At 43.4% G+C, this 143,313-nt stretch overlaps 2 protein-coding genes across 2 annotated transcripts; both read right to left on the bottom strand.

Moving 5' to 3' along the window:
- Positions 1–6,830: 6,830 nt before the first annotated feature.
- Positions 6,831–8,603, bottom strand: LOC124552271. The gene has a single exon (XM_047126550.1). It carries the CDS (start codon positions 8,601–8,603, stop codon positions 6,831–6,833), a length of 1,773 nt encoding a protein of 590 aa, XP_046982506.1.
- A 43,627-nt stretch (positions 8,604–52,230) lies between these two features.
- On the bottom strand, positions 52,231–123,420 carry LOC124552716. The gene is made up of 5 exons (XM_047127057.1): positions 123,153–123,420; positions 90,837–90,927; positions 84,084–84,301; positions 59,784–59,930; positions 52,231–52,525 (listed from the first exon to the last, which is right to left on the bottom strand). Exons 1-5 carry the CDS (start codon positions 123,417–123,419, stop codon positions 52,424–52,426), a joined length of 825 nt encoding a protein of 274 aa, XP_046983013.1. The 5' UTR covers position 123,420; the 3' UTR covers positions 52,231–52,423.
- Positions 123,421–143,313: the final 19,893 nt, after the last annotated feature.

Here is a 143,313-nt window from a genome sequence, read left to right as displayed (position 1 = left end):
CCTCTGAAGTTAAGTCGCATAGTGCTCAGAGCCATTGATAGTGAGGTTTAATTAGTTCTAAGTTCTAGGCGACTGATGACCTCAGAAGTTAAGTCGCATAGTGCTCAGAGCCATTGATAGTGACCGAACCAAATTTCTCACGAAATAAGCATCAAACGAAAAAACAACAAAGAACGAAACTCGTCTAGCTTGAAGGGGGAAACCAGATGGCGCTATGGTTGGCCCGCTAGATGGCGCTGCCATAGGTCAAACGGATATCAACTGCGTTTTTTTAAATAGGAACCCCAATTTTTTATTTCATAATCGTGTAGTACGTAAAGAAATATGAATGTTTTAGTTGGACCACTTTTTTCGCTTTGTGATAGATGGCCCTGTAATAGTCAAAAACGTATAAGTAGTGCTATCACGTAACATTCCGCCAGTGCGGACGGTATTTGCTTCGTGATACATTACCCGTGTTAAAATGGACCGTTTACCAATTGCGGAAAAGGTCCATATCGTGTTGATGTATGGCTATTTCGATCAAAATGCCCATCGGGCGTGTGCTATGTATGCTACTCGGAATCCTGGATGACATCATCCAAGTGTCCGGACCGTTTGCCGGATAGTTACGTTCTTTAAGGAAACAGTGTTCAGCCACATGTGAAACGTCAACCACGACCGACAACAAATGATGGTGCCCAAGTAGGTGTTTCAGCTGCTGTCGCGGCTAATCCGTACATCAGTAACAGACAAATTGCGCGAGAATCGGGAATCTGAAAAACGTCGGTGTTGAGAATGCTACATCAACATCAATTACACCAGTACCGTATTTCCATGCAACAGGAATTGCATGGCGACGACTTTGAACGTCGTGTACAGTTCTGCCACTGGGCACAAGAGAAATTACGGGACAATGACAGATTTTTTGCACGCGTCCTATTTAGTGAGGAAGCGTCATTCACCAACAGCGGTAACGTAAACCTGCATAATATGCACTGTTGGGCAACGGAAAATCCACAATGGCTGCAACAAGTGGATCATCAGCGACCTTGGCAGGTTAATGTATGGTGCGGCATTGTGAGCGGAAGGATAATTGGCCACCATTTTATCGATGGCAATCTAAATGGTGCAATGTATGCTGATTTCCTACGTAATGTTCTACCGATGTTACTACAAGATGTTTCACTGCATGACAGAATGGCGATGTACTTCCAACATGATGGATGTCCGGCACATAGCTCGCGTGCGGTTGAAGCGGTATTGAATAGCATATTTCATGACAGGTGGATTGGTCGTCGAAGAACTATACAATGGCCCGCATGTTCAGCGGATCTGACGTTCCAGGATTTCTTTCTGTGGGGAAGTTGAAGGATATTTGCTATCGTGATCGACCAACAACGCCGGACAACATGCGTCAGGGCATTGTCAATGCACGTTCGAACATTACAGTAGGGGAACTATTCGCTGTTGCGAGGAATGTCGTTAATCGTATTGCCGTATGCATTGAGGTTGACGGGCATCATTTTGAGCATTTATTGCATTAATGCGGTATTTACAGGTAATCACGCTGTAACAGCCGGTCGGTGTGACCGAGCGGTTTTAGACGTTTCTTTCTGGTACCGTGCGGCCTCTACGGTCGCCGGTTCGAATCCTGCCTCGGGCATGGATGTGTGTCATGTCCTTAGGTTAGTTAGTTTTAAGTAGTTCTCAGTTCTAGGGGACTGATGACCTCAGATGTTAAGTCCCATAGTGCTCAGAGCCATTTGAACCACTTTTTTGCCACGCTGTAACAGCATGCGTTCTCAGAAATGATAAGTTCTCAAAGGCACATGTATCACATTGGAACAACCGAAATAAAGTGTTTAAACGTACCTACGTTGTGTATTTTAATTTAAAAAACCTACCTGTTACCAATCGTATGTCTAAAATTGTGAGCTGTATGTTTGTGACTATTACAGCGCCATGTATCACAATGCGAAAAAAGTGGTCCAACTAAATAAAACATCCATATTTCTTTACGCACCAAGCGAATATGCAATAAAAAGTAGGGGTTCCTATTTAGAAAAATGCAGTTGATATCCGTTTGATCTATGGCAGCGCCATCTAGCGGGCCAACCATAGCACCATCTGGTTTCCCCTTCAAGCTAGACAAGTATCGTTCTTTGTAGTTTTTTCGTTTGACGCTTATTTCGTGAGATATTTGGCCCGGTCACTGTCAATGGTCCACCCTGTATAAGTACTGATTTACTGTTAGATATTCTGTACATCAACAATCTAGCAGCCTGCTTAACCCTTCTTGGACAAAAAATAGAAAGGAAAACGATGCACGTTACATCCCCTCTGGTGATCCAAACGTGAAAAGCCACAATTAATTTTAAATGAGCTATAAAATTATTTTAGGTATTTACTCTAGGGTACTGATACAACACATTTTCCGATGTGTAAACAAAAGTATCGCGGCATCTGACTGAAATTGACTTACAAGTTCGTGAGGCTTGTCATCTGTAATGCTGTTGGCACACCCTTAGCTTTGATGACAGCTTCACTCTCGCAGGCGTACTTTCATTCTAGTGCTCGAAGGTTTCTCGGGAAATGGCAGCCCATTCATCACCGCATGCTGTATCGATGTAGGTCGGTAGAGCTTGACACGAAGTAGGGATGTTATTGTCGTGTAACCACTCCACCACAGGCCGTGCATTAAGAACAGGTGCTCGATCGTGTTGAAAGATGCAGTCACCATCCCTCTTCAACAGAAGGAAGCAAGAAGGTGCTTACGACATCATTGTAGGCCTGTGCTGTGATAATGCCACGCCAAACAACAAGGGGTGCGATCCCCTCCATGAAAAACACGACCACACCATAACACCACTGCATCCGAACTTTACTGTCGGCTCTACACACGCTGGCAGATGACGTTCACCGGGAATTCGCCATACCCACACCCTGTCATAGGATCGCCACATTGTGCACTGTGATTCGTCACTCGACACAACGTTTTACCACTGTTCAATCGTCTAATGCTTACGCTCCTTACACCAAGCGAGGCGTCGTTTGGCATTTACCGGCGTGATATGTGGCTTATGAGCAGCCGCTCGACCACAAAATCTACCTCTCGCCTAACTGTCATAGTACTTGCAGTGGATCCTGATGCATTTTGGAATTCCTGTGTAAAGGTCTGGATATGTGTCTGCCTATTGAACATTATGACCCTTTTCAACTGTCGGCGATCTGTGTCAGTCAACAGATGAGGTTGGCCTGTACGCTTTTATGCTGTACGTGTCTTTTCGCGTTTCAACTTCACTATCACTTTGGTAACAGAGGGCCTAGGGATGTTCATGAGTGGAAATCTCGCGTACAGACGTATGACGCAAGTGACACCCAATCACCTGACCACGTTCGAAGCCCCTGAGTTCCGCAGAGCGCCCCATTCTGCTCTCACACGATGTCTTATGGCTACTGAGGTCGCTGATAGGGAGTACCTGGCAGCAGGTTTCAGCACAATACACCTAACATGAAAAACGTATGTTTTTTGTGGTGTTCGGATACTTTTGATCACATAGTGTGCATCTGTGTTTCTGTTTCGTTACGGATAACCCGAATCGAGCTGTATGATATAACAAAGAATATAATACCACGCCATAGATAATTACTATATGTACCAAATGAATAAACAAATTGTAACCCTACAGCATGGCAGGATTATCTGTCAATTGTAGCTATCGACACCACAACAGTATATATAAACGATAGAAGACCCAACTTACATCTGTGAAGAACAACAATTAATAGAGATTAAGACAAATATCTAATAACGTTACTGCAGTCGGAAAGGACCTAAGCAACAGTAACATTATAAGGCACTGACATCGTCACGATGCAAAATGGAAGTAAGTACAGGCACTCAGTAAAACAAAACTGTAATTAGTTATAATGTTACAACTTTTTACGAAGCGTGTTAGGTTGTAGATATCCTGAAGTGGCAATAATACCGAAATTGGGCTATTGCTAATATAAAACGTCCAGCAATCAACAATTATAGCAGCATTCTGGTACAATATGGTCTTTATTTTACTATATCATTAGAAGACATCTAGCATGCTGTGGGCCCAAGGCAAAATAAATAGAACAAATTACTGTTAAAAGTCTATGATGGGTCGTTTCAGTTGCTTTCAAAATGACTGCAAAGAAAATTATGGCCTTCAGTAAATAATGACTAATATTACAGTACAAAAAAACATATTAATAAAATACACTTTGAAGCTACAGAATGGGGTTCAACACTTCTCAGGGTACCATTTCACAGCACGTATGGGACCATGACACTTTATAATTTATATTTTTTCATACAAACAAAATAAACAAGATAAAGAACAAATAAGTGTACATAAAGAGATTAGTATTTTGAAATGGAGAAAAGGCGTTAATTTTACAGTCATTATCCTGCCGAATCTTTGACAATTGCTGGTTTTTAATGATTTGTGTGAGTTCATTGAGCCAAACGTTACAATTACTTTCCTTATCACAGGACATTAACCGCTCTTCAAATTGTGGAAGGATATGATTTAGGTCCTAACAGATTTGATATTTACATTTATAATACTTCGAGATATTTTGTCGAAAAACCGGAAGTAGCTTTAACACAAAATTGAATCCCATTGTATCGATGATCATCCTGCTAATTTGGATTCTGAACGGGAGTTCAGTGAACATAGATTTTCATATTTATATACTTATTGTTAAATTTCCTGATTTACAGAAGCTCTTTCTCTAGCTCAGATATTGTTTCACTGGTGCAAAATGCTCTTCAAGGATACTGGGCAATATAATTTCATAAATACAAAGAAGTGAACAAACCTCATGATCCTCTGCAAGAAAAGAATAACGACAGGTAAAGAATTGTAATACAGCAATTTTGAGAAAACAGTCCTGTGCAGTTTGGAATCTATAGCATTCTTTGGATAGATATTGGACCCAGTACAGTAATCTTCATGACAATGTTAAGCTTGCAAAATGTAACATCAGAGACATTCTAAATCATTTGAATAATCTAAATGAGAAAATCAAATTTACAGTGGAACATGAGCAAAATAAAAGTAACAACTCTCTAGACCTAAATATTACAAGATACAGCAACACATGCACATTCAAAATTTATAGGAAAAACACAATGACTGACACCACAGTCCCTGCAAACTCATTTCACCCAAATATCCATAAACAGGCAGCATACAGGTCAATGCTGCATAGGGCAAAAAAAAATACCATTGAACCAATAAAATATGCAAGGAGCAATAAATACAGTGAAAAAGATTGCCGTTGCCAATGGTTACAATGCTTCCATGGTTGACACAATCGTAGACAAAGTGAAGAAAAACCCAGGTACAAACTCCACCACAGAAGAAAAAGAGAGAAACAAATCTATATATCTAGTATCCCATACACAGGCAATGTATAGAAGAAGATTGCAAATGTTTTCAAAAATAACAAAGTAAAAATTGGGTTTTCTACATCTAATAAACTAATACATAATATAAAGTGTAATCATGATCCATATTCAGACTCTGGAATATACAAGGTAACATTCCAGGAGTGCTCCAACTTCTATGTGGGACAAACAGGCCGAAATTTCAACACCAGGTACACAGAGCACATTAGAGCATACACACACAACAAACACACTACATCAGCAATAGCAACACACATACATAATACAGAACACCCATTTGGAAAAATAGAGCAAAATGTCAAAGTACTCAACTGACTCAATAAAGGACACAAAATGGATTTACTTGAAGAACTAGAGATATATTCACATTACAGAAAATGTGAAGATAAAATATTAAATTAGAAACTTGAAAGTGAATTTCTTCAGATGTTTCGATAATATACTTCAATAAAAATAGTAAAACATAGAAATAAGCACAATTGTAAAATGAATATAAGTAATTTATGAACTAAATTGTTAAGATGAATAACCTCTGTACAAAAACACATAATCTGTGGAAGACCTATAATGTTATCTCTGTGGACTACCTGTAAGAAGATCTTTGTAACTGTTTTGTTTACATAAGATATTTTCGATGTGTAAAGAGTACAACAAGTTATGTGTTATATTTAGTGTGTGTGAGACTCTGCACAAATGGACCATCAGAAAACTGTAAGTACAAATTCTTCTAAATTTCGTCACTAACTTCATAAAAAGAATTGATACCCAATTAAGAATTCGCGTGTTTCTTATATATTGCAGTAAAAGTCAACGAAATGAAGCAGACTCACACACACTGACAACATCAAAAGAAATAGCTTAATACACACAAAAAATGCATTTGAAAATGGCAATTATTTCTCGAAACGCGTCGTGAGAAAAGTAAAATAAAGAAAAATCGTGACTTGTAGCAGAAGATTTATTTATTAATAAATGAACCTATATTAATAAACAAACCTATTATAACTTATCCATCACGTATTCATCTCATGTTGCAAACATTTAACTATAGAAACTGTCTTTTGGTAATTATATATTAACATTTGATATTAAGTATGAGTTAATTTTTTCGATTCGATATTTGATCTTCCCAGTGCTCAAACACACTAACACCATTCCATATCACCACTTCGTGAAACATAGATATAAATAATGAATACCACGTAACTTGTCATTGCAACATTATTCTTCCACCAATGTGGGAAAAGAAGAGCGAGAACACATACGAACAGCTGATAAGTGAATACCTAATCAGTCAAGGCGATGAAGTAAAAGAGGGTAGTGAAACTTGAAATAAATGAATGCACATGGCATATTTACAAATTTGTAAATGTGAGGCACTCCCATGAGCCATATGTAACACTTAGCATTGCTGTATTATGTTCATAAGACGACTGAACGTGCGTTCATGTGCCTTGTCCCACTCAGTGAGAGCGCTTGGATCAGAGGTAGATTCTGACTTGCGGTAGATGTGGTGAAAAAATTTACCATCGAAATAGGCATCCAGATGACAGTCAGCTGGCCGTGGGAAGGATAAACCACAAGCTGCAGCAACGTCCAAGACCTGGAGGACGGCGCGCACGAAGAGCGTGGCCAGGTAGATGGCGCGTTCTGTTCGGATTTTGACGCGACGTCTGGACAGTTGTCTCGCAGACAAACTTTTCACAGACACAGCAACAATCACAAAAATCCTCAACTCGTCCCTTGTTAAGATTTGGGCCTCGTGGTACAAGTAAAAGAGCGCCGCTGTGGGTACAACCAGGTACTGTGGAGACAGTGCCCGAAAAACAGAGAGGTCTTTGGTCGGCGATATCACCCAATTGAAGGTACACCAACGGCGATCCTTCGGGCCTGACCACAGTTCTAAGGGGTCTGGGTGGTGGACTCCTTCTGGCAGTGTTTTCTGGACCACCACAGTCTCTTTACGCACCTGCCCTGACCCAGTCAATATATACTCGGTCACTCGGAATGGTCCATTACCGCTATTCCACAAGAGCACTGTGTACATCCTGGATCGCATGGCTCGCAGAGCCAGAAAAGTTGGAGGAAAGTTAGGGCGACTTATGGACAGATCCTCAAGTGCGTTGCCAAATCGCATGAGGCGGCAATTCATCACTGTGAAGATGTTCCGGGTAATCTCACAGGACATATGTCTGGCTTTTACGCGTTGGAGCACTGCACCCCATCTGGGGTCATTTTTAGGTGTCATTGACACCCCCACGTGATACTGGTAACTATAAACACTTTCCTGGACCAGTTTCTCCAGTTTCTGAGCTTTCCTACCACTCTTACCGACAGCCACCTCACACATTCTGCTGACATCACCCTTCGGTGTTCCCTTCAACAACTCTGCTACGAGTTCTATTACGACCTTGGACCCATACATCCGTCTCAGGTTTCTGTGTGGCTTCTTTAAAGCCTTCTTGCTGACGATGTCATTGCCCACAAAAGACGCAAGAGCTGGGAGGTTATCAACCACTATGCCGAGATGTGAGGCGATCACGGTCGACTGGAAACGCAATGCCCTCACTTTATTGCCGATCTGCAGACCAGTAAAGGTGAAGACGCAAGGTACACCACTGTATATCAGGAAATCTGAATCGTCGGACAGTACGCCAATGCAGCACGCATTGGTGGCTGCGAACTGTGCCAGTTCAGTGTCGCAGTCAGTTGTAGACAAACACACCTGACAGCCAAGGTGCTTGAAAAAGACCGACGCACAGGGTATTACAGCTTCGGGTAAGATCCTGAATCCACAGCTGAGATACCCCTTGGCTTGCGCTGTATGCAATTTTGTAAAAAATTTGCTGATTTCCTTTGCCTTATCCTCTCTTCTCTTCACCCACGTTGAAATTTTCTCTTCCACTGGAGCCCCATCGAAGACGAAATGTAAGCTTAAACCTATGCCCCGGAACTGCTTGACGAACTGCTCACACCTTTCCCGGAACTCCTTGTACTGCCCGCCATGAAGAGATCCCAGCTTCCTGTACAAGTACCAAGCACACTGAGGCCCGTCCACGGCAACCACAGGCTCGCCTGTGTTTCTGCTCCTGAAGTCGTTGTCAATGGTCCGCATGTTCACCACCTGGTAGAGGTTATGATCTCTGGCGTATTTCGACAGCCCGTCGACTCCCATACTGGAGGCAGGAGACGTGCTGGGCTCCTAGAATTCCTGTTGACAATAGTTAAATATGAAACTCCCAAGCCGATAAAAGGGTAATAAATACCAGTACCAAACAAATGAAGCAGACGGATGGGTGGACTTACAAGGATGAAGGCTAAGGTTGATCACAAACGGAGCAATACAAAAGGTAACAATGTCTTTAAGTAAAATTGTACATAACAACCTGTAGACTGGCCGGAGTGGCAGTACCAGGTGCTTTCAAGTTCTAAGGCCTCCGATTTTTTTTCTCCGGACTGGAAAGAGATGGAAACATGCGCATTGTTTTAAAATGAGGCCGCGTTCATTGTCAATACGTCCCAGAGATGGAAGCACCGTACGGCAGATGGAATTTTACCGCCAGCGGCGAGAATGAGAACTGTTGTAAATACTTAAAATGGCGACGTTTTCGTTACTTGAACAGTGTGCAATCATTCGTTTTCTGAATTTGCGTGGTATGAAACCAATTGAAATTCATCGACAGTTGAAGGAGACATGTCGTGATGGAGTTATGGATGTGTCGGAAGTGCGTCCGTGGGTGCGACAGTTTCATGAAGGCAGAACATCGTGTGACAACAAACCGAAACAACCTCAGGATCGCACAAGCCGGTCTGACGACATGATCGAGAAAGTGGAGAGAATTGTTTTGGGGGATCGCCGAATGACTGTTGAACAGATCGCCTCCAGAGTTGGCATTTCTGTGGGTTCTGTGCACACAATCCTGCATGACGACCTGAAAATGCGAAAAGTGTCATCCAGGTGGGTGCCACGAATGCTGACGGGCGACCACACGGCTGCCCGTGTGGCATGTTGCCGAGCAATGTTGACATGCAACGACAGCACGAATGGGACTTCCTTTTCGTCGTTTGTGACAATGGATGAGACGTGATTGCCATTTTTCAATCCAGAAACAAAGCGCCAGTCAGCTCAATGGAAGCACACAGATTCACCGCCACCAAAAACATTTCGGGTAACCGCCAGTACTGAAAAAATGATGGTGTCCATGTTCTGGGACAGCGAGGGCGTAATCCTTACCCATTGCGTTCCAAAGGGCACTACGGTAACAGGTGCATCCTACGAAAATGTTTTGAAGAACAAATTCCTTCCTGCACTGCAACAAAAATGTCCGGGAAGGGCTGCGTATGTGCTGTTTCCCCGAGACAACGCACCCGCACATCGATCTAACGTTACGCAACAGTTTCTTCGTGATAACAACTTTGAAGTGATTCCTCATGCTCCCTGCTCACCTGACCTGGCTCCTAGTGACTTTTGGCTTTTTCCAACAATGAAAGACACTCTCCGTGGCCGCACATTCACCAGCCGTGCTGCTAATGCCTCAGCGATTTTCCAGTGGTCAAAACAGACTCCTAAAGAAGCCTTCGCCGCTGCCATGGAATCATGGGGTCAGCGTTGTGAAAAATGTGTACGTCTGCAGGGCGATTACGTCGAGAAGTAACGCCAGTTTCATCGGTTTGGGGTGAGTAGTTAATTAGAAAGAAAATCGGAGGCCTTAAAACTTGAATGCACCTCGTAGAAGGCAAAAAAATGAAGGATGAAATTCAAAATTTCGCGTTTGAAAAGGTCTTTTAGCACGAGCATCGTACAGACATATCGTCATTTGACCAACGCCCGCAGCTCTAGAGTGGAGCACATAGACAGAGTCATCCCTAGCTTTCAATACTGGCTGGAAGAGTTGGCCGGCCGGTGTGGCCGAGCGGTTCTAGGCACTTCAGTCGGAAACTGCGTGACCGCTACGGTCGCAGGTTCGAATCCTGCCTCGGGCATGGATGTGTGTGATGTCCTTAGGTTAGTTAGGTTTAAGTAGTTCTAAGCTCTAGGGGGCTGATGATGTCAGAAGTTAAGTCCCATAGTGTTCAGAGCCATTTGAACCATTTGAATTTGATTTCCATTTTGAAGAGTTGAGAACTTATCTCCAGGTCCGGTTGTAATTCTAATAATTATCTATTAGAAACGAAAACAAGAAATCAACCGTATTTATAGTGAAGAGTGGAAAAATATTACATATCCATATATTCCTGAAAACATCTCTGAAATTATGAAACAGTAGTAAAAAGAAATACGTGTGATGTACAAGAGATTTATAACTACAGTATCGAGATTGAGGAACACAATCTCGGACACTTTCTGTACGCTGTGTGCAGTTGTTTCACGAGTGTACAACAGGATTTTGTAAACCTCTCTATGATAACGCCTTTTCATAGCTCTGCAGGCGGCTACAGTTTTCGTCGACTACCGTTTTCGCTACATAGTTAGCAGCTGTCTAAAGCGCTGTCAAGTGTCAGAGATTTCCTTAAGTTGACTCGACTGTAGGAACTGTGAAGGATAAATGCACTAGAACTTCGTGCATGGAGCGGCATTTTGTCACGTATTTCAGTGTTCATTTCGTCGTATGTCCGTATATATGTGTCACACAATGATATAATTTTGTAGGTACACTCAGCGGCGTATCTTCACACTGTCTGCAAACTAAATTACAAACAGAACAAGTAGAAGAGAAGCAATAAATTTGAACATCACGCGCAATTCGTCAGTTTTTCTCAGTGATTATGGCGTCACATCTTCCGAATTATATGTGGTACCATGAAACTTTTGTAGGTGCATATGGCGGCATATGCCCTCTACTGGCTGCGAAATTTACTGGGAATACTGTGAGTAGCACAGAAGTAACGAAGTTAAACGTCACACATGATGCGGCAGTTTTTCACCCATGACGTCATACTCTTTAGCTATGTTAGGTAGCCGGTTCATACCCCAACGCGATAGTTGCCTAAAAGAATATATATATATATATATATATATATATATATATATATATATATACGCCCGAAAGAACACAGACCATCTTCATACATATACAGGGTGGTCCATTGACAGTGACCGGGCCAAATATCTCACGAAATAAGTATCAAACGAAAAATCTACAAAGAACGAAACTCGTCTAGCTTGAAGGAGTAAACCAGATGGCTCTATGGTTCACCCGCTAGATGGCACTGCCATGGGTCAAACGGATATCAACTGCGTTTTTTAAATACGAACCCCCATTTTTGTTACATATTCTTGGAGTACGTAACGAAATATGAATGTTTTAGTTGGACCACTTTTTTCACATTGTGATAGATGGCGCTGCAACAGTCACAAACGTATAAGTACGTGGTATCACGTAGACTAACATTCCGCCAGTGCAGACGCTATTTGCTTCGTAATACATTACCCGTGTTAAAATGGACCGTTTACCTATTGCGGAAAAGGCCGATATCGTGTTGATGTATGGCTATTGTAATCAAAATGCCAAATGGGCGAGTCCTATATATTCTGCTAGGTATCGTGGACGACGTCGTCCAAGTGTCCGGACCGATCGCCGGATAGTTACGTTATTTATGGAAACAGGAAGTGTTCAGCCACGTGTGAAACGTCAACCACGACCTGCATGAAATGATTATGCCCAAGTAGGTGTTTTACCCGCTGTCGCGGCTAATCCGCACACGTCAGTAGCAGACAAATTGCGCGAAAATTGGGAATCCCAAAAACATCGGTGTTGATAACGCTACATCAACATCGATTTCACCGGTACCATATTTCTATGCAGCAGGAATTGCATGGCGACGACTCTGAACGTCGTGTACAGTTCTGCCACTGGGCACAAGAGAAATTACGGGACGATGACAGATTTTTTGCACGCGTTCTATTTAGCGACGAAGCGTCATTCACCAACAGTGGTAATGTAAACCGACATAGCATGCACTATTCGGCAACGGAAAATCCACGATGGTTGCTACAAGTGGAACATCAGCGACCTTGGCGGGTTAATGTATGGTGCGGCATAATGGGAGAGAGGATAATTGGCCCCCATTTTATCAATGGCAATCTAAATGGTGCAATGTATGCTGATTTCCTACGTAATGTTCTACCGATGTTACTGCAAGATGTTTCACTGAATGACAGAATGGAGATGTACTTCCAACATGATGGATGTCCGGCGCATAGCTCGCGTGCGGTTGAAGCGGTATTGAATAGCATATTTCATGACAGGTGGATTGGTCGTCGAAGCACCATACCACGGCCCGCACGTTCACAGGATCTGACGTCCCAAGATCTCTTTCTGTGGGGAAAGTTGAAGGATATTTGCTGTCGTGATCCACCGACAACGCCTGACAACATGTGTCAGCCCATTGTCCATGCATGTGCGAACATTAAGGAAGGCGAACTACTCGCTGTTGAGATGAATGTCGTTACATGTATTGCCTTATGCATTGAGGCTGACGGACATTTTTTTGAGCATTTATTGCATTAGTGTGGTATTTATAGGTAATCACACTGTAACAGCATGCGTTCTCAGAAATGATTAGTTCACAAAGGTACATGTATCACATTGGAACAACCGAAATGAAATGTTCCAACGTACCAACGTTCTGTATTATAATTTAAAAAACTTACCTGTTACTAACTGTTCGTCTAAAATTGTGAGGCATATGTTTGCGACTATTACAGCGCCATGTATCACAAAGCGAAAAAAGTGGTCCAACTAAAACATTCATATTTCTTTACGTACTACACGAATATGTAACAAAAAAATGGGGGTTCCCATTTCATAAAAAAAGTAGATATCCGTTTGACCTATGGCAGCGCCATCTAGCGGGCCAACCATAGATATTTGGCCCGGTCACGATCAATGGACCACCCTGTATATATGAATTTTGTATCTGTTGTTTCGGACATGTCCGAGAGAACAGATACCATATATATATATATATATATATATATATATATAAGTCCTTGGTAGTCGCACTCTCATCTTTGTCCTCGGTGGCTCAGATGGATAGCGCGTCTGCCATGTAAGCAGGAGATCCCGGGTTCGATTCCCGGTCGGGCACATGTTTCCAATTTTGGTTGAAATCGGTTCTGTGGTTTAGGAGGAGATGTGGAACACACAAGCCGGTCGGTGTGGCCGAGCGGCCCTAGGGGCTCCAGTCCGGAACCGCGCGACCGCTACGGACGCACGTTCGAATCCTGCCTCCGGCATGGATGTGTGTGATGTGCTTAGGTTAGTTAGGTTTAACTAGTTCTAAGTTATAGGGGACTGATGACCTCAGATGTTAAGTCCCATAGTGCTCAGAGCCATTTGAACCATTTTTTTGGAACTCACAGTCACACAGTAACTCACGCACACTTTGGCATGGACGGCTAGAGTTCGTCGGCGACATTGGTATCGCCGGAACTGCGCCAGGAAACTATGATAGGAACGTTATACTTGTGTGTATACATCAACGATGTGACGGAGTAAAGTTAGAGCAAATGAGTAGGAAGAATAAACCTATAATGTTCTTATACAGTATTCAAGGTGTCCTGTGCGACACGTAACGTCTATTAAGGAGGTTTTCCAGTCTAGTGGTCAGATTTTTACCTCACTTTTTTAGGTGAAAAGGAAACATAAGTCAAACAGTGCTTACATCCCTTTCTTCATCTATCTTCATCTGCAATATCAATTTTTTGTCCAAAATACTAAGGGATTATTAAACAAAATCGCATCGAAGACCTTAATCCACACCGTGCACCAGTAAGGGCGTGGATGTATTTCAGGTAACTGGTTGGTTTGTAACAGACCAGACCAAACATTTATTAACGTATTTGAGTGCAGCTATGGTCAGAATTTCGGAAAAGTGAAAAAATGTAATTTTTTCACAAAACTATGGCTATCTGAAACAAAGTAAAAAATATGTCGACCTTATATTCATTAAAACGTGCATAAAACGGATATTTTGAAAATTAATAATTTGATGTTCCGACGATAGCCAGTTCGGTTGTCTACAAAAATAGCTAAGCGTCATCAAAATCGGCCTAGTAATTCTTCGGCAATCCAATTTGACATGTAGGAAATACACTACTGGCCATTAAAATTGCTACACCACTAAGATGACGTGCTACAGACGCGAAATTTAACCGACAGGAAGAAGATGCAGTGATATGCAAATGATTAGCTTTTCAGAGCATTCACACAAGGTTGGCACCGGTGGCGACACCTACAACGTGCTGACACGAGGAAAGTTTCCAACCGATTTCTCATACACAGACAACGGTTGACTGGCGTTGCCTGGTGAAACGTTGTTGTGATGCCTCATGTAAGAAGGAGAAATGCGTACCATCACGTTTCCGACTTTGATAAAGGTCGGATTGTAGCCTATCGCGATTGCGGTTTATCGTATCGCGACATTGCTGCTCGCGTTGGTCGAGATCCAATGACTGTTAGCAGAATACGGAATCGGTGGGTTCAGGAGGGTAATACGGATCGCCGTGCTGGATCCCAACGGCATCGTATCACTAGCAGTCGAGATGACAGGCATCTTACCTGCATGGCTGTAACGGATCGTGTAGCCACGTCTCGATCCCTGAGTCAACAGATGGGGGCGTTTACAAGACAACAACCATCTGCACGAAGAGTTCGACGACGTTTGCAGCAGCACGGACTATCAGCTCGGTGTCCGTGGCTGCGGTTACCCTTGACGCTGCATCACAGACAGGGGCGCCTGCGATGCTGTACTCAACGACCAACCTGGGAGCACGAATGGCAGAACGTCATGTTTTCGGATGAATCCAGGTTCTGTTTACAGAATCATGAAGGTCGCAGGTCAGGCAGGTGTTTATCAGCCAGGCAGGGGATGATGCGATTCTGTAACACATCGGCGTACCTCTCACCCGTCACGGTAGCAGTTACAAAACCAGAATCACGCATTTACTCGAAGAAGAAAGGCCCGATAACGGTAGATGTGGTAAATGCTACCCATACAGTGACTTTCTCGTCGTGCAAGGAAGTTTCCACCACAGTTCTAGAATTTTCGGTAGCCCAAATTCTGCAGTTGTGGGCGTTGACAGACCCTCGGAGCATGAAATGAGCTTCGTGGGTCAACAACACGTTACTCAACCAATCGTCATCTTCCGCCACCTTTTGAAACGCCCACACCGCAAATGTCCTCCGCTTCACTAAATCGCCAGGTAACAGTTCATGATGCCGACGGATTTTACACAGATAACATCGGAGGGTACGCCTCAGTGCCAACCAAACAGTGGTGTATGGAATGCCGATGCGACGTGCGACTGCACGAGCGCTGACTGCCCCGTGCATAGACGAACCCGCTACAGTCTCCATCTCTTCCCGAACTGTCTCAGCAGCATTACGCCTTGTGCTCGGTCGGCCACTACGGGGTCTATCGTGTAAACAACCCGTGGCTTCGAACTTCGAAATCATTCTCGCCACAGCTGCATTTGTCAACGGACCTTTACCCGTTCGAATCCCCTTCCTATGGCGATAGGATTGTAACGCTGAACTAACACATTCCCCATTCTGATAATAGAGCTTCACTAAAAGCGCCTTTTCAGGTAACGTCAACATGCTGCGACTGCTGGCGAATATGATTCTCTCTCTCTCATTACAGCTCCTTTTAGACACGATTGTCATGCGCAGTCGCTGACGTTTTGCTGTCCAGCGCCATCTGTCGGACATTTTGTGACCTTTTGTTTTGTTCTAATAAAATCCCATGTCATTCCAAGCATGTGTGTTAATTTGTACGTCTCTATCTACATTATTCCGTGATTTATTCAGTTTTCAAATTTATACTGACTTTTTGATCACCCGGTACATTATGGGTACTCGATTACAGGTTGTAGACACACGGTTGACAACATATGGAAATTTGAATCTTCCTATGAGTCATGCTCGGATAGCCTCATTATAAAGCGACTGCTTGCGATTTACAAGAAACCCAAGCTAGCGCCCCGGTCTGGCAGAAATTTTCATTGTTGTCATTTAATACTACAACCGACAGTTGTCCGTATTTCGAATTATGAATACATTTAATGTAGAGAGACTTACTATGAAATCGTACAAGCTAGTAATGTAGTTGTGGCATAACAATGATGCATAGATTGGGACCATTCTGCATTATGGTTGGCACAGAGCTCCAAGAAGTCGAATGATGTGATGCAGTGCCATGCTGTGCCATGACATCGTGACTCCACAACGAGACTACATGCTTTGAGAAGTTAACATGACATTGAGACAGACTTGCGTGAGTGAGGGAAATGCGTAGAATTGTGGAAAATTCGGGAACGAGACTAGTCACATATGTAATAAATTGGCAATTGCGAATAAGGGCTACCATCGGCTGTAGAATGGAGTGACGACAGTGAAAATTTGTGCCCTACAGGGCCTCGATTACGCATTTCCCGTTTATCGCAGCGGTCGCCTCACTATACTACTGGCCATTAAAATTGCTACACCAAGAAGAAATGCAGATGATAAACGGGTATTCATTGGACAAATATATTATACTAGAACTGACATGTGATCACATTTTCACGCAATTTGGGTGCGTAGATCCTGAGAAATCAGTACGCAGAACAACCACCTGTGGCCGTAATAACGGCCTTGATACGCCTGGGCATTGAGTCAAACAGAGCTAGGATGGCCTGTACAGGTGCAGCTACCCGTGCAGCTTCAACACGATACCACAGTCCATCAAGAGTAGTGACTGGCGTATTGTGACGAGCCAGTTGCTCGGCCACCATGACCAGACGTTTACAGTTGATGAGAGATCTGGAGAGTGTGCTCGCCAGGGCAGCAGTCGAACATTTTCTGTGTCCAGAAAGGCCCGCATTATCCTGCTGAAATGTAGGGTTTCTCAGGGATCGAGTGAAGGGTAGAGCCACGGGTTGTAACACATCTGAAATCCAGCATCCACTGTTCAAAATGCCGTCAGTGCGAACAAGAGGTGACCGAGACGTGTAACCAATGGCACCCCATACCATCACGCCGGGTGATACGCCAGTATGGCGGTGACGAATACACGCTTCCAACGTGCGGTCACCGCTATGTCGCCAAACACGGATGCGACCATCATGATGCTGTAAACAGAACCTGGATTCATACGAAAAAATGACGTTTTGCCATTCGTGCACCCAGGTTCGTCGTTGAGTACACCATCGCAGGCGCGCCTGTCTGTTCAGATGATGTTAAGACGTGTGTGAAATCCTATGGGACGTAACTGCCAAGGTCATTAGTCCCTAAGCTTACAGACTACTTAACCTAAATTACTTTAAGGACAAACACACACACCCACCCCCGAGGGAGGACTCGAACCTCCGCCGGGACCAGCCTCATAGTCCATGACTGCAGGGCCTTGACCGATCGGCTTATCCCGCGCGTCGCTCCTGTCTGTGATGCAGCGTCAAGGGCAACCGCACCCATGGTCCCCTAGCTGATAGTCCATGCTGCTGCAAACGTCGTCGAACTGTTCGTGCAGATGGTTGCTGTCTTGCAAGCGTCCCTATTTGTTGACTCAGGGATCGAGACGTGGCTGCATGATCCGTTACAGCCATGCGGGTAAGATGCCTGTCATCTCGACTGCTAGTGATACTAGGCCCTTGGGATCCAGCACTGCCTTCCGTATTACACTCCTGAACCCACCGATTCCGTATTCTGCTAACAGTCATTGGATGTCGACCAACGTGATCAGCAATGTCGCGATACGATAAACCATATTGCTAGACGCGTGAAAGATCTCTTGCGCGCTTCGTTTGGTGATGATCGTGTGCTCAGCCGCCACTTTCGTCATACTTGGCCTGCCAGGTCCCCAGACCTCAGTCCGTGCGATTATTGGCTTTGGGGTTACCTGAAGTCGCAAGTGTATCGTGATCGACCGACATATCTAGGGATGCCTCACCTTAACACCGGACATTCTTTACATTGCTGTTCACAACATTATTCCCCGACTGCAGCTATTGTTGAGGAATGATGGTGGACATATTCAGCATTTCCTGTAAAGAACATCATCTTTGCTTTGTCTTACTTTGTTATGTTAATTATTGCTACTGCATTGTAAAATGTTAATTACATCCGGAGATATTGTAACCTAAAGTTGACGCTTGAGTACCACTCCACCGCTGTTCGATCTTGTGTATCGGAGAGCACTGCAACATACATCGCGTTTCTACAGAATGATCTGCCAACGTTGCTTGAAAATGTCCCACTGGAAACGCATCGACATATGTGGTATCAGCATGATGGTGCACCTGCATATTCCGCAATTAACACTAGGCTGACCCTTGACAGGATGTTCGACGGGCGTTTCATAGGACGTGGAGGACGCATAAATTGGCCAGTCCGTTCTCCTGACCTTAAACCTCTGGACTTCTTTCTGTGGGGTACGTTAAAGGAGAATGTGTACCGTGATGTGTCTACAGCCCCAGAGGATATGAAACAACGTACTGTGGCAGCCTGCGGCGACATTACACCAGATGTACTGCGGCGTGTACGACATTCATAACGCCAGAGATTGCAACTGTGTGCAGCAAATGATGGCCACCACATTGAACATCTATTGGGCTGACATGTCGGGACACACTCTATTCCACTCCGTAATTGAAAACGGAAACCACGTGTGTACGTGTACCTCACCTCTCATGGTAATATACATGTGCGTCAGTGAAAAAGACCAATACAAAGGTGTTAGCATGTGGACGTAATGTGCTGTTTGAGTCTCTTCTGTACCTAAGGTCCATCACCGTTCTCTTTGGATCCCTACGTAATTCGGTGCTCTCCGATACACACGATCGAACAGTGGAGGAGTGGTACTCAAGCGTCAACTTTAGGTTACAATATCTCCGGATGTAATTAACATTTTACAATGCAACAAACGGCACTGATTACGTATTTGTTTATATGTTCAGATGTGCTAACAAAACTAACGGGGTTCTATTTAAAAAAAACGTAGGTTTGTGTTAAAAAACATACTTCCGTGCATTTTTTTATGGTTTGTATTAACCAATTACACTAGCCCCTCTCCTCACATTCGGTCTGTGGAATCGATTCGTCAGTATTTGATGTGGTTCACGAAATATATCCAGCGGTACATTAGGTGACACACCCTATATGTTGCCCAGCGCTACAAAATATGCCTACAGGGAGGTGACCAGCATCTGCAAGAACCCCAACGAAACACAAGTCGCCTGCATGAACTCAGTCCTCAGAACCTGATTTGAAGGGTACAGCAGCGTACTCGGCCCCCAAACCACCAGTGGCCCATAAAGTTGCAGTGCAATCGTCTCCAAGTGGCTGAGACAAAAGGCGCAAACGATATATCAGTGCTGGCCGAGTGTTCTCTCGCCCATGAAAATAATGGCAAGCAGGTCAGACCAGTGGAAATGTCAAAGACTACCACAAATCCACATCTAAATTATGAGGATGTCCTGCATTCGGAGGTTGAGCGAGCCAGTCGAGATCGAAAGACAGGGGAAAGAGCCACCGTGGTACAACAACCGAGTTAAAAAAATACTACGGAAGCAAAGGGAACTTCACAGCAAACATAAACACAGCCAAAGCCTTGCACACAAACAAAAGTCACACGAAGCGAAATGTAGTGTGTGCAGGGCTACGCGAGAGGCGTTCAATGAATTGTTCAAATGCGTGTGAAATCTTATGGGAGTTAACTGCTAAGGTCATCAGCTAAGCTTATACACTACTTAACCTAAATTATCCTAAGGAAAAACCCACACACCCATGCGCGAGGGAGGACTCGAACCTTCGCCGGGACCATTCGATGAATTCGAAAGTAAAGTTCTATGTACTGACTTGGCAGGAAATCCTAAGAATTTTTGGTCTTATGTCAAAGCGGTAGGTGGATCAAAGCAAAATGTCCAGACACTCTGTGACCAAAATGGTACTGAAACAGAGGATGACAGACTAAAGGCCGAAATACTAAATGTCATTTTCCAAAGCTGTTTCACAGAGAAAGACTGCACTGTAGTTCCTTCTCTAGATTGTCGCACAGATGACAAAATGGTAGATATCGAAATAGACGACAGAGGGATAGAGAAACTATTAAAATCGCTCAAAAGAGGAAAGGCCGCTGGACCTGATGGGATACCAGTTAGATTTTACACAGAGTAAGCGGAAAGGAGCTTGCCCCCCTTCTTGCAACGGTGTACCGTAGGTCTCTAGAAGAGCGTAGCGTTCCAAAAGATAGGAAAAGGGCACAGGTCATCCCCGTTTTCAAGAAAGGAAGTCGAACAGATGTGCAGAACTATAGACCTATATCTCTAACGTCGATCAGTTTTAGAATTTTGGAACACGTATTATGTTCGATTATAATGACTTTTCTGGAGACTAGAAATCTACTCTGTAGGAATCAGCATGGTTTTCGAAAAAGACGATCGTGTGAAACCCAGCTCGCGCTATTCGTCCACGAGACTCAGAGGGCCATAGACACGGGTTCACGGGTAGATGCCGTGTTTCTTGATTTCCGTAAGGCGTTCGATACAGTTCCCCACAGTCGCTTAATGAACAAAGTAAGAGCATATGGACTAACAGACCAATAGTTTGATTGGATTGAAGAGTTCCTAGATAACAGAACGCAGCATGTCCTTCTCAATGAAGAGAAGTCTTCCGAAATAAGAGTGATTTCAGGAGTGTCATAGGACCGTTGCTATTCACAATATAAATAACCTTTTGGAAAACATCGGAAGTTCATTGAGGCTTTTTGCGGATGATGCTGTAGCATATCGAGAGGTTGTAACAATGGAAAATTGTACTGATATGCAGGAGGATCTGCAACGAATTGACGCATGGTTCACGGAATGGCAATTGAATCTCAATGTAGGCAAGTGTAATGTGCTGCGAATATATAGAAAGAAACATACTTTATCATCTAGCTGCAATATAGCCGGTCAGCAATAGGAAGCAGTTAATTCCATAATTATCTGGGAGTAGGAATTAGGAATGATTTAAAATGGAGTGACCATATAAAATTAATCGCCGGTAAAGCAGGTGCCAGACTGGGATTCATTGGAAGAATCCTAAAGAAATGCAATCCGAAAACAAAGGGGTAGTTTATAGTACACTTGTTCGCCCAATGCTTGAATACTGCTCACCGGTGTGGGTTCCGCACCAGATAGGGTTGATAGAAGAGATAGAGAAGATCCAACGCAGAGCAGCGCGCTTCGTTACAGGATCATTTAGTAATTGCGTTACGGAGATGATAGATAAACGCCAGTGGAAGACTCTGCAAGAGAGACGCTCAGTAGCTCGGTACGGGCTTTTGTTGAAGTTTCGAGAACATACCTTAACCGGGGAGTCAAGCAGTATATTGCTCCCTCCTACGTATATATCGCGAAGAGACCATGACAAAAAAATCAGAGAGATTAGAGCCCACACAGAGGCATGCCGACAATCTTTCTTTCCACGAACAATACGAGACTGGAATGGAAGGAAGAACCGATAGAGGTACTCAAGGTACCCTCCGCCACACACTGTCAGGTGGCTTGCGGAGTATGGATGTAGATGTAGATATACTGGTAAGATATGGAAATCAAATTCAAATCGTTCAAATGGCTCTGAACACTATGGGACTTAACGTCTGACGTCATCAGTCCCCTAGAGCTTAGAACTACTTAAACCTAAGTAACCTAAGGACATCACACACATCCATGTCCGAGGCAGGATTCGAACCTGCGACCGTAGCGGTCGCGCGGTTCCTGACTGAAACGCCTAGAACCGCGGGGCCACACCTGCCGGCAGGTATGGAAATCCTGAGGGAGCCGCAGCCACCACCGAAACCCTTGCTGTGGACGGCAACGCTCCACGCAACTGCCAAACAGTAATCCAGTCAGCCTACCCATGTGTAGAGATAAAGCTGCGTAATTATAGATGTAAACCTTCCCCGGCCGGCGGCTGGCACAAAAACACTCAATCATTCAGCAATGAGGTATAGCACCTAGGTAAACCAGTTGTAGCTTGCAGATACTTAAGCACTCATCAGAGGAAATCTGAGGGCACCTCTGCGGGTAAATGTTACTAACAGTTTAAGCGCCTGTGACGAAGCAAGCTGGCATATTTTTACTTCCCCTCTTGTTTTACCATCTGCCTCCTTAAATTCGTTTTTTCGATTGTAACTGATTACAATTAACATACGTGAATATAATCTGCATTTTCATAAAAGAAAACGGTTGGCCCTCAGTTTTAAAGAATATAGCACCAGACCTAATTTAGTGCTTAGTTTTATGTATGTAATTGATTTTCTAATTTGTTTCGACTATTTCTAGTTGGTATCTTTTGTGACAGGGTGAAATCAGTAATTGTTTCGGAACTTAAATTCTATTGTTGACAAATAAATATAAATTCTGTGCTAATCATACACATTTGAAAGACGAAATACTAGTAATCTTAAAGTATCTACACTCCTGGAAATTGAAATAAGAACACCGTGAATTCATTGTCCCAGGAAGGGGAAACTTTATTGACACATTCCTGGGGTCACATACATCACATGATCACACTGACAGAACCACAGGCACATAGACACAGGCAACAGAGCATGCACAATGTTGGCACTAGTACAGTGTATATCCACCTTTCGCAGCAATGCAGGCTGCTATTCTCCCATGGAGACGATCGTAGAGATGCTGGATGTAGTCCTGTGGAACGGCTTGCCATGCCATTTCCACCTGGCGCCTCAGTTGGACCAGCGTTCGTGCTGGACGTGCAGACCGCGTGAGACGACGCTTCATCCAGTCCCAAACATGCTCAATGGGGGACAGATCCGGAGATCTTGCTGGCCAGGGTAGTTGACTTACACCTTCTAGAGCACGTTGGGTGGCACGGGATACATGCGGACGTGCATTGTCCTGTTGGAACAGCAAGTTCCCTTGCCGGTCTAGGAATGGTAGAACGATGGGTTCGATGACGGTTTGGATGTACCGTGCACTATTCAGTGTCCCCTCGACGATCACCAGTGGTGTACGGCCAGTGTAGGAGATCGCTCCCCACACCATGATGCCGGGTGTTGGCCCTGTGTGCCTCGGTCGTATGCAGTCCTGATTGTGGCGCTCACCTGCACGGCGCCAAACACGCATACGACGATCATTGGCACCACGAGAGAAGCGTCTCTCATCGCTGAAGACGACACGTCTCCATTCGTCCCTCCATTCACGCCTGTCGCGACACCACAGGAGGCGGGCTGCACGATGTTGGGGCGTGAGCGGAAGACGGCCTAACGGTGTGCGGGACCGTAGCCCAGCTTCATGGAGACGGTTGCGAATGGTCCTCGCCGATACCCCAGGAGCAACAGTGTCCCTAATTTGCTGGGAAGTGGCGGTGCGGTCCCCTACGGCACTGCGTAGGATCCTACGGTCTTGGCGTGCATCCGTGCGTCGCTGCGGTCCGGTCCCAGGTCGACGGGCACGTTCACCTTCCGCCGACCACTGGCGACAACATCGATGTACTGTGGAGACCTCACGCCCCACGTGTTGAGCAATTCGGCGGTACGTCCACCCGGCCTCCCGCATGCCCACTATACGCCCTCGCTGAAAGTCCGTCAACTGCACATACGGTTCACGTCCACGCTGTCGCGGCATGCTACCAGTGTTAAAGACTGCGATGGAGCTCCGTATGCCACGGCAAACTGGCTGACACTGACGGCGGCGGTGCACAAATGCTGCGCAGCTAGCGCCATTCGACGGCCAACACCGCGGTTCCTGGTGTGTCCGCTGTGCCGTGCGTGTGATCATTGCTTGTACAGCCCTCTCGCAGTGTCCGGAGCAAGTATGGTGGGTCTGACACACCGGTGTCAATGTGTTCTTTTTTCCATTTCCAGGAGTGTATTTAGCTCTATTCGAAAACATGTTAGCAAAGCCAGTCCTTCATTAATTCCAAAGTAATTAACAGTTTCGTCAAAAGTATTGTTTGCGAAACTGTGTATGTTAATTTCATCATTGAAACAAATAATTCGGTCTAAACCTTGTAGTAGAAGAAACTGTCAACACGACAGAAGTTTTCGATGTATTCAGTTAATTTAATGAATTAAGTTTTAATTGTAATTTTGTAAATGAAACATTGAACAATGTGTAGTTTCAGCACTTGTTATTGTGAAGATATATAAGGTCCCAATTTTTGGTCCCAAGACAGTCAGACGAGAAGCTTGCGTTGGTTGGAACAACAACAATGCTTCAACTTAACTGTGAAATAAGTGTTACACGATTAGGCTGTGTGAAAACAATGACAGTGTCTGCTCCATACATACCTTCCTATTCTTCAAGAACTTTGTGGTTAGATTTTTACTGCTAGTAGATGTTCAATAGTAAAGTATTGAAGCAGTATGAGGATGTTAGCCTGCAAACTATTAATGAGGCCTACGGAAAGTTTAAACAATAGTGCACTAGCCATATATAACTGTGTATTATTGGGGGGGGGGGGGGGTAGGGGGTTGTGATCAGTGAAAGTAAAAGACTGAGAAACGCAACTGTGCATCTGTCGGCTACATCATTTATTTACAGTGGAGAGTAGTCGCACTCCCACCCCCTATTTTTTCAGCCACTACGTCGACACCGAGGGCAACAAACGAAGAATTAATGTGGGCCAACAGCTACACGCTACGCACTCTTATCCCTACATGTCTTTCTCTCTAAACCAGTAAGGTACAAGATACCCTTCCTTCCACAACCATCATACTTTTAAAACTTGCATAGGCAAGTCCATTTTCAACCAAGCAGTACTCCCAAGTGTAATGATAACATGTAGTTATAATTACAACAGCTGAACAAAATAAAATTGCTGTTAGTACATGCGTAATTACTATACTACACTGTACTACGACTGGAAAATCTGAATGTAACAATCGCTATAAACGTTATTTCGACTGATTACATAAAATTCCAAAGACACACACTGGACAACAAGCACATGGCAATATTAAAAAAAAATTGCTATGGAAACCTATCTGTGCATTAATAATGGGTGACTTTTCATGTACACATACGATTTTAACAGTGGAAAGACATTACTAATTACCCATCACACCATAATGTTTGTACAGATAAACCCAGCAATGTTATTAGTTTGTGGCTGTGTTAAAACACTGATAAATAGAATTCTGTAAGAACATTGACTGTGGATGAGATTCCCCAGGTCTACCAGACAGAATGCAACTCTCACAATATTAGTGTACCACGTTGTTATAAGGCTCCTAAGGAGATGTGGAAATAATTCGCACTACATACATCCTCATCACTCACAAACGTGACTGTGCAATAATCATAGCGCAGGAAAAATGAACTCTTCCTGCATTCAAAATCATAGACTCACAGAGGCTACGATACCTCTCCACTCTACGATAAAAAATACGACCTTAGGGATCGAGCACATTTGCAGATAAGTATTTCTCCAATGACCAATTAACATGCCACCAATGGCATTCAGACGGACTGCTGGATAAAAGTTCTGCATGTACCTGGTAATAGTAGAATTACCACAGTTTATTCCCAGTTCCTGCGACCGCCGTAGTGGTCCCACAATTCATACTGCCAGAGTGAACAATGGAAGAAAACGTTAAATGTATGATAAATGGGTTTAAAAACTGGATAATCAGTAAGCAGTAATATTATGACCTAATCTAAGCCATATAGATAAAAATTATACTCTACATGTTGTCCACAGAGCTCCTTTTTATCCTCTTTGAGAAAATTTCTCATGATTACATCTATAGTCACATTAATACGCAGTTGCATTTTACATTGCATCAAAATAATTTAATTATTCCAAATACATCTGGCTTGCAGCTAGCATGTATTGCTTTTGTATCTCCATCCATTTAGCAGGAGGTCTCTGGGACGATGGCCTTTTAATATCGTGACAAAAAATAAAAATACCTACAGATGTCCTTATGATTTTATTTCATTTTGTCGCCACGAGTTTCAACCCTTCATTGCGTCATCTTCAGGCTGTTTTGATGCGGTACAGGTTGATACGATCTCCATGCATAACCCATCAGTTGCCAACATTACTGGATTCGCAGATAATGTGTCAGCACTCCAACCATCAACTGCCAACTGTCACGAGAAACATTCAAATTCAAAAAATGCTAAAAGAATGTAATTATGCCCACACTTTGAGAATTTACAGAAAGTGCTGCCATCATGAGTTTTTACCCAGAAGTTTTACACAAATCCTCGGCCAAATTCTGTTTGACCTGTGCGGGCTTAATGCAAAATGTTATCTGCATGTCTATAATTTCAATTATTTAACGTGGAAATCGATTACACAAAGTTGTATCGTTGGTATGTGATCATATCAAAAAGTAATTTATTTGGAGCCATTTAGTACCACTGCAGAAGATGCATAAACGCTCGACTGATAATCTAAGTCTAGCTTATGTGTATCACTTTATCTAAATATGTGTCTTAGTTCTACTTAAAACGATATCAAAGTCACCTATATATTATGACGACTCCCTATGCTAGGGTGTATTATAATGTTTTTCTGTATAGCTGTCAGGCTTTGGAGCTGCATCTCACATTTTTTTATTGACGCCTGGGCCGAAATGTTAATAAATGTACACCGCTGGGCATGAGTTTTTGGTGTGCTGAGTAGCGCTATGCATATTATTTGTCGTTGTTGGTGCCACGTGGGATTAGCTGAGCGGTCTTGGGCGCTGCAGGCATGGACTGTGGGCCTGGTCCTGGCGGAGGTTCGAGTCCTCCCTCGGGTGTGTTTGTCCTTAGGATAATTTAGGTTAAGTAGTGTGTAAGCTTACGGACTGATGACCTTAGCAGGTAAGTCCCATAAGATTTCACACACATTTGAACATTTGTCGTTGTTGGACTCCATGCATCGGTCCCATGGTACTAGGGAATCCATGTTACAGCACACACAGTACAGTGAGGGTTCAATCACATTTAGAAGAATGTGTAACTGGAAGTGTTGCCATCACAGCTCTTTACCCTGTGGTTTCATGTTATTACAGTCAACAATCATCATCAATATGAAGAGTATTTGCCATAGGTGGTGATATTGCCACACTATGACGGAATCCAGTTTTACTGACTGAGGGATAAAATGGCATCTTCCGGCAAATTAAATACTTTTGACATGTGTGGCTGTGCATACCTTCCACATAATCACAGTCAATAATCCGATATAAAACTATTCTCTGTATGTCTATAGTTTTTAATTTTTTAACCTGTAAATCGATTACACGAGCCACCAAACAGCAATGCTGACAGTTCCACAAAAGACTTTATGCAGGCCGGATGACAGTCTATAAGATGTAGGCAAACCAGTACGGGATGAAGGATCTTCAAAGAGGTGTTTTTGATAATGTTAAGCATACGAAAATACGAGAACCTACAGAACTACTATACATCTGTACAGGGCTGGACTTTCTCTCTGGCAGAGTACAGAATAAATTGTAGCTTCCTGAAATGTAAAGATGGCAACGTGCACTGAGGAGACTTAGAGCATTACCTACCAAAATTGTCGTACACTACTGGCCATTAAAATTGCTACACTACGAGGATGACGTGCTACAGACGCGAAATTTAACCGACAGGAAGAAGATGCTGTCATATGCAAATGATCAGCTTTTCAGACCATTCACACAAGGTTGGCGCCTGTGGCGACACCTACAACGTGCTGACATGAGGAAAGTTTGCAACTGATTTATCATACACAAAGAGCAGTTGACCGGCGTTGCCTGGTGAAACGGTGTTGTGATGCCTCGTGTAAGGAGGAGAAATGCGTACCATCACGTTTCCGACTTTGATAAAGGTTGGATTGTAGCCTATCGTGATTGTGGTTTGTCGTATCGCGACATTGCTGCTCGATTTGGTCGAGATCCAATGACTGTTAGCAGAATATGGAATCGGTGGGTTCAGGAGGATAATATGGAACGCCGTGCTGGATCCCAACGGCCTCGTATCACTACTAGTCGAGATGACAAGCATATTATCCGCATGGCTGTAACGGATCGTGCAGCCAAGTATCGATCCCTGTGTCAACAGATGGGGACGTCTCCAAGACAACAACCATTTGCACGAACAGTTCGACGACGATTGCACCAGCATGAACTATCAGCTCGGGGACCGTGGCTACCGTTACCCTTGAAGCTGCATCACAGACAGGAGCGTCTGCGATGGTGTACTGAACGACGAACCTGGGTGCACGAATGGCAGTACGTCATGTTTTCGGATGAATCCAGGTTCTGTATACAGCATCATGATCTTCGCATCCGTGTTTGGCCACATCGTGGTGAACGCACATTGGAAGCGTGTATTCGTCATCGCCATACTGGCGTATCACCCGGCGTGATGGTATGGGGTGCCATTGGTTACACGTCTCGGTCACCTCTCGTTCGTATTGACGGCACTTTGAACAGTGGGTGTTACATTTCAGATGCGTTACGACACGTGGCTCTACCCTTCATTCGATCCCTGTCAAACCCTACATTTCAGCAAGATAATGCACGACCGCATGTTGCAGTTTCTCTACGGGCCTTTCTGGTTACCGAAAATGTTCGACTGCTGCCCTGGCCAGCACTCACCAATTGAAAACGTCTCGTCAATGGTGGCAGACCAACTGGCCACTCACAATACGCCAGTCACTACTCTTGATGAACTGTGGTATCGTGTTGAAGCTGCATGGGCAGCTGTACCGGTACACGCCCAGATGTATCAACGCCGTTATTACGGCCAGAGGTGGTTGTTCTGGGTATTGATTTCTCAGGTTCTATGCACCCAAATTGCGTGAAAATGTAATCACATGTCAGTTCTAGTATAATATATTTGTCCAATGAATACCCGTTTATCATGTGCATTTCTTCTTGATGTAGCAATTTTTGTGGCCAGTCGTGTATATGTAACCCTAAGATCATTCTGCAGTTTGTCTACTGGGGAAGTAATAGTAGCTCAGATGGTGTTGATCATGCTTTCTCTGTTCATGTCTCCTAAAACTGGAATACATAAGCGTTGCGTTTTTTGTTTGTACATGTACATGTTGTGGAAGATTGTAGTTTTAACGGATTATTTTACAATAGCAGGGTGCAATACCATACATCGACATTGTGTTTTTAAAAGAAGACAATTAGGACCTATGATGATTTGCTAATGATGGGAGGGTGTGGCTGTTAATTCCTTCTATCTTTTTCTCAGTCCAATCAGTGGTGTCAGAAACATGTTTGTTAGTTGTGGATACTATGGCTATCAGATGCACAACCCTCCCCAGAGTTCTCTGTTATTTTATTAAGAATATGGGAAACGTTTAGTGACTGTAACACCATGAATGGCTGCAGATAGTCTCCAAGTAACCGAACATAATTATTTCCAGTTGGACCAGAGGACACTGTCCATTACATGTGGACACAACCCACACCATTATGGAGCCACTGCCAGCTTGCACAGTGCCTTGCTGACAACTTTGCTCCATGGTTTCGTGGGGTCTACGCCACACTCGAACCGTACCATTATGTCATATGAACTGAAATCAGAACTCGTCTAGGGTCCAAATCGTCTAGGGTGCAACTCGTCTAGGGTCCAACTCGACTAGGGTCCAACTTGTCTAGGGTCCAACTTATCTAGGGTCCAACTCTTCTAGGGTCCTACTCATCTAGGCTCCAACTCGTCTAGGGTCCAACTCGACTAGGTCCAACTCATATAGAGTTCACCTCATCTAGGGTCCAACTCCTCTAGGGTCCAACTCGTCTAGAGTCCAATTCGTCTAGAGTCCAACCGAGAGGGACATGAGGCCAGGAGAGCACTGCAGGCGATGCCGGGTTGTTACCAAAGATGCTCCCGTCGGTCGTCTAGGCCTCAGCCGTAAAAGGTAGTGATAAATGTCGTAGTTTGGGTCGCAGTTTGGGCAGGATGGTCCCTGACACGAGCAACAATAAGAATGTTCACATTTTACTGTTTTTAAATCCTGGAAATCACTCTCTTTAAGGTAGAAAATTTCCTCGTGCACCTACAGCTTTGCAACCCATTTCTCCGAAAGCTGGTGCACTAGCAAATGAGGGCAGCATACACGCAACAAAACACGTTTCATACACTACTGGCCATTAAAATTGCTACACCAAGAAGAAATGCAGATGATAAATGGGTATTCATTGGACAAAAATACTAGAACTGACATGTGTTTACACTTTCACGCAATTTGGGTGCATAGATCCTGAGAAATCAGTAACTCTGGCCGTAATAGCGGCCTTGATACGCCTGGGCATTGAGTCAAACAGAGCTTGGATGGCGTGTACAGGTACAGCTGCCAATGCAACTTCAACGCGATACCACAGTTAATCAAGAGTAGTGACTGGCGTACTGTGACGAGCCTGTTACTTGGCCACCATTGGCCAGACGTTCTTTAGTTGGTGAGAGATGTGGAGAATGTGCTGGCCAGGGCAGTAGTGGAACATTTTGGGTATCCAGAAAGGCCCGTACAGGACCTGCATCATGCGGTCGTGCATTATCCTGTTGAAATGTAGGGTTTCGCAGGGATCGAATGAAGGGTAGAGCCACGGGCCGTAACTCATCTGAAATGAAACGTCCACTGTTCAAAGTGACGGCAATGCGAACAAGAGGTGTCCGAGACGTATAACCAATGGTACCCCATACCATCACGCCGGATGGTACGCCAGTGTGGCGATGAGGAATACACGCTTCTAATGTTCGTTCACCGAGATGTCGCTAAACACGGATGCGACCATCTTGATGCTGTAAACAGAACGTGAATTCATCCGAAAAATGACGTTTTGCCGTTCGTGCACCCAGGTTCGTCGTTGAGTACACCATCGCAGGCGCTCCTGTCTGTGATGCAGCGTCATGGGTAACCGCAGCCATGGTCTCCGAGCTGATAGTCCACGCTGCTGAAATAGTTGTCGAACTGTTCGTGCAGACGGTTGCTGCCTTGTAAACGTCCCCATCTGTTGACTCAGGGATCGAGACGTGGCTGCACGATACGTTACAGCCATGCGGATAACATGCCTGTCATCTCGACTGCTAGTGATACGAGGCCGTTGCGATGCAGCACGGCGTTCCGTATTACCGCCCTGAACCCACCGATTCCATATTCTGCTAACGGTAACTGGATCTCGACTAACGCGAGCAGCAATGTCGCGATACGATAAACCGCAATAGCGATAGGCTACAATCCGCCCTTTATCAAAGTCGGAAACCTGATGGTACGCATTTCTCCTCCTTACATGAGGCACCACAAGAACGTTTTACCAGGCGACGCCGGTCAACTGCTGTTTGTGTATGAGAAATCGGTTGGAAACTTTCCTCTTGTCAGTACGTTGTAGGTGTGAATGCTCTGAAAAGCTAATCATTTGCATATCACAGCATCTTCTTCCTGTCGGTTAAATTTCGCGTCTGTAGCACGTCATCTTCGTGGTGTAGCAGTTGTAATGGCCAGTAGTGTATCATATCTTCGTATACATGAATGAGCGAAGTCAGGCTTACCTGCAATAGAAGCAAGCGGTCACACAGCATTAGCTCGTAGCTTTCCGTATCTGAATATAACACTATCTGGTTTAGCAGAGAGAAAACTCTCGCAGCATTATCTAGAGCGATATCAATGGCTTACTCGGTACATCGTGTGGCATTTACTATCTGAAGAGTGAGCACTTGTAAAAATTCGGTAGACTCCACAGTGCATGTCGTCCACGAACGCTAGCGATACGCTTGTTTAGTTTATGTAGAAAACAACGACGCAGATCAGTCCGTGACGATTGGCAAAGAGACAGACAAATACACGCCGTCTGACTACAGCAGTAAACGCGTCTCCCTCCCAGGACAGAGGCGGCAACGGTTGGCAGCACTGAACAGTGAATTCCCTTCCCACTTATCCGCTAATTTCCCATTCTGGCGGCAATTGCAGCAGGCGCTGGATGTTACATAACAGTGTCAGCGCAAGGTGGCATTACGTTATGTACACGTATAACACTGCAACCGGATTTACGAAGCTTTTACTATGAAATACCAATTTTGGTTTATTACGTAGTATGCCCCAACAGAACAAGTAGTCCTGCCACGGAAAAGCCACGTATAACACTCTCGTTTGCTACTGCTGTACCATAACCCTTAGGTTGGAGGCAGGTTGTGAAATAAAACTATCTAGTTAAAGCAATTATGGTATAAAGCAACAGAGCAGTGTTACCCTCTGAGAGGAATTTTGTTATGTTGACCGTGTTGTACCTAACGGAGGTGGCTTATCGGAAGGTCAGAATTACGTAAATATTTAAACAGTAACAAACAATATTTAACCTATCCACACTGTTCAAAGAATAAAGAAAACGGTCGCCAGCCTAATTTGGCAAAAGAATGATTGACATTCTTGTTCAAGAAAATAGATATGAGTAACTTAACGGACAAACAAAACCTATACTTGGCCACACGCGAGTGCGATGAACTCTGACACATACATATATTTACGATAAGATTGAAGCTAACAGCTACAGCAGCACGAACTATTTGCAAAAATATAACAGATACCGAAACACACTATTACTTTCAGGGCTTGTTGAAACTGAATGGTCTTTATAATATTACTATTAACATTCACTGCAGAATCATTAATTGGACATAGGTTCAGTATTATGTTCAATCATTTTCCTAGCTGGCATGAAATTATAAATGTAGTTCACTGTAAAATTATGAACTGGTCACAGGTTAAGTATCTCTCAACTAAATACCATTCTGTTTAGGATGAAACTTAAATGGAATTCACTAACAGGTTACTTCTCACTGTCTTTTGAATAAAGAAATTATTGTTTTCATAAATAGTGGTACAGGATAACCTGTGGATTTTATTACACTATTAATATGCACTTTCAATAGCCAAAAGAAACAAGTGCTTAGCATGCGTATCACTTTCCACAACACCAGTTTTCCACTTTTACTACAGTGAGACACAAAATTAACATATTTGTAAGAAACTGACTCACCTTTTAAAATTTACTACAGGCAGCACTATGATCATTAACTAAGCAACACTTTATAAGCCTCAGTTTTAAGAGCTTTTAATCTTTAAAAGAAACTGCAAATTGTCTTTATTACCACAATCTTCTACTTTCAAGTAAATGATTAAATAGGAGACTTTGAAACTCCACAAAATTTTAAATTAGACTGTTTCCATCCCTGGGAGACTTTCACAGACTACATTTACTACCTCCCACAGTTTCACTAAAGCCACAGTAAATCTGAACACTCCCTTCTTACCAAAGATCAAAGAACATTATTTAATGTTCAGAGGCCTTCATTTTTTCCACAAACTAGGACACTCGGCAATCATAGATCAAATGGAGAGGAACCTGAGAGGTGTTGCGATAAGGAAAAAATCGAGGTACGCACATAAATTCAGTTATAAGTTACCTTATATTTGTGCACACTAACACATACAATAAGCTGATCCTTCACTGTACATTCTTATAGTACTCCGTTACAGTGATTGCGCAATGTGGTGGCAACTGCATGTTGGTAGGTGGATTTGCAGGCAGAATTACTGGACTCTGTCCCTTCTTGGTGGCGATGATGGATACCAATTCCAGAATCGTTCCAGCTATTTATCCATCCATCCGAGGCATTGGAATGTGGCAGAAAAAGCCTCTCTCGGAAACCAGCACAATATATAACTTTTACATGGCAGTGCACAGTTTGGTAGCTCATCCTCGACTGACTCTTGTTTCCACTTTTTCTACATAGGCCAACCACAATTTGCGCGCGCTACACAGTTCCGTTCCCGAGTGGAACCACTACACCTTTAACATACAAGCTAAGAACCCTAAGTGAAGGATGAGCAGTTTACATAACAGCAAACAAACATTTCAAATAAAACAGAACATTTGCACATATTAGTACTTCTACAAAAAATTATTCACACAGTAATTACAATTATATACAGTAAGTTTTGTTCCCTCCAAATGGGACAAAGAGTTTAAATGACAGATATACTACATTACATAGAATCAAACCACGACATCAAAGTCTTAAACAAAGAAAGGAGTATACAATTTTGTGTTATTGATTCAAACACACTTACAGATACTCAATGATGTAAAATTAAATGAAACAAAAGCAAAATAAATCAGTAGAGCACTAGAGTTATGGTGTTACACACGGACACGTCGGTCGTGTAGAAAACATTTCAAAATGCGATAGCAGTGTTCTACACACATTATACACGGTTGCATTAGTCCCTCTTTTAACGAAGATGCGAGAACAATGAAAAAGAAATACATTTTGAAGTAAAAAGACTTCAGCGAATCTCAAAATATTCACCTTAAAGATTTACACTTTTGCATGCATTCAAATCAATGAAGGAGACATTTTTTCCGACTGTGATGTTACGACCACAGCACATAAACGTTGTTTTGCAAGAAGTCGACGCCCCTTACTGAAGTGACTTTTCTTTGACTTGTATTGTATTATATTGTATGTTAACCGAGGACCTAGAAACGAAGGAGAGGCTTCGTCCGCGCCGCAGCCGCAGTGGTCCACAACCCCACGACGACTACCGCAGTCCACTTCACCCCTCCGCCGCCCCACACCGAACTACTCTTTCAGGGTATTGTGCGGTTCGGCCCCCGGTGGACCCCCCAGGGAACGTCTCACACCAGACGAATGTAACCCCTATGTTTGCGTGGTAGAGTAATGGTGGTGTACGCGTACGTGGAGAATCGCGATGTGATTGACATGTGTAATCACACCTCCATACTTATCAAGAGGTCCGAAACGAATAATACGGTCTGCTGCGATTACGGGCAGCATGGGGTTCACGCCTGAGCCTCAGGACGTGCGCTGGCAGCGCATGTCGGGTGTTTCAAGCGTCACCTTCGCGTCTTAATATCTCGGGATGTAATGGGAATATTGCGATGCAATCAACGCCATTGTGTATGTGCTTTGTCATGCTATGGATTGCTGAAGAAAAAATACAGGAGATCCATTTAAAAAAACATAAGTTTGTGTTAAAAAACACATATGCTTTCGTTTTAGAATGTTTCCAAATATGTACATTCATGGGCCCCAGACCTACATTGATACCGGTGAAAGTCGTTTTCCAATAGCTGTTATTGTTCCAGAGATATTTTGGGTGGACAAGATAGCTGGGACACCCTGTATATATATATATATATATATATATATATATATATATATATATATATATATATATATATATATTCAGATCAACATTGTGTTTAAATATAACAGCTTGAATCATAATCCACATCCTTTGCTTGAACTGAATATGAAAATGAGTATTAAAGTAAAGTTACCCATCAGTGAAAGAACATAAAATAAATGCGGCCTCCATGCCTTATATATATATGTGCAGTTCATGGTTTGAAATCGATTTTGGTATAACTAACGTTATCAGAGCAAAGTTATTTCAAATATCTAATTTTATGCCATTGCACAACTGGCATTATTCACGTAGAGATATAATTTCATTAAGTAAACATCGGGGCCAAATGTTAATTTTCCAGTACCATCTTAATGTCATTGCACAAACGGCATCATTCTCTTAAACTTGATTACTGGGTCACATACATGTCGCATTTCTGGCAAAGATCCAGAAAATAAAGTTGGTAGTTGCCAACCGCAAGGTGGAATGAGTATAATATCTGTAAGTAGGAGGATCTTTAATGGTTAAGAGAGCCGGGTGCATCCAGCAAAAAGCCGGGGAGTCGCAGGTAGGTGTCCAGAGGAAGCAGACTTGTGCAGACAGCTTTAAGGTAGGAGCCGCGCTTGCTGTGCAGTTACCCTACGACAATTTTAGCACATAAATGAGAGAAGATATATAACGATTTCAAATTTGTTTTTGTTAGATAATGTTCAGAGTTAGGATTTGTATGTCCAAGGTTCGACACAGTAAGCGTTTTCTAAAATTTTTGGTAAGAGTGATTCGTGCTACAAAAATGTTAGAAATGGTAGGTTTGTTAAAATTTTAACAATATACAGGGTGTTACAAAAAGGTATGGCTAAACTCTCAGGAAACATTCCTCACACACAAAGAAAGAAAATATGCTATATGGACATGTGTCCGGAAACGCTTACTTTCCATGTTAGAGCTCATTTTATTACTTCTCTGCAAATCACATTAATCATGGAATGGAAACACACAGCAACAGAACGTACCAGCGTGACTTCAAACACTTTGTTACAGGAAATGTTCAAAATGTCCTCCGTTAACGAGGATACATGCATCCACCCTCCGTCGCATGGAATCTTTGATGCGCTGATGCAGCCCTGGAGAATGGAGTATTGTATCACAGCCGCCCACAATACGAGCACGAAGAGTCTCTACATTTCGTACCGGGGTTGCGTAGATAAGAGCTTTCAAATGCACCCATAAATGAAAGTCAAGAGGGTTGAGGTCCGGAGAGCGTGGAGGCCATGGAATTCGTCCGCCTCTACCAATCCATCTGTCACCGAATCTGTTGTTGAAAGCGTACGAACACTTCGACTGTAATGTGCAGGAGCTCCATCGTGCATGAACCACATGTTGTTTCGTACTAGTAAAGGCACATGTTCTAGCAGCACAGGTAGAGTATCCCGTATGAAATCATGATAACGTGCTCCATTGAGCGTAGGTGGAAGAACATGGGGCCCAATCAAGACGTCACCAACAATGCCTGCCCAAACGTTCACAGAAAATCTGTGTTGACGACGTGATTGCACAATTGCGTGCGGATTCTCGTCAGCCCACACATGCTGATTGTGAAAATTTACAATTTGATTACGTTGGAATGAAGCCTCATTCGTAAAGAGAACATTTGCACTGAACTGAGGATTGACACATTGTTGGATGAACCATTCACAAAAGTCTACCAGTGGAGGCCAATCAGCTGCTGATAGTGCCTGCACACGCTGTACATAGTACGGAAACAACTGGTTCACCCGTAGCACTCTCCATACAGTGACGTGGTCAACGGTACCTTGTACAGCAGCAACTTCTCTGACGCTGACATTTAGTGTTATCGTCAACTGCACGAAGAATTGTCTCGTCCATTGCAGGTGTCCTCGTCGTTCTAGGTCTTCCCCAGCCGCGAGTCATAGGCGGGAATGTTCCGTGCTCCCTAAGACGCCGCTCAATTGCTTCGAACGTCTTCCTGTCGGGACACCTTCGTTCTGCAAATCTGCCTCGATACAAAGGTACCGTGCCACGGCTATTGCCCCGTGCTAATCCATACATCAAATGGGCATCTGCCAACTCCGCGTTCGTAAACATTGCACTGACTGCAAAACCACGTTCGTGATGAACAGTAACCTGTTGATGCTACGTACTGATGTGGTTGATGCTAGTACTGTAGAGTAATGAGTCGCATGTCAACACAAGCATCGAAGTCAACATTACTTTCCTTCAATTGGGCCAACTGGCGGTGAATCGAGGAAGTACAGTACATACTGACGAAACTAAAATGAGCTCTATCATGAAAATTAAGCTTTTCTGGACGCATGTCCACATAACATATTTTCTTTATTTGTGTGTGAGGAATGTTTCCTGAAAGTTTGGCCGTACCTTCTTGTATACAATAAGGAAAAGATGTTATGTGGACATGCGTCCAGAAACGCTTAATTTTCATGGTAGAGCTCATTTTAGTTTCGTCAGTATGTACTGTACTTCCTCGATTCACCGCAAGTTGGCCCAATTGAAGGAGGGTAATATATATATATATATTTGTATGGTTTGCATTAAACAATTACACTAGCCCCTCTCCTCACGTTCGGTCTGTGGAATCGATTCGTCAGTATTTGATGTGGTTTGCGAAATATATCTAGCGGTATTGTTAGGTGACTCACCCTGTATATTGAGATCAACATTGTGTTTAAATATAACAGCCTGAATCATAATCCACATCCTTTGCTTGTACAGGATATGAAAATGGGTAGTAAAGCAAAGTTACCCACCAGTGAAAGAACATAAAGTAAATGAGGCCTCTATGCCTTATATATATGTGCAGTTCATGGTTTGAAATCGATTTTGGTATAACTAACGCCATCAGAGCAAAGTTATTTCAAATAACTGATTTTATGCCGCTGCACAATTGGCGTCATTCAAGTAAAAATACAATTTCACCAAGTAAACATCAGGGCCAAAAGATAATTTTCCATTACCATCTTAATGGAATTGCACAAGCGGCATTATTCTCTTAAACTTGATTTCTGAGTCAAATACATGTTGTCTATCTGACAAAATGGATGAGTGCAAGAAACAAGTTCACAGACGCAGTCATATGCAGGTTTGTTGAATAATTAATTTGGAATAATCTTATCATTGATACTTTCACAAATAAAAAAGGATACAATTTTGCTTAGATACTTTCAAGGTACGTGACTGGAATTGTGACTTCCTATCAGAGAAATTGTAATTCGTAGTAACTGACCGGAAGTCATTGAGTAAAACAGAAGTGATTTCTGGCATTTTCCAGGGTGGTGATATGGGCCCTTTGCTGTTCGTTATCTACATAAACGAATTAGGACGCAGTCTGATTAGCCGTCTTGTATTGTTTACCGATGATGTTGTCGTTTATCGTCTAGTTTAAGTCATCAGAAGATCAAATCGCGAAACAATTTAGAAAAGATGGTGCGAAAATTGGCAATTGATCCTAAACATGAGTATTTTGAGGTCATCCACATGAGTGCTAAAAGGAATCCGTTGAACTTCGGTTACATGTTAAATCAGTCAAATCTAAAGGCCGTAAATTCAACTAAATAACTAGGAATCATAGTTACGAAAACTTTTATTGAAAAGTAGACATAGAAAATCTTGTGGGGAAGACTAACCAAAGACTGCATTTTATTCGCAGAACACTTAGGAGATGCAACAGATCTACAAAACAGAGTGCCTACGGTATGCTTGTCCATTCTCTTTTAGAATACTGCTGCGCGGTGTGGGATCCTCACCAGATAGGATTAACGTATTACATCGAGAAAGTTCAAAAAAGGGCAGCACGTTTTCGATTATCGCGAAGTAGCAGAGAGAGTGTCACTGAAATAATGCAGGATTTGGGGTGGACAAAATTAAAACAAAGGCGTTTCTCGCTGCGGTGGCATCTTCAGACGAGATTTCAATCGTTATCTTTCTCCTCCAAATACGAAAATATTTTTTTGACATCGAACTTCACAGGAAGAAACGATCACCCTAACAATATAAGGGAACTCAGAGCTCGTATGGAAAGATACACTACTGGCCATTAAAATTGCTACACCAAGAATAAATGCAGATGATAAACGGGTTTCACTGAAATGAACACCCTTAGCTCCTTACAGGCGTTGACATACGTCAACGGGGACAGATGAAAATGTCTGCCCCAACAGGGACTCGGACTCTGGATCTCCTGCTTACATGGCAGACGCACTATCCATCTGAGCCACCGAGGACACAGAGGATAGCGCGACTGCAGGTATTTATCTCTGGCACGCCTCCCGCGAAACCCACATTCTCAACGTATTGTCCCGCACTAAATTCGTAGTGCCCCCGCCCATTCTACTCATTACTCGCGGTGCGTTGCCGATTCCCATAAGAGTTGGGGCACTGTTTGTGCATTCGCACAGAAGAAGAAGATGGTCAAGTGGCCGGTGAGCCTTAACTATAAACATACTAAGATGGTATCTGTTCATTCGGACATGTCTGAAAGAACAGATATCATCTTAGTATATATATATATATATATATATATATATATATATATATATATATATATATATATATATATGATAAACGGGTATTCATTGGACAAATATATAATACTAGAACTGACATGTGATTACATTTTCACGCAATTTGGGTGCATAGATCCTGAGAAATCAGTACCCAGAACAACCACCTCTAGCCGCAATAACGGCCTCGATACGCCTGGGCATTGAGTCGAACAGAGCTTGGATGGCGTGTACAGGTACAGCTGCGCATGCAGCTTCAACGCAATACCACAGTTCATCAAGAGTAGTGACTGGTGTATTGTGACGAGCCAGTTACTCGCCCACCGTTGACCAGACGTTTTCAATTGGTGAGAGATCTGGAGAATCTGCTGGCCAGGACAGCAATCGAACATTTTCTGTATCCATAAAGGCCCGTACAGAACCCATAACATGCGGTCGTGCATTATCCTGCTGAAATGTACGGTTTCGCAGGGATCGAATGAAGGGTAGAGCCATTGGTCGTAACGCATCTAAAATGTAACGTCCAGTGTTCAAAGTGTCAGAATACACGCTTCCAATGTGCGTTCACTGCGATGTCGGCAAACACGGATACGATCATCATGATGCTGTAAACAGAACCCGGATTCATCCGAAAAAATGACGTTTTGCCATTCGTGCACCCAGGTTCGTCGTTGAGTACACATTCGCAGGCTCTCCTGTCTGTGATGCAGCGTCAAGGGTAACTGCAGCCGTGGTCTTCGAGCTTATAGTCCGTGCTGCTGCAAACGTCGACGAACTGTTCGTGCAGATGGTTGTTGTCTTGCAAACGTCCCCATCTGGTGACTCAGGGATCGAGACGTGGCTGCACGATCCGTTACAGCCACGTGATAAGATGCCTGTCATCTCGACTGCTAGTGATACGAGGCCAGTGGGATCCAGCACGTCGTTCCGTATTACCCTCCTGAACCCACCGATTCCATATTCTGCTAACAGTCACTGGATCTCGACCAACGCGAGCAGCAATGTCGCGATACGATAAACCGCAATCGCGATAGGCTACAATCTGACCTTTATCAAAGTCGGAAACGTGATGGTACGCATTTCTCCTCCTTACACGAGGCATCCCAACAACTTTTCACCAGGCAACGCCAGTCAACTGCTGTTTGTGTATGAGAAATCGTTTGGAAACTTTCCTTATATCAGCACGTTGTAGGTGTCGCCACCGGCGCCAAACTTGTGTGAATGCTCTGAAAAGCTAATCATTTGCATCTCACAGCATCTTATTCATGTCGATTAAATTTCACGTCTGTAGCACGTCATCTTCGTGGTGCAGCAATTTTAATGGTCAGTAGTATATAACTGTTCGTTTTTTCGACAAGCTGTCCAAAGGATTGGAAAAGGGCACAGGTCATCCCCGTTTTCAAGAAGGGACGTCGAACAGATGTGCAGAACTATAGACCTATATCTCTAACGTCGATCAGTTGTAGAATTCTGGAACACGTATTATGTTCGAGTATAATGACTTTCCTGGAGACTAGAAATCTACTCTGTAGGAATCAGCATGGGTTTCGAAAAAGACGATCGCGTGAAACGCAGCTCTCGCTATTCGTCGACGAGACTCAGAGGGTCATAGACACGGGTTCAAGGGTAGATGCCGTGTTTCTTGATTTCCGTAAGGCGTTCGATACAGTTCCCCACAGTCGCTTAATGAACAAAGTAAGAGCATATGGACTATCAGACCAATTGCGTGATTGGATTGAGGAGTTCCTAGATAACAGAACGCAGCATGTCATTCTCAATGGAGAGAAGTCTTCCGAAGTAAGAGTGATTTCAGGTGTGCCACAGGGGAGTGTCATGGGACCGTTGCTGTTCACAATATACATAAATGACCTGGTGTATGACATCGGAAGTTCACTGAGGCTTTTTGCAGATGATGCTGTGGTGCATTGAGAGGTTGTAACAATGGAAAATTGTACTGAAATGCAGGAGGATCTGCAGCGAATTGACGCATGGTGCAGGGAATGGCAATTGAATCTCAATGTAGACAAGTGTAATGTGCTGCGAATACATAGAAAGATAGATCCCTTATCAATTAGCTACAAAATAGCAGGTCAGCAACTGGAAGCAGTTAATTCCATAAATTATCTAGTAGTACGCATTAGGAGTGATTTAAAATGGAATGATCACATAAATTTGATCGTCCGTAAAGCAGACGCCAGACTGAGATTCACTGGAAGAATCCGAAAAGAAAGGAAGTAGGTTACAGTACGCTTGTTCGCCCACTGCTTGAATACTGCTCAGCAGTGTGGGATCCGTACCAGATAGGGTTGATAGAAGAGATAGAGAAGATCCAACGGAGAGCAGCGCGCTTCGTTACAGGATCATTTAGTAATCGCGAAAGCGTTACGGAGATGATAGATAAACTCCAGTGGAAGACTCTGCAGGAGAGACGCTCAGTAGCTCGATACGGGCTTTTCTTGAAGTTTCGAGAACATATCTTCACCGGGGAGTCAAGCAGTATATTGCTCCGTCCTACGTATATCTCGCGAAGAGACCATGAGGATAGAATGAGAAAGATTAGAGCCCACACAGAAGCATACCGACAATCCTTTCCACGAACAATACGAGACTGGAACAGAAGGGAGAACCGATAGAAGTACTCAAGGTACGCTCCGCCACACACCGTCAGGTGGCTTGCGGAGTATGGATGTAGATGCAGATGTATTTAGGCAGCTACCGCTTACTGGAGGGCATCACTCACTTTCTGTCATCCACTTTGGCGTCTATCAGTTAATCACTGTGCGGGTTTAGTTCTGTGATGTCGCTAGTCATACGACCACACAGCCGCCTAAGAGATCGATGTGCCGGATGCAGTTCTCTCGATAAGCAGAACAGAAGAGCGGCTGTGTTAGCCAAAGAGTACACAGCCAATCGCAGTACTTATGCTAGGCCACTAGGCCACTTTATGTGTAGCAGGAGTGTAGTGCAGCTGTGCCAGTCTACAGTTCGTGGCCGCGCTCAGTGGTCAGCCAGCGCCGATGTTCTACATCTACATCTACGTGGCTACTGTGTTATTCACAATAAAGTGGCTGGCAGAGGGTTCAATGAACCAACTTTAGGCTGTCTCTCTACCGTTCCACTCTCGAACGGCACGTGGGAAAAAAGGCACTCCATCTTCAGGCCACATGTGGCCCATCGGGACCATCCGACAGCCGTGTCATCCTCAGCTAAGGATGCTGATAGAAGGGGCGTGTGGTCAGCACACCACTCTCCCGGTCGTTATGATGGTTTTCTTTGGCCGGAGCCGCTACTATTCGGTCGAGTAGCTCCTCAACTGCATCACAAGGCTCACTGCAGCCCGAAAAATGGCAACAGCGCATGCCGGCCCAGATGGTCATCCATCCAAGTGCTGGCCACGCCCAACAGCGCCAAACTTCGGCGAGCTGACAGGAGCCGGTGGATCCACTGCGGCAATGCCGTTGCCTTCACGTAGGAAAAACGAACACTTAAACTTTTCTGTACGAGCGCTGATTTCTCTTATTTTATCGTAACCATCATTTCTCCATATGTAGGTGGGTGCCAATGTTTTCGTAATCGGAGGAGAAAACTGGCGATTCAAACTTCATGAGAAGATCCCGTCGCAACGAAAAACACCTTTGTTTTAATGATTGCCACTCCAATTCACGTATCATGTCTGTGACACTATCTCCCCTATTTCGCAATAATACAAAACGAGCTGCCCTTCTTTGTACTTTTTCGATGTCATCCGTCAGTCCCACCTGATGCGGATCCCACACCACACAGCAATACTCCAGAATAGGGCGGACAAGCGTGGTATAAGCAGGGTCTTTAGTAGATCTGTTGCCCCTCCTAAGTGTTCTGCCTTTGGTTTGCTCTACCCATAATATTTTCTATGTGATCGTCCCAATTTAAATTATTTGTAATTGTAATCCATAAGTACTTAGTTGAATTTACAGCCTTCAGATTTGTGTGACTTACCGCGTAATCGAAATTTAGCTGATTTCTTTTAGTACTCATGTGAATAACTTCACACTTTTCCTTATTCAGGGTCAATTGCCACTTTTTGCACCATAGAGATATCTTATCGAAAACATTTTGCAGGTCGTTTTGATCATCTGATGACTTTACAAGACGGTAAATGACAGCATCATCTGCAAACAATCTAAGACGGCTACTCAGGTTGTCTCCTATATCATTAATATATATCAGCAACAATGGAGGGCCTATAACACTGCCATGGGGAATGCCGGAAATTACTTCTGTTTTACTCGATGACTTTCCGTCTATTACTACGAACTGTAACCTTTCTGAGAGAAAATCACGAATCCAGTCGCACAACTGATTCGATACTCCGTAGGCGCGCAGTTTGGTTAGAAGACGCTTGTGAGGAGCGGTGTAGAAAGCCTTCTGGGAATCTAAAAATATGAAATCAATTTGACATCCCCTGTCGATAGCACTTACTAGTTCATGAGTATAAAGAGCTAGTTGTGTTTCACAAGAACGATATTTTCTGAAACTGTGCTGACTATGTGTCAATAAATCGTTTTCTTCCAGGTACTTCATAATGTTCGAATACAGTATATGTTCCAAAACCCTACTGCAAATCAACGTTAGTGATATAGGCCTGTAATTCAGCGGATTACTCTTACTTTAGTTTTTGGGTATTGGTGTGACTTGAGCAATTGTCCAGTCTTCAGGTACGGATCTTTCTGTGAGCGAGTAGTTGTATGTAATTGCTAAATATGGAGCTATTTTATCAGCATACTCTGAGAGGAACCTGACTGTTATAGTCTGGATCGGAGGCCTTGTCTTTATTACGTGATTAAACCTGCTTCATTACTCCGAGACTATCGACACTACTGGCCATTTAAATTGCTATATCACGAAGATGACGTGCTACAGGCGCGAAATTTAACTGACGGGAAGAAGATGCTGTGATATGCAAATGATTAGCTTTTCAGAGCATTCACACAAGGTTGACGAGGGTGGCGACACCTACAACGTGCTGACATGAGGAAAGTTTCCAACCGATTTCTCATACACTAACAGCAGTTGACCGGCGTTGCCTGGTGAAACGTTGTTGTGATGCCTCGTGTAAGGAGGAGAAATGCGTACCATCACGTTTACGACTTTGATAAACGTCAGATTGTAGCCTATCGCGATTGCAGCCAATAACCATCTGCACGAACAGTTCGACGACGTTTGCAGCAGCATGGACTATCAGCTTGGAGACCATGGCCGCGGTTACCCTTGACGCTGCATCACAGACAGGAGCGCCTGCGATGGTGTACTCAACGACGAACCTCGGTGCACGAATGGCAAAACGTCACTTTTTCGGATGAATCCAGTTTCTCTTTACAGCATCATGACGGTCGCATACGAGATTGGCGACATCACGGTGAACGGTTATTGGAAGCGTGTATTCGTCATAGCCATACTGGCGTATCACTTGGCGTGTGGTGTGGGGTGCCATTGGTTACACGTCTCGGTCACCTCTTGTCCGCACTGACAGCACTTTGATCAGTGGACATTTCATTTCAGATGTGTTACGAGCCATGGCTCTACCCTTCATTCGATATCTGCGAAACCGTACATTTCAGCAGGATAATGCACGACCGCATGTTGAAGATCCTGTACAGGCCTTTCTGGATACATAAAATGTTCGACTGCTGCCCTGGCCAGCACATTCTCCAGATCTCGCACCAATTGAAAACGTCTGGTCAATGGTGGCTGAGCAACTGGCTCGTCACAATACGCCAGTCACTACTCTTGATGAACTGTGGTATCGTGTTGAAGCTGCATGGGCAGCTGTACCTGTGCACGCCATTCAAGCTCTTTTTGACACAATGCCCAGGCGTATCAAGGCCGTTAATAAGGCCAGAGGTGGTCGGTTCAAATGGCTCTGAGCACTACGGTACTTAACATCTATGGTCATCAGTCCCATAGAACTTAGAACTACTTAAGCCGAACTAACCTAAGGACATCAGACAACACCCAGTCATCACGAGGCAGAGAAAATCTCCAGAGGTGGTTGTTCTGGGTACTGATCTCTCTCTTACACACTACATAACTTAAATTATCCAAAGGACAAACACACACACCCATGACCGAGGGAGGACTCGAACCTCCGCCGGGACCAGCCGCACAGTCCTTGACTGCAGCGGCCAGACTGCTCGGCTAACCCCGCGCGGCACCAGATTACTTCTAACTTAAAGTGCTTCATCGGTCTTAGAATAAAATGGTATGTTTTGCCTTGCATTTTCAATGAGGAAGATCATTTTATGTCCTTCAGCATCAATTTTATGCCAATCGGGCTTGTTTGGTTTTGAGAAGATTTTTGTAAATTTACGGCATCATTTTTCTCATCCAATATTTTAAAGCAGTCCAGCTGTGAAAAAGTAAAGATGATAGTTATAATTCTGCTCCTGTGCCCGCAGGAAAGGTAGGAACTATCTTCTTGCAAGAAAAATATATTTGGTTTTCCTAACCCAAACAGATCTCACATTAGTGTTACTGTTTGCATTGTATTTATGTATGGTGTATCTTAAGAGCATAGTGTTTTCATGGCAGAAATTCTCAGCCTCCAACCTAGCAATGTGAAATAAATATGCAGGACACGTTCGTAGGATTTCTCGATCTAGGAAAAGCGCTTGATAAAACAAGATGTTCTAAATTCTCGGACAAATAGGTGTAATCTACAAGGAAGGATAAGCAGTATACAGCACGTTCAAGAATAAAGAAAGAACAATGAGGAGGGAGACGGAAAGTAAGAGCGAAGGTCTTGGACCAAAAGGAGTATGCAATATTGTGTACTCTTTCTCTGCTGCTATCCAGTCTGTGCATCGAGAAAGCAGTGAATGAAAGATTACGGGAATGGGTTTAAAACGCAGAGCATAAGGACATCAATGTAAAGAATCGCTGGTGACATGGCACCGTCAGTGAAAGATACACTACTGGACATTAAAATTGCTACACCAAGAAGAAATGCAGATGATAAACGGGTATTCATTGGACAAATATATTATACTAGAACTGATATGTGATTACAGTTTCATGCAATTTGCGTGCATAGATCCTGAGAAACCAGTGAACAGAACAACCACCTCTGGCCGTAATAACGGCCTTGATACGCCTGGGTATTGAGTCAAACAGAGCTTGGATGGCGTGCACAGGTACAGCTGCCCATGCAGCTTCAACACGATACCACAGTTCATCAAGAGTACGGAGTGGCGTATTGTGCGAGCTAGCTGCTCGGCCACCATTGACCAGACGTTTTCAATTGGTGAGAGATCTGGAGAAAGTGTTGGCCAGGGCAGCAGTCGAACATTTTCTGTATCCAGGAAGGCCCGTACGGGACCTGAAACATGCGGTTGTGCATTATCATGCTGAAATGTAGGGTTTCGCAGGGATCGAATGAAGGGCAGAGCCACGGGTCGTAACACAATCAAAATGTAACGTCCACTGTTCAAAGTGCCGTCAGTGCGAACAAGAGATGACCGAGACGTGTAACCAATGGAACCCCGGTGATACACTTTAAAGTATTTTCATGGAGAAATAATACATCATGAGCGTTTGTTTTTGTTTAAGTTTTCCCTTACAAACGATTTTCTAAATCGGAAATGGATAATCATAGCGTGTAGCCTAGCAGCCAGTCGTAGACTCACCTCAGATGATGTTGCCCGCAGCTGGCAACGAAACGTCAGGGAGAAGTATTTCTACTATTGGACCACGGCCTTTTAGCCCGGAAGTTTTAATTACGGAAATGGATAGTTGCTACTCGGAGAGAGAACTTCCAACCGACAGCAAATCATTTGCTGTGCTCTCTTCATTTTGAAGAGAATTGTTACATGGAAAATTATGTAAATAGACGTCAACTTAATAACGATGCTATACCGACAGTATTTGGACTTCCAACTAATTTGAAAAAGGTGTAGTGTCCTGGAAATCGTGCAGTATAGGCCTAGTTTAAATAGTGTGGAAATACTGTCAGTGTGTATAATTTTGAACGTTCCTTTTCCAGGTTACCAAGGCAATCAAATATATATTAAGTATGAATCAGATGCAGGTCGAATAATTGCGTTTAGATACTTAACATGTGTTGTCAGGCGGTGATTATACTTCCTAAATGGTCAAATATTTGATCAAATGTTGCAAACTTAACCACTTTTAGACCTGCTATCAGTGTTAAAAACTAACGTGCGAATGAAATTCCTACCATATTTAAAGTGATATGGATTATTACAATTAATCATACCAAAATTCGAGTGTAGACAATACCGTGCTAAACAAAATTAAGCGTGCAAAATGTACAGAGTAGTCGGCAAAAAGCAAACAGGACCTGACAGGAAAATTACGTGAATTAAATAACAATCGTACTGTCTGCTACTTTAAACGTTTCATGTAATTATCTAATGCAAATAACTCGATGTAAACTCGCTCCACGTTGTCAGGAAAGAGCCTCACATCCATACATTTCGCGTCTCTATGCAGACGTATTTCGGAAATTAGGAAACTTCATTCATTTAAGTATACTTTTAAAATAGACTTGAATACTCAGTACTTTTTTAAACAAACATGTGTTTAGTTTGTGCTTCAATTTGCTCTTGTTGCGTCTCATTTACGTCAAATCCCAACCCCAGTACTAGGATTCATCCCTGAAAATGCCAGCGATCAACTGCTTCAATTGGGCGACAGTTGCTTCGCTTCTCCGCTACGGCGTGGTAGGGGCTTGGTTCGATTACTCCGCTTTTGCATCGTTTGTTTATTGACGTCGTGTTTCGCAGAACATGTTTACATTATATTATTGCATTCTACGTCCTTGTTTCTGCGCAGTACTGTTATTTATCATTGTTTCTGTGTGTTTTTCTTCACGTTAAGAGTTTACAGTTTGTTTGTTATCTCCGCTTTTTGTGGAAAATGCGACCTACGCCAGGCAAGAGCAGAGGTTTTACCGACGAAGAAATTTGTGAACTTTTAGAAAGCACTAGGGATACAGAGTGTTTTAGCGAAATTAGCAACAGTTCAGAAAGTGACAGAGATGTACTCGACGATATCGTGAACGAAAGTGAAGACGAAATGGAAGATGCACAATGCACTGACGAAATTGCACCTAAAACACTACAGCCATTACCAGATCCATTTGAAGATCTGCCAGGACTAAAGCATATGCCGCCAGCAGGATCTCCTGTGATAGAATATTTGAATCTATTCTTTACTACAACGTTGCTGCAGATTATTGTTACAGAAACAAATCGCTCAGCTAAACAGTTTATAACTAGACATGCTACATTGTCCAAACCGTATAAGAATTGGAAGAATGTGACAAGTACCGAGGTAAGAGGTTTTATTGCTTGCTTACTAAATATGGGACTCAATAAAAGGCCCACAATGCTCTCATACTGGAACACAAAACCGTCACCAGCATTTCCATGGTTTGGTAAAATGTTTTCTACCCACCGATTTAGGCATCTTATGAAATTCTTTCATCTTGTGGATGGTGAGAAATGTCCAGCGCCAGGCCATCCTTATTATGACCCATGTATCAGGTACTAGCGATTGGTAGATCATGCTAATAATATATTCAGACATCATTACACACCTCGTGAACAACTTAGAATTGTTGAGAGTCTAGTTGGCACTAAATGTCAATCTTCTCTATGACAGTATTTGCCAAACAAACACTACCACCGATGGGGAATCAAATTCTGGATGCAGTGTGACTCTATAACGCACTGTTGTCTTGGGTTTTATACTTACAGAGGTGCCAAAAGCCAAGAAGATAAGGGCTGAGATTGCAAGACACGGCTTAGGTTACTGCGTTTGGCCAATTATTTGAACAAGGGATATCTTTGTGGAAAACTTTTCTCGTCAGTAACACTTGTAAAAAGTTTTTATAAATTAGGTACATACATTACTGGCACTGTAAGAAAAAACAGGAAATATTTGCCAGAGCAATTTAGAAAGGAATTTGGAACTGGAAAGAAGATTTATTTTAAGTCAGGTCCGGTGCTAGCATGTGCGTACTGAGAGAAAAAATCCCAGCGCATCCCTGTTCTCTTTTTGTCAAGTAAAGTTGTTGCTGGTGACATTGAAGACCAAAATTAAGCCGGCTGGAGTGGCCGAGCGGTTCTAGGCGCTACAGTCCGGAACCGCGCGACCGCTACGGTCGCAGGTTCGAATCCTGCCTCGGGCATGGATGTGTGTGATGTCCTTAGGTTAGTTAGGTTTAAGTAGTTCTAAGTTCTAGGGGACTTATGACCGCAGATGTTAAGTCCCATAGTGCTCAGACCCATTTGAACCATTTTTGAACCAAAATTAAAATAAAATAGTAAAAAAGCCAGAAATAATACACCAGTACATCCAGTATATGGGTGGAATAGACACATCCGACATTATTCTTTATGCGTATTTGGATGAGAGGCGAACTTTTCGTTACTAGAACAAGGTAGCTTTGAACATAATGTCAAGAATGGTGTTGAACTCTCACATGTTACACAAAAAGCATAATAAAGGAATTAAAGTTTGTTCCAGATATGCATATATACTGTAATGTTAACTGAAGCCTTCTCAGATGAATAGCGTCAAGAAAAAAATGCAACGATCCTCGTGGTTCTCTGAGTTTGAGAAAACTTCCAGAGAAGAAAGAGTCAAGATGCTGTGTGTGTACTAGTAAGGGAAGGAAAAGAAGGTCAAGGACTGTTTGTAATAGATGTAATAAGGGGTTGCATGGTGAATTTTTTCCTGAACGCAAATGCTAAGTCATACTGTATACATGGAAATTCTGTAATGTTCTCTTCAAATAAATAATTATTATCTTTCTAAATTGTTGTTGCTGTTGTTGTGGTCTTCAGTCCTGAGACTGGTTTGATGCAGCTCTCCATGTTGCTCTATCCTGTGCAAGCTTCTTCATCTCCCAGTACCTACTGCCGCCTCCATCCTTCTCAATCTGCTTAGTGTATTCATCTCTTGGTCTCCGTCTACGACTTTTACCCTCCACGCTGCCCTCCAGTATTAATTGGTTATCCCTTGATGCCTCAGAACATGTCCTACCAACCGATCCCTTCTTCTAGTCAAGTTGTGCCAGAAACTCCTCTTCTCCCCAATTCTATTCAATACCTCCTCATTAGTTATGTGATCTACCCATCTAATCTTCAGCATTCTTCTGTAGCACCATATTTCGAAAGCTTCTGTTCTCTGCTTGTCCAAACTATTTATCGCGCACGATTCACTTCCATACATGGCTACACTCCATACAAATACTTTCAGAAACTACTTCCTAGCACTTAAATCTTTACTTGATGTTAACAAATTTCTCTTCTTCTGAAAGGCTTTCCTTGCCATTGCCAATCTACATTTTATATCCTCTCTACTTCGACCATCATCAGTTATTTTGCTCCCCAAATAGCAAAACTCCTTTACTACTTCAAGTGTCGCAGGCATCACCATACCCTCCTTTCAAGACAATATCCATTCTGTTCAAGTGCTCTTCCAAGTCCTTTGCTGTCTCTGACAAAATTACAATGTCATTGGCGAACCTCATAGTTTTTATTTCTTCTCCATGGATTTTAATACCTACATCGAAATTTTCTTTTGTTTCCTTTACTGGTTGCTCAATATACAGACTGAATAACATCGGGGATAGTCTACAACCCTGTCACACTTTCACACTTCCTTCCCAACCACTGCTTCCCTTTGATGCCCCTCAACTCTTATAACTGCCAGCTGGTTTCTGTACAAATTGTAAATAGCATTTCGCTCCCTGTATTTTACCCCTGCCACCTTCAGAATTTGAATGAGAGTATTCCAGTCAACATTGTCAAAAGCTTTCTCTAAGTCTACAAATGCTAGATACGTAGGTTTGCTTTTCCTTGTTCTTTCTTCTAAAATAAGTCGTAGGGTCAGTATTGCCTCACGTTTTCCAACATTTCTACGGAATCCAAACTGATCTTCTGATCTTCTTTGAATAATAACACAAATTTCATATCCTTCATGTCATTTTACTCAGAATTGTGTGTAGATTCTATGGACTGTAGTTAGCCTTCTTAAATTGAAGCACAGTGTTGGATGTATGGAATCAAAGTCAAATTTAAAACATTAAAAAAAGTTTATTTGGATTGTCACAATCAAATTCATTTCAAACACTATGATAATCTGTGTAAGCCATAATACTTTTATGAATAAGTGGTAATTTTTTCATATTTTTGAAGTGAGTAGTGTGTGATATATGGCAATTTAGATACATTGTAACATAGCGGTATAAGTACACATGACATTTTTAGGACACACCACTCCAAATCGGCTGACTGCAAAAGGGTTCAGGCAGCGACGAGGATGTCGAAGTTTTGGGAGGTGCGGACGCACCCGTACCACGTGCCGCCGTTCGCCATGCTGTAGAGCAGGCCGTCTTCCGGGTCAGCCTGCGGATAAAAAGAAATGGTTCCAAAAATCAAGAAATTCATTCACTGATTCATTTCCAGTTCAGCAGAAGCTTCAGAAGTGTTTAACAAGTCAGCTCTCCGATAATATTTTCGAGAGTTGTATAAAAAGCTCGCTATCATTAACTTGACGAAAAAATTATGCAGGTGGAAGTACACTCCTGGAAATTGAAATAAGAACACCGTGAATTCATTGTCCCAGGAAGGGGAAACTTTATTGACACATTCCTGGGGTCAGATACATCACATGATCACACTGACAGAACCACAGGCACATAGACACAGGCAACAGAGCATGCACAATGTCGGCACTAGTACAGTGTATATCCACCTTTCGCAGCAATGCAGGCTGCTATTCTCCCATGGAGACGATCGTAGAGATGCTGGATGTAGTCCTGTGGAACGGCTTGCCATGCCATTTCCACCTGGCGCCTCAGTTGGACCAGCGTTCGTGCTGGACGTGCAGACCGCGTGAGACGACGCTTCATCCAGTCCCAAACATGCTCAATGGGGGACAGATCCAGAGATCTTGCTGGCCAGGGTAGTTGACTTACACCTTCTAGAGCACGTTGGGTGGCACGGGATACATGCGGACATGCACTGTCCTGTTGGAACAGCAAGTTCCCTTGCCGGTCTAAGAATGGTAGAACGATGGGTTCGATGACGGTTTGGATGTACCGTGCACTATTCAGTGTCCCCTCGACGATCACCAGTGGTGTGCGGTCAGTGTAGGAGATCGCTCCCCACACCATGATGCCGGGTGTTGGCCCTGTGTGCCTCGGTCGTATGCAGTCCTGATTGTGGCGCTCACCTGCACGGCGCCAAACACGCATACGACCATCATTGGCACCAAGGCAGAAGCGACTCTCATCGCTGAAGACGACACGTCTCCATTCGTCCCTCCATTCACGCCTGTCGCGACACCACTGGAGGCGGGCTGCACGATGTTGGGGAGTGAGCGGAAGACGGCCTAACGTCCATGTTTCACTTCCATACATGGCTACACTCCATACAAATACTTTGAGAAACGGCTTCCTGACACTTTAATCTATACTCGATGTTAACAAATTTCTCTTCTTCAGAAACACTTTCCTTGCCATTGCCAGTCTACATTTTATATCCTCTCTACTTCGACCATCATCAGATATTTTGCTCCCCAAATAGCAAAACTCCTTTACTACTTTAAGTGTCCCATTTCCTAATCCAATTTCCTCAGCATCACCCGACTTAATTCGACTACATTATCCTCGTTTTGCTTTTGTTGATGTTCATCTTATACCCTCCTTTCAAGACACTGTCCATTCCGTCCAACTGCTCTTCCAAGTCCTTTGCTCGGCGAACCTTAAAGTTTTTATTTCTTCTCCATGGATATTAGTACCTACTCCGAACTTTTCTTTAGTTTCCTTTACTGCTTGCTCAATATACAGATTGAATAGCATCGGGGAGAGGCTACAACCCTGTCTCACTCCTTTCCAAACCACTGCTTCCCTTTCATGTCCCCCAACTCTTATAACAGCCATCTGCTTTCTGTACAAATTGTAAATAGCCCTTCGCTCCCTGTATTTTACCCCTGCTACCTTCAGAATTTGAAAGAAAGTATTCCAGTCATCCTTGTCAAAACCTTTCTCTACGTCTACAAATGCTAGAAACGTAGGTTTGCCTTTCATTAATCTTTCTTCTAAGATAAGTTGAAGGGTCAGTATTGCGATGAAGTGAGGATTTTCCCGTACGACTATTTCACCTGTGAACCGTGAATACCAGGAATCCAGCAAAACATTAAATCTCCGACAACGCTGTGGCCGGAAAAAAATCGTGCAAAAACGAGACCACTGACGACTCAAGAGAATCGTTCACCGTGACACAAGGGCAAGATTTCCGCAAGCTGCTGCATATTTCAATGCTGGGCCATCAACAAGTGTCAGCGTGCAAACTACTCAACGAAACATCATCGCTATGGGCTTTCGGAGCCGAAGGCCCACTCGTCTATCCTTGATGACTGCACAACACAAACCGTTACGCCTCGCCTGGACCCGTCATCACCGACATTGGACTGTTGACGACTGGAAAAATTTTGCCTGTTCGGACGAGTCTCGTTACGAACTGTATCGAGTGGATTGACGTGTACATGTATGGAGACAAGAAACCATGGACCCTGTATGCTAACAGCGAACTGTTGAAGCTGGTGGAGGCTCTGTAACGGTGTGGGGCGTCTGCAGTTGGAGTGAAATGGGACCTCTCATATGTGTAGATGAGACTCTGATAGGTGACACGTGGATAAGCATCATGTCTGATCACGTGCATCCATTCATGTCCATTGTGCATTCTGGCGGGCTTGGACAATTCCAGCAGGATATTGCGACACCGTACACGTCTAGAATTGCTATAGAGTGGCACCAGGAGCACTCTTCTGAGTTTAACACTTCCGCTGGCAACCAGACCTCTTGATATTAACATTTTTTAGCATATCAGGAATGCCTTGCAACGTGCTGTTCGGAAGAGATGTCCACCCGTTCGTACCCTGTGTATTTATGGACAGCCTCGCACAATTAATGGTGTCTGTTCGCTCCAGCATCACTTCAGACATTAGACGAGTCCATGTCACATCGTGTTGCGGCACTTCTGCGTGTTCGGGAGGCCCTATGCGTATTAGGCAGGTGTCCCAGTTTCTGTGACTCTTTAGTGTATAAGACTGACAAGGAGATTTCCCCAACAGTGGGATCGATTTTTTGAAAAACATCTATACGGTGGTCTATGTTAACGTCCAATGAATCACACCCTGTAACGATTAACCTAGGTGGCACACGTTTGAGAGTAATTGACGGAAAAATTTGCGGAATTTTTCGCTATTCTGCATAGCTTCTAAATGGTATAATTATGGAAACTGCTTACATGGCGTAATCATTAAGGTACTGACCTCACGTGCCAAAGATTGTTGGTTTGAATCGGATCAGGTACACTGGATTTCTCTTAATTTTAAATCTCTATCGATATTACTTCGATCATTATTTTTATTCAGTTAATTAGTTTACAAACAATTTCTTTCATTTGTATCTCTGTCACATCATTTTAATCATCATTTTAACATCTTCACTTGCTCTTATTTTTCTTCCTATCATTCTCTTTCCACTTCAATTTTTGTGCATTTGAATGTAATTATTTTTGTTTATCTATCATAATGTTCTAACCTTTGAAAATGCCGATCTCTCGATTAAAAAAGCAAAATATATATTATTTATTTATTATATTGACTGTGAAATGGTGCCAAGGACTTACTTTCCGTTACGGGGTGTACATCGCTTTGGATGCCAGTTGTCATACAAATATTTAATACATAATTTGTTATTGAACTATGGACAAAATAACATTGATGATGATTTGAACGAAAGCAGGGATTATAGATAAAATTAAATTCAAACAAAAAGAGAAATAGTAATAAAGAATGCAATAACATGGACTAAAATGTTGCATGACAAAAACAAAGCATCGAAATCGAAGTTAATGATTAACAGTAATTAAAATCACATGAACAAAGAAAAATGGAGAAAGACTAGTGGCGAAAATGGCAGAAAATGATGTATTTCATATGATGACTAACATGACATGACAAATTGATAGAAAAAATTATCTTTAAACCTCTTAACTGAATCAAAATAGTTATCAGAGTCCTTTCGCTAAAGATTTAAAAATTAAGAAAAGTATCAATGTACCTGACTAGATTCGAACAGCCCGCATTTTTTACATACGAGCGCACTACTTTAACCATTACTCTACGCGATCTGTTTGTAGTATGTTATCATTATTAAATCTTTACAGCATCACACTAAATTTCAAATCTTTTCGTCGATAACTTGCCAACAAGGGCCAACCAATATGTTTGTTTTTGTCTGAAATTTAACCCAACTCTACAGAACCTAATATGAACTGAAGTGTAACTGGTCTGAATGCAGCTTGGCTTTGTATTAAATGCGCAACGAAAGTATACCAATTATCTGGCCCTAATCCAAATTTCCAATTACCTCGTGTCTTGACAAAACTGTTGCAGATTTCTCGAAAGCACAACAGTAAACAGCAAGCAGGCATCGGCTAGGCTAGATTTCTATTTCTAAATACGTATTCAAACTGTTGCATGTGGCAATGCATAATGACAAACAGTGAGGTGGAGAGACTGACTGCTCCTATGAAATGGTATTCCAAGACAACGATTTTAGAATGAAGTATTATTCAGAAAGACAAGAGTAAAACTTCGCGTGCTCTTCATACATAAGATAAGCGTGAACAATACTCTGCTTGATAAAGTGAACAACGATTTAAAAGAAGGGTACAAAGTTCACAGAGAATTTCTATAAAAATCAAACAGCTTAATCAGTTAATATGTTAATCCATGATTCAGGGAAGTGGAGCGGTCTGTTTCTCATCTCTGGTGAAGTTAACTAGCTGAAAATAATCATTCCTAGCTGTGCAGTGCTGCACTGTTACCTCAAAATTCTTCTCTTCAAAAATAATATTACTTCAAAATAGGTATTCTCTTCGCTTTCTAATGTATTCATCCTACGTATCGTTACTATCCTTTGGGTACAATATAGAGTGTGACCTGGCATAGATTGTATCAGCAACGAAATATACCAGTGTTGAGTTTTTGTCTGCTATGAGAAGCCATGACCGACATCATTTAAACTCTTCTGTCGGGAGAATTAATTTGGAGTTGGAGCAGTTGCTTGGGTCGGGTGTGGGGTCACATATTGGTTTGGTTCCTGTTGATTCTCGCAGCAGGTAGGATTACACTAGACATGGCCTACACCTCAACAGGAAAGGAAAGGGTAAACTGCCTGGGCTAATAGCAGGAAATGTAAAGGGGAGGGGGGGGGGGGAGGCACTGCCGTGAGTGGTAATATACCAGTGGTCATAGGTGTTGGAGCAGCACTTTTTTTAGGATAGGTAGGACAGAATTAAGTCAAGTTCTGAGAGAAGTAAAGATTGAAACAAACCTTCAGTTTGATAAAGAAATCAAACAGCATAATCCTGGCACATTGGATCAGCGAACACAGCTGTTGGTTAAAAATTTACAGCAATGAGCAGAAATTTTATTTCCATCCGATTTCATCTCGGTAAATGTGAAATGGCGACTATCTTTGGTGCATCAAAATATTCGAGGGCTTAGAAGTAAAATTAATGAACTACTTATGTGCATTGATGAATCAGAGTCATCGAACCTAGTTGATATAATCTGCCTCTCTGAACATCATGTGACCACTGGTATAGATATGTTAAACCTTACAGAGTTTAAGTTCAGTCAGATGAAAAAGAACTGTGACGTTTCAAAATGACACTGTAATTCTGAAAGAGAAAGGAAAGCACATACATGCGGACTGGAAAAGAGTGGATTATTCTCGAAAAGAGGTTATCAAATGAATATCAACCAATGTAAAATAAGACCATCATGTCATCGGAATGAGCGAGCACCTCGATAAATAAAGAATGGTGTTATTGACGTATAGTAATGTCTGCACTTCCAGCAGAATCACAATAAACATATAAAGAGAACGATCTCAAAACCACTATTTCTCCGATATATCGTACAACTAGTTTACGAGCCACTTTATTTGGTCACTTTTATCAATTGAAGAGACGAAGTTTGTAAATGAGTTGCCTACATGTGACGGAACTTTATTTGTAAAGTTCTGTTTACATCGCACAAATTTTACAATTCGCAGTTACCCGCTTCGGCCACTGCCGTCGTCAGATCTGTTACAAGTAGAACACCGGCAGTGAAACGAACTATGTTTAATTGGCTCAAGTGAAATTTATAGCAGGCCAAGTGATACATGACAAAATGAAAACTACTTACATCAGCCACATATTCTAACCATATGCGGGGTGGTTTTTTCCACCATGTACAAACTCGGATAAATCTAATGAACTTATGTCCGGAAATGTGTGGTTTCGATGCTACAAACCATTTATTTAATAATACATTGTCACAGAGGCTGTGGGCTAATACGTATTATACCATTCAGTCAGTTGCAGTATGTAATCATCGTTGATCCATTATGGACCATGGGACAAAGGCTGGCTTGTATTTACCAACAGCCGTATGTATTGTAGAAATTTATTTTATGAACTTCTTATGTGCTACTAGTTTCGGCATTACGTTGGTGCCATTTTCAGTCCCCACACGTCATAGTCGTAAAATCGCTATACACACAAGGAGCCATATAACTGGATCCGTGAACCAAAACGTTTGCAACAGCTGTTGGTGGCCAGGCGACACAGAATCGTTATGCAACACGTACTTGGGCATCATAATTTTTTGCACGTCGTGGTTCACGTTTCACATGTGGCTGACCACTTTCTGTTTCCTTAAATAACGTAACTATCCGGCGAAGGGTCCGAACACTTGGACGATGTCGTCCAGGATACCGAGCAGCATACATAGCACACGCCCGTTAGGCATATTGATCACAATAGCCGTACATCAACACGATATCGACCTTTTCCGCAACTAGTAAACGGTCCATTTTAACACGGGTAATGTATCACGAAGCAAATACCGTTCGCACTGACGGAATGTTACGTGATACCACGTACTTATATGTTTGTGACTATTACAGCGCCATCTATCACAAAGTGAAAAAAGTGGTCCAACAAAAACATTCATATTTCCGTACAATCTACACGAATATGTAATAAAAAATGGGGGCTCCTATTTAAAAAAACGCAGTTGATATCCGTTTAACCTATGGCAGCACCATCTAGCGGGCCAATCATAGCGCCATTTAGTTTCCCCCGTCAAGCTAGACAAGTTTCGTTCTTTGTAGTTTTTTCGTTTGATGCTTATTTCGTGAGATATTTGGCCCGGTCACGATCAATGGACCACCCTGTATATAGCTGCTATGCATGGCTCTTAACCATGTAAATAGTTTGCATTTTTCTTATGTATCACATGTCCTTGAACACATTTTGCCTCAGTCAATTGAACTTAGATCGATATACCACTGATTTTCGATTTGTAACAAATCTAAACATGACAGTAGCCGAAACTGGTGACTGTGAATTGTCAAATTTGTGTAGTCTAGCCAGCTAGGCAAGCCTTTAGAAATAAGATTATTAATTCGCAAATGGTACTTGAGCTTGTGGACACCAGTACAGCATACGTCAGGGTAGCGAAGTAGACTGCCGCACGAGTGAAATAGGGTTGTATGTGGCGTACCCTTATATTATGACCTGTGTAAAGGGCACGTACCGTTCCGAAGTGGTATTTCCCTTCGTCGAATGCCCTTCCGAAGTACAGCGGCCTTCCAGAGGCCGTTCTTCCGCAGACGATGGCGTTCTCTGGAGCCACGTAGCCGCCCATGGCTGGTTGCCAGGAAGTCTTGCGGCACGAGAGCACCTGCAAAGTCAAAGCACCATACTGGAGTCTCACAGAAAGGTCCCAGAAATCAGCGGTAACACGAGTTGAACCCTGAAACACCTCTCAGAAGTCCGCATCAAACCAGCTGCGCAGTAAAAGCTGAATATACGGGGTGTTCAAAAAGCCTCTCCGCAGTGCCGTATGATTGTCAGCCGTATGTGCCGTACTCCACAGTGAATACAGCAAAAAGATACTTAGTGAAATACAAGTTACTAATTTTTTGATTATTCATTTTAACTCACAAATTTTCACATTAAATGTTGAAAGTGTCCCCCCCCCCCCCTCTCGCCTGTTGTTGAATAAACAATTCAATTCGTCTAATCATGTTTCCAAACACAAGCTGTAACATTTCTTCTGTAACAGAAGCAGTGAAAGTGGATATCGCAGAATTCAATTCATCGATGGATTCTGGACGGTTTTTATAGACAGTTGCTTGCGCTGCACCCCAGAAGACAGTCAGGTGGTGTTAGGTCAGGGGATCGTGGAGGCCAAAGTCCCTGTGAAATTATGCGATCATCGAAAACATCATCAAGCAGTGACATTGAAACGCGAGCTGTATGCGCGGTTGCACCATCGTGTTGAAAATAACCGTTCCGAATTTCACTTGACTCAAGTTCTCTTATGAATGGGTACAGAATATCACTGCAGTATCGTTGTGCGTTTCTTGTTTCGTTGAAAAATGTGGGACCCACAACCCGACGTCTAGAAATTGGTGTCCAAACTCCCATTTTCACGGAATCAGGTGGTTCCTCATGAATACACAATGGATTTGCAGTACTCGGCATACGAGAATTTTGCGAGTTCACGCACCCGGATAAAGAAAACCACGCCTCATCAGTGAAAAACGTTTCATTAAGAACATCCTTTCAATTCTGTTGAAAGAAATTTTTGAACCATTGACCATAATGTAGTCTTTTGCCATGATCAGTATTTTTCAGTTCTTGCACGACTTTCATTTTGTATGGGAAAAGTTCTAATTTTTGACTTACAGCTATGCGGGCCGTTCCGACACTAACGTCGATTTCCTGGGCGAGTTTTCTTACTGACTTGTTCGGACTCGTGGACATTTTATAGGAAATATCGAGTAGTTTATCCTCAGACAAAACGCTAGGACGACCACTTCTCGGTGCATCTGTCACTGAACCCGTACTTCGAAATTTGTTCATCAAATCTCGCACAGTATCGCGATGTGGGAGTAAATCATACGGCACTGCGGAGAGACTTTTTGAATTATAGCATTCAGTTTTTTTTTTTTTTTGCTGCAGCCTCTTCCGGAATTAAGGTTTTGAAAATTTGGAAAAAAACGTTTCTAGGTATTTCGCATTTAAAGAGCTGTAATCGAGAAAAACGTGTCAGTACTGCACTCAATAGTCTATCTCTGACGCTACTACTGTCCCACACAAAATAATTAATGATGAGTCAAATGAAGCTAAGCAGAGGTATTATCAAAAACTAGTTACATGTTAGCAACATTTTAAAATAGAACCTACTGCAAACACAGACTTTCAATTTTGAAGACAAGCAAAGTTGCCAGGCATGAAAGAAATTCAGTTCAGTTGCGAGCATCGCGTGTTCCACGATTAAAGACTTATTTCTGTTTTAGGATACGATGTGGTGCATCAGCGACAAACTTGACTTAACAGTCCGCGCGTCATGTAAGAATTTATAAATATACACAGAATGTTACTCATCATAAAATTCGATAAGTGAAGAACTAAAAATTTCTTCGAAATAAAAACTGTGTGCCGGACCGAGGCGGGACCTTTGCCTTGGGTAGCTCAGCTGATAGAGCACATTCCCGGGAAAGGCAAAGGTCCCGAGTTCGAGTCTCGGTGCGGCACACAGTTTTAATCTTACAGGAAGTTTCATATCAGCGCACACTCCGCTGCAGAGTGAAAATCTCATCTTCGAAATAGCTGTAATATATTCTGCACCACTGAGGTGCGTACAACTACAACTGTTCACAAGTGCTGCACGTCTCTAATGACCTAGTTGTCGACGCGGTGGGTGAACACCAACCTCCTCCTTCTCACAAATGCTTCACAAAATACATCCTCATGTCTAACAATAGTAAAAAAAGCCTTAGAAAATGTCGGGAAAGACATGGAATTCTCTAGTACATATCCCTTCATGTCACTGCAAGGTCGGTCACCATAGTTCGATATCCCCCAGACAACGCCGTCTGTTGCGAGGTACACTGTCTTCCAGGTAAGATACCATCCGCTACCGTTAAAAACAAATGGAGCTTAAATCACATTCATTGTAAATTCAGGAGTAATGCCAATGATCTGAAGATCAACACGTTATTTGTTAAAATACGGTAAATATACACTGACATTAAAGAAAACAAAAACAAATTTCAAATATGTGTGAAATTTTATGCGACTTAACTGCTAAGGTCACCAGTCCCTAAGCTTACACACTATTTAACCTAAATTATCCTAAGTACAAACACACAGACCCATGCCCAAGGGAGGACTCGAACCTCTGCCGGGATCAGCCTCATAGTCCATGACTGCAGCTCCTGAGACCGCTCGGCTAGTCCAATGCGGCTAAAAAAACACATTGAACGACTATAGACAGGACGATGATATTCACAGGACGTGTACATTAGCATGTTCTGCAGAAATGATTAGCATTTTAGTTGCGTCGGTTAAGCATGTGTTGTGGTGCCTGGTAGGCACAAGGTCTACCATGTGCCCTGATAAATCGTTCCGTACGTGATGGCATCGACGCGTATAAGGTGCTGATGGCGTCCTGTGGTACAGCCATCCACGCTGGATTCACCTGGTTCCAAAGTTCATCTTCGGCATTGGGTCACAGAGCTGCACCAGTCGATCCACCATATCCCACACACTTCCGATTGGCTACAAGTCAGGTGATCTGGCGGGCCACGGCAAGAGGCTGACATACAGTGCCAATAATAAGGTACTAGTTTGTGAAGGAACATGTTATGTGATGTTATGTTTTGTTAACCAGGGGCCTAGAAACTACGGAGAGGCTCCGTCCCCACAGCAGCCGCTGTGGTCCACAACCCCACGATGACTACCGCAGTCCACTTCACCCCTTTGCCGCCCCACACCGAACCCAGGGTTATTGTGCGGTTCGGCCCCCAGTCGACCTCCCCCCCCCCCCCCCTTCCTCCCCCAGGTAACGTCTCACACCAGACGAGTGTAACCCCTATGGTGGTGTACGCGTATGTGGAGAACTTATTTGCACAGCAATCGCCGACATAGTGTAGCTGAGGCGGAATAAGGGGAACCAGCCCGCATTCGCCGAGACAGATGGAAAACCGCCTAAAAACCACCCACAGACTGGCCGGCTCGCCGCACCTCAGCACATATCCGCCGGGCGGATTCATGCCAGTGACCGGCGCTCCTTCCCGCCCGGAAAGCAGTGCGTTAGAGCGCACGGCCAACCGGGCAGTCGAAGGAACATGTGGTCGTGCATTGTCTTGCTGGAAAATGGCGTCTGGGGTGTTGTGCAGAACCGGTATGGCTACAGATCTCAGGATCTCTTCACGTAGGTCACACTGTGAACAGTGTACTGGACAAACACCAACTGTTATTTGTGACTGTACCCAAAAGCACCCCACACCATAAGGCCTTACACTGGCGCTGTATGTCTCGTGCGAATGCAGTCACTGTGATGGGGCTCTCCTGCCTGCGGCGAACCAAAATGCGGCCATTATTTTGAGCCTGAATTCGTCCGAAGACACTATCCAATGCCATTCCTGATCCCAGTGACTTTGTTCCATACATCATTGCCCTCTAGCATGTCTGCACGTTCGCCAAACGTAGGCAGAGAAGTGGACTATGAGCACGTAACCCATACCGTAACGAATGGTGGCGCTCTGTCACCCCCGATTGTGTACGATGTGTTACACTGTTCCACTGTTGCGCCAGAGCCGAGTAGGACGCACATCTGTCCTTCAATGGCATTAGAATGAGGTGCCGATCTTCTCAGGAGGTGGTCTGGGTGGGGCGACCTGATCCATCTCATGGCCTTCCGTGAACCATTCTACACACACCCGTTACATCTACATATCTGCATGATTACTCCGCAGTTCACATTTAAGTGGTTGGCAGAGGGTTCATCGAACCACAATCATACTATCTCTCTACAATTCCACTCCCGAACAGCGCGCGGGAAAAACGAACACCTAAACATTACTGTTCGAGTTCTGATTTCTCTTATTTTATTTTTATGATCATTCCTACCTATCTAGGTTGGGCACAACAAAATATTTTCGCATTCGGAAGAGAAAGTTGGTGACTGAAATTTCGTAAATAGATCTCGCCGCGACGAAAAACGTCTTTGCTTTAATGACTTCCATCCCAACTCGTGTATCATATCTGCCACACTCTCTCCCCTATTACGTGAAATATAAAACGAGCTGCCCTTTTTTGCGCCCTTTCGATGTATTCCGTCAATCCCACCTGGTAAGGATCCCACACCGCGAAACAATATTCTAACTGACGACGAACGAGTGTAGTGTAAGCTGTCTCTTTAGTGGACTTGTTGCATCTTCTAAGTGTCCTGCCAATGAAACGCAACCTTTGGCTCGCCTTCCCCACAATATCATCTATGTGGTCTTTCCAACTGAAGTTGTTCGTAATTTTAACACCCAGTTACTTAGGTGAATTGACAGCCTTGAGAATTGTACTGTTTATCGAGTAATCGAATTCCAACGGATTTCTTTTGGAACTCATTTGGATCACCTCACACTTTTCGTTATTTAGCGTCAACTGCCACCTGCCACACCAAACAGAAATCTTTTCTAAATCGCTTTGCAACTGATACTGGGCTTCGGATGACCTTACTAGACGGTAAATTACAGCATCATCTGCGAACAACCTAAGAGAACTACTCAGATTGTCACCCAGGTCATTTGCATAGATCAGGAACAGCAGAGGTCCCAGGACGCTTCCCTGGGGAAGCTACGAACTGTGACCTTCCTGCCAGGAAATCACGAATCCGGTCTCGCAACTCTGATGAAAAAGTTCACCCACACGATCAACAATAGCCGGATGGATGCATCACGTTCTCCCATCCCAATAATGCGCCCTCTTTCAAACTCACTGATTTGACGGTACGGTCCGCGCATAAGCCTGCACGCCTGCCATATCACAGTGACCCATCACCTTCTGTTTACAGCGACAGCGAGAGCCACAGGTACATCTTTACCAGTAGGTGGTGTTGCACAGCTATAACCCGCCAGGTTAGCCGGGAGCCCTAATGCGCTGCTTCCTGGACTTGGGTAGGCGCGCCCGCCCCAGATCGAATCTGCCCGGCGGATTAACGACGTGGGCCAGTGTGTCGGCCAGCCTGGATGTGGTTTTTAGGCGGTTTTCCACATCCTGCTAGGTGAATACCGGGCTGGTCCCCACATCCCGCCTCAATTACATGATATGTAGGCATTTGTAACACTTCCGCACTATTTCATGGTTTACACTAGACGCAGACAGCTGGGGTAAACTAGTTCCGTCCTGGGGAGTATGGGATGGTGGCAGGAAGGGCATCCGGCCGCCCCTTTCAATAAACCTTGCCAATTGCGTTGTAACCACGCCGAACCTGCGACCATTGTGGGACAAAGGCGCAAGTGAAAGAAAGAAACAAAGGTGTTGCACCGCTATATCGATCTTAACCCCGAATCTGTGGACCGACATGTTTGAAATGCTAATCATTTGTGAGGAACATACTAATGTACATATCCTGTAAATATAAAAATCCTATCTATAGTCGTTCAAGGTGTTCTGTTTTTTTTCTGAACATCAGTGCATTTATTTGTTCATGAAGTAATGTTATTAATTTTACCTAAATGAAATAGCTCCCAGGCGTTTTACTGGCATAAATAGCGTACTTCATAGCAGTTAAATGCTACAAGAATAATAGATTGCAAGAAGAGACACATAATGCGTTACATAACACGCAAATCGTATCCGATGGATCGCTATAGACCCTGAGAGGGTTGTATTACGAAGTAAAAGATATGCGTTTCATTTCAGATCAATACAAACTGAAATTTTGAAATGAGCACAAATGCAACGGAAGCACTTATATGCTGCATCGAACGAGAAGAATTAAACATGAAAATCAAAGGCAAGTAACATAAAAGCGAAACATACAACTATTGGAGCAATGAGATAACTGAGGGTGGAAGAAGGGGAGTGTCGTGTGCGTACTGTAAGACCTTTGGTACACACACCATCAGATTATTTGACTTGTCGCTCTAACGAAGCAGGCGAGTGTCAGCAATATGTCTCATGGTCTTATCGTGGTGTGTTTATCTTCTGCCGTTAGGTCAGACGATAGAAATGCCAATTGCACCCTTAGAGTAGCAGATTGACTAATCGGAGGTCTGTACACTCGTTATAATACCTCGCACGTTCAGGTATCATTGCGCGAGTGTGATCTGCGAGGAGAATAGGTTCTACGTTAGCAGCAATCTCATTGGCTGCGTAAATATTAGTGGGGCGCGCTCTAGTGGGAGAGTTGTGTACGTGCTGACTACGCGGAGCGACGTACACAACAGGGAGAAGCTAAAAAACGAAGAATTTGAGGGGAGATGTACTGTTTATGAATGAAGGAAACACATTTAGCTTGGATATAAACGAATAGTGACTTCAGCAGACAACTAATTAAAAGTTCAGTATGCAGCTTAGCACTTCAGGTAGCGACGCCAACCAGGAAATCTTTCTAGAAAATTCGTGAGGGAATAAGATGATTGGCAAGCAATCATACAAAAGACAACATAAATGGATAAGTCACACAACTCGACACGACATATTCTTTACAACCATTCTACTAATAGAAGAAAACACAGCACGTGGAAAAACCCCGTCTTTAAAACGAAGCACAAATGATGCGGCAATCAGTGAGAGTATCGAGATGAAGGACTTTGTTTGTAATAGATCGACAAGTAGAACTGCCAACAAGTGAAAAACTGATGACGGAGAAGAAAAAATACTGATGTGATAGTGAATATTATAAGTTTAAATATTATTTTCGGTATCTGCTTCGTAAAACATGTACAAGAACCAAGAATAAGAATGGAAGAGCAAGAACTACGTGCTCATTGTGAGAGATTATAAAGGTAGGGATTCACTCTTTCGCCCCCTACGTTCGATCTATACATCGAAAAAGCAATGAAGCTATTAAATGAAGAGTTTACGACTGGAATTAATTGCTCGATTATGGGCGAGTAAAATATTTATTTCGACTGCAATCGGAACAAATATTTTCAACGCCCGTAAGTGGACTGCTCATATTGAATAATTAGTCCTCATGAAATGCGACGCCTTCATTCCCTGAAGTATAGTTTCCACGAGACAGTCAATCGTTTTAGGGTCGTTTTGCAGAAACACCCTTTTAAATATCCCAACAGATACAAACCACATATCTTTGCTTATCGTCCTTTCTTGTGAATACTAGGCAGAGGTGAAGGATACAGCTCCAGCCAGCCAGAGTAAGCAGAATATCTTTTCCTGTTCTTTTCACTGACAGAAGAAGATCTCCAAAAGATGAAGATAAACGTCTGCATTAGTAGTGGTTTCAAACAACATCAGGCCGATAAAACACTACCGAAGATAACACAGAAAAGGAAATATGTATTATGTATTGTGTTATGAGTCCAAAGACGCTGCTGTGTTTAACTGCATCCATTATTACCATAGGCCTATTGTGGCGTCATCGTCATCTTCAGGTTATCTGCGAACGGTACGTAGTTTGGCAAAATATTTCAAATTTGTAAGCACATAATTTAACGTATTACAAAATGTTGGTTTGCTACATTAAACAGGTGTTGTTGATATCTACAGGGTGTTACGAAAAGGTATGGCCAAACTTTCAAGAAACATTCCTCACACACAAATAAAGAAAATATGTTATGTGGACATGTGTCCGGAAACGCTTACTTTCCATGTTAGAGCTCATTTTAGTTTCGTCAGTATGTACTGTACTTCCTCGATTCACCGCCATTGGCGCAATTGAAGGAAGGTAATGTTGACTTCGGTGCTTGTGTTGACATGCGACTCATTGCTCTACAGTACTAGCATCAAACACATCAGTACGTAGCATCAACAGGTTAGTGTTCATCACGAACGTGGTTTTGCAGTCAGTGCAATGTTTACAAATGAGGAGTTGGCAGATGCCCATTTTATGTATGGATTAGCACGGGGCAATAGCCGTGGCGCGGTACGTTTGTATCCAGACAGATTTCCAGAACGAAGGTGTCCCGACCGGAAGACGTTCGAAGCAATTGATCGGCGTCTTAGGGAGCACGGAACATTTCAGCCTATGACTCGCGACTGGGGAAGACCTAGAACGGCGAGGACACCTGCAATGGACGAGGCAATTCTTCGTGCAGTCGACGATAACCCTAATGTCAGCGTCAGAGAAGTTGCTGCTGTACAAGGTAACGTTGACCACGTCACTGTATGGAGAGTGCTACGGGAGAACCAGTTGTTTCCGTACCATGTACAGCGTGTGCAGGCACTATCAGCAGCTGACTGGCCTCCACGGGTACACTTCTGCGAATGGTTCATCCAACAATGTGTCAATCCTCATTTCAGTGCAAATGTTCTCTTTACGGATGAGGCTTCATTCCAACGTGATCAAATTGTAAATTTTCACAATCAACATGTGTGGGCTGACGAGAATCCGCACGCAATTGTGCAATCACGTCATCAACACAGATTTTCTGTGAATGTTTGGGCAGGCATTGTTGGTGATGTCTTGATTGGGCCCCATGTGCTTCCACCTACGCTCAATGGAGCACGTTATCATGATTTCATACGGGATACTCTACCTGTGCTGCTAGAACATGTTCCTTTACAAGTACGACACAATATGTGATTCATGCACGATGGAGCTCCTGCACATTTCAGTCGAAGTGTTCGTACGCTTCTCAACAACAGATTCGGTGGCCGACGGATTGGCAGAGGCGGACCAATTCCGTGGCCTCCACGCTCTCCGGACCTCAACCCTCTTGACTTTAATTTATGGGGGCATTTGAAAGCTCTTGTCTACGCAACCCCGGTACCAAATGTAGAGACTCTTCGTGCTCGTATTGTGGACGGCTGTGATACAATACGCCATTCTCCAGGGCTGCATCAGCACATCGGGGATTCCATGCGACGGAGGGTGGATGCATGTACCCTCGCTAACGGAGGACATTTTGAACATTTCCTGCAACAAAGTGTCTGCAGTCTCGCTGGTACGTTTTGTTGCTGTGTGTTTCCATTCTATGATTAATGTGATTTGAAGAGAAGTAATAAAATGAGCTCTAACATGGAAAGTAAACGTTTCCTGACACATACGCACGTAACATTTTCTTTCTTTGTGTGTGAGGAACGTTTCCTGAAAGTTTGGCCGTACCTTTGTGTAACACCCTGTATATCAAATCGATGTCTCTGTTGCTGTCACACTATTCTAAAAGAGTGCTCCTTTGGTGTTATTTGAGCTATAAGAGATGTTAAATTATTGTTGGAGTACTCTTTCATGTAGTTGTCGAATTATGAAAGTTTATTTCACAATGACGTTTCCAGACAGCTATATTGACAGTTGAGTCAGATATATGGCTAGAAGCTGTTTCCTTGTATGGTACTTTGTAGGTCATACCTTTGTTTTTACTATCTATATTATATTCCTTGTACGATTCGCGTTTATGTGGTTCTACGTTCATAAGTAATTTCATCGTAACTATTTTTAAGGAATTGGTTATGCCCGATAGTATTGTGATACGTGAGGTTTGTGACTATTTCCAAACGGTGTTTTCTCAAACGCATGCTTTCCAGTGTTTATTTTTAATTTCGTAGTACACATGCTGGGAGGGACCGTAGAAGCCATTCCAAGTGGCTTATAACTGGCAGGAAATTTTAATAGCAGAGTAGGGAAAGAGAGGGATACTACGGATATTGGGATGTTTGGGAGTAAGAACCCTCAACATCGCATCGCGTCAGCAATCGTTGGTTAATATATTAAAAAACTAGAAACCCGCCTCGATTGCGAAAAAAGCACCTAGTGTTTACCTAGGTTTCGGCGTAGATAACTACACCACCTTCAGAACAATAAAACCCACAAGTTTATGGCGGGTCATGGCCCATCGAACAAAGGCCGGTGTGAGGTGGAGGTTACACCATTAAGTTAAGTAACGGTTTAGACTTTGTGCATATATACTGTTTGTCTTTTCCCTTTTTTTCGTTTATAAATGTATAGCTGTGGTGTTCTTATAAACATTGACAAATGTCATCTTAGGCACTTGTGGGTTCTGAAGGAGGTGTAGTTATCTACGCCGAAACCTAGGTAAACACTAGGTGATTTTTTCGCAATCGAGGCGGGTTACTAGTTTTTTAATATGTTTGGGAGTATGTAAGGAATAAGAACAGGGAAAGTTTTGTGGAGCAGCATCGAGCAGCATGAATTACGAGTAGAAAATACATTTTTTTCCCTCAAGGATAGACATAAATTTAAATGGTATAACAATGCAATAGGGTTGAAATCAATTATTGATCATCTAATCTAGAGGCAAAAGACCAATTTAAAAAGTCACTATATCAGAATTGGAGGAGCACATTCTGTAAGTGGCCATAATTTGGCAGAATGTGAAATTAGTGTTCCCCACACTTTCTGGAGTAGCGGCGAACAGAAGAGGACGTAGAATACTGACTTGCCTACCCTAAGGTATAATTTGGACAGTTTGTAAGTAGGCTGTTTAGGTTTTTATATCGCCACGTAGCGCTCTGTATGAAAATCACTGACTGTGCTGTGTGAAGTCTGTGGCTGGTCTGCATTGTTGGAATATTCGTTATTGTAGTGTTGGGCAGTTGGCTGTGAACAGCGCGTAGCGTTGCGCAGTTGGAGGTGAGCCCCCAGCAGTGGTGGATGTGGGGAGAGAGATGGCAGAATTTTTTGAGTGGACGATATGGACGTCTGTCCATCAGAAAGAGTAAATTTGCAATACTGGATATCATGAACTGATATATGATGACTTTTGAGTATTATTAAGGTAAATACATTATTTGTTCTGTATCAAAATCTTTCATTTGCTAACTATGCCTATCAGTAGTTAGTGCCTTCAGTAGTTAGAATCATTTATTTAGCTGGCAGAATTGGCGCTCGCTGCATTGCAGTAGTTCGAATAACGAAGATTTTTATGAGGTAAGTGATTCATGAAAGGTATAGGTTATTGTTAGTCAGGGCCATTCATTTGTAGGGATTATTGAAAGTCAGATTGCGTTGCGCTAAAAATATTGTGTGTCAGTTTAGTGAATGTCTGCGTACGTTCAGTTTTGCTCAGCTGTTTGAAAATCAAATAACGTAGAGGTTTTCCAGCACTGTCACTTATAAAATTTTTCTAAGGGGATGTTTCAAGTTTAAGTGAAAATAGTAGCGAGTAGGAATCAAACTGGAGAGTGTTGTAGAAGAGGAATATGAGCATATAAAGAAGGCCGTAGATGAAGCAGCGAAAGAAGCCCTTGGAGAGTATGAGAAGATGAAACCAGTTTGGTGGGATGCGGAAATAGCGCAGATGATTGAAAGGAAAAAAGAATCTTATTTGGCGTTCGTGATTATGAATTAATGTGAGAGAATAGATAAATATGCTATATCAAATACAGAACTAAAAAGAGGAGTGTTAAAAGGGAAAAACAAGGCGTGGGAATAAAGATGTGATTATATAGAAAGGAAAATTAAACAGACCTTTGGAGAAAAGAGAGCCACTTGTATGAATATCAAGAGCTCAGATGGAAACCCAGTTCTAAGAAAAGAGGGGAAAGCGGAAATGTGGAAGGAGTATATAGAGGCTCTATACAAGGGCGATGTACTTGAGGACAATATTATGGGAATGTAAGAGGATGTAGATGAAGATGAAATGGGAGAAACGATACTGCGTGAAGAGTTTGACAGAGCACTGAAAGACCTGAGTCGAAACAAGGCCCCGGAGTAGACAACATTCCATTAGAACTACTGACGGCCTTGGGAGAGCCCTTCCTGACAAAACTCTACCATCTGGTGAGCAAAATGTACGAGACAGGCGAAATACCCTCAGACTTCAAGAAGAATACAATAATTACAATCCCAAAGAAAGCAGGTGTTGACAGATGTGAAAATTACCGAACTATCAGTTTAATAAGTCACAGCTGCAAAATACTAACGCGAATTCTTTACAGACGAATGGAAAAACTGGTAGAAGCCGACCTCGGGGAGGATCAGTGTGGATTCCGTAGAAGTGTTGGAACACGTGAGCCAATACTGACCTTACGTCTTACCTTAGAAGGAAGATTAAGGAAAGGCAAACCAACGTTTCTAGCATTTGTAGACTTAGAGAAAGCTTTTGGCAATGTTGACTGGAATACTCTCTTTCAAATTCTAAAGGTGGCAGGAGTAAAATACAGGGAGCGAAAGGCTATTTACAATTTGTACAGAAACCAGATGGCAGTTATAAGAGTCGAGGGGCATGAAAGGGAAGCAGTGGTTGGGAAGGGAGTGAGACAGTGTTGTAGCCTCTCCCCGATGTTATTCAATCTGTATATTGAGCAAGCAGTAAAGGAAACAAAAGAAAAATTTGGAGTAGGTATTAAAATCCATGGAGAAGAAATAAAAACTTTGAGGTTCGCCGAGACATTGTAATTTTGTCAGAGACAGCAAATGACTTGGAAGAGCAGTTGAACGGAGTGGACAGTGTCTTGAAAGGAGGATATAAGATGAACATCAACAAAAGCAAAACGAGGATAATGGAATGTAGTCGAATTAAGTCGGGTGATGCTGAGGGAATTAGATTGGGAAATGAGACACTTAAAGTAGTAAAGGAGTTTTGCTATTTGGGGAGCAAAACAACTGATGATGGTCGAAGTAGAGAGGATATAAAATGTAGACTGGCTATGGCAAGGAAAGCGTTTCTGAAGAATAGAAATTTGTTAACATCGAGTATAGATATAAGTGTCAGGAAGTCGTTTCTGAAAGTATTTATATGGAGTGTAGCCATGTATGGAAGTGAAACATGGACAATAAATAGTTTGCACAGGAAGAGAATAGAAGCTTTTGAAATGTGGTGCTACAGAAGAATGTTGAAGATTAGGTGGGTAGATCACGTAACTAATGAGGAGGTATTGAATGGGATTGGGGAGAAGAGAAGTTTGTGGCACAACTTGACTAGAAGAAGGGACCGGTTGGTAGGACATGTCCTGAGACATCAAGGGATCACAAATTTAACATTGGAGGGCAGTGTGGAGGGTAAAAATCGTAGAGGGAGACCAAGAGATGAATACACTAAGCTGATTCAGAAGGATGTTGGTTGTAGTAGGTACTGGGAGATGAAGGAGCTTGCACAGGATAGGGTAGCATGGAGAGCTGTATCAAACCAGTCTCAGGACTGAAGACCACAACAACAACAACATTGTAGAAAGGATGACTGGTTGCGCTCGTAGTGCTGAGGTATGGAAAACAATCAGTTCAGCACGAGTGTAAACTAGTGACAAGTTACATCACAGCAACATTAGTCACGCATTTTAAGGATTTATTCCAGGAACATCGGTCGTAATTTTCATGTAGTTGTGAGGTGAAGATGCCACAAGGAAAGTTATGGCGTTTAGACATAAAATGTCTTCAACAGGCTATGAGAAACTGTAAGATGAAGAAGGCAATCCAGAGATAGTGATGTTTGGTCAACTCCACCGAAATTGTTGGAGACGCTAAGGAGGATATACGAAATAGCATCAAATGGAGCTGTTCCATCAGAATGGAAAAGATGATACGTAACAGCAGTGGATAGGAAAGGGTGACGTAATGAACCATAGGGGATTGGCAGTGATCTCTTTTGTTATAAGATTGTACTCGAAGGTATTTAATATCTGGCAGACAAACAAACAAAACATAAGCAGCAAGGAGAGCAAGCAGGATTCGGCGTAGGAGGATCGGTAATGGACAATGGAAACTAATATGTGGACTACGCACAAACATTGACTAGAGAGACATATTGCATTAGTTGACGCAGAGAAAGTATTTGATAATTTACCCACCGTGGAAAAAATTTGTAGGAGACAGAGGTAGATCAAATATTTCTAGAGGCTGTTAGGGAATTATGTGAAAATAACAAAGCGAGAGTAAAGATTGGGAATAGTAGGACAGAATAATTCGAGGTGACCAAGAGTGTGACCGAGCGGTTCTAGGCGCTACAGTCTGGAACCGCGCGACCACTACGGTCGCAGGTTCGAATCCTGTCACGGGCATGGATTTCTGTGATGTCCTTAGGTTAGTGAGGTTTAAGTAGTTCTAAGTTCTAGGGGACTGATGACCTCAGAAGTCCCATAGTGCTCAGAGCCACTTGAACCATTTGAGGAATAGTCTATAAGCTGTATCTAGGAGCAATCCTGCAAACTTGGCATAGAGAAAGACATGTTATGATAGCGACAGTAGAGGACAGCAAGATAGTTAGCATGTATTTTACAGATGATCGGACTGTACTATGAGAATATGAAGACGCTTTGAGCTATATGGCAAGAAAGCTTGGCCAGAAGGTTGGCCAGAAGATGAACATGAAGAAGTGTGGGTACTTGGCTTTTGGAACGGAAAAACAACCGAGTTAGGTAAATAATTGGCTCCTTTTACCGACATTCCGACTCAGCAGGATTAGTGGCAGAACAACTGAGAGAACATCTGGAATACATTTCACATAAATTTTCTCAGCATGTTATAATCTTAGGTGGAGACTTCAGTTTACCAGATATAGACTGGGACACTCAGATGTTTAGGACGGGTGGTAGGGACAGAGCATCGAGTGACATTATACTGAGTGCACTATCCGAAAATTACCTCGAGCAATTAAACAGAGAACCGACTCGTGGAGATAACATCTTGGACCTACTGACAACAAAAAGACCCGAACTTTTCGACTCTGTAAGCGCAGAACAGGGAATCGGTGACCATAAGGCCGTTGCAGCATCCCTGAATATAGAAGTAAATATGAATTTTACAAAATGGAGGAAGGTTTATCTGTTTAGCAAGAGTAATAGAAGGCAGACTTCAGACTACCTAACAGAAGAAACGAAAATTTCTGTTCCGACACTGACAACGTTGAGTGTTTATGGAAAAAGTTCAAGGAAATCGTAAAATGCGTTTGAGACAGGTACGTGCCGAGTAAAAGTGTGAGGGACGGGAAAAAACCACCGTGGTTCAACAACAAAGTTAGGTTCAAAAAATGGTTCAAATGGGATCTAAGCACTGTGGAACTTAACATCTGAGGTCATCAGTCCCCTAGAACTTAGCCTAGCCTAAGGACATCACACACATCCATGCCCGAAGCAGGATTCGAACCTGCGACCGTAGCAGTCGCGCGGTTCCGGACTGAACCGCCTAGAACCGCTCGACCACCGCAGCCGGCAACAAAGTTAGGAAACTACTGCGAAAGCAAAGAGAGCTTCACTGCAAGTTTAAACACAGCCTAAACCTCTCAGACAAACAGAAGCTAAACGATGTCAAAGTTCGCGTAAGGAGGGCTATGCGTGAAGCGTTCAGTGAATTCGAAAGTAAAATTCTATGCACCGACTTGACAGAAAATCCTAGGAAGTTCTGGTATTACGATAAATTAGTAAGTGGTTCGAAACAGCATATCCAGACACTCTGGGATGATGATGGCATTGAAACAGAGGATGACACGCCTAAAGCTGAAATACTATTTTTCCAAAGCTGTTTCAAAGAGGAAGACCGCACTGCAGTTCCTTCTCTAAATCCTCACACAAACGAAAAAATGGCTGACATCGAAATAAGTGTCCAAGGAATAGAAAAGCACCTGGGATCACTCAACAGAGGAAAGTCCACTGGACCTGACGGGGTACCAATTCGATTCTACACAGAGTACGCGAAAGAACTTGCCCCCCTTCTAACAGCCGTGTACCGCAAGTCTTTAGAGGAACAGAAGGTTCCAAACGATTGGAAAAGAGCACAGGTAGTCCCAGTCTTCAAGAAGGTTCGTCGAGCAGATGCGCAAAACTATAGACCTATATCTCTGACATCGATCTGTTGTAGAATTTTAGAACATGTTTTTTGCTCGCGTATCATGTCGTTTCTGGAAACCCAGAATTTACTCTGTAGGAATCAACATGGATTCCTGAAACAGCGATCGAGTGAGACCCAACACGCTTGTTCACGAGACCCAGAAAATATTAGATAGACTCCCAGGTAGATGCCATTCTCCTTCACATCCGGAAGGCGTTCGATACAGTTCCGCACTGTCGCCTGATAAACAAAGTAAGAGCCTACGGAATATCAGACCAGCTGTGTGGTTGGATTGAAGAGTTTTTAGCAAACAGAACACAGCATGTTGTTATCAATGGAGAGACGTCTACAGACGTTAAAGTAACCTCTGGCGTGCCACAGGGGAGTGTTATGGGACCATTTCTTTTGACAATATATATAAATGACCTAGTAGATAGTGTCGGAAGTTCCATGCGGCTTTTCGCGGATGATGCTGTAGTACACAGAGAAGTTGCAGCATTAGAAAATTGTAGCGAAATGCAGGAAGATATGCAGCGGATAGGCACTTGGTGCAGGGAGTGGCAACTGACCGTTAGCATAGACAAATGTAATGTATTGCGAATACATAGAAAGAAGGTTCCTTTATTGTATGATTATATGATAGCGGAACAAACACTGGTAGCAGTTACTCCTGTAAAATACCTGGGAGTATGCGTACGGAACGATTTGAAGTGGCATGATCCAAAGAAAAGCGGCGCGTTTCGTCACAGAGTTATTTGGTAAGCGTGATAGCGTTACGGAGATGTTTAGCAAACTCGAGTGGCAGACTCTGCAAGAGAGGCGCTCTGCATCGCGGTGTAGCTTGCTGTCCAGGTTTCGAGAGGGTGCGTTTCTGGATGAGGTATCGAATATATTGCTTCCGCCTACTTATACCTCCCGAGGAGATCACGAATGTAAAATTAGAGAGATTCGAGCGCGCACGGAGGCTTTCCGGCAGTCGTTCTTCCCGCGAACCATGCGCGACTGAAACAGAAAAGGGAGGTAACGACAGTGGCACGTGAAGTGCCCTCCGCCACACACCGTTGGGTGGCTTGCGGAGTATAAATGTAGATGTAGATGAAAGTAAATACTTTGGAGGTAGATGGAGAAATAATTGTAGGTGTAGAAAGGGCAAAATATCTTCAGGTATTATTTAATAAACAGGGCACAAGCAATGATAAAATCACTCGCAGGATTAATAAACGACGAACTGTAACAAGGACAATGGACTCTGTTCTGTTGAGGAAAAAGGTTAGAGGAAGAGAGTGTAGTGTATGGAGCAGAAGTCTGGGATGTTAGCAAAAGAAATAAGAATAAACTACTTGCCACTGAGATGCAATACGAAGCTCAGGCTTTACTACAGGACAGGATAAGGATGTTATCCGACAACGGATGAAAATGAATAGTGGTATCTGTGACGACATCCGACAAAAGCAGCGGATGCGGTTCGGCCCTGTGACTAGGATGAATGTAGAGAGGGTACCTAATAGTGTACTACGATGGATACTATCCCAGCGGACGCAAATGACAAAATGGCCCACGGTGCAAATGGCAAAATGATGTGGAGGATGCAGTGGAAGCAAAGGTTATTAACGTTCAGGAAAGTCAGAAGAAGACGGCGACAGGATGGGGATAAACGGCGCCAGACGTAGTCAGTTTGCAAGAAGAAGGCAAGAAGAAGAAAAAGAACAAGAAGAAGAACACGGAGAGAAATAAAAAGAAGTAACGTGATCTCTGGATTCATTTTTTTTACTGATCTCTTGTTTGAGAGAATAATTTAATTAACATTTTGTATGTAATGTTTGTGTTTCAAATCGATCTGTTCATTTAGAATTTCTTGGGGTGATTTTGTATGTGTGTGAATATATCTCGATTTCTTTAAAAATACTCATTAGTGGTCATTTTTGTGCAGTGTGTAAAATCTCGACCGTCGTATATCTCACTTATGTCAAATCACGGGAGAAGGTTGATGGTTTATTGTCGCTCTCACTAATGTGTTCTCGGCGTCAAATATTAAAATTCCGTCCAGTTTGACATATACAGAATTTTTCACATACTTTACAATGAATTTTATATGTGGTGTCAGCGCCAGACACCACACTTGCTAGGTGGTAGCCTTTAAATCGGCCGCGGTCCATTAGTATATGTCGGACCCGCGTGTCGCCACTGTCAGTGATTGCAGACCGAGCGCCACCACACGGCAGGTCTAGAGAGACGTCCTAGCACTCTCCCAGTTGTACAACCGACTTTGCTAGCGATGGTTCACTGACAATTACGCTCTCATTTGCCGAGACGATAGTTAGCATAGCCTTCAGCTACGTCATTTGCTACAACCTAGCAAGGCGCCATTATCATTTGTTATTTATCTTGGGATGCATGTACAGTCAGACCGATGTTCACCAATTATTTATTAAAGTTAAGTATTCCAGCAGCTACGTACTTTTCTTGATAGTATAATTACTTTACCTGTTCCAGACCTCACGCCAGCCTGCGTGAGCTTAAACGCATGCCTTTCGGCTTCCTCCAAACCCCGTGAATTGGCTCCTGCCAATTCACAACATTATATATGCCTGGATTTGAATATTGGTTTGGCTTTGTTTGTCCGGTGCATAGTAGTGTTCGAAAATTGAGTAGTGTCTCTATGCAAATTTTATTTTAGTTTGCTTCAGTACTGCGTTAATTGTGTGAGTTAGATGCGTAGCGCGTATGTTGTTTTGTAGGTGATTCTCTTCTAAGCTGTATTGTATAGGCTTAGTGCGCGTATCATAAAGTTATGCGACAATTTTAGGATCAAAACTATTTCGTTCTGCAACGTGTTGAATTTGGAATTATTTTTGTATGATGTCTCGCTCCAAAAGCAAATTAATTAATCGTGATAGCATCAACATATACGTTCATTTTAGATTTTGGGTGACAGCAATGTGCTTTACTTTTGTTTCCTGTTGTGGTCGGTTTCAGATAAATCTCAAATTTGTACGCATTATAGGTGTTTGCTATGGTAAAATCCAGGTAATTTATTGTTTTGTTATTTCGTAATTCTATACTGAATTTTATTTTGGGGTGCAAATTGTTGAGAGCATCATGCATTGGTTGGGTGTCTTCGTTATTTCCATCCATTAACATCACCGTGTCATCAAAATATCTATAGTAGTACACGATTTTGGTGGTTATTCTGTTTCTGGCGCGAAAGAATTTCACTTCTAAATTATTTTTTAAAAATTTTCGCTTCTAAGCCTGCGATCCTGCGTTCTATTGAACTGAAAGTAATTTAGTTTCAGTATTAAGTTTAATAACTAAACTATCTCACTGAGGCCACAAAATTTTCAGTCCATCAGTCTACACACTCAGATAATTTGTAGAAATAGTAGTCATTTGGTATGTTTTTAATATGCTTTTGAACCGGTAGGGATTTCCAGTTTCATGCTTTGTGTTAAGAGGCAGCTTGTTGAGTATCTTTCCAACAGCTTACGTAATTCCTGTCTGAATACTCGTCAGAGGGCAAAGTCTTCATTAGAATTATTTCTCTGCTATTGCGACTGTGCGTATCTTCACTAGAGACCGATTTTTTCGTGGTCAAGAAGCAAAGATTAAACGGGTAGTTAGTGTAAGAATCCCAAAGTCTTTAAGGGGACCACAACCTGCCTATCTAACCCACGTTAATTTAGGCAACTATTTGACCCATTTCTGAAAAAAAAACTATTCGATGCACGACCTTAATATTTTTACTGTATGTTACATGTTGCTAATAGAGTCGACTGTACAAAAATCTACTTTATCCATTTTATAGTTTTTAAGAAATACTTATTCAAATTTATTAAGAAAAAATATTAAGTTTTTTCTGCAGAAAATATTTTTTTGTCAACTTCCTAATGGGGGAATATTAATGAATGTAGTATCAGAGGTGGCTTTTTATGTTATGCAGAGTCTCTGAAAATTTCATTCATTTATCTATGATAGTTTCTGATATTTTGGGGGATATGTACTAAAAATTATGTTTGCAGGAAATTGATTAAAAAAAACTTTTGAAATTTGTTACTTACAGTTAGTTAAAACTGTCCTGGTACATATGATGGCCTTTCTTTGGCCTCTACCTGGTCTTCCAGCTTCTTTTTCACATTCGTGGATGTTTGTTTGCTTCCTTGGACATATCAGATGCAGCCCTGTCTCCATCGGCTATCCTCATTTTATTGCAATGTTGCAGCCCAGTGATCACATTTTCACCAGGATTAATTCCCAGCTTTTTCAGAACCCAGCACTTTCCGATATTACCGCAATTGAATATAATAACAGCATCATGAACTCCTAGTTTCATAGTATGCAAGCCTACATATACAGTTTTAGGAAAGCGGTTCCAAATTATGCTGTTGAAACATTCATTTGGGATCTGTGTCTGCCCATGCAGACATTTCCTTAGGATGAGCCAAGTCTCTGAAAATAGGTTTAATTGCTGTAATTGCAGCAGCAGGAAGAGAATGCTGGTGGGAATAAGATTCTCCAGTTGCCTGAGCCCTGTTGTATTTGCACCGCGAATTTTCTCCTGGTGGACACAATTCACGACATGGTTTATCGTCAGCAGAGGACTTACGGAAGAACATCTCTCTTCATTGCCTCCAGATTTTCTTTATTTCTCCTAATTGCCCACCCATGTATACCTGCAAGTTTTCTATAAGAACTACTCGCAATCACACTTGAACAAAACTAACCGCGTGTTTGAAAGCCTGTTGTGTACAAAGAGCATAAACAAAATAATACTGACCGTTACATTCCAAGGATAGCCAGCACACGCGGGAATAAAAAAATATCCCTAACGTGCAATATAGGGTATATAAAGACCTAAAATATATGCAGAAAAGTGGGTGACAGAAAAGTGGGTGTGGCACATAAAAACACGTGGTAGGAAAATGCTCTTCAAATGGTCGAAAAAAAAAAATTCCCTTACAGATTACTTAAATAAAACCTTAATCTATCGAAGTATGACGAAAACCGAAAATCGATTTTTTTTTCGACCTGACCCAAGGTGTGGTCCCCTTAAGAAGGCATCTGCTAGATGTACGGTTATCTACTGTACACAGTATTCTTACTGTTCGGATTCTGCATTTCACTGGCACAGACCGTTGTTCCACAGGACAACATAGACTGAAAATATGGAAAATAACCCTAAACTGTATACTTCAACCCAATGAGGGATGCTACTTAATGCGTAAGACATCACATAATTTATCCATGTGCTGAAACTTCCTGGCAGATTAAAACTGAGTGCCGGACCGAGACTCGAACTCGGGACCTTTGCCTTTCGCGGGTAAGTGCTCTACCATCTGAGTGGAAGTAAAGCTGTGAGGACGGGGCGTGAGTCGTGCTTGGGTAGCTCAGATGGTAGAGCACTTGCCCGCGAAAGGCAAAGGTCCCGAGTTTGAGTCTCAGTCCGGCACACAGTTTTAATCTGTCAGGAAGTTTCATATCAGCGCACACTCCGCTGCAGAGTGAAAATCTCATTCTGGTATCCATGTGCTCATTCTATACTCACCTGCTTTCCAGCTGAGCGCCAAGGAGTTTTACATAGCGTGAAGAAAAGCCACTCACATCACTTTGTAGCAACAAGCGACAACTGGAGCTTGTCACATGAAAGTAGAATGGCAAGAAACAGTAACATTATGTGCTGCCAATGGCAGAGGGCCGCTCTTATACTGGGAGTGCTGCAGAAGTACGCTATCCAGTCAAAAGTATCCGGACACCTGTTAGTGGACATTAATACGAAAGATGGCCACCATTCGGTTTTATGAAGGCTTGAACCCCGAAGGAGACACGTACAGTCAGTTGGAGGAATGGCCGACCAGTCTTCCTCGAGAGAGGAAACAAGAGAGGGTAGTCATGTTGAACAATTCTCTCTGGAGCGGAGTTGACGTTCTGTCTCATACCAAAGGTTCGATTACAGGCAGACCACTCCATTTCAGGACATTACTGTCAGCAAATCACTACATGCTTCTGCCCTGCGCTGAAAGTTTCAAGTTCCCCATTAAGATGTGCCACTACTGATTTTTTACCTAGTTTACTGAACATTCTCGTTTAGCTGTGATCATTTCTTCTACATTCTTTAGCATCTACACTTCACAGTCGCAACACCAGCAGTAGACCACAGCAGCTTAGAACTGGATGACATGTAGTTGATTCATATGTTATCCAGAAGACACCCAATGATTATTCCACATTCGAAGTCCCTGAGCCCTCATGTGCGACCCATTCTGTTGGTCACTGTTTCTCTGTTGACAACACTGTACTCCTTGCCTTGTCCACTGCTCGTGGCTGGCTTTGCTACCTCTGGGTCCCGGGGTCCCGGATTCCATTCCCGGCTGGGATGGGGATTTTCTCTGCCTGGGGACTGGGTGTTTGTGTTGTCCTCATCATTTCACCATCACCATAATCATTCCTGATAGTGGCTGTTGTTGTTGTGGTCTTCAGTCCTGAGACTGGTTTGATGCAGCTCTCCATTCTACCCTATCCTGTGCAAGCTTCTTCATCCTTATGAATCTGCTTAGTGTATTCATCTCTTGGTCTCCCTCTACGATTTTTACCCTCCACGCTGCCCTCCAATGCTCAATCTGTGATACCTTGATGCCTCAGAACATGTCCTACTAACTGGTCCCTTCTTTTTGTCAGGATGTGCCACATACTCCTCTTCTCCCCAATTCTATTCAATACTTCATCATTAGTTATGTGGTCTACCCATCTAATCTTCAGCATTATTCTGTAGCACCACATTTCGAAAGCTTCTATTCTCTTCTTGTCCAAACTATTTATCGTCCATGTTTCACTTCAATACATGGCTACACTCCATACAAAACTTTCAGAAACGCCTTCCTGACACTTAAATCAATACTCGATGTTAACAAATTTCTCTTCTTCAGAAACCCTTTCCTTGCCATTACCAGTCTAATCCTCTCCGACCATCATCAGTTGTTTTGCTCCCCAAATAGCAAAACTCCTTTACTACTTTAAGTGTCTCATTTCCTAACCTAATTCCCTCAGCATCACCCGACTTAATTCGACTACATTCCATTATCCTCGATTTGATTTTGTTGATGTTCATCTTATATCCTCCTTTCAAGACACTATCGATTCCCTTCAACTGCTCTTCAAAGTCCTTTGCTGTCTCTGACAGAATTACAATGTCATCGGCGAACCTCAAAGTTTTTATTTCTTCTCCATGGATTTTAATGCCTATTCCGAATTTTCTTTTGTTTCCTTTACTGCTTGCTCAATATACAGATTGAATAACATCGGGGACAGGCTATAACCCTGCCTCTCCGTTCCCAACCACTGCTTCCCTTTCATGCCCCTCGACTCTTATAACGGCCATCTGGTTTCTGTACAAATTGTAAATGGCCTTTCGCTCCCTGTATTTTACCCCTGCCACCTTTAGAATTTGAAAGAGAGTATTTCATTCAACATTGTCTAAAGCTTTCTCTAAGTCTACAAATGCTAGAAACTTATGTTTACCTTTCCTTAATCTTTCTTCTAAGATAAGTCGTAAGGTCAGTATTGCCAAACGTGTTCCAATATTTCTACGGAATCCAAACTGATCTTCCCCGAGGTCGGCTTCTAGTAGTTTTTCCATTCGTCTGTAAAGAATTCGCGTTAGTATTTTGCAGCCGTGACTTATCAAACTGATAGTTCGGTAATTTTCACTTCTGTCGACACCTGCTTTCTTTGGTATTGGAATTATTATATTCTTCTTGAAGTCTGAGGGTATTTCGCCTGTCTCATTCATCTTGCTCACCAGGTGGTAGATGTGTGTCGGGACTGGCTCTCCCAAGGCCGTCAGTAGTTCTAATGGAGTGTTGTCTACTCCCGGGGCCTTGTTTCGACTCAGGTCTTTCAAGATGATGTAAAAACTGGGACTTTGAACGGGCGCTGATGACTGTGCAACCAATCATAAGAGGCGATTTGCCTCTCGTGACGTCTAGTGGCCAGTTCCGCATTACACAGGGATGTCCGGATACTTTTGATCCGATAGTGTACTCCAGATGTAGATGGAGAGGTAGAAGTAGGAAGTGAGTCCAGTCCCACTAAAACTGTTCCCCCCTCACACGATGCAGTGACTGGAATGGAGGGTAGGCGCGATACCTCGAAGTCCTCGCTGGAGCCGGCCTGGTTCTTGTAGAAGAAGTGCGCCGCGACGAAGTGTTCCAGCAGGACTCCAGAGCGAGGGTCCACCTGCTTCTTGGTCTCCAAGATGGCGGGCAGGGTGTCCCTGCCAGCGACCACTCGCCCGGCGTAGAAGCCGTTGCTGACCATCACCGAAGGCTCCGTGTGGGCCAGCCTTGTCTTCGTCCAGTAGTACTCTGCTCGCAGACAGACACAGCAAGTAAAACATTAGCGCCAAACTATCACGATCAATGAATTACAACCTTATAATTAAATTGTCATCAAGACATTTGTCTTTGTCTATGATAATGATGGAATCTGAAGAAATGGAATATTTCCCATAGCCAGGACTTGAACCTGGGTCCACTTGTTCACTAAGCAGGAACGCCGACCATTACACCACCATAGCACTAGACTTAACACTACTGCATGGACTACTCACGTCGATTGCCCTCCCTACTACAACTGATGCCTAAGAAGGAGAAAATAATTGAAGTTTGTGCTGGGGAGGGCATCGGAAATGGGTAGCTTGTGCAGCAATGTCACCCACGGTGGTATGGTGGTGTAGTGATTGGTATTCCTGCCTAGTAAACAAGGGGGCCTGAGTTCAAGTCCCAGCTGTAGCACAAGCCTTATTTCTTTATATTCCATCATCATCATAAATTACAATCATCTAATGTGAGGGCGAGCAGTTATTCCTCCAACACGTCAGCTAGCTCTGGAGAAAAAGGACATTTTGGAGATTGGTCATTGACTTATTATGAATTTTTTGTTTATTTTTGACACAATCAGTGATACAGTCTTAACCAGCTTCAGCCCACAATTGCCAACTGTATATGTAGATGAATTTCGGGCATTACGATTCACCATTTATTTTTGCAGTTGTATCTCGAAATTGAACTCATTGTTAAGTCCCATACACATATTACCGTGAACTACAACTATTCGCGAAGAAGTGTCTGTATTTCTCTTAGCAGAATATAAGAAGTCTTACCATCGAGAAAACGTTTATAAATATTTGTAGTTGGATGCTAATATGGTATAATCGTGAAACATGGAAAAGAGTTATAAAAATGCACGCAATCATGCAAATTTGGGAAAAGTATTTTGCGTACGGAAAACTAACTTTTGAGATTACTCTTAATTAATACTCGTGAAACAATTAATTATCAGTAACAGAAACAATAATTTGATGCGATAGCAAATCACTTAATTATCTTACATCCAAAACAAAGATCTGAAACAGTCATCTATTTATGTACCAGATATGATTCAAATGGTTCAAATGGCTCTGAGCACTATGCGACTTAACTTCTAAGGTCATCAGTCGCCTAGAACTTAGAACTAATTAAACCTAACTAACCTAAGGACATCACACACATCCATGCCCGAGGCAGGGTTCGAACCTGCGACCGTAGCGGTCAGATGTGATTCGTTTAATATTCATCTGTCTGCACAAGTCACAAATCCAATCTTCGTTGTCAGCACCTGAACAGTCAGGATTGGTTTTATGGCATACCAGACATTCCATATTGTGCCACGTATCATACTGGACATCACAACACGACCAAGTCTACTCATAGCCAATAATCTCTCTCTTACTTAGTAAATTTCATCGTTAGTGCATATTTGAAATAATTATTTCATATTTTCGAAAGCTTACCGCCAAAAATTGTCAAACAACGAAAACAACTTCTCTGTGCGTAAGGTACACGATGCTGCACATTATTAGCCCCATATTCCATATATATATATATATATATATATATATATATATATATATATATATATATATCACGAAATAAGCATCAAACGAAAATACTACAAAGAACGCAACTCATATAGCTTGAAGGGGAAAACCAGATGGCGCTATGGTTGGCCCGCTAGATGGCGCTGCCATTAGTCAAACAGACATCAACTGCGTTTTTTAAAATAGGAACCCCATTTTTATAACGTATTCGTGTAGTACGTACAGAAATATGAATGTTTTAGATGCGCAAAAGATCGATATCGTGTTGACGTATGGATATTGTAATCAAAACACCCAACGGGAATGTGCTATGTATGCTGCTCGATATCCTGGACGACATCATACAAGTGTCCGGACCGTTCGCCGGATAGTTACGTTATTTAAGGAAACAGCAAGTGTTTAGCTACATGCGATCGTCAACCACGACCTGCAAGTAATGATGATGTCCAAGTAGGTGTTGTAGCTGCTGTCGCGGCTCATCCACACAACAGTAACAGACAAACTGCGCGAGAATCGCGAATCTCAAAAACGTCGGTGTTGAGAATGCTACATCAACACCGATTGCACCCGTACCATACTTCTATGCACCAGGAATTGCATGGCGACGACTTTGATTGTGGTGTACAGTTCTGCCACTGGGCACAAGAGAAATTACGGGACGATGACAGATTTTTTGCACGCGTTCTATTTAGCGACGAAGCGTCATTCACCAACAGCAGTAACGTAACCCGGCATAATATGCACTACTGGGAAACGGAAAATCCACGATGGCTGCGACGACTGTAATATCAGCGACCTTAGGGGGTTAATGTATGGTGCGGCATTATGGCAGGAAGGAATATTGTCCCCCATTTTATCGATGGCAATCTATATGGTGCAATGTGTGCTGAATTCCTACGTAATGTTGTACCGATGTTACTACAAGATGTTTTGCTGCATGACAGAATGGCGATGTACTTCCAATATGATGGATGTCCGGCACATAGCTCGCGTGCGGTTGAAGCGGTACTGAATAGCATATTTCATGAGAGGTGGATTGGTCGTCGAAGCACCATACCATGGCCCGCACGTTCACCGGATCTGACGCCCCCGGATTTCTTTCTGTGGGGAAAGTTGAAGGATATTTGCTATCGTGATCCACCGACAACGCCTGACAACATGCGTCAAGGCATTGTCAATGTATGTGCGAACATTAAGGAAGGCGAACTACTCGCTGTTGAGAGGAATGTCGTTACACGTACTGCCAAATTCATTGAGGTTGACGGACATCATTTTGAGCATTTATTGGTTCAAATGGCTCTGAGCACTATGCGACTTAACTTCTGAGGACATCAGTCCACTAGAACGTAGAACTACTTAAACCTAAATGACCTAAAGACATCACACACATTCATGCCCGAGGCACGATTCGAACCTGCGACCGTAGTGGTCGCGGGGTTCCAGACTGTAGCGCCTAGAACCGTTCGGTCACCCCGTCCGGCAGCATTTATTGCATTAATGTGGTATTTACAGGTAATCACGCTGCAGCAGCATGCGTTCTCAGAAATGATAAGTTCACATAGGTACATGTATCACATTGGAAGAATCGAAATAAAATGTTTAAACGTACCTACGTTCTGTATTTTAATTTAAAAACGTACCTGTAACCAACTTTTCGTCTAAAATTGTGAGCCATATGTTTGTGACTATTACAGTTGTAAGTAGGCTGTTTAGGTTTTTATGTTGGTAACGCCACGTAGCGCTCTGTATGAAAATCACTGACTGTGCTGTGTGCAGTCTGTGGCTGGTTGGCATTGTTGGAATATTAGCTACTGTAGTTTTGGGCAGTTGGCTGTTAACAGCGCGTAGCGTTGCGCAGTTGGAGGTGAGCCGCCAGCAGTGGTGGATGTGGGGAGTGAGATTGCGGAGTTTTGAGAGCGGATGATCTGGACGTGTGTCCGTCAGAGACAGTAAATTTGTGAGACTGAATGTCGTGAACTGATAATATATTATGGCTTTTGAACACTATTAAGCTAAATATATGGTTTGTTCTCTGTCAAAATCTTTCATTTGCTTACTATGCCTGTCAGTAGTTAGTGTCTTCCGTAGTTTGAATCTTTTATTTAGCTGGCAGTAGTGGTGCTCGCTGTATTGCAGTAGTTTGAGTAACGAAGATTTTTATGAGGTAAGTGATTAATGAAAGGTGTAGGTTAGTGTTAGTCACCTCCATTCTTTTGTAGGGATTTTTGAAAGTCAGGTTACGTTGCACTAAAAATATTGTGTCTCAGTTTAAGCACAGTCATTTATAATTTTTCTAAGGGGACGTTTCACGGTGCCATCTGTCACAAAGTGATCCAACTAAAACATTCATATTTCTTTACGTACTACACGAATATGTAATAAAAATGGGGTTCCTATTTAAAAACACGCAGTTGATATCCGTTTGACCTATGGCAGCGCCACCTAGCGGGCCAACCATAGCATCATCTGGATTCCCCGTTCAAGCTAGACGAGTTTAGTTCTTTGTAGTTTTTTCGTTTGATGCTTATTTCGTGAGATATTTGGCCCGGTTACTATCAATGGACCACCCTGTGTATTGTAAACACCAACGGTCCTATCACACTTTCCTGTGGTAGTCCAGATATTACCTTTATATCTGTCGATTTAATTCCGTTAAGAGCGACGCGTTGAGTTCTATCTGCAAGAAAGTCTTGAATGCAATCGCAATTTTTCTCCGATACTCCGTAAGTTCGTATTTTTTCCATTACACGGCATTGCGGGACGGTGTCAAACGCCTTACTGAAGTCAAGGCCGGCCGGAGTCGCCGTGCGGTTCTAAGCGCTACAGTCTGGAGCCGAGTGCCCGCTACGGTCGTAGGTTCGAATCCTGCTTCGGGCATGGATGTGTGTGATGTCCTTAGGTTAGTTAGGTTTATGTAGTTCTAAGTTCTAGGCGGCTGATAACCTCAGAAGTTAAGTCGCATAGCGCTCAGAGCCATTTGAACCATTTGAAGTCAGGGGACACGACATGGACCTCATCGACGTTGTTGTGTGTGTTAAATCTTATGGGACCCAACTGCCAAGGTCATCAGGCCCTAAGCTTACACACTACTTGACCTAAATTGTCCTAAACACACACACCCATGCCCGAGGGAGGACTCGAATCTCCGCCGGGACCAGCCGCACAGTCCATGACTGCAGCGCCTAACACCATTCGGCCAATCCCGCGCGGCAGCGCCGGTGTTCACTGCGCTCTGGACCTCATGGAGGCATAGAGCGTGCTGAGTTTCGCAGGATCTCTGCTTGCCGGAATCAATGGTGGTTTTTATAGGGGAGATGCTAATTTTCCAAAAACGTCGTAATTCTTGAGGATAAAACGTTGTAAGATGTCGTGGTCTCCTGACCTTCATTGCTTACATATTCCGCCCACACAATCATATTCTGCACATCAAGACGCTTCATTCGAACCCAAACTCGATAAGATAAAGTCAATGTTGTATGAATTCATGAAAACGATATGCAAATAACTAATAAATCGCAAGTGCGCACCGTGGCTGAAATATTCGAGGCTGGCGTACACACATACGTTCCAGACACACGACGGTCACAGGAGCTTTTAGTCCGAGAGAGGCAACCGCACGCCAGGAGGCCAGTCCCAACCCATCTATATCGGCCGGTGGCCGCCCGTGGAGCAGACAGCGTTCACCCTGTGTTCGGCTTAAAAGCAAATTCCGAGACAATGTGTGGGAGCGGCCAGCCTACGGATTCTTTACACATAGCACGCAGCTTCAGAGATTTTCACAGGGAGACAGCAAACGCCCAACGCTGATACTACAGATTTCCGGATTGGTCGCCATAAACGAAACGTCATTCTCCCGTTTCAGAAGAGCAATGCTGACTGGCAGACGATATTTCTGACGTCTTGAGCTGAAGGAGTAATGGAAGAGACCGAAAGATATACCCCTTCACGTCTGGCATGGAGAGGCGCCGTTCTGTTGTCGCTCTTGGAGCAAGGGACAAGTGTCTCCTCAGTACTTCACTGGGAGAGCACCTCTGTCGAGAGCGAATCGGAATGTGACTATATATTGAATCCTTGCGATTAAGTGTTGTTCACTGTGTTGGCCGACACACTTATCATGCGGTGTGAATGGACAGAGTTATAGTTAAACTCCTGCGAGTGAATTTTTGAGCGGCATCGCGGTGGACTGATTATCTGACCGGTGCACCACGCCAATAGACTAGGGGCGAATAGGGATCCTTGACTTCTTCAAGGCATAGGGAGAGTTTGATTGGCGAAGGTCAATCCAGATAGAACTAGAGTTATCTTATTTGTCAGCAGCGAGCGGCGCAGACAGCAGTCATCGCAGCATACGGTATTGTGCGCTACAGCTATTGCGAGCCCCATATTTCCTCCACAACAATACACTTCACTGTATTTCACACGCGACAGCCTCGACCGTACCTAGCAACATTCTAAAGGATAATTATTCAAGTTGAGTAGGCGCACCTCTCAGCCATTCTGCCAAGTCAACAATCATCTTAAACTTTGTATAGAAATTTCATTAGCGAATCCTATCCTTGAGAGGTAACTTCGCATCCCGAAAAGAGCCACGATATAACTTGTTCAGTTCATAACTAAAAGTGCCATTGTGATTTCTCAGAATTTTTGCAAAATAAATAATAATTTTCGTTAGTTTAATATTTTTCGTTTTTCGTACACTAACTAGCACTAATCTAGTACCCAAATATACGACTAGTTACGTAAGAAATTTTGTGAATTTTTGTGTCGTTTCCTCACAGCGGACGACTCCAGAAGATATTTATTGCTGAAAGTTTTTCAAGCATTTAGAACGTTAGGAGTGTCTGTCTGACTTCTGTAGTAGTGTGGGGGTGGAAATTGCATCTTGCAGGAGTCACAGGGTAAAGGGTACGTCTCAGATTAATCCGTTGCGCAGAATAACAGAATAGCAGATCAACCGCACGCTCACAACGTGTACGGCTTACCTGTTGCATCTGGAGCAGGTGGTGCGGACGGCGCTGGAGCAGAGGCGGCCCCGTCTGACGCTGGTTGAGGTCTGGGTCTTGGAATGGGAAGCTGAAACACAGACAGGGACACCGTTTTAGTATCGGGAAGGTCGCTACACATTAAGGGGAGTACATACGGTGAAACTGGTCAAAAAACTTTGAAAGTTGTACGCCTTTGATTCTCCGGTGTGCATACACGAACTCTTGAGTCTTGAGATATTGTTATCAGAAGGATAATGCACGACCGCATGTTGCAGGTCCTGTACGGGCCTTTCTGGATACAGAAAATGTTCGACTGCTGCCCTGGCCAGCACATTCTCCAGATCTCTCACCAACTGAAAACGTCTGGTCAATGGTGGCCGAGCAACTGGCTCGTCACAATACGCCAGTCACTACTCTTGATGAACTGTGGTATCGTGTTGAAGCTACCAGTACACGCCATCCAAGCTCTGACTCAATGCTCAGGCGTTTCAAGTCCGTCATTACGGCCAGAGGTGGTTGTTCTGGGCACTGATTTCTCAGGATCGATGGGCCCAAACTGTTTGAAAATGTAATCACAGCTCAGTTCTAGTATAATATATTTGTCCAATGAATACCCGTTTATCATCTGTATTTCTTCTTGGTGTAGCAATTTTAATGGCCAGTAGTGTACGAAGTTATGTTAAATGAAATTTTAAGTTATTCAAATTTATTAACAGCCGTCAACGTTTGACTCAGTCACGCTTTAGCTATGTAGTTTATATTTCAAAATTCGTTTACAGTCATAGCACTGCTGTCCTCCGATTGTCGCACGATGCGCAGTATGAAAATGGCTGAAGCTGCAGCCTGCTCCGTTGTGAAAGACGCGTGTGGAACACGGCTAACCCTTTGCCTTACGATTTAAGTTCCGGCAGCGTGATCCGTAAGTGGCTGCAAAGTACGGATGCGCCTTACCATTACCGGCGCTTACACACGCTAAAGCTAAGTTGCACTACGCCTGGTGGCATCCGAAGTCGTGCAGACGCCTTCGGGATCTGCTATGTGGGCTATAGCTCCCCCCCCCCCCCTTAATGGAGTACCATTTTATACTGGATAAAATGACTTCAGAAATGGGCGAAGATATTACTTCAACAGATTCAATCATTTTTTTTATAATTATATAGCAATATGGGTTGCAATATCTTTCAAACACATTTTAAGAAAAGAATAAGAGCAACATACTGCTTACTATCTAAACCAATAAATACCATTTAACTTAAAATGGGTGTCTTATTATTTATTAATATACACTGGATGTATATTAATGTTGTTGTTGTTGCTGTCTTCAGTCCTGAGACTGGTTTGATGCAGCTCTCCATGCTACTCTATCCTGTGCAAGCTTCTTCATCTCCCCGTACTTACTGCAACCTACATCCTTCTGGATCTACTTAGTGTATTCATCTCTTGGTCTCCCTCTACGATTTTTACCCTCCACGCTGCCCTCCAATGCTAAATTTGTGGTCCCTTCATGCCTCAGGACATGTCCTACCAACCGGTCCCTTCTTCTCGTCAAGTTGTGCCACAAACTCCTCTTCTCCCCAATTCTACTGAATACCTCCTCATTAGTTATGTGATCTACCCATCTAATCTTCAGCATTCTTCTGTAACACCACATTTCGAAAGCTTCAGTTCTCTTCTTGTCCAAACTATTTATCATCCACGTTTCACTTCCATACATGGCTACACTCCATACAAATACTTTCAGAAACGACTTCCTGACACTTAAATCTATACTCGATGTTAACAAATTTTTCTTCTTCAGAAACGCTTTCCTTGCCACTGCCAGTCTACATTTTATATCCTCTCTACTTCGACCATCATCAGTTATTTTGCTCCCCAAATAGCAAATCTCCTTTACTACTTTAAGTGTCTCATTTCCTAATCTAATTCCCTTAGCATCATCCGACTTAATTCGACTACATTCCATTATCCTCGTTTTGATTGTGTTGATGTTCATCTTATACCCTCATTTGAAGACACTGTCATTCCGTTCAACTTCTCTACCAAATCCTTTGCTGTCTCTGACAGAATTGCAATGTCATCGGCGAACCTCAAAGTTTTTATTTCATCTCCATGGACTGGCTCTCCCAAGGCCATCAGTAGTACTAATGGAATATTGTCTACTCCCGGGGCCTTTTTTCGACTCAGGTCTTTCAGTGCTCAGTCAAACTCTTCACCCAGTATCATATCTCCCATTTCATCTTCAACTACATCCTCTTCCATTTCCATAATATTGTCTTCAAGTACATCGCCCTTGTATAGACCCTCTATATACTCCTTCCACCTTTCTGCTTTCCCTTCTTTGCTTAGAACTTGGTTTCCATCAAAGCTCTTGATATTCATGCAAGTGGATCTCCTTTCTCCGGAGGTCTCTTTAGTTTTCCTGTAGGCTGTATCTGTCTTACCCCTAGTGAGATAAGCCTCTACATCCTTACATTTGTCCCCTAGCCATCCCTGCTTAGCCATTTTGCACTTCCTGTCGATCTAATTTTTGAGACGTTTGTATTCCTTTTTGCCTGCTTCATTTACTGCATTTTTAAATTTTCTCCTTTCATCAATTAAATTCAATATTTCTTCTGTTACCCAAGGGTTTCTATTAGCCCTCCTCTTTTTACCTACTTGATCCTCTGCTGCCTTCACTACTTCATCCCTCAGAGCTACCCATTCTTCTTCTACTGTATTTCTTTCTCCCATTCTTGTCAATTGTTCACTTATGCTCTCCCTGAAACCCTGTACAACCTCTGGTTCTTTCAGTTTATCCAGGTCCCATTTCCTTAAATTCCCACCGTTTTGCTGTTTCTTCAGTTTTAATCTACAGTTCATAACAAATAGATTGTGGTCAATGTCCACATCTGCCCCTGGAAATGTCTTACAATTTAAAACCTGGTTCCTAAATCTCTGTCTTACCATTATATAGTCTATTTGATATCTTCTAGTATCTTGTATATTAATGTACCACTTACAATAATCGTGAAAGCTAAATATGCCAGGTATGCCTACCAACACTTAAATTGCTAACCCCAGACAAAAACTTCAAAATCGCCGGACATCTGGGTCATTCTGTAGACGCCTTGTTGTGCTGTCAACGCCAGCGGGTGCGCGTCACCTACCGACCGGTAGATATAAACTAGACATAAGAGTTACAGGAATTTGTGAAAGCGCGTTATACAGACGCTCATGTTGAAACATAGTGCGCGTTTGTAGTAAGTAATATGGACGTAAATTAAGACTGTTTTAATACAGCTCAATGAGTAGAAGGCAAATGATATTTAAATTATTCAGTTGCCTGGTGAGCGGGGCAACGTCGTGGTGCATAAGATCACCGACTGTTGGCGGCTTCTCATTATATCAATAAAGAAGTAAGGAAAATACAGGGTGTTCCAAAACGATCATTACAGCTTTGATCAGAGATATTCCAGAAACGAGTTAGAAGGTGATGGTTCATTTATATATACGTAAACTTAAAGGGAAGCCTCTGTTATTAAATTTTAAAAAGGAACCAAAAATTGATATGATAACCGAAAAGTCCGAAAGAGAAAGTAAATAAAATAACTCAAACCCGGAAACTGAGTGTAAAATTCATATAACGGCTGCAACCGAGTGGATAAACCGACTGCACGAAAAAACAATCGACTGACCAATCGATTGTTAAAAACAGTCAGTTGTCCTCCCAACTCTTCCACGCGCTGTCAGCGAACACTTGTTTCCCGAGTACGATTGTTGATATTACTGAAGTGTGTAACTGAGTAGAGTGACCGAATCATGCGTCGTGAAGTGTCGATTTTTTTTCTAAAATAATAGTCTAGTAGAGATTGGAGTGAGCGTTTAAGGACGTTGCTGCAGTGAATCGCAAGCTAACGGATTATTTTGGCAAACCTGAACGTAGGGCCAAAAACTCTCGTAAGGAATCTGAAGCTTGCGCTATAGAACTGGAATCGTGACAGGCATGTTCATCTAGAGACTGCAATTTCGACAACACAAAACAATTAGTTCTTAATTTTAAACAACACTTCCTTCATTTTACTGAGATTTTTTACTAGTAGTTATTAGTTTAATTATGTAGGATTAGCGCTATTATGTTTAATCGATAACTAATGATAAGAACACATCTGCTTGAAAACATAAAAAGTGGGGGTCAATATTTAAAGACGCCATTCGTCTATAAGGAGGTAAAATATTTTCTGCACAAACCTGCATTATTTAAATATTTTGTACTGAAAAATAACACTCTATTGTTGTATTTTTTTACTAAAGCTGGGCATACGTATTTTTGGTATTAATAATATCGAAAAAATTTGTAAGATGTGAGATGGTGGTTGTTTATTCTGTGACTGAGGACACAACTGTGTATGCTGTAATGACATTTGTTTAATGTTGCAAACTTATAAGAGATATACACACTTTTACACAGTTTACAATGAGACAATGTTAAGACAGTTGTGAAAATGACGCGTCTTGTCCTCTGAAACTTAACTAATCCTAAAGACAACAATATTAAATTTTAACCATAGGTTTCTTTACAAAATTATCCTTACAATTACCTTATGATGTTGGTTAGTGCTACGATAAATTATCCGCTTCCGTTTCAAAGTTCGGTTCTATTTGCGATGACAATCAAGTCTATGGAGAATGATTAGTTTTGTGACAAGTAGAGCAAAACATTACACAAGGTCCCTCGAGTGTACAGTGGACACAAGCTGGTGAACCAACAAGTTTACACCTCAGCACGCGGTATTTATTTTTGCTGTGATGAGCTATCATATGCATGGCCGCTCTCTGCCTCTGAAATTCCTGTTGTTGTTGTTGTTGTTGTTGTGGTCTTCAGTCCAGAGACTGGTTTGATGCAGCTCTCCATGCTACTCTATCCTGTGCAAGCTTCTTCATCGCCCAGTACCTACTGCAACCTACATCCTTCTGAATCTGCTTAGTGTATTCTTGGTATCTCTTGGTATCCCTCTACGATTTTTACCCTCCACGCTGCCCTCCAGTACTAAATTGGTGATCCCTTTATGCCTCAGAACATTTTAATACCTACTCCGAACTTTTCTTTTGTTTCCTTTACTGTTTGCTCAATATACAGATCGAATAGCATCGTGGAGAGGCTACAACCCTGTCTCACTCCTTTCCCAACCACTGCTTCCATTTCATGCCCCTCGACTCTTATAACTGCCATCTGCTTTCTATACAAATTGTAAATAGCCTTTCGGTCCCGGTATTTTACCCCTGCCCCCTTCTGAATTTGAAAGAGAGTATTCCGGTCAACATTGTCAAAAGCTTTCTCTAAGTCTACAAATGCTAGAAACGTAGATTTGCCTTTCCTTAATCTTTCTTCTAAGATAACTCGTGGGGTCAGTATTGCCTCTCGTGTTCCGACATTTCTACGGAATCCAAACTGATCTTCACAAAGGTCGGCTTCTACCAGTTTGTCCATTCCTCTGTAAAGAATTCATGTTAGTATTTTGCAGCAGCGAGTTATTAAACTGATAGTTCGGTAATTTTCACATCTGTCAACACCTGCTTTCTTTGGGATTAGAATTATTATATTATTCTTGAAGTCTGAGGTAATTTCGCCTGTCTCATACATCTTGCTCACCAGATGGTAGAGTTTTGTCAGGACTGGCTCTCCCAAGGCCGTCAGTAGTTCTGATGGAATTTTGTCTATTCCCGGGGCCTTGTTTCGACTCAGGTCTTTCAGTGCTCCGTCAAACTCTTCACGCAGTATCGAACCTATCATTTCATCTTCATCTACATCCTCTTCCATTTCCATTATATTGTCCTCAAGTATTTCGCTCTTGTATAGACCCTCTCTATACTCCTTCCACCTTTCTGTTTTCCCCTCCTTGCTTCTAACTGGGTTTCCATCTGAGCTCTTGATATTCATGCAAATGCTTCCCTTTTCTCCAAAGGTCTCTTTAATTTTCCTGTAGGCAGTATCTATCTTACCCTGAAATTCCTATAAAAGCTTATTAGACCTCTGCCGAATTTTTCCCTATGTTTCTCGTTATGCGAGAAAATATATACTCATCCCTAGTCTTGGAATATGCCAATATACACGCTCATGGCTGGAGCAGCGTGCATGTTGTAATGCCCTCTCAGTTCTCTCAAGAACAATTAACTAACTGGGTGGTTTGTTTCTCCGCTGTTGGAGCTAATTCCTATCCGGACGTCAGCAACTGTGAACGCAGTGTTCACACAAATTTCTCCTCTGCGTCGTGCAGAGCGTTATGCGCCCCGTTCTGCACTTGATGCTTAGTCAGAGTGCTCGAAAATTTCCGTCTTGTCTTTCTCGTAGCCGAACTGTCTCCCCACCTGGGTTCTTTCATTCTCCATGTCACGGCTTTTTTCGACCGATAGGGTTCGAGCCACCTGGTCGGTCGGTCGTTGACTCCCGCCTTGGGACGCGCCCTAAGTGCTTTCCGTGGTACCCCCTCTGGTGTGGCCTTCTCCTCTCCTCACAATTGCTTCCAAATCATAACGTTTTTTTCTCGCTGATTGTCTCACCTTCTGCTCGTAGACATACTTCACATGACTGGTGTGTTAATACCGTCGATTGAGTGTCATCCCTTTTGCATTACACACTTACAGGCAAATTTGCTCATTACCGCCAAATTGAGACATTGTAATTATGTCAGAGACAGCAAAGGACTTAGAACGGCAGTTGAATGGAATGGATAGTGTCTTGAAAGGAGGATATAAGATGAACATCAACAAAAGCAAAACGAGGATAATGGAATGTAGTCGAATCAAGTCGGGTGATGCTGAGCGAATTAGATTAGGAAATGAGACACTTAAAGTAGTAAAGGAGTTTTGCTATTTCGGAAGCAAAATAACTGATGATGGTCGAAGTAGAGAGGATATAAAATGTAGACTGGCAATGACAAGGAAAGTGTTTGTGAAGAAGAAAATTTTGTTAACATCGAGTATAGATTTAAGTGTCAGGAAGTCGTTTCTGAAAGTATTTGTGTGGAGTGTAGCATGGAGTGAAACATGGACGATAAGTACTTTAGACAAGAAGAGAATAGAAGCTTTCGAAATGTGGTGCTACAGAATAATGCTGAAGATTAGAGGGATAGATCACATAACTAATGAGTAGGTACTGAATAGGATTGGGGAGAAGAGAAGTTTGTGGCACAACTTGACTAGGAGAAGGGATCGGTTGGTAGGACATGCTCTGAGGCATTAAGGGATCACCAGTTTAGTATTGGAGTGCAGCGTGGAGGGTAAACATCGTAGAGGGAGACCAAGAGATGAATACACTAATCAGATTCAGATGGATGTAGGTTGCAGTAGGTACTGGGAGATGAAGGAGCTTGCACAGGGTAGAGTAGCATGGAGAGCTGCATCAAACCGGTCTCTGGACTGAAGACCACAACAAGAACAACGCCAAATTAAGTTAGGTGTCAAATTCACCTTCCCGTTACGATATATAAAGCTCTTATGTAAGGTGCGAAATTGACCTTCATTTATTCTGTCATCTTACAAATTATTCAAAGCTTTCTTTCTCAACAAGATCTACCAACTTACAGTAATAGTCCATAAACATGTGAGAGCATTTCCAAAGTTTCTAAAAGCTTTTCAGGCTACTAGAAGAAAGCTTATAGGTCTGCAGGAACGTGATTCGGAATCTTTCCTGGTTTTGATATTATTAATCTGACTGTGACCGACTGACGGTACAGGGGGGAACCAACCAACGACCTTCACTGACGTAGATCGCTAATGTCGTGCGAAATTTTGAAGCCTCTCTGTAGGAACATTTCAAACAAAACCTCCAGGCAAAGGCTACTAAATTAAGAGAAATTTAGATTTTATGTATCTTTGGATTCATAAATACCGTTCACAGATCACTTTCACAAACGAATAAGAGTTACAGTGTGTAAACTGTATTTTGACTGTCATGAATTGGTAAAAGTTAGGTGACGGCAGTACTTGTTCCGGGCTGCTGGTAACATTAGGTAGCTGAAGCACTGTCTGAAGAAGCCATTGTTGTCTGCCTTCTTACTCTTTACTGCTTCACTGTTCTGAGTCTTTTTTCCTTGTCATTACTGTACGGAATTGCTGGAGTTAGTACCTTGACAAATGTCAATACATAAGACCATTGTAATACTGTTTACCGAGCGCGCCCGTAGGAATGTTTGAAGGGGGAGGGGGAAGGAGCAACACCGAGGGATATGGGGTAATGTTAATGTTTTGGAAGACAAATGGTGACTTTCTAGTGGTCATAATAAATTTAAACTTTTTATATGTGTAAATAACGCTATGTAATTTTGTGTTGAGCCACTTGTCGTAATACTGACATTTAAAGCATATATAATTCACAGGAAGAAAGATCAGAAAGGACTGAAAGATGTTGTTGTTGTGGTCTTCAGTCCTGAGACTGGTTTGATGCAGCTCTCCATGCTACTCTATCCTGTGCAAGCTTCTTCATCTCCCAGTACCTACTGCAACCTACATCCTTCTGAATCTGCTTAGCGTGTCCATCTCTTGGTCTCCGTCTAGCAGACTTAGGAGGATACACAGCGTAATATTTGCATCAGGACTGTTCTTATGGAGAATAGACTATAGTCCGTTTGTTGCGCCATCTCCGTCTTTCGAAGTTCAAAAATGGTTCAAATGGCTCTGAGCACTATGGGACTCAACTGCTGAGGTCATAAGTCCCCTAGAACTTAGAACTACTTAAACCTAACTAACCTAAGGACAACACACACATCCATGCCCGAGGCAGGATTCGAACCTGCGACCGTAGCGGTCGCGCGGTTCCAGACTGTAGCGCCAGAACCGCTCGGCCACCAGCGGCCGTCTCTTTCGAAGTGAGAGAAAGATGGCTCTGATCGCTATGGGACTTAAATTCTGAGGTCATCAGTCTCCTAGAACTACTTAAACCTAACTAACCTAAGGACATCAAAAACATCCATTCCCGAGGCAGGATTCGAACCTGTAGCGCCTAGAACCGCTCGGCCACCCCGGCCGGCACGAGAAAGATTTTTATGTCTGATTGAACTGACGTGTACTAGAGCTGAATCTATCCTTACAGAAACAGATAGTGAACTACAGAAACGAGAACTCTGTTATGGCTAATTGGTAACGTACTCATTCGAAGATGTTGGTAATTTCAGTTGTTCCATCATTGGGGCAGGCACTCGGCTATCAGAGGAAAAGGAGCACAAGTTGCCATACGTTCACTGCAGACTTCACGTTTTTTCAACTGTTGCCACCAACCGTAGGAATAAACAGCTTTTAATAAAACGCACATTACACATTGTTAAGGACAGGTGTAATGTGCGTTTTATTATAGGCTGTTTATTCCCGCGCACATTACACATTGTTAAGGACAGGTATCATAGCTAACACTTGGTTCGAGAATCATAAAAGAAGGTTTTATACATACTTGAAATACTGAAACGGATTAGTGTTGCCAACTATCCGAAACGAAATAAGTTAAATTTGTCTAACAAAATCCCGAAAAGAGCTGAAATAAAACTTGTGTATTGTTCTGTAGTCTTACATTAGTAATACTTGTACTGTGTAACGTATTTAAGGAGGGAGGGCTTAAACGAAAATGCAATAAGGTAGATATTGTCAGATAACTCGAACTGTATGAAGAACAATTTGCTCACACTTTATACACAGACAAGCTAAAATGTAATCAACGCTGATATTATTCTGATAGGGCTTTTTTCTTTTCTTTGGATTCAAGTTCCTGAAAAATAATTTACTCAGATTTAGTCAAATCAAGTAGATAAAACAGTCTAAAACAACTTTAGGATATAACTGTTCCACAGATTTTGCTTCATATCCAATATGCGTTTTTCTATGGCTTTAATAGCCAGTGACAAAATTTATAGATATATCAAAATGGAAAGCTTCAAAAACGCAGTAAAGATATAAAAATTTAGAAGCGTGCCTTGTGCTTCATTAGAGAAATGATGTCTGGATGCGCCTGTACCTGAAATGCAAATATAACAATTTGATACTGTATTTCTATGATATGCATATAAAGTATCAGCCCATTTTTAAAATCTTGATGTGTTGACGCAAACATGTCTTCAAATAAACATATTCATATCAATTTCTTCCGCATAATGTATATTTTGTCACAATCTAAATGCAATAATGCTTTTTCTAGGTACTTATAGAACAAATTTCGCAATATCTGTACTGTTATATTACAGTATGTGGAAACTACTGCACTGAATAGAAGTTCGATGTTCGTTTGCTCAGATAAGTCTCTGCCACATTGTCTACTGCAACTGTGAAATTTATGACTTCTGATTAATCTCGCATAAATCAAAGACCGCTTTACTTCGAACAGATTCCTTCATTGAAACTTCCTGGCAGATTAAAACTGTGTGCCCGACCGAGACTCGAACTCGGAACCTTTGCCTATCATGGGCAAGTGCTCTACCAACTGAGCTACCGAAGCACGACCCACACCCGGTACTCACAGCTTTAGTTCTGCCAGTATCTCGTCTCCTACCTTCCAAACTTTACAGAAGCTCTCCTGCGAAACTTGCACAACTATTGTATGACATAGACATTTATTTAGATATCACATAGAATCGGTAGATGTGTCTATTTGTAGGAAAGAACTCCAAGTTTGATTCACGTAGTGCATCAGTACCCCATTCCGCCACCACGAACGCTAGCGTGGTGCACAGTTAAAATGGCTACTTTCCCTGCTTGCTGTGTGTCTTGGCTTCGAAAAGTTTTTTTAATTCCACAGCTAGGTGAAGGTGGCCGAGATGGGATGGTTTACTACCGTAAAGACGGTGCACCACCCCATTTCCTCACGAAAGTTCGAGGTTTGCTCGATTATCGCTTTCCATCTCGGTGGATTGGCAGTGCAAGGCAAATCGCATGGTCATCTCGCTCCCCAGACTTTACATCATTCGATTTCTTTCTCTAGGGTTTCATTAGAGACAGTGTTAAGTTCCTACCCTACAAAACAATTTGTCCGACCTGAAAAATCAAAACTACTCTGCCGTTTCACAAGTTACGCCAGATTTGCTGCAACGAGTGTGGGAACGAGTTGATTACTGGTGGGGCGTTTGCTGCATGACAAAAGGTTGTCACATAGAACCAAAATGACACTTGGCACTTTAATGTCAAATTTGAGATTGTTCTGTAAGCTATCTCAATCAGTTTCTACATCATTCCAAAGTGGTAAAGTCCTTTTTGATCACACTGTATATTAATTTATCCCTTTTAAAATTTAAATGGCTTTTTCAATTATTTGTCTGCTGTTTGTCGATTTCATTAATTATCTGCAGGTGTAACGTTTGGCGTAATCTGATTCTGAATGTTTTATTTTAATGCTTTTAATGTCGATGATTTCAGCTTTAGAGCATTTTGAGACACCTACCTGTGTGAAGTGTTAAAACAAAGCAATTGGAAACAAATTACGCGAAACGTTATTAACGTTCAGTGGTCGAACACAAACAAATAAGCTTCCACGCGATTATCTGCAGTTGTTCGCATCATTGCGGGATCGATGGACCGGCCTCGCTCTTTTGAAAGTGCCGTCAAAGCATTGTACATTGCATTATCTTCGCTGTGTAGTGTGGCCAGGCGAATAAACCAGGGGTTACTGTAGTAACAGACCATGCACTGGGGGAATGAAATCGTGTGCGGTAATAGAAGACTTGGGGAGTTGTACATCGTAATATTTGCATCAGGACTGTTCTTATGCAGAATATAGTCCGTTTGTTGTGCCATCTCCGTCTTTCGAAGTGAGAGAAAGATGGCTCGGATCACTGTTGTTGTTGTTGTGGTCTTCAGTCCAGAAACTGGTTTGATGCAGCTCTCCATGCTACTCTATCCTGTGCAAGCTTCTTCATCTCCCAGTACCTACTGCAAGCTACATCCTTCTGAATCTGCTTGGTGTGTTCATCTCTTGGTCTCCCTCTACGATTTTTAAGCTCCACTCTGCCAGTACTAAATTGGTGATCCATTGATGCCTCAGAACATGTCCTACCAACCGATCCCTTCTTTTAGTCGTGCCACAAACTTCTCTTCTCCCCAATCCTATTCAATACCTCTTCATTAGTTATGTGATCTACCCATCTAATCTTCAGTATTCTTCTGTAGCACCACATTTCGAAAGCTTCTATTCTCTTCTTGTCTAGACTATTTATCGTCCATGTTTCACTTCCATACATGGCTACACTCCATACAAATACATTCAGAAGCAACTTCCTGGCACTTCAGTCTGTACTCGATATTAACAAATTTCTCTTCTTCAGAAACGCTTTCCTTGCCATTGCCAGTCTACATTTTATATCCTCTCTACTTCGACCATCATCAGTTATTTTGCTCCCCAAATAGCAAAACTCCTTTACTACTTTAAGTGTCTCATTTCCTAATCTAATACCCTCAGCATCTCCCGACTTAATTCGACTACATTCCATTATCCTCGTTTTGCTTTTGTTGATGTTCATCTTATATCCTCCTTTCAAGATGCTATCCATTCCGTTCAACTGCTCTTCCAAGTCCTTTGCTGTCTCTGACAGAATTACAATGTCATTGGCGAACCTCAAGGTTTTTATTTCTTCTCCATGGATTTTAATACCTACTCTGAATTTTTCTTTTGTTTCCGTTACTGCTTGCTCAATATACAGATTGAATAACATCGGGGAGTGGCTGCAAACCTGTCTTACTCCCTTCCCAACCACTGCTTCCCTTTCATGCCCCTCGACTCTTATAACTGCCATTTGGTTTCTGTACAAATTGTAAATAGCCTTTCACTCCCTGTATTTTACCCCTGCCAGCTTCAGAATCTGAAAGAGAGTATTCCAGTCAACATTGTCAATAGCTACCTCTAAGTCTAAAATTGCTAGAAACGTAGGTTTGCCTTTCATTAATGTAGTTTCCAAGATAAGTCGTAGGTTCAGTATTGCCTCACGTGTTCCAATATTTCTACGGAATCCAAACTGATCTTCCCCGAGGTCCGCTTCTACTAGTTTTTCCATTCGTCTGTAAAGAATTCGCGTTAGTATTTTGCAACTGTGACTTATTAAACTGATAGTTCGGTAATTTTCACATCTGTCAACACCTGCTTTCTTTGGGATTGGAATTATTATATTCTTCTTGAAGTCTGAAGGTATTTCGCCTGTCTCATACATCTTGCTCACCAGATGGTAGAGTTTTGTCAGGACTGACTCTCCCAAGGCTGTCAGTAGTTCTAATGGGATGTTATCTACTCCCGGGGCCTTGTTTCGACTCAGGTGTTTCAGTGTTCTGTAAAACTCTTCACGCAGTATCATATCTCCCATTTCATCTTCATCTACATCGTCTTTCATTTCCATAATATTGTCCTCAAGTACATCGCCCTTGTATAGACCCTCTATATACTACTTCCACCTTTCTGCTTTCCCTTCTATGCTTAGAACTGGGTTTCCATTTGAGCTCTTGATATTCAAGTAAGTGGTTCTCCTCTCTACAAAGGTCTCTTCAATGTTCCTGTAGGCAGTATCTATCTTACCCCTAGTGAGATAAGCCTCTACATCCAACATTTGTCCTCTAGCCATGCCTGCTTAGCCAATTTGCACTTCCTGTCGATCTAATTTTTGAGACGTTTGTATTCCTTTTTCCTTGCTTCATTTACTGCATTTTTATATTTTATCCTTTCATCAATTACATTCAATATTTCTTCTGTTACCCAAGGATTTCTACTAGCCCTTATCATTTTACCTACTTGATCCTCTGCTGCCTCACTACTTCATCCCTCAAAGCTACCCATTCTTCTTCTACTGTATTTCTTTCCCCCATTCCTGTCAATTGTTCCCTTATGCTCTCCCTGAAACTCTGTACAACCTCTGGTTTAGTCAGTTTATCCAGGTCCCATCTCCTTAAATACCCACCTGTTTGCAGTTTCTTCAGTTTTAATCTACAGTTCATAACCAATAGATTGTGGTCAGAGTCCACATCTGCCCCTGGAAATGTCTTACAATTTAAAACCTGGTTCCTAAATCTCTGTCTTACCATTATATAATCTATCCGAAACCTGTCAGTATCTCCAGGCTTCTTCCATGTATACAATCTTCTTTTATGATTCTTGAACCAAGTGTTAGCTATGATTAAGTTGTGCTCTGTGCAAAATTCTACCAGGCGGCTTCCTCTTTCCTTTCTTACCCCCAATCCATATTCACCTACTACGTTTCCTTCTATCCCTTTTCCTACTACCGAATTCCAGTCACCCAAGACTATTAAATTTTCGTCTCCCTTCACTATCTGAATAATTTCTTTTATTTCATCATACATTTCTTCTATTTCTTCGTTATCTGCAGAGCTAGTTGGCATATAAACTTGTACTGCTGTATTAGGCGTGTGCTTCGTATCTATCTTGGCCACAATAATGCGTTTGTAGTAGCTTACCCGCATTCCTATTTTTTTATTCGTTATTAAACCTACTCCTGCACTACCCCTATCTGACTTTGTATTTATAACCCTGTATTCATTCGCCTGACCAAAAGTCTTGTTCCTCCTGCCACCGAAGTTCACTAATTCCCACTATTTTTAACGTTAACCTATCCATTTCCCCTTTTAAATTCTCTAACCTACAGATTAAGGGATCTGACATTCCACGCTCCGATCCGTAGAACGCCAGATTTCATTCTCCTGATAACTACTTCCTCTTGAGTAGTCCCCTTCCAGAGATCCGAATGGGGGGCTATTTTACCTCCGGAATATTTTACCCAGAGGACGCCATCATCATTGAACCACACAGTAAAGCTGCATGCCCTCGGGAAAAATTACGGCATAGTTTCCCCTCGCTTTCAGCCGTTCACAGTACCAGCACAGCAAGGCCGTTTTGGTTAATGTTACAAGGCCAGATCATTCAATCATCCAGACTGTTGCCCCTGCAAGAACTGAAAAGGCGGCTGCCCCTCTTCAGGAACCACATGTTTGTCTGGCCTCTCAACAGATACCCCTCCACTGTGGTTGCACCTACGGTACGGCTATCTGTATCGCTGAGGCACGCAAGCCTCCCCACCAACGGCAAGGTCCATGGTTCATGGGGGGGGGGGGGGGGGGGCTCTGATCACTATGGGACTTAACACCTGAGGTCATCAGTCCCCTAGAACTTAGAACTACTTAAACCTAACTAACCTAAGGACATCAAAAACATCCATTCCCGAGGCAGGGTTCGAACCTGCGACCGTAGCGGTCGCGCGGTTTCAGTCTGTACCGCCTAGAACCGCTCGGCCACCCGGGCCGGCGCGAGAAAGATTTTTATGTCTGATTGAACTGAAGTGTACTAGATCTGAATCTGTCCTTACAGAAACAGATAGTGAACTACAGAAACGAAAACTTTGTTATGGCTAATTGGTAACGTACTAATTCGAAGATGTTGGTAGTTTCAGTTGTTCCATCATTGGGGCAGGCACTCGGCTATCAGAGGAAAAGGAGCACAAGTTGCCATACGTTGACTACAGACTACGCGTTCATTCAACGGTTGCCACCAACCGTAGGAATAAACAGCCTATAATAAAACGCACATTACAAATTGTTAAGGATAGGTATAAATTTTTTTATGCTTCTATTAACGAGACAATTGAGGAGAAGAGGAGTTTGTGGCACAACTTGACAAGAAGAAGGTACCGCTTGGTAGGACATGTTCTGAGCATCAAGGGATCACAAATGTAGCATTGGAGGGCAGCGTGGAGGGTAAAAATCGTAGATGGAGACCAAGAGATGAATAAACTAAGCAGATTCAGAAGGATGTAGGTTGCAGTAAGTACTGGGAGATGAAGAAGCTTACACAGGATAGAGTAGCATGGAGAGCTGCATCAAACCAGTCTCAGGACGGAAGACCGCGACAACAACAACAACGAGACAATGTATTGCAAGAAATTCAGTGTGCTTTAGAACAAGCTACTTTGAAAGAACCCCGCCGGCCAGTGTGGCCGAGTGGTTCTAGGCGCTTCAGTGTGGAACCGCGCTACCGCTCGGGCATGGATGTGTGTGATGTCCTTAGGTTAGCTAGGTTTAAGTAGTTCTAAGTTCTGGGGGACTGATGACCTCAGATGTTAAGTCCCATAGTGCTCAGAGCCATTTGAACCATCTGAAAGAACCCCAAGCTGTTGACATTCACTGCTTGAGTACCCATCGCCCAATTCATCCTATACTCGCTTGCTACAAGTACATTACAGTGGCATGTGACCACCCACTGATGAGCCGAAACATTATGACCACCTACTTTAACAGCTTGTTTCTTCGTCTTTGGAACGGATTACATCACTGATTCTACGTATCAGGAGTCCGACAGGTTCCTGGTAGATTTGAAGAAGTAATTCGCGTAAATAACTGGCTGCAGAATTGCATAGGCTGTGATGCCTCCCGATAGCGATCCAGACAGCCTGCAAAGGATTCACGAGAATCATTCAGTAATTAAAAAGACAAACTGGTCTGGGGAAAAAAGCGTTTATTTTTACAAAACAATACTTTTTCTACTTTTCAACTTAATCTCCTTGAACATTCATGCACTTGTTCCAACTCGCTACAAGCTTTTTTATTCCGGCTGCAAAGAACTCTTTATCTTAATGTATGAACCAATTTCCCGCCAAGCATTTTCACGTCCTTGTTGTCCTGGAATCCGTTTCCACGTAATGCCTCCTTCAGTGCACCAAAGTAATGAAAATCACTAGGTGCTACATCAGGATTGTAAGGGGGATGAGGCAGTACTTCCCAGCCCATTTTGTCGATGGTTTTAAGGGTAGTTGAGCAATATGAGGATGTGCGTTGTCTTGCTGGAGAATCACACCTCTCCTCTGAGATCCACGACGTCTCTCTCTCATGATTGGCTTAACCTTGTTTAAAAGCAAATCCGAGTAGTACTGGCTGTTCATTGTAGGCTGCTCTTCGAGATAATCACAAAAAAACTGGACCGTCAGCATGCAAAAACCCTGTCAACATGGCTTTTCCTGCTGATGCTTGGGTTTTGAATTTTTTCGTGACAGGTGAGTTGGTGTGCTTCCACTGCATGCTTTGTCTTTTTGTTTCTGGCGCATAACAGTGAACTCACGTTTCATCACAAAATTTTGTCGAGGAAGTGCTCACCTTCTCTTTCATAACGTTCCTTTAGCTCTGTGCACACTCTCAACCTTGTTTTCTTGTGTAGCCGCGCCATCTCCTTTGGGACCCATCTTGCACATGTTTTGCGGTACTTCTGCTTGTTACAGATAATGTTATAAACTGTACCAGAAATAACTTGAACCTTACCAACTATCATTTCCACAGTCACATAGTGGTCGGCACTAATAGTGTCATCATTTCGACTTTCAAGTGAGTGAGTTGAAACTGCAACTGGTCGGCCAGAACGGTGTTCGTCAGTCACTGAGTCGCGACCGTTTTTGAACTGCTCTACCCACTTGCAAACATTTGCACGATTCATACAACCTTCACCATAAACTTTAGACATTCTACACTATACAGAGGGATCCAAAAAAATGTATCCACTGTTTTAAAGTCCATAACTTGCCAACTAATTGACGGAGTTGTCTCATTTTTGGTGAAAGTGTAGCTTAAAGTCCAACTTAAAGATATGGTCACCATTAACATCCACATACAAAAGATGCCGCCCAACTGCAGCACGAACTTCTGACTACGTGTTCAGTTGGATATTTGCACATGAATGTACGATGGATTCTCGAAGTTCATCCAATGTGCGTGGCTTTTGTCGATAGACGACGTCCTCTAGTGTTCCCGACAGGTAAAACTCCAGAGGAGTTAGGCCTGGGAAACGTGGTGGATACTTCACAGCACCTCTACGGCCTATCCATCTTCCTGGTAGATTTTGATCGACATACGCCTTAACAAAATTTTGGTAGTGGGCTGGGGCACCATCTTGTTGAAAGTAAACTCTTCAGTCTCCATACAAGTCTCGGATGGCAGGTAAAATGGATGTCTGAAGCTTCTGAAGGTACACCTCACCGGTAACTGTGCCGTTAAAGAAGAATGACCCAATGAAGCCCCGCAAGACAACCCACACCACTCATTTACTCCTTGCAAATTCACGGCTTTGTCTGCATCGAAGTTCGGATTTTCGGCGGCCCAGTAGATGAAATTGTAGCGATTTACTGTACCATTGAGTTTGAACTGTGCCTCATCAGACCACACAATCATCTCTGCAAACTCTTCATCGTTGAGCACCATGTTAGTAAACCACTCGCAGTACTCCATTCTACGATCGGGGTCGTCCTCGTTCATTGCGTGTAGCAAAATTCGCCGAACACTTGAGCGACTCACTCCAGTTTCACGGGCACACTGTCTCACAGACTTCTGTGGTGAGCGAGTGAATTGTTGTAACACACGATGGGAGTTAGCTGGACTTGTTACTGTTACAGGTCGTCCAGATCGTTGTTTGTGTACATCTTTAACACAGCCTTCGGCTTCAAATTTGTCTCGAATGGTACGAATCGTTAAACGTGTCGGTGGCTCTGTTTGATACTCATTTCGCCATTACCGTTGAACCTCATTAATCTTTTCGTACTTAAAATACCACTTCCAAACTGACTTCCTTTCATCGAATGTAAGCCTTGCGCCAGCCATGTTTACTCGAGAAACTAGGTGGAACTAAGAACAAAACACTGACTATCTGGCGACTGTCATCTGACAAAACAAAACAACGCAATACAATGCTTGTGTGGCGATTGCCGGAACTACAAACTATTACCAACCAAAGATGAGACAACTCCGTCAGTTTGTGGATACATTTTCTAGGACCCCTCTCTATATTCACTGGTTTCTAGCCTTCAGCAAGTAAAAAACGAATAACAGAACGTTGTTCAACTAATGTGGACGTTTCAAGTGGATTCGCCATTTTAAAATGCATATTTGAGGTTATAAATGAAACGATGTTGATACATCAGCTGGTCAGGTCTCATTTCAGTGATGCCAACTTAAGACCCATAAAAGTACCGAACTGTCCCTGCTAACAGTTTTTCCCAAGGCCAATTTGTCTCTTTAATTAGTGGTTCAAATGGCTCTGAGCACTATGGGACTTACTGGTTCAATGGCTGTGTGCGCCGCCATATTGGCGGGTGATCTTGAGCGGGACTTAGCCGTAGCACGAGGCCGCCGCCGGATCGCGCTATAGTTCTAACTAAGCGCGATCCGCAGCGAAAAATAACTTCCGGCGCCGCCATGACAGTTTTTGCGAGCGCTACTTCCTGCCGCGCCTAGTCTTATCAGTAGTGGCTTCCGCTAGGCAGGCAGCAGCACGCTCATTTTACTCGAGGTAGCCGCACGAAGCACACAGCCATGCCGTACAGGAGGAGGAGATATACAAGAAGATCAAGAATGCCTGTCTACAAGACTGTCCACACTTTTACTATGACTCCTAATAATGTTGCACAAGAAGAACTGCTTACTGGTCCTATAACTTTTGTAGGAGCTAAAATTAATTTCCCTTGTATTACAACTGATTAGGCCGATGACCTCGCTTTTTGGTCTCCTCCCCCAAACAAGCAAGTGAATATGAGGTCAGCTTCGCCGTTTTCGGGATACCCTTTGTGTGTGGAATCTTATGGGACTTAACTGCTAAGGTCATCAGTCCCTATGGGACTTAACTGCTGAGGTCATCAGTCCCCTAGAACTTAGAACTACGTAAACCTAACTAACCTAGGGACATAACACACATCCATGCCCGAGGCAGGGACTTAACTACTGAGGTCATCAGTCCCCTAGAACTTAGAACTACTTAAACCTAACCAACCTAAGGACATCACACACATCCATGCGCGAGGCAGGATTCGAACCTGCGACCGTAGCGGTCGCGCGGTTCCAGGCTGTACCGCCTAGAACCGCTCGGCCACCCCGGCCGGACTTTAATTATTGAATGACTCTCACACATCAAACGAATTTGAACGCTGAGACATCAACGTGAGTTGAGGATAATGCTTCTCAAACCACTGTAGCACGGTTGTGGCTCTGAGGCACGGACGATTACACTGCTGAAAGATGGCTTCGCCGTCAGGGCAGAGCATGAAGGGATGAAGGCGGCGTGTCTTCGATTACTACCATGGGTTCCATACGAGCGCAGGAGAATGTCTCACATAGCATGATACAGCTCCCACCAGCCTGTGTCCGTGGCGAGCTGCACTTTTCGAGCCACCGTTGTCCTCGATGACTGCGTTTGTGGAGACGACCAGCGACCTAGTGCAGCAATACTGTGATTCAGCCGAAGAGCCGACTCGTTTTCATTTATTGACGGTCGAACCCCGATGGTCCCGTGCCCTGTGCAGTCGTAACTGACGATGTCGTTGCGTCAACATATGAGCACGTCAGGGGTAGTCTGCTGCGGAGCTGCCTGTTCAACAGTGTAGTATTAACTATGTGCTCCAAAACACTTAGATGCGCGACGAGCATTGTGTTCTTTCGGCAGACATTCCAAAGATCACCATCTATCCTACATTAGAGAGCAGTCAAGCCTCCAAACCCACATTCACTGAAGAGTCGTCGACGTCCAACCATTTAGCGCCTGGTGGTACTTTCACTGTCCTTCTACCTCTCTCTGTAGATGCTCACGACAGTAGCACGTGGAAATTCGACCAGCTCCGCCGTTTTTGAGACACTCGTTCACAGGCTCTGCGTAAAAATGATCTGTCTCTTTGCATGATACTTGCTTCCCGCACCCTCGGCAGGCATCCTCAATTTTATAAATGGCACCTGTGCTATAGAAGACGCCGGCGGCCATTTGCAGCAACAAGCATCAATACTCAAACTAAAGTTTTATTCGGTGGTTTTGATCAAGTTAGAATTAGAATATTATTATAATGAAGTTTTAATACCACCTTACAGTTTATTAAATTAAATATGCCCATGAGTGGGACATAAACAGGTGATTAACTGAAATACGCATACCAAATATTCCGTGAAATGATAAGGGAATATGGTGTGGCTGGGAGAAGTCACTGTAACATATTTATATAATAACACAATCACATTTATTCCATGAACATTACCATCTCAACTATTCCCTCTCACTTATCACGGAATGCTGGCGTGATACAAATACTATAATATCTAAGTAAACTTAGTTAAACATCCGGCTAACGTGCGCCGTGAATCGACAATGACTACCGCCTGCACATTTCTATCATCATTTAGCCACACACACTAACATTCATCTATTCATTTTATCTAACAGATGAAAGAGGAAGGTTCCCATACACCAAGTGGGACAACATTGGGAGAGAGCACATGGTTCCAACTGTAACTTTAATTCGGGCAAGTCCCGTCTTCACGTTTAACTACGCGAGTTTTACTGTATATTATGAAGGAACAATTAAATCACACGCGTGAATTTACGTAGAAGATCCAGCTCGATCACGAAAGCTTCTCACCAAGAAATGCACGGGGTCTGCGGACCACGTGTTAGCAATCTCTCCACAATCAGTAGTCAATAAACACATTTAAATAAAATACACTTTGCATACATACTTCACACTCACACTGAAATGCAAATTGAGCAATTCTGAGTATTACTCGGCAATGAGCGCCTATTCACTCCCAAGTGCAGTGAACACAAATTCCCATGAAATTACTTGGCAAAATAAATCATCTCCCTGTCTCTCCTAATCGAGATGATTCTAGGGAATACCATAGTGGCTTTCCTCAGCAGGGAAGCTGCTTCCAAGCTCAAAGTGAACATGGAATTCTAAATCTTCGCTAACTATCGGAGCGATAGAACAGAGCGTGCTTACTCACCCAGGTCTTCCCAGCAACAACCCCGATACGGTCTCCCTCGTCCGGGTCCACACATCGTGGCCGCAGGGACTCAGAGATACCGCACACGGTTATTTGCCAACCTAACGAGCGCTAATGACGCGCGTGGAGCTTATGCCTCTCTGGTCCAGTGCAGTCGCGCTCTACTAGATTCGAGGTTGGCTACACTTCCACTATGCCTATAGCACACCCACAGCCGACATCTCACGCATACCTCATCTTGCGTTCGCATTCACACTTTGCAGACAATTACCATATCTAATATTAAAATGATCGTCTATATTTAAATAACCCTATCTTACTACTTATCATCAGGCTCTTCCCTGAGTGTCGGAAGGGCACTCAGGTGTCTTTAGTTGTGGGGTCGAGCCATGTAGCGGCTTACATGGAGCCGTTACACCTTGTCGTAGGTGCGTATCTTAATGTATTTCCCCATTTGCAGGCCGTACCTTCGCTAGTGTGATCCCCCATCCGTGTCTCAGATTGCTCTATTGGTCGATGCTGGTGAGAGAATTTGGATTCTTTTCGTGTATCTTTTTTTAATTGATGAGTTTAATTTTCGACTATTTCTTCAAGATTCTGACCACCGAGCGAGGTGGAGCAGTGGTTAGCACACTGGACTCGCATTTGGAACGATGACGGTTCAGTCCTGCGTCCGGCCACCCTGCTTTGTTTTTTCTGTGATTTCCCTAAATCGCTCCAGGCAAATGCCGGGATGGTGCCTTCTAAATGGCAGAGCCAACTTCCTTCCCCGTTCTTCCCTAATCCGATGAGTCCGATGACCTCGCTTTTTGGTCTCCTCCCCCAAACAAGCAAGTGAACATGAGATCAGCTTCGCCGTTTTCGAGATACCCTTTGTGTGTGAAATCTTATGGGACGTAACTGCTAAGGTCATCAGTCCCTAAGCTTACACACTACTTAACCTAAAGTATCCTAAGGACAAACACACAAACCCATGCCCAAGGGAGGACTATAACCTCCGCCAGGACCAGCCACACAGGAGATACCCTTTCACAGGCTCTGTGTAATAATGTAGTGCCTTTGTCATAGTCGCTTATCTCGAAGGATATCCCCATTTGCAGCCCATATCTTCGCTAGGGTGATGCCCCGCCTGTGTCTGCTCCATTTACATCCTATTGTTACCACGTCACGTGACACCACCAGGCGGTATTCAGCGTCACGGTGGGAAGTGGTCGTAATGTCTTTGGCTCATCAGTGTCTAGGCACACAAGGGCGGTGCGAATCTGGAATGACGAATCTTGTCAGAAACGATGAGTTGCAGTTTCATTGTACGTTTAGCGATTTTGGACAATACATTGTATGCTGTCTCAAGCTTCATAAAAGTTTGTTTGCCTGGCAATCCTCCGCAGCAAGTATATAAATACTTGTTTTGTAAATAAAACTGCCTTTTCCTGCTGCTGGTTACTTTATTTCTCCCATTCACGATTCGCCTTCTCCTGTTATAAGGTTTCGTCATTAGGATCTATAACGATACAGTATTGTTAGCTATAGATTATCAAACAGTTCACTTCGTATTTTTTTATTTTTTATTTTATTTATTTATTTATTTTTTGTAAAGAAAGTAATTACTTACGAAATGCTGATCTGCGATTCCTCACACCCCGTGTGGAGGTCGCGCTGTCACGTTTACCACTGCCATCACATCTTTAGGTTCTCACCTTCCATACGCTGTTCACCATGTTTCTCACTCTCTTTTGTGGTGGACTGTTGTTCTTTTGTCACTCGATACAACTATCGTACACTGGTTTTCACAGCGTAAATATTGCGACTCCAGTACGTGTTTCATATTATTTGGTATGTTTACCTATTTGCTGCCAACCTAACGAAGTATATGTCCGTTACTAACTTCTATTTATGATGTTTATACCGTGTGTGTGTATTTTTATTTAGCGTATGGCTAATACAGACATATCATGAAATTACGTATTGACACACAAGAAACTTAAGTTTGTTTTTACAAGTGAATATCCAGTCCTTCAATCCAGCGCACTGCATCTGGAGTTGCTAGCAGGAAGTCCTCTTTGGCGCCGTGATAGGCTCGAATCCGGCATTCACTGACAATGTGGTGAACAGTCCGGTATGGAGCCCCGCAGTCACAGGCTGGATCAGGCAGCTTCTTCCACTTAAAGAGAGCATCCCTGCATCGCCCATGGCTGGTACGGATTCTGCTGAGAGTAGACCAGGTCTTGCGTGGTAAGTCGAATCCACTTGGAAGTTTAGCACTTGAGAAGATGTTATGCAGGTGCACATCTGTCACTGCTTCCCACCGACCTTTCCATTCTTCAAGAGGTTTGAAATTCACAGCAGTATCGCACAGAGTTGGATGACGTGATTTCAGTCTCTCGCGATTTAAAAGTGGCAGGTCGCTATGCACGGGTAGGTTAGAATTCCTGGAGATCTTGTGGAATTCTCTCATAAGGGCAGTACATCTGCGTAGATCAGGAGGCATTATACCGGTTAACAGTGGAAGCCAGTAAACTGGAGTAGACCTGATTGTGCCAGATATTATGCGCATTGTCGTATTCAGCTGGGTATCAACAAGCCTTGTATGATGACTATTCATCCAAACAGGTGCACAATACTCAGCACTTGAGTATACCAAGCCCAGAGCTGAAGTTCGCAGGGTGGTTGCTGAAGATCCCCAGGTAGTTCCGCATAGCTTATGGTGGATGTTGTTTCGAGTCCTCAGCTTTTGAGCTAAATTAAGAAGGTGTTGTTTGAAGCATAGTGTACGATCTAGGATGACACCAAGATATTTTGGGTTCCAATTGTGACGAAGAATTCTGCCTCTGAAACTTACTTCCAGTATTACGTTCGCCAACTGGTTATTTAGATGGAAGCAACACATTTCTGTTTTACTCACACTGGATTGGAGTCTCCAGATTTTGAAGTAATTGTCTAATGCAGACAGGTCATTGGCTAAAATGTCTTCTGCGGTCTTCATTTCCTGGTGTTTGACGGCTACAGCCAGGTCATCGGCATAGCAGTATTTTCTGGACGAACGGATTGTGTGTGTATGAGTGAGAGAGATAGGGGGTAGAGACTTTTTTTCTGGGGGTGGCGTGGTGGGTGTACTAGCTGATAGCGAGTGGCTGAAAACTTTGGTGACAGCTGTTTTGGCTTTTCGTTTCGACATTCTGTGGAGGGGTTCATGGATGAGAGAGTGTAAAGATTTTGGGTTATATTATTATTACACTGGACAGTATTATTGTATTAATACCTTTTGTGAACATTATTCTTTTATTTTTCTATTAGTGTAAATAATGAATTGCTTGGCATGTGTACTTGGTAATTCAACAGGACTTTCCCCCCTGTTTGGTTTTATGTATGTTTAATGTATGTTGTATCCAGGTGTCACTGGATGTGGGTATGCAGGGATATGTGGTCAGCTCACTGCTCCCCCATCCGTTTTCAGTTCTCGTGACCGGAGCCGCTACATCTCAGTCAAGTAGCTCCTCAGTTGGCTTCAATAGTGCTCTGTAGACCTGGACAGTCACCCATCCAAGTGTTAGCCAAGTCCAACTGCTCTTCACTTCGGTGACTGATGGGCGCCATTGTTACGACTGAGCCAAGGCTGTTGGCACTGGACACAATGGCAATGTCTTGGAGCAAGCATCTGCAGTGCCCCAAGTTGAGTGACCACATAAAACAAACTTTATAAGAAACACATGTGGGGCTGAGATTCACAGGGAGGGTTTTAAAGAAATGTAGCTCATCTGCTAGTGAATTGGCTTAGAACATAGTCGTTCCACTGGTCCAAGAGTACTGCCCATCAATCTGGGGTCTTTAGACAATGGCCTCACAGCAGTGGTGTTGTGTACATAGTTTCGCGTAGTAAGCGCGTACACAACTTTCCCACTGGAGCGCGCCCCCTAAGCACAACAGCGCAGGCGCAGCGCTCGCTGTCTCCGCACTACAAGATGGCGTTGCCTTAGAGACGGACCAACTTCTGCTTCCGCCGATCCGCGTATTAATATGTAACACAGCCAATGAGATTGCTGCTAACGTAGAACCTTTTCTCCTTGTGGATCACACTCGCGCAGTGATACATGAACGTGCAAGGTATTATAACGAGTGTACAGACCTCCAATTAGTCAGTCTGCATTTGTCTGCACCAGTCCGTACCAGTCTACATTTGTCTGCACCAGTCCGTACAAGTTCTACATTAGTCTGTAGCAGCCTGTAGTCAAGTTTCAGTCAGCGCCTAATAAGATTATCATATTCCTGTACATAGCCATGAAGATAAATGTATAGACACTTTGTCAACTATCAGAGATACGTGAGAATAAGATTAACGTACCAAGATTGTCAATTGTAAGCAGCATCCAGAATCAAGTTACGTAATGTCTATGCTTTTTATTATTTTAATAAATGTGTGTGAAAATTAACAAGTTCTGTTTAAAGTTGGTCACCGTCAATCTGCTACCCTAAGCGTGCAAGTGGAATTTCTATTGTCTGACCTAATGGCTGAAGATAAACACGCCACGATAAGACCACGAGACATATTGCTGACACTCGCCTACCTCGTTAGAGTGACAAGTCAAATAATCTGATGGTGCGTGTACCGAAAGTCTTATAGTATGCACACCACAAGTGGTAACACCAGTTCCCGTCAGATAACAGAAGTTAAGCGCTGTCGAGCTTGCCTGGCACTTGGATGGGTGACCATGCGGTCTGCCAAGCACTTTTGGCAAGCGGGATGCACTCAGCCCTTGGGAGGCAAAGTGTGGAGCTACTTGACTGAGAAGTAGCGGCTCCGGTATCGTAAACTGACATACGGCAGGGAGAGGGGTGTGCTGACCACATGCCTTTCCATATCCGCATCCAGTGACGCCTGTGGACTGAGGATGACACGGCGGCTGGTCGGTACAGTTCGGCCTTCCACGATCTCTCCGGACGGAGTTTAGTTTTAGTTCTGGGGCCACTACTCTGTAGGATTAACAGAAGAGACAGAGAAAAGCATGACGGGATGGCTACTATGTGCAAGAGCATTAGGGAGATGCTCAACAAATTCCACTGGCATACGTTACGAGAGAGCCGTTTTGCATCACAGAGGACGTTGCTGTTGGAATACTCAGAGCGCACTTTCAAAGAAAAATTGGGCAACAACACAGCCTGCCTAACAGGCTACAGCACCCAGCAGGGGTGGGGGAAAGAGAATTAAACTTCACGCGTTGACATAATAAAAATAAAAGCTCCAAAATTAGCTGCAATAAAGTAATATACTTAATATTTTACACGACAGGCTTGTTTAGGCTAAATTGCTGTTATCAGGTGACAACTAGTTGGAAGCGACGACTGCTATGTCTGCGTAAGCAGAAGAAACTAAAGCTCAAAGTCCGAAAACAATTTATTGGACTGTTCAATTAACCAAAACAAATTCTCCAAGTATAAAACCAACACAAAATAGAGATCCGTCTTCGAATCACAACTACATACAAGAATAATATAGAAAACAACAGAAATAATTTCGTACTAGTCTCCGCCAGAGACATCTCCGATATACCAAGAGATCAGCTAGAGGATCCAAGCCGGGCTGCCGGGGCGGCAGTTATCCACGGCTGATGGCGGTCGATGAACTGCCGATGTGCGTCTTTTTTTTCTTTATTGTTATTTTGACACCCGTACAAACAACAGGTAGGATAAAAACAGAAACAATACTCATAAGTGACTAAATGGTGGGTAAAAAACAGTAGACATAGAATACAAAACATGGAGCCGTTCACACTCGATGATAATCCACACTACAAACTGTTGACACGACGCTCAAACACTGATGATTTCGATGGTACATGTGAACGATGAACACAAAACACGACGACACACACGAGAAACAGATGGCCATGATCTCCGGCGCGCGAATGTCCACGTAATGTGTGCGATTCCGGGGACCTGCCAAGAGGGGAAGAAGGGTGAGGAGGCGGGAGAGGGGAGAGCAACGATGTCAATGGCAGAGGAGAGGGGAGGAGGAGTGGAGGGACAGGGGTATGGGAAGCCCAGGCGAGGAGTGGGGAGAAAGGGAGGAGGGAGGGAAGGGGGAGACAAGGGAGAGAGGGTGCCCAAAGGAACAAGCACAGGGAGGGAGGATCAAAGTTGATAGGAGGGGTACATGGAGAGGAGGAGGGCATCATCATGGAGGGGGAGCTGGCGGAAACCACCTTGGGAGAGGGTGTGGAGAGTGGAGAGATGGAGAACAGGTGGGACATGGATGTACAGGCGCGGCAGCAGACGGGGGCGGGAGAGGATGGGAGAGACCAGCGGGTGAAGAGGATCGAGTTTGCGGGAGGTGAGCATCCGTATCCGATCGAGGAAAAGGAGGACGTGGGGGAAGGGAATTAGGTCGTACAGGATCCACGTGGGGGAGGGGAGACGGATGCGATAGGTGAGGCGAAGAGCATGGCGTTCAAGGATCTGAAGGGATTTGTAAAAGGTAGGGGGAGCGGAGATCCAGGCCGGGGGGGGGGCGTAGCAAAGGATAGGGCGAGTCGGGGATTTATAGGTATGGAGGATGGTGGAGGGGTCCCGATCCCAAGTTCGGCCGGAAAGGAGTTTGAGGAGACAGAGGCGGGAGTGTGCCTTGGCTTGGATCGTCCGGAGGTGGGGGGTCCAGGAGAGGCGATGGTCGAGGGTGACACCAAGGTAACTTAAGGGTTCCGATGTGCGGCCGAGCGCCGGCCTTTATAGCGCTTCGGCGGATGAGTACCTTGGAACTATTTTCCATCACGTGGTTTGATGTGTGAAATAGTTCCGGGATCTGCAGCGACCTTTCCTTATGTTTATGTGGGCCGGTAGTGGCCGCTGGTGGCCGCTGGTGTCTTTGCTGAGGTGTTGTTGTTGTGGTTGCTGTTGTGGCCGTTCATCAATATTGCCTGTCGGTTGTGTAGTGCTACGGTGTGTTTGCGAGCGGGCAACCCGCGGCTGCAGTCTGTCAGTTTGGTTGCCGATACAGTAGGCGCCGTGATAGTCTTGTGGAGAAGGCTGCAGCGACGACCACAGTAAATTTTTTCCGTCAAGTCGTCGTAACTATCATACTTTTTGTACGTAAAGTAGGTAAGAAAGTACGTTTTTGGCAGATTTTTTTGACATCTGAATATCTGTCAAAACACATTGACCTGCCAAAATATCAGCAAAAAAGTAATTTTATGTTTTGTAACTACAAAAACATTGTGCTTACCACGACTTGACAGAACAGGTCACTACCAACTAGCCTTTAGCTATAATGACAATTAAGCCGCCGTATAAAATATTAAACATGTTACCTTATTGCAACTAGATTTTGAACTTTCATTTTCGTTACGTATTATAGCTTACAACAACTACCACCGACGCACCGTAGCACAAGATGTGGCAGAGAACCCGAGAAAATTCTGGTCGTATGTAAAATCGCTAGCCAGGTCTAAGGCTTTCATAGAGTACCTTGTTGATCGCGCTGGTGTGTCAGTTGAAGATAGGGAAATGAAACCAAGTTTTAGTCCACGTTCAAGATATCCTTCACGCAGGAGAAGCGTACAAACATACCGTAATTTGATTATCGGACAGAGTGCAGTCTAGGCGTCATAGGAATAAGCATACCTGGGGTAGAAGAGCAACTTAAAGATTTGGAAACAAATAAATCACCGGGTCTGGATGGAACCCCAGTTCTGTTCTACAAAGAGTACTCTGTGTCATTGGCCCCTTACCTCGGTTGCATCTACCGTGAATCTCTCGCCAGCACAAAGTCCCAAGCGACTGGAAAATAGCCAGCTGACTCCAGTATATGTTGTTGTTGTGGTCTTCAGTGCAGATAATGGTCTGATGCAGCTCTCCACGTTATTCTGTGCATTGCAAGCTTCTTCATCTCCCAGTGCCTATTGCAACCTAAATCCTTCTGAATCTGCTAAGTGTATTCATCTCTCGGTCTCTCTCTACGATTTTTACGCTCCGCGCTGCCCTCCAGTACTAAATTGGTGATCCCTTGATGCCTCAGAATATGTCCTACCAACCGATCCCATCTTCTAGTCAAGTTGTGCCACAAATTTCTCTTCTCCCCAATTCTATTCAATACCTCCTCATCAGTTACATGATCTACCTATCTAATCTTCAGCATTCTTCTATAGCACCACCTTACGAAAGTTTCTATTCTCTTCTTGTCCAAACTATTTATCGTCCACGTTTCACTTCCATACATGGCTACACTCCATACAAATACTTTCAGAAACGACTTCCTGACACTTAAATCTATACCCAATGTTAACAAATTTCCCTTCCTCAGAAACGCTTTCCTTGCTATTGCCAGTCTACATTTTATATCCTGTCTACTTCGACCATCATCAGTTATTTTCCTCCCCAAATAGCAAAACTCATTTACTTCTTTAAGCGTCTAATTTCCTAATCTAATTCCTTCAGCATCACCCGATTTAATTGGATTACACTCCATTATCCTCGTTTTGCTTTTGTTGATGTTCATCTTATATCCTCCTTTCAAGATACTGTCCATGCCGTTCAGCTGCTCTTCCAGGTCTTTGCTGTCTCTGACAAAATTACAATGTCATCGGCGAACCTCAAGGTTTTTATTTCTTCTCCATGGATTTTAATTCCTACACAGAATTTCCATGACTGTTTGCTCAATATAAAGATTAAATAACATCGGAGATAGGCTACAACCCTGTCTCTCTCCCTTCCCAACCACTGCTTCCCTTTCATGCCCCTCGACTCTTATAACTGCCATCTGGTTTCTGTACAAATTTTAAATAGCCTTTGCTCCCTGTATTTTACCCCTGCGATTTTCCGAATTTGACTGAGAGTATTCCAGTCAACATTGTCAAAAGCTTTCTCTAAGTCTACAAATGCTAGAAACGTAGGTCTTCCTTTCCTTAATCTATTTTTTAAGGTAAGTCGTAGGGTTAGTATTGCCTTACGGTTTGCAATATTTCTACGGATTGCAAACTGACCTTACCAGAGGTCGGCTTCTACCAGTTTTTCCAATTGTCTGTAAAGAATTCGCGTTAGTGACTGCAGTATACAAGAAAGATAAAAGAACGGACCTGCAAAATTAGAAACCAATATCCTAAATCTGTTTGCTGCAGAATCCTTGAACACATTATCAGTTCGAATATAATAAAGTTTCTTCAGACCAAGGAACTTATGTGCACGAATCAGTGTTGTGGTTGGCAGAAGAGCCAACACCGTTTTACTAGAGGCCGAAATGCACGCGTTTTAGCTCACGCAGGCTGGCGTGAGGTCTGGAACATGACAAGGAAATTAGAATTTAGAAAAACGGACGTAGCTGGTGGAATACTTAACTTTAATCCGTCGCTCTTGACGGTACATGATTCACAATATCAATAGCAACTGAATATGGCGCCTTGATAGGGCGTAGTAAATGACGTAGCTGAAGGCTATGCTAAACTATCGTCTCGGCAAATGAGAGCGTATTTTGTCAGTGAACCATCACTAGCAAAGTCGGTTGTACAACTGGGCGAGTGCTAGGAAGTCTCTCTAGACCTGCCGTGTGGCGGCGCTCCGTCTGCAATCACTGACAGTGGCGACACGCGGGTCCGACGTATACTACCGGACCGCGGCCGATTTAAAGGCTACCACCTAGCAAGTGTGGTGTCTGGCGGTGACACCACGATCAGCATGGCTTTAGAAAGCATCGCTCGTTCGAAACTCAGCTTGCCCTTTTCTCATGTGATATAGTGAGAACTATGGGTGAAGGGCAACTCGCAGTTTCCATATTTCCAGATTCCCTGAAATCATTCCTCATTGCAGGCTGTTAACCAGGGTTCGAGCACATGGAATAAGTTCACAGGTATGGGAGTAGTTCGAAGACTTCTTAAGTAATAGAACCCAGTATAATTCAAATGGCTCTAAACACTATGGGACTTAACATCTGAGACTGATGACTCAGAAGTTAAGTCGCACAGTGCTCAGAGCCATTTGAACCATTTGAACTTAACATCTGAGGTCATCAGTCCCCTACAACTTAAACCTAATTAACCGAAGGACATCCATGCGCAAGGCAGGAATCGAACCTGCGACCGTAGCAGCCGCATGGTTCCGAACTGAAGCGCCTTGAACCGCTCGACCACAGTGGCCGGGTGAACCCAGTATGTTGCTCTCGACTGCGAGTGTTTATCGTAAACAATGGTACCGTAATGGAGTGCCCCAGGGTTGTGTGATAGGACCGCTGTTGTTCTTATATGCGGGTGATTTGGCTTAGATCTTGGGCAGCAGTCTGGGGTTGTTTGCCGATGATGCCGTGGTGTACTGTAAGGTGGCGAAGTTGAGTGACTGTAGGAAGGTACAACACGACTTAGGCAAAATATCCAATAATTGTGGACGGCTATAGAGGGAGCGGGGAGCAGGGAGCATTTCTGCAAAGGACTTCAGACGACTTGTTGAGTCCATGCCATGCCGAGTTGCTCCAGTACGCAGGAGCAAAAGAAGGTCCGACACGGTATTACGAGTTACCTCAGGGTATAGTCAATGCTAGAGCGCCAATGTAGAGCTAAATGTTGAGTTTGTTAAGAGTGTAAGCAGTGCGTGCAATACCGGTTCGCGAATTCGTTGATGATTTTCTCTGATGATTAGCGGTGGACTGGATGTGGCGTAGGCTGTCGGAGGCAGCTGCGTGCTGGTGAGCACGGTCGTGGTCGTGGTGATGGTCCCAGGTGGCTGCGTGGTGATGGGTTGGAAGGCAGGTCTGAGAAAGACGGGGTACCCGTGGTGCATCTGGACCCCCACCGGATGTGGTGGTGGCTGTGGGGGCGGCTTCTCCCTACAGCAGCAGCAGCAACACCACCAGCCAGACCCACCCATCTCTCACCTGAAAATGCCACGATGGCAGAAACGTTTCACATTGCGTGCAAAGGTACATGGCACACTGAGCAACATGAATATTTTATAATTTATCGATTTAAGAGTTATTTACTGGCTCAAAAGGCTCTGAGCACTATGGGACTTAACTCCTGAAGTCATCAGTCCCCTAGAACTTAGAACTACTGAAACCTAACTAACCTAAGGACAATACACACATCCATACCCGAGGCAGGATTCGAACCTGCGACCGTAGCGGTCGCGCGCTTCCAAACTGTAGCAGCTAGAACCGCTCGGCCACCTCTGCCGGCAGTTATTTACTGTTCCCCATTTTCAATGAGTGGCCAATTAGTCACTCTGCAGCGATTGTTTTACGTAATTTTGTAATCTTAACTGTAAAATGGCGGAAGAGTTTGCTATTTGAGGTTCCAGGACAGGTAGCAGGTCCAGTAGCAAGAATAGCCTGAAACATAAAATTGCTACACCACGAAGATGTTGTGTTACAGACGCGAAATTTAACCGACAGGAAGAAGATGCTGTGATATGCAAATGATTACCTTTTCAGAGCATTCAAACAAGGTTGGCACCGATGGCAACACCTACAACGTGCTGACGTGAGGAAAGTTTCCAACTGATTTCTCATACACAAACAACAGTTACCGGCGTTGCCTGGTGAAACGTTGTTGTGCTGCCTCGTGTAAGGAGGAGAAATGCGTACTATCACGTTTCCGAATTTGATAAAGGTCGGATTGTAGCCTATCGCGATTGCGGTTTGACGTATCGCGACATTGTTGCTCGCGTTGAGATCCAGTGACTGTTAGCAGAATATGGAATCGGTGGGTACAGGAGGGTAATACGCAACGCCGTGCTGGATCCCAACGGCCTCGTATCACTAGCAGTCGAGATGACAGGCATCTTATCCGCATGGCTGTAACGGATCGTGCAGCCACGTCTCGATCCGTGAGTCAACAGATGGGGACGCAAGACAACAACCATCTGCACGAACATTTCGACGAACTTGGGTGCACGAATGGCAAAACGTCATTTTTTCGGATGAATCCAGGTTCTGTTTACAGCATCATGATGGTCGCATCCGTGTTTGGCGACATCGCAGTGAGCGCACATTGGAAGCGTGTATTCGTCATCGCCATACTGGCGTATCACCCGGGGTGATGGTATGGGGTGCCATTGGTTACACGTCTCGGTTACCCCTTGTTGGTATCGATGGCACTTTGAACAGTGGACGTTAAATTTCAGATGTGTTTCGACCCGTGGCTCCACCCTTCATTCGATCCCTGCGAAACCCTATACTTCAGCACGACCGCATGTTGCAGGTCCTGTACGGGCCTTTCTGGATATAGGAAATGTTCTACTGCAGCCCTGGCCAGCACATTCTCGATATGTCTCACCAGCTTGAAACGCCTGGTCTATGGTGGCCGAGCAACTGGCTCGTCACAATACTCCAGTCACTACTGTGGATGAACTTTGGTACCGTGTTGAAGCTGCATGGGCAGCTGTACCTATACACGCCATCCAAGCTCTGTTTGACACAATGCCCAGGCGTATCACGGCCGTTATTACGGCCACAGGTGGTTGTTCTGGGTACTGATTTCTCAGGATCTAGGCACCCAAATTGCGTGAAACTGTTCTAGTGTAATATATTTGTCCAATGAATACCCGTTTATCATCTGCATTTCTTCTGCAATTTTAATGGCCAGTAGTGTAATAAACTGCCGGAAAGAAAAATTAGTACACCGCTCTAGAGGTGTTCGGTTACGTTAAGATTTATTGTTGCAGCAGTGCATACGGAGTATGTGAAATGATTATATTTAGAGCTCAATAGTGTAGCGGTTGTATGGTATCAGGTATCCAATTAGTATGTGGTGTAGCCTTCACAGGCGGCGTTGACTTGGCATTCAGTCCGTCGTACAGATGGCGGATACTGATCTGTGATCCGTCACGCCGCATTCGCTCAACCTGTTCACGTAGTTCTGTACGAGTTGTTGGTTGACGAGTCGCACGGTTCACTTCTTGTCCCAGCATATACACACACGCTCGATTGGAGACAAGTCCAGGGAACATGCTGCACATCTTGTAGAGTACATTCAGTTTCACAGGCAGTGTGTGGGCGAGTATTTTCATGTTGCAACAACACACAATCTTCCTGTTACAGCAAAAGAATGGGTCTGACAACATTCTGCACGTACTGGCACCTGGTTAGCATCCCCTCCTGAATCACCAAAAGTGATTGAGAGTTGTAGCTCATCGCAACCAAGACTATAGGGCTTGGGATGGGAGTACTGTGTCTTGCATGATTGGGCTCTGCCAGACGACGCTCACCAGGTCAAGATCATACGTGCAAACGACCATCACTTCCATGCATCAAGAACCTGCTTTCTTTGCTGAATACCACGGAGCGCCATTCCAAATGCTTCTCTGACAGCACCAGTCATGCCACGCACGTCGATGTTACGGTGGGACATGGGCTGGAGCTGTGCGTGCCAGTAGTCCCAGTGCTCGTAACCAGTTCACAACAGTGCAGCCCAGACACATCTGGGCTCACAAGCTCACTTGTTGTGGTAGCTGTACGACCTGCCACTGGTGGCCTTACAATACGACCATCCCAGTGGGCTGCTGTGCTGTGTACTAGTCATGGGGAACTCGTGAATGAGTCGTTCAAATGAACGCTTCACTCCAGTGAAGTGTTAACTAACCGCTCAGTTTCAATGAACTGGTACTTCAAACTCTTCACAGATAGCACACTCCACGCTTTTTTTCTAGTTCGTTCACTCACTCTCTTCCCCTCTCCCTCTCCCACTATATCGGCGCTACGTCACTCATCCCCCCATCACGTCAGTTCTCCCTCTACTGCCTGTAGACGAATCGCGCGGTGGTTGTGGTGAACGACAGGTTTAGGAGGGGTTGGGGAGGTGAGGGGTGAGGAGAAGGCAGCGTCAGCTGCTTCCCGCAGTGCTGACATCTTTACCCGTGAATATTTGTGCAGTTAAACTTCGCGTCTACGGGTAGCCTGCCGTTGGCAGCGCTTGCAGACAAATGAATATTAAAGATAGAAACGAAGAGGTTGGCATGAAAATAAAAGGTTTGTTAATAACACTGAAAGAGGGAGTTTAGCTGGAGTCGTACCAATGACTACAGGTGACTGTTTACATTTTGAATCTAGGGGGTTATTATTCTCAACAAAAATAAAATCTACAGGAGAACTTCTGAATAATTACTTAACATAGGTATATAGACTTTGTGACAGTGGTAAATATACTCATTCTATTTTGGATTAAATTTTAAAAGGAACTTAAAATTGGACTGCATTTCGTTGGTAGCCCTAGCTTTCAGTCCATGAATGAATGGTTCAAATAGCTCTGAGCACTATGAGACTTTAACTCCTGAGGTCATCAGTCGCCTAGAACTTAGAACTAATTAAACCTAATTAACATAAGGACATGACACAAATCCATGCCCGAGGCAGGATTCGAACCTGCGACCGTAGCGGTCGCTCGGCTCCAGACTGTAGCGCCTAGAACCGCACGGCCACTCCGGCCGGCAGTCCATGAATACAACAAATAATGTTTCATTTGGCAGATAAAGACTTTTTTGTGTGCTTCATGAGGAAATGTCTAGCAAGATTAAACGTAATACCTTCTTTATATGTGACAGGCCTATATGTTTATCTTTCCTTTGTCCCCTTCGAGCATGCTCTATTTAAGTTAACTCAGACGCTGTAAGAGCGTAAAACGTTGCGTGCACGTTACTGCATAGTTCGGACATCTGTTGGTAAATTTATGAAGTATTACGAAGCTTTATTGTACGAGCGAGGCGAAGCGAGCGAAGCCGCGGCTGAGCGGCGAACGGAGGAACTTCGCTAGGCTACCGTACTTCATGAACTACTTCATTTGAACGCTTCACGGCAAAGAGTGAAATGAATGAAGTAGTTCACGGCAATGAACGAGTTCGACCCATCTCTACTGTGTACGATGTCCAGAAAATCGACTATGGGAATGAGAATGATCAAGAGACCATTGGTACCAGCACCGTTGTCCAACTGACGCAGCATGTCCAACTTGTGTGGCAGTTCTTCGAAAGGACCATCCAGTCACTTGGAGGGCGACAATTTGATCCCTTTCAAACTTGCCCATTTGGCTGAAGGAAGCACGAATGTGTCTCTTTGGTACCGTTGCCTGCTTGTCTCACATATCTGCGCCCAGGCTGAGCCTTCTGGCTATGAGCATTCCCTATTACAGACTAAAGCACAGATGGCGTTCTGGTAGCTATCAGGTGGCAGACGACGCCGAAACCATTACCATTACCATCTACTGTCCTCCAGGTGGTATATGCCATCATTGGATCACAATCAACGTTGTCTGTCCAGGTGTCCTTTTTTTCCCAGTAGTGTATAGATAGCAAACAACCACAGCTCTATTGACACGCATTTGTTACGCAACAGCCAGTTTATTTCAAAAGAACTCATGAGGTTATTTTACGTAATTTTAGAGATAAATTCTGGAACAAAACCATCACAGCGTGCCATGTTACCTGCAGTCACTGTACACTATCACCCTGGTCTTCCTCTTCCTCGTTTCCTTCGATCTCCATTTCGTGTATCTCCCTGGAAATCTTCTTGTTTTCCATTCTCTTTAAGTGTCAATACCATCTCACTCTTGATGCTCTTTATCCTAGACTTCAAGGGTTGCTTCACTATTTCCCTTACCCTTTCATTCCTCCTCTGTCCTTGTTACACCTTCAAGAACTTCATTGGACAAGCCTGTGATATCCTTACAACTCTTTCTTTCAACACCCACGTTTCAGATGCACAGGTCGGTACTGGGATGTAATAACTTCTATATTTCACTTCTTTGGTGTTTTTTGTGACATCTTTGATCCAAACAAAGCTCATAACACTTCGCAAGAATGCTTCTCCCTGTCTGCCATTTGCACAAATCTCTTTTTATTTTTACCATTTTCCTCTACCACACTTCCCATTAGTGTGTATTATATCGTAAATCTAATACACGCTATGAGCACTGATTTTTCTTTTGTGGAGAATACTGTGAGGTATCCGTGTACAGAATAGTGCGTTTTTGGTTTTGCACCTGTTGTTGTGGTTTTCAGTCCAGAGACTGGTTTGATGCAGCTCTCCATTCTGCTCTATCCTGTGCAAGCTTCGTCATCTCCCAGTACTTACTGAAACCTACATCCTTCTAAATCTGCTTAGTGTATTCATCTCTGGATCTCCCTCTACGACTTTTACCATCCACGCTTCCCTCCGGTACTAAATTGGTGATCCCTTGATGCCGCATAACACGTCGTACCAATCGATAGCTTCTTTCAGTAAGGTTGTGCCACAAATTCCTCATCATTACTTTAACGTCAGTATCGCCGTTAGACTGTTGTTTATTTGCAGTGTTACATTTACACTTACGCGATCATGATTTCGGCTTAAAAGTGCCATTATCAAGCGTATTATGTGTTATAAATTGCCTTGGATGGCAATCGTGATTTCGGCTTAAAAGTGCCATTGTCAAGTGTTTTAAGTGTTATAAGTTGCCTAAGATGGCATTTATAACACTTAAAACGCTTGACAATGGCACTTTGAAGCCGGAATCATGATTTTGTAAGTGAAAATGTAGCACTGTAAATAAACAAGTCTAATGACGGTACTGACTTTAAAGAAATATATTATGAAAGAAATCCTCATCATTATTTACGTGATCTACACACCCAACCTTCACCATTCTTCTGTAGCACCACATTTCGAAAGCTTCTGTTCTCATCTCACGTTAACTTCACTTCACTTCACTACAGGGCTACACTCCACACAAGTACTTCCAGAAAAGACTTCCTGACACTTAAATCTATCCTCGATGTAAACAAATTTCTCTTCTTGAGAAACGCTTTCCTTGCCATAGCCAGTCTACATTTTATATCCTCTCTACTTCGACCATCACCAGTTATTTTGCTGCCCAAATAGCAAAACTCATTTCCTACTCTGAGCATCACCTAATTTAATTTTACTACATTCCATTATCCTCGTTTTGATTTCGATGACGTTCATCTTATATCCTTATTTCAAGACACTGTCCACTCTGTTCAACTGCTTTCGTAGGTCCTTTGCAGTCTCTGACCTAATTATAATGCCATCGGCAAACCTCAAAGTTCTTATTTCTTTTTCATGGGTTTTAATTTCTGCTCCAAATTGTTCTTTTGTTTCCTTTACTGCTTGCTTTGCCCTTAGCCAAAACGAGAAAGTCGGCGAGGTATAAAAAGTCAGCTGAAAACTTGTTCATTCACTGGAAAAGGAACTGTCAAGAGAAAGGAGTCAAATAAAAGATCGCTGGTGAGACGGAAATCAAGTTATGTAGTCTACTTCTTTTGCTTATTTGGCATCAAGATTTCAACTACGACTCTACTGGCTTATTAGGAATGCTGGATGTTGTGGATCTTGTAGGGAAGATTTCTTTTTCGTCTATTTGTTCTCTCTGTTCTCTTTAGGAGTTTGCTGGGAGGGCTTCTCTGAAGAAGCTTCAGGTACATATGAAGAGTGTGAAGCCCTTCAACGAGCCTTTTTAGGCCCCCTCAACCTCTGGCCAGTGTCAACATTTGGATGGGAAAAGACTTTTGAAGGTAGAGTTCCAAGGGGCCCTTCCTTGTTAGAGGAGCTGAAGCAGGCTGTTACTTCTCTGACTGCAGGGAGGGAACCAGTGTCCCAGCATTTGGGGTAGGGGAGCAACAAAAGAGGTAGTGCCCCTAACCCCCATGGGGTTAGTGCCAAAAGGCTTAGACGAGGGGATGCTGCCTTGATGAGGACGGCCCATTTCTCATTTTGGACATTGCTGGCATTTCCACAAACTTAGCCTCCAGATTATCACCAAAAAAGAGTGGCTTTGTAGTCAGAAAGGAGTCCCCATCTGTTCTTTCAAACTAAGTACTGAAGCGAATATGGTTATTTCTTCTGTAGCCCAACATTCCTCCCATGGTACTTCTAGGGAGGGGAACGATTTGGGGTCACACTTCCTGGCATGAAGTCTAGCCTTCCTTTCACAGAGCCGGCTGGGGCCACCAGCAAAAGATGACTTGATCTGCTTCATTGCAGATCACCTGCGCTGATGCCACCCATTCCGATCAGGGACTCATCCTATGGGCGTAACCCAGCCATAGCAGAGATCACCTGGCATGTTGGCCATTGCCAGGAATCCTGATGCCACAAGTGGATGAGCATCGACATACATAGGCAGTTTGCAGCTCAGGCATCTGTCGTGCAGTCCCTGTGTTGTCAGGGGGCTAAAACCAAGAGGATACATGGCGACCCCTCCGTGGTGGACTGGTTACTGTGCTGAATGTCGCGTTCAAAATGATCTAACATTATCATTCATGAAGAAGAAGACAGCAGACAATTGGTGTAGATAACGCACCCAACAAGGTGTCCTTACCCAGATAGCTGGATTATCGGTGGAGTTGCAGAACCATGAGAAAAACAGTTGGTTGGTTGGTTGATTTGCGGGAGGGGACCAAACAACGAGGTCATCTGTCCAACCAGATTAGGTAAGGACAGGGAAGGAAATCGGTTGTGCCCTTTCACAGAAACCATCACTCCATTTGTCTGAAGTGATTTAGGAAAATCAGAGAAAATCTAAATCACGATGGCTAGACGTTGGTTTGAACCATCATCCTCCCAAATGCGAGTCCAGTGTGCTAACCATTGTACCGCTGTGATCGGTGAGCAGAAGGTCTCAGTGCACGATGGATATGTGATGCACCACTTAAGGCGTCCTTCCCGAAATGGCTTGCACTTCTGAAAAATTTTGTAGATGTGGTAGTCAAACCCTAAAAGGGGATCATAACTTATATGGGTGAAAAGAAGGAGACTTCTTTTAGTCGCCTCTTACGACTGGTAGGAATACCTCGAGCCTATTCTAAGCTCCGAACTCGCAGGGAGTAACGTTTTGAATAGTTTAGCGTTTTCATTTTTTTTCAATCCTTATACAACTAGTTACATCAAAGGGGAAGACTCATATGAGTTTTGTGTACAATATACTGTAAATGCGTCGCTGTTTTTGGTTATTTGCAACTCTAGGTTTTTTAAACCGAATCTCACGATATTTCGTTTTTGAAAGTTGCCCGGTATGCATGTGGCATGCATAGAATGACTGCATTTATTTTTCATACGAAATCTTACCAGTCGATGCAAGTCGCCATTGATGGAGTCATCCGAGATAACCAGTGACGAAGACGATGTAATTGCAAATCGTCGCCTTCATCACACAAGACATAATTTCTAAGGGTATTAGTTGTGGTGTCACCGCCAGACACCACACTTGCTGGGTGGCAGCCTTTAAATCGGCCGCGGTCCGTTAGTATACGTTGGACCCGCGTCTCGCCACTGTCAGTGATTGCAGACAGAGCGCCGCCACACGGCAGGTCTAGAAAGACTCCCTAGCACTCGCCCCAGTTGTACAGCCGACTTTGCTAGCGATGGTTCACTGACAAATTACGCTCTCATTTGCCGAGACGATAGTTAGCATAGCCTTCAGCTACGTCATTTGCTACGACCTAGCAAGGCGCCATTACCGGTTACTATTGATGCTGTAAAACATGTAACGTCAACAGCGATGTTCACCAATTATGGATTAAAGTTAAGTATTCCAGCAGCTACGTACTTTTTTTACTAGTCTCAATTCCCTTAACTGTTCCAGATCTCACGCCAGCCTGCGTGAGCTAAAACGCGTGCCTTTCGGCTTCCTGTCATAGTGGGTTGGCTGTCTTGCCAATCCACAACATTAGTTACTAAAGGGAATGGTAGACGCAAGACTTTCAAACATTGGTCCTGTTAGGTGCGACGGTTTGTACTTTGAGGCTGTGTAATACGAGGTTTGTAGTTCAGGCCCATGTTGTACACTGACGGGAATAAAATCACACCATCAAGAAGTAGTACAACATTAGCGACAGTTCGTAGGAGCGTGTCTACATCTGAAAAGTGATGTCTATTCACATTTCGTGACAGTCGCTTAAGAATGGTACTAGTGCAGCCACTATGAGCTTAGAAACTAGCTGGACTTTAAATACACGGTGTAACAATCGTTAGTGTTAGCTTTCAGACTGGAGGTGGTGAGCTGATGTTAGTCAAGAGTACCTTTAAGGCTACGAAGACGTCACTATCAAATGGTTCAAATGGCTCTGAGCACAATGGGACTTAACATCTTAGGTCATCAGTCCCCTAGAACTTAGAACTACTTAAATCTAACTAACCTAAGGACGTCACACACATCCATGCCCGAGGCAGGATTCGAACCTGCGACCGTAGCAGTCCCGCGGTTCCGGACTGCAGCGCCTAGAACCGCACGGCCACCGCGGCCGGCTACGTCACTATCAACACCTCACTCAGGTTGAACGAGGTCGTGAAGAGGGTACGAGAAAGTGGATGTTCCTTCTGCGATACTGCAGACAGATTTGGAATGAATGTATCTATTGAGACGTAATCAGCATGGTTTTAGAAAACATCTTCCTTGTGCAACGCAGCTACCTCTTAATTCGCGAGAAGTAATGGAAGCTATCGACAGGGGATCTCAAGTTGATTCCGTATTTCTAGATTTCCGGAAAGCTTTTAACACCGTTCCTCACAAGCGACTTCTAATCAAGCTGTGGGCCTATGGGGTATCGTCTCAGTTGTGCAACTGGATTGGTGATTTCCTGTCAGGAAGGTCGCAGTTCGTAGTAATAGACGGCAAATCATCGAGTAAAACTGAAGTGATATGAGGTGTTCCCCACGGAAGCGTCCTGGTACCTTTGCTGTTCCTGATCTATATAAATGACCTGGGTGACAATCTGAGCAGTTCTCTTAGGTTGTTCGCAGGTGTTGCTGTAATTTACCGTCTAGTAAGGTCATCCGAAGACCAGTATCAGTTGCAAAGTGATTTAGAAAAGATTGCTGTATGGTGTGGTAGGTGGCAGTTGACGCTAAATAACGAGAAGTGCGGGGTGATCCATATGAGTTCCAAAAGAAATCCGTTGGAATTCGATTACTCGATAAATAGTACAATTCTCAAGGCTGTCAATTCTGTAGTGACTTGGCAAGACAGCCAAGCCACTCGGAGGTATCCGAATGGCACGCGTTTAAGCTCACGCAGACTGGCGTGAGGTCTGGAACATGACAATGTCTTGAGAATTGGAAATAACGTACGAAGATCTTGGAATACTTAACTTTAATCCATAATTGGTGTACATCGCTCTTGATGATACATAAAACAATCTCAATAGAAACTGGTAATGGCGCCTTACTAGGTCGCAGCCAATGACGTAGCTGAAGGCTATGCTAAACTATCGGCAAATGAGAGCGTATTGGTCAGTGTAGCATCGCTAGTAAAGTCGGCTGTACAACTGGGGCGAGTGCTAGTACGTCTCTCTAGACTTGCCGTGTGGTGGCGCTCGGTCTGCTATCACTGACAGTGGCGACACGCGGGTCCGACGTATACTAATGGACCGCGGCGGATTTCAAGGCTACCACCTAGCAAGTGTGGTGTCTGGCGGTGACACCACAAATTCAACTAAGTACATGGCTGTTAAAATTACGAACAACTTCATTTGGAAAGACCACATAGATAACATTTTTCCCGCGCGCTGTTCGGGAAGGGAATGGTAGAGAGATAGTATGATTGTGGTTCGATGAACCCTCTGCCAAGCACTTAAATGTGAATTGCACAGTAGTCATGTAGATGTAGATGTAGAAATGATTACCATTTCAGTCACCTCAGTTGTCGTGTTGTCTAGTAGGCACAGGGTCGGCAATGGGTCCTAATAACGGGTTCCATGGCTGATGGCATCGACGCGTATAAGGCTCGAATGGCGGCCTGAAGTATAGCCACCCACGCCACATTCACTTGGTTCCCAAATTCATCTGTGGTGGTTGGATGTGGGCCACAGTGCTGCACCCGTCATTTCATCATATCCTCGACTGGTGACAGGTCTGGTGATCAGGAGGATCAGGACAAAACGCACACATCCTGTTGCACCAAGAAGTAACATGTTCCTGCAGGAACACATGGTCGTGCGTTGTCCTGCTGAAAAATGGCATCTGGGGTGTTGTGTAGAAAGGGTGTGGCTACGGGTCGCAGGATGCCAACCACGCAGTTCACACTGGTCACAGTGCCCTGGACACCAACCAACTGTGATTTGTGATTGTACCCAGCAGCACAGCACTCCACAGGGCCTGAAGGTGAAGTTGCACGTCCTCTGCGAATGCAGTCACTGTAGTGCCGCTCCCCATGTCCGCGGCGAACCGAAAGGCGGCCACCATTTTCAAACAAACACAGCCTATATTTCTCCCAAAACACTATCTCATGCCATTACTGTCCCCAGTGACGTTGTTCCACACACCATTGCCGCCTAGCACATTCGTCAAAGGTACGCGGAGAAGTGGACGAAGCGCACATAACCCACGCGGTAATAAACAGCGACATACTGTCACCCCTGATAGCGTACGATGAGGTACAGCACTGTTCCACTGTTGCAACAGAACCGAGGAGGACGCAGATGTGTCCTGCAATGCCATTCGGATGAGGTGTCGATGTTCTTGGGAGGATGGTCTGGGTGGTACAACCTGACCCATCTCGCCTTGTTCTACGGCCTTCCGTGAATAATTCTGCGCACACCTGTTGCACTGCCGAAACATTTCATCCCATACGAACAGGAAGTTCCCGGATGGATGCATCACATTGTCTCACGGCAGTAACGCGCCCTCTTACAAACCCACTGATTTGATTGCTCTCATGCCGACTTCTATCTCTATCTGTACGTTAGTACAATCTATGTATAAATATACACGCAGTATCTTCGGTATTTTTGAATAATTTTGTCTTAATCTGGTGCTACACTTATTTATTCTGGTACTGCTATGGTAAAAGCATGTCCCCTACTACTTGTTTCCTGTGAAAAGATATGAATTCCTATTTCCATTATTCTTAAATAGAAGTTGTTTCTCTGTGATTTTACATCCATTTGTTATTCCAATGTACGTTCAGAATTTTTTTGTTTCGTAGTCCATATTTTATATATATCCACCATAAGATTTCTGTTTCTGCAGCTTACACAGCGGCTTCTTCCTAGAGCATCACAAGCCTTAAAAGCTATACTGTTTTTCATGGTTTACACGAAAAGCGTTCGAGACCCGTGGTCTAGGGGTAACGTCTTTGATTCATAATCAAAACGTCTTCGATCCCGGGTTCGATCCCAGCCACTGCTTAAATTTTGATAAATAATCAGCATTGGCGGCCGAAGACTTCCGGCATAAGAAGCCTCATTCTGCTAACGGCCTTGTCAAAGAGGTCGGAGGAGCGGATAGAGGTTCAGGGCACTCTCTTGTCCTAGGGGTGGGAAATTACCCCTAATGGCGGAAGAATCAGCAATGATCAACGACATGAGGATGCAGAAGGCAATGGAAACCACTGCATTAAAGACACGTAACGTGTATCCACAGGACATGTGGCCTGTAATTGAAGAAGTGTCATGATGATCTCTCCATTGGCAAAAGAACCCGGAATAGTCCCCCATTCGGATCTCCGGAAGGGGACTGCCAAGGGGGAGGTTACCATGAGAAAAAGATTGAATAATCAACTAAAGGATAACGTTCTACGAGTCGGGGCGTGGAATGTCAGAAGCTTGAACGTGGTAGGGAAACTAGAAAATCTTTAGAGGGAAATACAAAGGCTGAATCTAGATATAGTAGGGGTCAGTGAAGTGAAGTGGAAGGAAGACAAGGATTTCTGGTCAGATGAGTATCAGGTAATATCAACAGCAGCAGAAAATGGTATAACAGGTGTAGGATTCGTTATGAATAGGAAGGTAGGGCAGAGGGTTTGTTAGTGTGAACAGTTCAGTGACCGGGTTGTTCTAATCAGAATCGACAGCAGACCAACACCGACAACGATAGTTCAGGTATACATGCCGACATCGCAAGGTGAAGATGAACAGACAGAGTAAGTGTATGAGGATATTGAAAGAGTAATGCAGTATGTAAAGGGGGACGAAAATCTAATAGACATGGGCGACTGGAATGCAGTTGTAGGGGAAGGAGTAGAAGAAAAGGTTTCAGGAGAATATGGGCTTGGGACAAGGAATGAAAGAGGAGAAAGACTAATTGAGTTCTGTAACAAGTTTCAGCTAGTAATAGCGAATACCCTGTTCAAGAATCACAAGAGGAGGAGGTGTACTTGGTAAAGGCCGGGAGATACGGGAAGATTTCAATTAGATTACATCATGGTCAGACAGAGATTCCGAAATCAGATACTGGATTGTAAGGCGTACCCAGGAGCAGATATAGACTCAGATCACAATATAGTAGTGATGAAGAGTAGGCTGAAGTTCAAGACATTAGTCAGGAAGAATCAATACGCAAAAAAGTGGGATACGGAAGTACTAAGGAATGACGAGATACGTTTGAAGTTCTCTAACGCTATAGATACAGCAATAAGGAATAGCACAGTAGGCAGTACAGTTGAAGAGGAATGGACATCTCTAAAAAGGGCCATCACAGAAGTTGGGAAGGGAAAGATAGGTACAAAGAGGGTAGCAGCGAAGAAACCATGGGTAACAGAAGAAATACTTCAGTTGATTGATGAAAGGAGGAAGTGCAAACGTGTTCCGGGAAAATCAGGAATACAGAAATACAAGTCGCTGAGGAATGAAATAAATAGGAAGTGCAGGGAAGCTAAGACGAAATGGCGGCAGGAAAATGTGAAGACATCGAAAAAGATATGATTGTCGGAAGGACAGACTCAGCATACAGGAAAGTCAAAACAACCTTTGGTGACATTAAAAGCAACGGTGGTAACATTAAGAGTGCAACGGAAATTCCACTGTTAAATGCAGAGGAGAGAGCAGATAGGTGGAAAGAATACATTGAAAGCCTCTATGAGGGTGAAGATTTGTCTGATGTGATAGAAGAAGAAACAGGAGTCGATTTAGAAGAGATAGGGGATCCAATGTTAGAATCGGAATTTAAAAGAGCTTTGGAAGACTTACGGTCAAATAAGGCAGAAGGAATAGATAATATTCCATCAGAATTTCTAAAATCAGTGAGGGAAGTGGCAACAAAACGACTATTCACGTTGGTGTGTAGAATATATGAGTCTGGCGACATACCATCTGACTTTCGGAAAAGCATCATCCACACAATTCCGAAGACGGCAAGAGCTGACAAGTGCGAGAATTATCACACAATCAGCTTAACAGCTCATGCATCGAAGCTGCTTACAAGAATAATATACCGAAGAATGCAAAAGAAAATTGAGAATGCGCTAGGTGACGATCAGTTTGGCTTTAGGAAAAGTAAAGGGCGAGAGAGGCAATTCTGACGTTACGGCTAATAATGGAAGCAAGGCTAAAGAAAAATCAAGACACTCTCATAGGATTTGTCGACCTGAAAAAAGCGTTCGATAATATAAAATGGTGCAAGCTATTCGAGATTCTGAAAAAAGTAGGGGTAAGCTATAGGAAGAGACGGGTCATATACAATATGTACAACAACCAAGAGGTAATAATAAGAGTGGACGATCAAGAACGAAGTGCTCGTATTAAGAAGGGTGTAAGACAAGGCTGTAGCCTTTCGCCCCTATTCTTTAATCTGTACATCGAGGAAGCAATGATGAAAATAAAAGAAAGGTTCAGGAGTGGAATTAAAATACAAGGTGAAAGGATATCAATGATACGATTCGCTGATGACATTGCTATCCTGAGTGAAAGTGAAGAAGAATAAATGATGTGCTGAACGGAGTGAACAGTCTAATGAGTACACAGTATGGTTTGAGAGTAAATCGGAGAAAGACGAAGGTAATGAGAAGTAGTAGAAATGAGAACAGGATTGATGGTCACGAAGTCAATGAAGTTAAGGAATTCTGCTACCTAGGCAGTAAAATAACCAATGACGGACGGAGCAAGGAAGACATCAAAAGCAGACTCGCTATGGCAAAAAAGGCATTTCTGGCCAAGAGAAGTCTACTAACATCAAATACCGGCCTTAATTTGAGGAAGAAAGTTCTGAGGATGTGCGTCTGGAGTACAGCATTGTATGGTAGTGAAACATGGACTGTGGGAAAACCGGAACAGAAGAGAATCGAAGCATTAGAGATGTGGTGCTACAGACGAATGTTGAAAATTAGGTGGACTGATAAGGAACGGAATGAGGAGGTTCTACGCAGAATCGGAGAGGAAAGGAATATGTGGAAAACACTGATAAGGAGAAGGGACAGGTTGATAGACATCTGCTAAGTCATGAGGTAATGACTTTCATGGTACTAGAGGGAGCTGTAGAGGGCAAAGCTGTAGAGGAAGACAGAGATTGGTATACGTCAAGCAAATAATTGAGGACGTAGGTTGCAAGTGCTACTCTGAGATGAAGAGGTTAGCACAGGAAAGGAATTCGTGGCGGGCCGCATCAAACCAGTCAGTAGACTGATGACCAAAAAAAAAAAAAGAGAAAACACAAAAAGGGTAAGACTTTACTGCAATTAAACAAAAATTTCTCGACAGCCTGAGAGGTAGCGTTCATATACAATTCTGATTTTTGATGTTGGCACGTTCTGCACAGTACAGCGACATAGACATCATCTTGATCTGAGGTATGTATATATTTCCATCATATTGTAAAATATTTGTGTTGTTTCCTTCAAGCAGAAAATGTGCCGTAATAATATTACGTGTCACCACACCATGAAAATTTATACAGAGTGAAATGGGACATCTGAGATGTGGGCGTAGAGCTCTTTAAGATATACGAATGAAGAAGTCTAGAATATGTAATACCACAAAAAAAATGTCGCAGAGCTGCACAATATGATCTCCAAGTACTACCCTGATTAGGAGTGTGGAATAGGTAACTCCATAGGCAAATAGGAAGAATGAGGACAGAAATTGTACAAATTCCGTACCAAAACTGTGTTTTCTGTGTGCCTTACTGTCGAATGCTGTCCGCCCATACCTCTGTGAGGTATCCTGCACGTGTGCTAAAGTCGCACTGATCCGTTATCGTAAGTTTATAGCGCCAACGTGAGTCGCAGGCATGTTTTTACCGGTAGGTGGCGCTCCGCCGCGATATCGATGTTGACGCTGAACCCGCGGACCGATACGATTGGAATGCTTATCATTTCTGCACAACACACTAATGTGCGTGTCCTGTGAACATGAACATCCCATGTCTAGTGGTTCGCGGGTTTATGTTTCTTTTATGAACATGACTGTATGTCTCTCTCCCAGTGTCTACCTTCCCCCGTTGATTGCCAGTACGAGGCGCGTTCAAGTTCTAAGGCCTCCGATTTTTTTTCTAATTAACTACTCACCCGAAATCGATGAAACTGGCGTTACTTCTCGACGTAATCGTCCTGCAGACGTACACATTTTTCACAACGCTGACGCCATGATTCCATGGCAGCGGCGAAGGCTTCTTTAGGAGTCTGTTTTGACCACTGGAGAATCGCTGAGGCAATAGCAGCACGGCTGGTGCATGTGCGGCCACGGAGAGTGTCTTTCATTGTTGGAAAAAGCCAAAAGTCACTAGGAGCCAGGTCAGGTGAGTAGGGAGCATGAGGAATCACTTCAAAGTTGTTATCACGAAGAAACTGTTGCGTAACGTTAGCTCGATGTGCGGGTGCGTTGTCTTGGTGAAACAGCACACGCGCAGCCCTTCCCAGACGTTTTTGTTGCAGTGCAGGAAGGAATTTGTTCTTCAAAACATTTTCGTAGGATGCACCTGTTACAATAGTGCCCTTTGGAACGCAATGGGTAAGGATTACGCCCTCGCTGTCCCAGAACATGGACACCATCATTTTTTCAGCACTGGCGGTTACCCGAAATTTTTTTGGTGGCGGTGAATCTGTGTGCTTCCATTGAGCTGACTGGCGCTTTGTTTCTGGATTGAAAAATGGCATCCACGTCTCATGCATTGTCACAACCGACGAAAAGAAAGTCCCATTCGTGCTGTCGTTGCGCGTCAACATTTCTTGGCAACATGCCACACGGGCAGCCATGTGGTCGTCCGTCAGCATTCGTGGCACCCACCTGGATGACACTTTTCGCATTTTCAGGTCGTCATGCACGATTGTGTGCACAGAACCCACAGAAATTCTAACTCTGGAGGCGATCTGTTCAACAGTCATTCGGCGATCCCCCAAAACAATTCTCTCCACTTTCTCGATCGTGTCGTCAGACCGGCTTGTGTGAGCCCGAGGTTGTTTCGGTTTGTTGTCACACGGTGTTCTGCCTTCATTAAACTGTTGCACCCACGAACGCACTTTCGACACATCCATAACTCCATCACCACATGTCTCCTTCAACTGTCGATGAATTTCAATTGGTTTCACACCACGCAAATTCAGAAAACGAATGATTGCACGATGTTCAAGTAAGGAAAACGTCGCCATTTTAAGTATTTAAAACAGTTCTCATTCCGGCCGCTGGCGGTAAAATTCCATCTGCCATACAGTGCTGCCATCTCTGAGACGTATTGACAATGAACGCGGCCTCATTTTGAAACAGTGCGCATGTTTCTATCTCTTTCCAGTCCGGAGGAAAAAAATCGGAGGCCTTAGAACTTGAATGCACCTCGTATGATTAATCAATTATTCAATTATTCAATTATTCAAAATTATTAAAAAATTAATCGCATTCATAATAATAATGAGGTATAAAACAATAAATGCGATTAAGACTGTTTTTGAATAATTGATACTTGACTGGTGTCAAGCGAGAGCTCATCGGATTAGGGATGAGGTCGTCTGAGGGAAGATGAATGGAATATTCCAGACTTTGAAACACGAACAGCTGCTAGCATGAGTTTCATAGAAGTAGATGCCTTAGGGGTTGCGAAGCAACTCAAATCTCTTGATACAGGCAAGCCTTCAGGTCCAGACTGTATACCGATTAGATTACTTTCAAATTACGTTGATACAATAGCTCCCTACTTAGGATTCATATATAACCACTCGCTCACCGATAGGTCTGTACCTACAGATTGGAAACTTGCGCAGGTCGCACCAGTGTTTAAGAAGGGTAGTAGGAGTAATCCATCGAACTACGGACCTTAATCATTGACGTCGGTTAGCAGTAGGGTTTTGCAGCATATACTGTGTTCAAACATTATGAATCACCTCGAAGTGAACGATCTATTGATACGTAATCAGCATGGTTTTAGAAAACATCTTTCTTGTGCAACGCAGCTACCTCTTTATTCGCGAGAAGTAATGGCCGCTATCGACAGGGGATCTCAAGTTGATTCCGTATTTCTAGATTTCCGGAAAGCTTTTGACACCGTTCCTCACAAGCGACTTCTAATCAAGCTGCGGGCCTATGGGGTATCGTCTCAGTTGTGCGACTGGATTCGTGATTTCCTGTCAGGAAGGTCGCAGTTCGTGGTAGTAGACAGCAAATCATCGAGTAAAACTGAAGTGATATCAGGTGTTCCCCAGGGAAGCGTCCTGGGACCTCTGCTGTTCCTGATCTATTTAAATGACCTGGGCGACAATCGGAGCAGTTCTCTTAGGTTGTTCGCAGATGTTGCTGTAATTTACCGTCTAGTAAGGTCATCCGAAGACCAGTATCAGTTGCAAAGCGATTTAGGAAAGATTGCTGTATGGTGTGGCAGGTGACAGTTGACGCCAAATAACGAAAAGTGTGAGGTGATCCACATGAGTTTGCAAAAGAAATCCGTTGGAATTCGATTACTCGATAAATGGTACAATTCTCAAGGCTGTCAATTCAACTAAGTACCTGGATGTTAAAATTACGAACAACTTCAGTTGGAAAGACCACATAGATAATATTGTGGGGAAGGCGAGCTAAAGGTTGCGTTTCATTGGCAGGACACTTAGAAGATGCAACAAGTCCACTAAAGAAATAGCTTACACTACACTCGTTCGTCCTCTGTTAGAATATTGCTACGCGGTGTGGGATCCTTACCAGGTGGGATTGACGGAGGACATCGAAAGGATGCAAAAAAGGGCAGTTCGTTTAGTATTATCACGTAATAGGGGAGAGAGTGTGGCAGATATGATACGCGCCGGCCGGAGTGGCCGAGCGGTTCTAGGCGCTACTGTCTGGAGCCGAGCGGCCGCTACGGTCGCAGGTTCGAATCCTGCCTCGGGCATGGATATGTGTGATGTCCTTAGGTTAGTTAGGTTTAATTAGTTCTAAGTTCTAGGCGACTGATGACCTCAGAAGTTAAGTCGCATAGTGTTCAGAGCCATTTTTAGATATCATACGCGAGTTGGGATGGAAGTCATTAAAGCAAAGACGTTTTTCGTCGCGGCGATATCAATTTACGAAATTTCAGTCACCAACTTTCTCTTCCGAATGCGAAAATATTTTGTTGACCCCTACTTTACATAGGTAGGAATGATCATGAAAATAAAATAAATCAGAGCTCGAACAGAAAGGTTTAGGTGTTCGTTTTTCCCGCGCGCCATTCGGGAGTGGAATGGTAGAGAGATAGTATGATTGTGGTTCGATGAACCCTCTGCCAAGCACTTAAATGTGAATTGCTGAGTAATCATGTAGATGTAGATGTAGATGTGTTTTCTGATGAAAGCTGGTTCTGCCTCGGTACCAGTTATGGCGGTGTGTTGGTTAAAACTACGCCAGTTGAGGGCCTGTATCTAAAAATGGTTCAAATGGCTCTGAGCACTATGGGGCGTACCTTCTGAGATCATCAGTCCCCTAGAACCTAGAACTACTTAAAACTAACTAACCTAAGGACATCACATACATCAAAGCCCGAGGCAGGATTCGAACCTGCGACCGCAGCGGTCGCGCGGTTCCAGACTGTAGCGCCTAGAACCGGTCGGCCGGCCTGGACCTATACTTGGGCGCCATTTCGTGCGACTGCATGACCAGCCTAGTGGTAATT

The sequence above is a fragment of the Schistocerca americana genome, chromosome 10 (assembly GCF_021461395.2).
Source record: "Schistocerca americana isolate TAMUIC-IGC-003095 chromosome 10, iqSchAmer2.1, whole genome shotgun sequence".
Classification (NCBI taxonomy): Eukaryota; Metazoa; Arthropoda; class Insecta; order Orthoptera; family Acrididae; genus Schistocerca; species Schistocerca americana.
The sequence above is the reverse complement of the archived record's forward strand: the minus strand, read 5'-3'. Positions and strand labels throughout refer to the sequence as shown.

What these genes read in the sequence shown, in the direction of transcription:
- LOC124552716 (XM_047127057.1), bottom strand. Translation starts at nt 123,419, where the DNA reads ATGGGTGGGTCTGGCTGGTGGTGTTGCTGCTGCTGCTGTAGGGAGAAG. An exon ending in ACCTGCTCCAGATGCAACAG is followed by an intron (nt 84,302 to 90,836) that starts GTAAGCCGTACA and finishes GTCTGCGAGCAG; the next exon opens with AGTACTACTGGACGAAGACA. An exon ending in GGAAATACCACTTCGGAACG is followed by an intron (nt 52,526 to 59,783) that starts GTACGTGCCCTT and finishes TTTTATCCGCAG; the next exon opens with GCTGACCCGGAAGACGGCCT.
- LOC124552271 (XM_047126550.1), bottom strand. Translation starts at nt 8,603, where the DNA reads ATGGGAGTCGACGGGCTGTCGAAATACGCCAGAGATCATAACCTCTAC.